General features: G+C 43.0%; 2 protein-coding genes across 2 annotated transcripts; one reads left to right on the top strand and one right to left on the bottom strand.

The window, feature by feature from the left end:
• The first annotated feature begins 49931 nt into the window (after positions 1-49931).
• On the top strand, positions 49932-84442 carry lrig1 (leucine-rich repeats and immunoglobulin-like domains 1). Its single transcript, XM_028577000.1, has 18 exons — positions 49932-51038; positions 61008-61079; positions 62653-62727; positions 68896-69033; positions 69127-69270; positions 70381-70524; positions 71100-71243; positions 73032-73175; positions 75355-75435; positions 77294-77365; positions 77812-77883; positions 78091-78254; positions 79035-79388; positions 80283-80564; positions 82026-82460; positions 82608-82745; positions 82987-83274; positions 83858-84442. Exons 1-18 carry the CDS (start codon positions 50836-50838, stop codon positions 84058-84060), a joined length of 3153 nt encoding a protein of 1050 aa, XP_028432801.1. The 5' UTR covers positions 49932-50835; the 3' UTR covers positions 84061-84442.
• Positions 84443-88454: 4012 nt separating this feature from the next.
• Positions 88455-140659, bottom strand: slc25a26 (solute carrier family 25 member 26). Its single transcript, XM_028577001.1, has 10 exons — positions 140487-140659; positions 137886-138042; positions 137304-137422; positions 130701-130805; positions 130372-130419; positions 105560-105604; positions 102379-102448; positions 99399-99463; positions 95649-95722; positions 88455-88861 (listed from the first exon to the last, which is right to left on the bottom strand). The coding sequence occupies exons 1-10, from the start codon at positions 140517-140519 to the stop codon at positions 88765-88767; spliced, it is 813 nt and encodes a 270-aa protein (XP_028432802.1). The 5' UTR covers positions 140520-140659; the 3' UTR covers positions 88455-88764.
• Between the last annotated feature and the right edge of the window lie 310 nt (positions 140660-140969).

Below are 140969 nucleotides of genomic sequence, written 5' to 3'. Positions count from 1 at the left end.
GTGGAGGTGTGTGCCTCGACGCAGAAGGTCTGGGGTTCGGGTCCAACCTGGGCGATTTCCTGCATGTCTTCACCTCTCTCTCCCCTTTCACATCTAGCTGTCTTTTCCATTAAAGGCTGAAATGCCCAAAACAAATCTTAAAAAAAATAATATATATATATATATATTATATATATATATACAGTACATATATATTTGGAGTTACAGTACCAACTGAGGATTATTGGATCCTTTTTGGAAGCCTTCATAATACATGTTCCCTACCTTCATAACTTCAAGTGTTTCCTTCATTTGTGTTTCCCTATAACAGTATATTTGCCAAAGGTGCGTTCTGGCAGACTTAAATTGAACAATTACGGAATGTATTGTTGGCAAGAAGCAGCTATTTAAAAATATCCAAACCTCCAAGAGTAGCTGGTATTCTATGGAAGAGCAACATTGCCATCTATCACTGAGAAACAGAATTGCACATACCCGACATAAAACTAACATTGACTTCCTGAAATCAGATTTTACAAGCCTACACATAAAGATAGTAACGAAGCACATCAAGATTTTGGACAGAATGAAAAAACAATCTGACCAAACCATACCTGTGGTGTCTTGTTGGTCTGTATGCTATAATAACAAAAAAACTCAAATATAGTCAACAAGAGTAAATGAGTAAATCGGAGTGAATACCAAGCAGGTTTAAAGTGATTGATACTCCCCCAAAATTAGGGTTTTGTGATAAAAAAAAGCCAAACATGATCCCTCCTCTGCCCTGACTAACATGCTGATGGTGTACTTAGTGGCATTTCTTATGCCAGTGGTTTTCAACCTTTTTTGAGCCATGGCACAGTTTTTACATTAAAAAAATCCCACGGCACACCACCAACCAAAAATGACACATTGTAGCCTAATAATCAGAATCTGCATTTTTCCTTTTTTAAAATGTATCCATCGCTTTTGCAGGCTTACATCGATGATCTCGGCTCAACTGCTTACATCCTGTCACTGCGGGATAGGCGCGAAAGGTGGCAGCAGGGCTCCAGACTAACTTTTTTCATTAGGAGCATAGTGGCCCCCAACTGAAAATTTTAGGTGCACAACCAAAAGGTGCTGTAGAAATAAAGTTGCCTTGCCTTACAACCTCAGCCTATCAGTCAGTCACCAGGGCACAGAAACCACTGCTGTGCCTGCTCGGCTCTGAGGATGTGTAACGTCAACAGCACCGCGACCGCTTTCGGCTCGCCGTTAATATCATATCACAGCAAACGCTGTCTGCTTGAAGTTATGAAAAACTGTAACCACACTTGAAACCACTTTATCGGCATTTCCGTGACTCACTGTGACTTCCACAAAACTGCAGAGCCGACGTAGTTTGCATCGTCTGCAGCTCTGCGTGTGTGCGTGTGTGTCAGAGCTCTGCTCTCTGTCAATTTTCAGAGAGGACAGATAAGCTTGCGCTTACGCGCTCTCAGGTACCGAAATGTCAACGTTTAACGTGTAAAAAAAGGGGGCAAATTTACTGGTCGCACATGTGCGACTGGATGTAAAATTCAGTCGCACACTCTCAAATTTTGGTCTGCCCTACTGGCAGTAATTCTATTGTCTTAAATCAACAAGGTCATTATTGCGCTATACTGCCACCTACTGACACAGAGCAGTATTTAACCAACCAATTTCTCTGCCAGTCATCATATTGAGGCACAGATACTCAACAATGGAAAATTATTTGCAGTAACTCAATAAAAAAAATTGTTGGACCAATTAAGTAAAATCGGATAATTTCCCACGCCACACAGGACGATCTCTCACGGCACACTAGTGTGCCGCGGCACAGTGGTTGAAAATCACTGCCTTATGCATATAATGCAGCCAGCTTGGCCCTGGATGGGAATTCTCTGCCGCCATCCTGAGATTTATTCCTCAGGCTTGCGCTCAGGTAGTGTATTTGCATGGGATGTGGTGATGCTCCCACATTGTCAAATGATAATCCTGCTTTGCTGCCGGTCTCAAAAGTCCCACCGGTGCCTCGTGTGGATGTGATTTAATTTCTCCCGGCTAATTTAGTGAAGAGTGCAGTTTATTGAGTGGCCCGTCTGTCTGTGTGAGAGATTACAAGCGAAGGTGGTGCAGGTGATTAAACATGTGGTGTGGATGTGGCTTTGCTCTGTTGCTAGGATGGCAGCTGTGACATCAGAGTGTATGATGCATGACCTTTCTTTTTTTATTATTATTATTATTATTATTATTAGCACACATGCAAACACGTAAAGTGCATCCATCCACACACAGAGTAAAGCTCTAACAGGAGTGTGTCATTGTGATTGAGAGAGATGGCTTCTTTCTTAAACATAATTTCATGCATAATGTCGCAGATCCGGATCCTGTGCAGCCCGACTGTTCTCCCCTGAATCCTAATTCCACTTTCAGATTGGTTTATTTCTGAGACGCCTCAGCAAATCATGCCCCTAATTAATCGGAATGAGGCATAGATTCCAACTTCCTTCTTCCGTTGGCGGCGCAATTTTCAAGTGCTTATGAGGAATGCATGAGAAAACAGAAACACAATCAAAGCATAAAAAGAGTATGACTATGGCTATTTCAGATGTAGCATTTGATCACGCCGCTGTGTGCAACTCACTATCATTTCTGCAATGCTTTAAATCTGCAGTGTAGATATTTTAATCAGACAGCCTCTCCTGCTCTCCTTTCCCTCCCTCCATCCTTTGCTCTTCAGCTCTAACAGCCCTTGACAGCTAGAGATGAAATAGAAAATTTGATATCAAACACCTACACAAAGGAGGGCTGACCTTTGATCAGCACGCCGTTTGATGTTGTGACATGAAATTTGCATCATAGGAGCCCAGGCAGCGGACGCAACCGCAAAGGGCTAATGCCAGAGCCCTGTCAGGGAGCTGCGAAGGTCAAGGGCCTATTAGGAAGGAACAAGCCCTCTAATCCCACACAGGGGCCCTGCACACCATTTGATGTTCAATACACAGAAATGGAATAGAAAATTAAGCCCTGAGTACAGAGCAATGACAGTAAGAGTATTCATTAGGTATTAGCCCATGAGAGAACAGGGAAGGAAGGGTATTATGGAATTATTATTAGATATGATGTTGTGTTTAGAGCAAGACATTCATAACCTCTGCTAGTCAAACAAGATGAAACTATACCAGGCCTCTTGCTGAAAGGAAAATCAGCTCATTTGATGCCAAAATTTCCAGAACACATTTCATAACAGCTAAGCTGCTCCTTGTCAGAAATAAAATAGACATCTTCTCAGGTTTGTGGTGGTGTGGGCCACTTTTTAAACATATGGCATGCTTCATCTGAATGTTGTTTATTGATCTGTGGACAGGTGGATCAGTGGAGCTCTGAAGCTGCTTAATTATTCAAGCTGGCATGTCATTTTTCATACTTGGTGCTGTTTCAGAAGACCAAAAATAAACCTGTCACTCCTACTGTCCATCTTTCATCTGGCCATCCGCTTGCAACCTCATTACCAACATAAGACAGGTGAGGGAGGAAAAGTCACGGGAAAGGAGAGGAGAGAGGTGAACACACACGTTTACACATGTACTTTCTACCTCTCTCGCATGCTCTCTTACACACACAGACGCACACACACACACGCGCACACGCGCACACGCGCACACACACACACACTGTTTAACAGGTCTGCAGCACTATGTCAGACAATCATTTGATCTCATTTCAGGCAATATCATCATCTTTCCTCGGTCCACTTACATGTTTGGTTCCACTTTCAAAGTGCAGTCGTGATACATTACACATAAGTGTTTGGTATAAGACAGTGGTTTGTTTGGTTAATTTATGATAGTTACTCTTTCACAAATTGGATGTACATATCATAAAGGTACTTTATCATTACTGTTCTGGTGCAGGTTCTGCCAGACATCCTTGTAAAATGCTGGTTCATTCATTTATTCATGTTTGTGTGATCATAAACCACTAAGATATTACAGCTCACTTTGCATGATCAAATAAAACTCTCAAGTAGGTCTTTTAAAGTAAACCTGCCATGAGATCGAAACAGCTTAACCTGCACTTGAAGTCTCTAAAAGTACAGGCTATGAGCCAAACCCCTTAGTATGCATACTTATACATGAATATAGTAATATAGTTTGCCAATTAACAACATTTATATTTTCAGTGCATGGTTTACAGTATGGTAACTTATCAGGTTAAGGTTCAGCCCAGCGTTACACCTGGATTATCTTTTTTTTTTTTTAAATGATATACTGGGATACATCAAATGAATTTAATAATTTAGAAGTAGAGGTGCAATTTAAAGCTTTAGTGCGTAACTTTTTGATATTAACAAACGGTCGTTAAATTCAAGCCATTGCCAAATGAGTTGATACAAAGCTATTTAAAGGACGGGACACACAGGGCCGATAATCGGCCGTTGGACAGTCTGGCGAGGTCAGTGACTTGAGGCAGGGCAGTCGGGACTCACCCGGAAATGGCGAGTGGAATGAGGTGACTAGAGGCTCTCAAAATCTGACGAAATTTTTTTAAACTGACCTTTGTTGAGCTGAAATGAAGACAGATTCAGCAACTGCACGGCCTATTTCTCGCTTAAAATGTTTTCAGAAACACGTTTCAGTGAACTATTTCAGTACAATATGAGATTGTATTCTGAACGAGCCGCCATGACAGTCTGGCTTTGAAGAGCATCATGTTTTTTTAATCCTAGGTGTCCTCTGTGGCTAGTAGCAACTATGTGGAGGAGGGGTGGGGGTACGATCACCAAAGGCTTTTATCATGTGGACGTGCCAACAGTGTTGTTGTCATTACTTAGAATTCCTTAAGGGGGCGACAGAAACTATGCACTATAGCTTTAAGGCTAACCGTGCGTTCATTGACATCGGAAAAACTTTTTTCCGAGTGAAAACGTCACCATTCACACAACTTCCTGTGGGAATCAGAGGTGGGAAACTCGGCCTGATTTTGCTAACCGAGTTTCCCAGTTGGTGACGCATTGTTGACAACTGACGTTTGATGTAGGCGACTTTGGTTCACTGAACATATTTCAATGACAATAAACTGTATATTGTGGACAAATGCCTCTGCCAAGAAACATGCACAGACATAACATGTTTAAAATGATTCATAAATAGCAGGTATAGAAAAAACACCTTATCTGTGTCTTTTCCCGTTTGTTGTCCTGCAGATAACACAAACAAACACCTGTCCATGTGCTGTTTGGATGCTCGCATAAGAAAACAGCACCACATCTTTTGTTATTGTGGCCTCCATGTTTTCACACACCTGATGCTCTAGGCTACGGCCAACCGTTGGTGGCAGTCATGCAACAAGTTGTTATGCCAAACGCCGATATAACAGAAGAAGAAGAACACGCATCCCGACCATGTGAACGCTGGCAGTCGGAAAAACAACGTAATCACGTGGGCGGTCCCTGTTATTCCCAGGTGGCATGAACACGCCAAGACTCTCCTTCCGCGCTTTGGAGGAGGGTCTGGCAAAGCGAGACTACGTCAACACAAACGTAAGCTAGTAGGCTACACTACATGTAGTCGTTTTAAGTGAGTTTTAAGGTTAATGAAAAGATAGAGTGCGATAAAATAATTTGACAAAAACACACTAAAACGGAATGTGCTAGACCCAAACTGCCTAAAACTATCTTCAAAAAAGTTATGGTTCCAAAAATGGAATATTGGTAGTAATGCTATTAGTTTTCCTTATTTCTCCAACATTTGACACAATAAGCCAACATTAGCACATTTCATTACAAAATAGATGTAATACAACTAGTGTTGGATATATTATATTCACCAAACTTTCCATTTCATGCCCAAAGCGAGTAAAAGAAAATGGCGGCTGTCAAATTTCTCAACAAGCATGTCTGCCTTTAGTGACGGGATGTAACAGCTGTTGAATACAAAACACAGCGTCGGCTCTGTGAGCCTGTATTTAGTACAGTAGTTCTTTGAGCTAAATACTAACAGCAGCATGCTGACATGGTTACAATGATAAAGCTAACATGCTGATGTTTAGCAGGTAATGGTCAACATGTTCTTAGTTTAGTATGTTAGCATGCTAACATTTACTAATTACTAAAGACCATCTGCTGATTGGTAAATCATTAGTTTTGTAGGTATTTGGTCACAAACTAACATATTTAATTAAAATGTTGACGTCTACACAGCACTTGATAAAATGTTAAAGGGTCAACAAAGCAATTCCCATGAGGCGGGGCATGAATGACCAAATCCAGTTGTTGTTGAGGCATTTCACTCACAATCATGAAGAAAAAATGTCAGGGGATCGCCAAAGTCAATAGGATAGATTGTATATACACACATACACATACACTCCTTGGTTAAATACCAACTATACTTAACCTGGTACTGTAAACTGAAGCCCTCAGAGGTTACACCATTAAAGATGTTATGCAGACATCATGTTCTTATATTCACAGGTCAAAACATATAATGTAAGGATAATGTATCATTAGTCATTAGTAACACCCAGCAAGTATTTTGACTTATTACTGAGTATACACTGACAAATACTTTCTAGATAACCTTTGGCATTGTCTTGCTGTCATAATCCCCCAAGTCAAAATCATCAATCATTCCACCAAAGACAAATATCCACTCCCGATGAATCAAAGGTCAGAGTTCAAGAACCTTTCTCACTTTGAGACATTCTTTATGATTCCCAATAATCTCCCAGGAGTGATTAAAAAGACTAAATATGGTCCACATCGCATTACCTCACTCACCATATTTCCTGACACCAGTATAAGGTAGGACTTTTCAGGTCAGACGTTTTTAAGACTCAGGAGTTTGCTGGCCTGATCAATAATTTTGTTCTCTCTAATTATCTCACCATTGCACTCATTAATTACACTTTCAAGGCTCATTTCCAGCATTGGCCACAGATGCCCATTCTGTGGGAGCATCCTGAGATGTGAGGGTGAGAGGAGGGGTGGCAGAGGGGAAAGCGAGGCCTGATTAATACTCAGTCTCTCTGTCTGAGGTTGGCTGCCACTCGCAGGGGGTAAAATGCAAGCACTCTGTCATCTGAGACTTCACCAAGTGGGAAACAAACGAGGTCTTTTGCAGCCAAATCGATAAGTTCCTCTGATGAGCCAAATTTAGAGAGTCCAGCCTGTGCCTTGAAGTAATCCACCAACACCACGGTGTAAGAACTTCCTGCGTAGCCTTTTCTTACTGAAAGATATACAACATATGCATTCGAAAACTGAGAGAAAGTTCACTTAATTCAGTGCCTTCTGTAAAGTTATTCTCAATATCCGCTAGATTGGCACACAATTATGTACGGACATTCCTGGTTACCAGACAATGACCAATAACTTTTCCTCTAGGGCGAGGTTGAAATTTGTGGTTTTGAAGGAGTTATCTCTACAACCTTTGGATGGATTGCCATGAAATTTGGCGCAGACAATAATCTCCCTCCTCAGGATAAATTGTAATAACTTTGGTGAGCCCCCGACCATCCAGGGCCATCATCAGGTCAAAAGTTTAATTTGTTGAATACTTTGGTTTATGACCAAATACCTACAAAACCAATGACATTCCCATCCGCCTTAGCTGTACTTTGTGTTTAGCGCAAATTAGCAAATATTAGCATGCTATCATGCGAAACTAAGCAAGTGAACATGATAGGCCTAATATTATACCAAAAACAAATAGATTTCATGTATCTACATTAAACGCCATCTACGATGGCTAGTTTTTGAACCAGAAGGAAGCAAAGAGAGTATGTCTTCCCATCTGTGTTCCCTCATCGGCGTTCAGCTAAATCCCATCCTCGTTCATTCATTCATCATTTCGCCACTTTCCTATTCTTTAGATATAGAGACAAAAACACTGCCAGTCCTGCTTTTTCGTTAGGGGAAAAAAATGATGGAATGAGTTTGGCTGCTAGCAAATCCAGAGTGATGTGTGGCGTTGCTAAATGTGTTCACTACCTTGCCAACCTCTCCATCTGTCCAGGAGGCGGGTTTGCCAGATTGGCTGAATCATTTCGCTAGACCCAAACAGCTGTCAGCTCCCATCTACGGCATGTTCCCATGACAACACCTGGATGCAGTGGGTGGAGAAGTAAAGAAACTGACATTAATTGTCACAAGATTAGAAAACTCTGGTTGTGTAGTTGATATTTTTTTTATCAGTGTTGTTAATGTGGGAGTTAGAATACTTACTGTGTGACTGCATTCCTTTGATGACACAGTTTGCCTCTGTAGAGTCAAGTGCACCATGGGATACCATACAGTACATCGCAGAGGTAAGGGCACTGTCAGCCCCAAAAATAGTATTTTTTTGCTGACACTGCTCTGACTCACTTGTCTCGTGCTAATTATCATATTATTATGGTTAGTGATTAGGTGTAAATCCACCAGAGGGGAGACAGAGGTTAGTATTTATTATTCATTCAGCACCTAATGCCCTCCGCTGAACAACCTAAGCATCAACTGGCCAGAGCTCAGGTCAGAGAGGTCTGGCTCACTGATGCCATCTGCTGTCTGTTCCCCCCAATAACTGGATGTAATGAAATATGAGCAGAAAGTACTCTTTTGTTTAAAAGCATTGTTGGATATTCTTACACATATTGATTAACAGCTTTGCCTGTCCACACACTGTATCTGCAATTACTGTTACTTATAATTCAGAATTTCAGTAAAAAGAATAAGTGTTAAAGTAAGTCTTGCTTTCATTAGAAATAAGCAGTACTTTGGAAGTGTGGTCACACGGTTTTCTCAGTAAGCGTGGCGTACATATGGATGCATTCGGAAAACCATATAATCGTTTTGTGATAGCGAGGGCAAGTGTGAGAGAGGCTATTAAACTGAATTATAAGTGGTTTGGCATGTGGATGGAGGGTGGGGCATAGAAGAAATGGAGAGAATAGAAAAACGTGGAAGAGGAAGAAGGGGAGGAGGGTTAGGAGAGGAGAACCAGCTGGGGTTGTACCTTGAGTCAGGATACAGCTGCAAGCACAGTGGCATGTAAGGAGGCTTAGGCCAGGCCGGGCCTAACATGGAGCAGTTTCACGCCTCAGCTGCAGAGAAGTCAACTGGGAAACAGGGGGCTATTAAAGAGACTGGGAGCAGATTACTTTCCGCTTTTGCAGAGCTTTTCCCCACTATCAGTCTGTTGGACTCTATCTGTATGTACTGTATGAATCTGTGGATATGTCTGAGCGTGTTCTATTTTTATTTTTTTTATTTTTTTTTACAACACCATATGTTACAAGACAAGGGCCTGGCCCTGACCATGACAACAGAAAACAGATGGCTCACTGTCATCCAGCAGCACAGCGCAAACAAGTACAACTCTTCCAAACTGAGAGGTCCAATAAAACCAGACAGCCTTTGGCAAACATTGCTTGTTGTGACTGTTTTGAGATTATCTGAGGAAATTCATGTCATATTAAATAGATTTTACGTTGCACAAGTGATTATTATTCTGTCGGATTTGGCAGACATTCTGGCTTGGTTCACTTGTCAGACATAGAGGTGCTATCTTCCTCCACAAGGGGGCAAACTCTCTCCAATATTTGCATGTAGGTCCACGCGGACCTGCTGTAACCAGAGTCATGAATACAGTACGCTGCAGTTACTCAAACAACAGATCTGTCTTGTAAGTATAACAAAAGTGGCATAATTGTTTGGCCCAAGTATTCAAGTTTGAGCCTGGCCTGCAGTTTGAGTCTGTTGTTCAAACAAGGCTTTAAAGCAGAGTGACTTTTTTTTTTTTTTCTTCAAAGGCATGCATGCCTTTCCTTTCACCTCGGAAATTAATTTCCCACCCTGATATACAAACTTGGCTGTTTCATCCCCTTTTCAGTGATTTTTTTTTTCTTGCTCGAGGCAGGAAACGAACACAGGAGGTTTTGTGCTACGCTCTGGTGGAGGTTTAGACCCCCCAGCCCTTCCAGCGACTCAACTTGAAGTTGGGAGATGAGACGGGAAACAGGTGTCACCCATGACCTTCAGTGCTCAAACACTACAGGCCTCACAATAAGGGGCGCTTCAAGGGGGGGTTGATCTCCTCACAAGCTACTTTACCATTTCTCCTCTCATCGTTTTTCCCTCTCACTGACAAATATTAGGTAACTACACCCTCCCACGTTTGTCGTCAAAGATTATTTCCATCCCAGTTGGTGAGCGTTCAGGATTGTGTGTTCAACATCACTACTGCATTACCCAGTTACATTGCGTTTCTCTTGTGTTCACCCCGATTTCACCTCAACTCAGAAAGATGACCCCTCAGACAAAGAAGGGAGCACAAAGTAATAACCTCTAAATCCCAACGACTGGCTTATGTGAAGCCGGAGACGATTGGGAAGTCTGCTGTCGAGAGGGATAGATGTGGGAGCCGGCGGTGTCTGTGTCCTCGGCGTGTCTGTCAGCGCTGCTCCTATCGCCCACTCTGTTTTCCTTATAAGAAAAAGATTAATTCTGCAGATTATCAAGCTTCAATAAAGTACTTACTGTTAACCAGTAGTTGGGAGAAGTTGATGCCTTGTCCAGACGTACACGATGGGCGGTCAAAGAAAGGTAAAGGACACAGAGTAGACACAACAGCTGTATATCTGTATATTTTAACAGAAATTGTCCCTAGAACGTGATTCGCAGTTGTATTTCTGTTCATTTACATTTCGAATTGCATCATGGGACATGTATCTGCGTGTACTCCGACAACTAACGTTGTTATTAACGTAGTTTAAGTAGCTGTTCACAACACCATTATTGTAAATTATTAACCAGCACTTGGATAAAAGCGTCAACAAAAAGCTTTTCAAAGAGTTGAAAACAAATGTTAAAAAGCATTACAAACGCATCAAAAAAAGGTACAGAAAAAAGCGCTAAAAAAAATGCTTTAAAGTACAGATTTCATTTTCAAAAGTTTACTAACGGTGCAGCTTTGTATGAGATCATTTTAAATAACAGAAGATGTTCTGTATTACTGTAGCTACACACAACATTTCTGTTTTAATTACGGGACAATGTCCGGGAAAATAGCTACCAGAACCTTTTCTGTTATTTTACAGATTTATTTATTTATTGGAGTGTGGCACCATGTAGGGTCATGACACTGTAAGACATTTCTTCAGTATGGTCTAAAAAAAAAAACTAAAATCATTGCACCACTATCTGGCCAATTCATTATAGCCTGCTTAGTTAGTGGAATTTCAAACCTATCCAAGTGTGAATGCTGTTGGCTGTCCAGTTCCTTCTAGAGAGAAGAAGGAAAGAAAGAGGAAGAATAAGAAGATTCCAACACTCCCTAATATAACGGCAAAATTAAACGTTCCTTTAGGACAAATTATAATAAACAAGTAACATCCTGACAAACAGCCCTAAAAGGAATACAGTCAGAATATTTCAGTCATTTCTGATGAGGGAAAAGCCTCCACATGACTTGCCCTCATGCTTAAAGAGCGAGCCACATCACATTATCCTAGCTGATCCTCAATAAGTCACCAAGTTATTATTTGACACATAAACAAACCCTCCTTAAAGGCATTTCTTTCTTGATTCCAGTTCCACTTAGCCTGTATTTCACGTGAACGGCTGTATGTCATTGCTTTATGGCCATTATCTCACCACAGACATGACCATAGAAATCCCTAACCATTTGTCTATAGAAGGGCGCCTGTTTATGGACTAATGGTTATCCTGGTTGTGTGTCTATGGCATAAGCCTGACAGCCAACTGTTTGACACTGAGGCCACAGAGACAGATGGCAACCAAATGCCTTTTATTGCCTGCCTTTACCACTTGTGTGTCCCGATCACATCAGTCGTGAACACTGCAGGGACTACATGACATGAAGCTCTCTCTCTCTCTCTCTCTCTCTCTCTCTCTCTCTCTGTCTACAAAGCTCCCCAGGCTGTGAGCCTATCAGATCAAAATGAATGCTGTGATTTATGCTTTTCAAACTTAAACCTGCTGCATTCTGGTTGCACATCTGTGTCTTCTGTATTTTTCTGTGTTTATCAGTGTGCACATATACTGTGTGTGTACATACAGTACGGTAAATATCTGTATGTGTGTGTGTGTGTGTGTTGTGTGTGTGTGTGTGTGTGTGTGTGTGTGTGTGTGTGTTTGTGCTTTAGAGTGTCATATTGCAGCACTATGTGCTGACACAGCGCCTAGAGCTACAAGTCACACCTGGTGTGTGAGAGCAGTTCACCAGCTGCTGATGCTTGAGTGTCAGATGCTCTCACACAAACACACACATACATTTATACTGTATGCACACAACGGTATATTTGTTCATTCCATTCCTCACAAATGTGCATGTGCATGTATACATACACCCTTGCATTGACATATGCTCCTTTGTGTCACGCATGGCATATAATGCATGAATGCATATTTCTACGTTCACAGTCTCAACAAAGAATGGCACGCACTGCAATAAGATATTGAATGCAGTTCCTGCAGGAACACAATGAACCTGAATGCACTCTATGACAGGCTGTTCTGCTGACTGTTCTAAACACAGGAGATTGATATATAGGCCTACTTTATTGAATTTGTTATAAGGAGATATTAAATATTACAAATTAGAAAATCAGTGAATACATCCAGTACTTAGCTATAATGTAAGTCTACACAAATAGTGTATGTGTTACTCGCCTCAGTACCCACAATTTAATATAAAACTGAAATACTGAAAATAGTAATCACCTTCAAATTTATAGTTTGAAATGTTATTATTATTATTATTCACTTTCTTGCTGAGAGTTAGATGAGAAGATTTATACCTCTGTTCAGTTAAAATAAAGCTGGATTCAGCAGCCAGTTAGCTTAGCTTAGCATAAAGACTGGAAACAGATGGAAACAGCTAGCCTGGCTCTGTCCTAAGACAACAAAGTCCACGTACCAACAGCTCTAAAGGTCAGTAATTAAAACGTGATATCACTTTTTTTATGCACAGGACTATTTCTTGGGCAGGTGCAGTACCTCCCTCGTGTCTCCGCTGGTTGCCTGGCAACCTCACAGTGATGACAAAGTGGATTTTTACCTTTGGACCAAGACAGCCTAGCTGTTTTCCCTTGTATACAGTCTTTATGCTAAGCTAACCAGCTGCTGGTTGTAGCTTAATATTTACTAAGAGACTTCCCTTGTAGTATCAATTGTATTATAGTGATAATATGCAACAGGTTCTCTCTCCCGTCTCGTAAACGCAGGCGTTTGGTCAGGTGCCTTTGTCGATGCTATTGACGCTAAAAGTCTCCTTTAGCGTCATATATTTAACTAAACGCGCTTGGTCGGGACTATTGGCGTCCCTTTTGACGCAATTATGTTAAATGTCCAGTGTGTAACGTTTGTAGTTGTTCATTATCTAAATCTGTGTTGCCCGTTCACAAACTTGTCCTTTTTCATGAATATTTACCACCACTATCAATTCCAAGTATTCCTATTGGCTTGAAATTTTACATTTGCATTGGCATGAACTGGAGTAGACGCTCCATAGTCATGCACCATCTTGAAATATGTAAGCTGGTAAGGGACATAAAGGACATACTGCTCTTCTTCACAGGCTCTTCTAATGCTGCTAATGGGTATCGTAGCTTCCTGCTAATGGGTATCGTAGCTTCCCGCTAATGGATATTGTAGCTTCCTTACCTTTCGTGTTTTTGACTCACAGCTGCTGCTAATGGGTATCGTAGCTTCCCGGCTACGGCAAGTTTGAAGAAGGCAACATGGAGGACAACGTGTATTCAAAATCCAAATTTCAGGAACAGGAATCTTCTTCTTCTTCGCCCAGAATAAGAAAACGGATATTGAAAAGAGCAAGAGACTGGCGTCATCAGAAAGAATTAGTGAACATTGGAACTGCTTTGGACGCACACCAAATCCCAACTCGTTAATTATCCTCCGGACCACTGCAGTCTCCTTCTCTTTCTCTCTCCTTTCCGTTGGGTGGCGCACCACTCTCCAACATGCTCTCCAACAACCACGGCTGATAGACGGCTTTTTGTACACCTTCGCTTTTTGAAGCGTAACAGCTGCAATACGTACTTTGAACTGCGTGGCAAGAGAGAGTTGATTGCGATATATGATCTCACCGCTAGATGGGAGAAATTCCTACACATTGGACCTTTAAGGAAAAGGTCGTGGGTGGGCTTACGTTTCAGTGACACGCGGGAAGAAAGGGACGGTAAAAGAAGAAAGCGACTTTAGGAAACGTGACAAGCGAGACACAAACCCGGTCTCCTGGGTGAAAGTCCTGTGTTTGACCCATCCACCACCCCAACCAACCTCCCTATGCGGAATTTCGGCCTTACATAATACTCGCTAAACCCAGTGTAGCTGCCTGCTCTCCCCGGTACGTTATACAAACACGCTGACGGACGCCTTTTTCGTCGCTTCAGACGCTGACCACCACTGTCCAAACGTCTGTATTTTACAAGTTCGGAGTGAGAACGGGTTGTAATATATGTAACCCTGTTGAAATGTATTCATTAATATAAGATATACCAGTTGAATAAATAATTTCATAGTTTAATAAATAGAATTTAAACTAGTGCAGAATTACACACGCACCAGTTAACCACTGATAAGTTTATTAGAGAAATCCCGCTTATTTGATTAAAGGTACTCGATGCGATGTCACATGTTTTTTAGGCTACAACATTTTTTGTCACATACAGCAAACATCTCTTCACTATCCGCAAGCTGCCGGTCTCCTAAACACACTGTAAAAAAATGCGGTCTCTGTAGATAGCCCAGGGTCCACACACAAACAAAAACAAAGTGGTCCAACTTGGACCATGCAAACATACACGCATGGACATGCATCGCAATATGATCTACCCTATCCTATATTCAAAATATTTGTTAATTTGGTGTTTAATGTGCTTTTATGGACTAATCCCCTCTTAGATAATGTACCTGTTGACTGCAAAAAGTTTATTTAGGGTGTTTGGCAAACGGTTGATAGGCCCAGTGTGAATTATTTAATTCTCTGACTCAGTAAACTGTAGGTAGGCACACTTTAACAGTGTCTTTGACATTGTGAATTATCTACAGCTCAGCCATCGTAATTCTTAACTTGGTCATGTTCGTCTGGCTGTTTACTTTGTCCCAGCCAAGAACCAAGCCACAAGTGTTAAGGTTTGTACCCATGCACACAGCTCTTCACTGATAGGGAAGGGAATTCACACATTGTCCTGACCGCTTCAAACAGGACGCGTAGGATCAAAGAGTGTCTAGACTCATAACGACCACACGTCTGTGATGTCAAAGCAAAGCGTGGAGTCGCCTGACATTTTGTTGAGATAAAAAAAGGCACGTCAAGATCCTGAATCAAACAGCAATTTCCAGAAAGTGTGTAGCTGAAGTTAAAGATAAGGACTCAAAGTTGAGCTGGCACCAGTTGAACCACCGTTGGGGCTTGAAAGGTGACGCTAGCAGAGCTACTATCACTTTCTTCCTATACTGGCTAATCTAATCAGTTGTATTACATTAAAGTCGGACTGAAGGTGAAGCAGTTTAGACGCCAGAAGCACAACAGAGATTAAACTCACATCAGACGAGACTGGAGACAGAAGGACTATAGAGTGGAAGTGGCACTTTCACTGCATGTATATGAGATTAAAACTATTTGTAGAAGGTATATATGTATTTGTGTTTTGTGTATTTTGAATATCAGCTTTATGTTATAATTTCTTATACAGCCCTGTTTTTACAACTGTTGATTCACAGCATAAATTGCTCAAATAGCAGGCCTGTTTTTCTGCAAAGGAATTTCCTCCGTGCTCAGTTCTTGTTGACACATTTTTGTTTGTGGTAGGTCAGGGAGGAGAGAGCGCGGCGAGGTAAGAGGCAAGGAAACCATCATACCCCCTTCCGAGATGGACAAGCCCCTATTATCCCCCCGTCCACCCGCCTTCTCCTTCTCTGAGTGGGGGCTCATAATTGGACCTTTGTGCTGTGTGTGAATTCTTTGCCTGCACACACTTTCCCAGACTGTGTCCGGCCACCAAACAGATGGGGTCTGTATGCAGAGGACACACACACACACACACACACTCTGCCCACAAACATCCACACACACACACACACACATACTCTGCCCACAAACATCGGTCAGTCGGTCCACAGGACATGTTACACACACCCATGCCAGACCCTTCAAATGCCCCATTAATAAAAAAGTAGCACAATAACAAGAGAAGGAGTTTGGGGAGCCCTCAATCCCTACAAGAGGCCTTGCACCCCTGAATCCCTGGGTCTGAAACGCACAGAACATTCAATAATGTTTTTGTAACTGGGATGTTTGAAGTCATTAAGGAGGGAATTCATCATTTTGGGGAAAAGGGGTGAGAGAGAAAGGCAATGGTCAAAGGTCTATTGTTTGGCCTTTCCTTGGCTTTGTTCACATTATTGAACATTGTGGTAAGTAGCATGGCTTGGAAGAAAGCAACATATTGCCGAGGCAACCAGAGCCAGTAATTGTCTGATAGTACTTTAGAGCTCGCAGCTGCATGGACTCTTCTCTGACATAGCCCTGTTTTGGCCATTGGGAATAATGGCAAGGAGAGGGAGTTTGGGGATGTGTGTGTGTGTGTGTGTGTGTGTAATGGGGGCTTCCCACTTTTTCCATCTTTGAGAAGTATCAAGCTTTTCCCTCCTTTTTGTCCTCATCTTTTTCTGCACCTATTCTACTCTCATTTTGTCTGTTTGTTCCTGCCACTCAATCACTTTCCCACCTCATCCCCGACTATGTCAGCAGCTCTGTCACATGCCCTCTTTACTCTTTTCACTCACTCTGTCATTCACTCCCCTTGTGTTTCTCCGCCCCCCCCCCCCCCCTCTCTCTCTCTCTCTCTCTCTCTCTCTCTCTCTCTCTCTCTCTCTCTGTCAGGTACGTCTGCATGTGACAAGATAACCATGCACTGTACAGCCAATTTTGTTCCATAAGTCAGCCACTTGTTAGGCTGTCGGATCTGCTTGGTTTGGACACTCCTATCCGTCAGCAAACACGCTTTGCGATCCATATCTCCTGAGCCACGCTGAGCTGACTTTTGTCTCAGCACAGTGGCAGGAAAAACACCACCTTTTCATGGCAAATACCTGTATTGTGATCGTTAGAGACAAGGGAATATGATTTATGTCCCAAGACAGATATCAGATAGCAGTAAATTGTTGCTTTGTATGAAAGAGATAGAGAGAGCAGGGCAGAAAAAAAATGTGTTCGTAACCGTGTGTGTGATTAAATGCACATGTTCATGGGTGTCTGTCTGTCTCCAATCATTTGTATCTTATGACAAATAGGAAACCGCTTCCAGCGCCTTGCAAAAAGTAAGTGGCGCTTCCCGCCATTTATAAGCAGGACAAATTGGAGCAGAGCACTTTCAGAATTCAAAGCAAACAACATGATGGATTCTGGCAGGGATTTCCTCCAAATCAGTAGTCATGCTTTTTCGGATGGAATGTAGCTGGAACATCTGCAGCTCGAGTTCCGTCCGACAGGTGCTGCAGAGCGGCACAGTGTCGTGAGAACACAGAGCCCGCAGGGAAAAGGGCAAGGCCAGGTGCTCCAGAGCCATGTTCATCTGCGGGGGAATCCGCTTTATTAAACCAAGCAGAATTGTAAACTTGATCCAGGACAGAGAAGAGTTTAACACAGGGCCAGCTCGCCCACGCAGGCCAACATTGCCTCATGAGGCTTTGCACGGATAGGAAACGGGTTACTCACCATGATTCTTCTAACTCCTTTATATCCCTGTCTGTCACAACAACCGCTGTTGACGCAAAGCAAGCAAAAGGTTGTCTAGTTTACAGTTTTTGTAGGATATGTCGAACATATAGAGGAAAAATACTGAAATATCTGCAGGAAAAAGTTTTGTCTGGCTCTAGAGTCTGCATACTAGGAGGAAATTTACAGAGGGAAAACTATTCAGGGGGAAAAATAACTGAGACGACAATTCAACCAGAAGTATTTGTTTTTCCCATTTTGGCGGTATTGACATAGCTGTTCCTTCGTTCCGGCCTGTCCTGTCCTTTCACAAACACACCCTGCCAACCTTGTCGCTGCAAGCCTTCACCACGGCAACAAGCCCAGAGGAATTGATGATTTTCAACACTTCACCCTCAGGGAGTGTGTAGATTGCTGTCGATGGGGACTGCAAGGTGTGTCTACGTCAGAGAAAAGACTATTACACACAAAAATATGATATGTTAAAATCCGGGTCATTGTGGAAAATTCCTGAATCAGGCAAAGCACTCCCCAAACTCATTGATTTTCACACAACCCTGCCGATTGCTCCTTCCTCCAAAACTTGGTATTCAGACACGCTGAGCAAATCCTTTTTTGTTAATTTGGGTTTTGGTGCCAGAAATGTGGTGTGATATTTCACTGAGAGGGGAGAATTGCAAAGTCCAGCTGTTAGGTTTGACAGCTTTAGGGCACAGCTGGTCTCGGTGTGTGTGTGTGTGTGTGTGTGTGTGTGTGTGTGTGTGTGTGTGTGTGTGTGTGTGTGTGTCTGATATGCCCATACAAGTGTTCATTACTTATTCCGCGGCTCATATCCGTCCATAGTCCATTTACTTTAATTTTGCTAAATTGTTAATAGCTGATGTAATAAAGTAATTATGCCTTTGAAATGCTATGTGGAAGACTGAAAGAGACTGGATAGCTGTGAGGAGGTGTGACATATTAGTGAGATGGAGATCACAGAAAAATATCACTGAACGTGTGATAATGAATATTTGATTTACCCAATAAGATTTTACGTAAAGATGTTTTTTAACCATATTTGCGTGTCATCAACCCTTCCTCCCTTTGCTCCGACCTATAGGGACTCCAGTGGATGGATGGAGGGAAGGAGGAAGGATGCGTGAGGTAAAGTGTCCTGTCCCCTGAGTGTGGTGGGGAGTTAGATGAGCCTTGGCTGTACCCCACAGGGATCAAAGGCAGAACAGTCAAACCCAAACACCGACCTCTCCTCTCCTCTCCTCTCCTCCCGTCTCCTCTTCTCTCCCTTCTCCTCTACCCCATTGTTCTCGCCTCTATTTCTTATCTGATCGGGCGTCCACTCACTCCAATTTGCAATTCTAATGAAAATCAGACACCTGCCCTGCCAACCTTCGCCCCTTTCTGCAGTTCCCTGCCACAACAACAAGTAGAAAAAGACAGAGAAGAAAAGAGGCAGAGAGAAAAGCGAATGAGGTGAAGGGAGCGGGAGAGAGCCCCTATCAGAAGCGGGATATTATGTTACTGCTGGCCTGTTAGATTGAATTGTCAGATGGCCCGGCAAGGGGAGAAAGGAATGGTCTCTTTCATTCTGGGTTGCAATGACAGAGGTCTTCTCACACGCTGAAAGAGTCACAATATGAAGTTGGCTGTCAGACTAGTCGGGGACCTAATCACCCCCACGGGAGGTCTGACATCGGGGTGATCCTGGCCTCTGTCATCCACTTCCATGTTGGTGGAAGAGGCGGGAGCTTCTAAGGTGATGATGTTATGAAGTCCACAAGGATTGCAAAGCCATCAGCGCTGACATACATCGACAAATTGAAAAGGAGCTTGTTTTCAGTTCGGCCCAACCTTCAGATATCACCTCCACAGTGTAATTTCAATTGTGTCCCCTTAAATCTTCATTTCTGAGCTGGTATCAATGAGGATAAATGCTTACCATATAGTGTTACAGAATGTGTAATACTAGTTAAAGACAGTGTTCACTTAGAACAAGAGTTTCCTCTGTATTCTCCCCATTCTCTTCCCTCATCTATCAGAGCACACAATCTGCACCTATCACTGGCCCTCAGTTGCTGATTGCCAAAGGTTGAGAATATCAGCAGCCCTAAATGGGGCCTTTAACAGCCAGCAGACTAAAGAGAGGAAAAGAAGCAGGTGGGGAAGGAGGGAGTACAGCACGATGCTATCAGTCCATTACAGACCCCTGAGGACAAAAGCAGCTTCTCTCCCTTTCAGTCTGGCCTAGTTGTGGCAATGCAGGGCCACTACGCTCCACATATGGGTACCTACAAAGAGGCCTTGATGCAGATGTCAAGAGGTGCCAGTCATTTTGACTAGTTTGTGTGCTGAGTTCAATCCTTAGGTTACTTTCTACTAAGGTACGAAGCAACAGAGGCCCCAAAAGGCCAGGCCTTTTTTCTACTTTGGCCATTCAAAAGAAAGACCGTTTTTATGTAGACCACCCTGTGTGGATGGTGTATCGTAATTTAGATCCTGAAATCTTGTGACATAGGAAATAATGTCTAGTAGCCACAAAAAAAGTTACAACATGTCAATTAATTACAGCCTTGACTATAACCAACCCCTTAGTTAGTGACCCTTCCGAGTAACCCCAGTGCTACTTTGCTGGGACAGAGGGAAATGTTTTGTGTGGGAGCCTAGGGGACAGCTAAGAAAAAAACAACACACACCTGTTTCCCCCCTTTTAACGCCTTCCCCACTCCCTCCCCTTGGAGCAGCCACAGGGGCATGAAGAGTGGATTGTACCGGTGCTTAATCCAGACGGGCGAGGACAGTGGTATTGTCACCCATTTAGAGGGTGTCAGGGACATGTGGCTCACCCTTTAGCACGCTTGAAGGAGTACAGGGTGAAGGCATGCTGCCGGCCGCAGTGGCAGGTGCTGTGACGGATGTCCCGTGGAGTGCCAAAGCAAACATGGGGTGGGGTCAGGGTGGGGCAGATAGAAGCGTAAAGCGGGTATAGGGAGATTAGTGTGCCATCGCCCTGCCCTTAAGAGATAGGAGAAGGGGAGGGAGCACAGGGGAGGTGTGGGCAGTGAAAAAGAGAGGTGTCAGGACAAAGGGTCACATTCTGCTGCATCATGCCTGTGTGTTTCTAAGCAAGGTGCCCAATGACTGACCTCAGAATAGAGTTCAGTATGAAATAATGCAGAAGACAGAAAATGAGAAACGTCCAAGTCAGCTTTAATTTCACAGCCAAACAAAGAGGCAGTGTTTGAAGGGCAATCAACTCTTCATCTACTTGCACTTGTAAGACAACTTTGAAGTCCAGCTCCAACTTGCAGCAGCAGGACTGGGAGGAAGTATGAATCAGATAGAGTTTCACTTGCCTCATGTCCTCTAATGGCCCACCCAATCACCAGGACATGAGCATTACACAGAACATGTGCACAGGAAGCCTGGAGGTATTGCTGTTACACAACAGAAATCGGATAGGCCTTGTTCGCCAACCTTGGGTCCCTATCCTGCCCTCAGCCCCCTTTGTACCATTATGAGGGTGACGAAAGAAGGGCACAGAGAATGTGTGAGCTTCAACCTATTCTGGACTGACACTGGTGGGCAGCTCCATTGGCTGTACGGACATATTTGTAGATGAAAGGTTGCATGGAGGCTGTGGAGAGCTTGCACTGTTAGCTAAATGTCCTAGACACATCTGGAAAAGTCTAATGTTACCATGGCAATGACATGCAGGGGAATCGGGCGTTGAGTTAGGAAAGGCTGGGAGAGGAGCAAAAGCACTAGAGAAGCCAAAGTTTAGCCGCTAGACTGTGACTTTGATCAGGCAGATCCAGACCTATACAGCCTCTGTCTGTCTAATCTGGGCTTCTGACAGTCGGGCTGTCGGGCAAACGCTAAACATTGAACCCAAAATGGATGGAAGAAATAACCGGATCACAATGGTGCAAATACAATGTGTTCTCTTCTACTAGTTGAGCACCCTCGTATAAGCAGTCATGACAGTAGTAACAGGAATGAGAGTAGCAGGTGGCAATAAAACTTCCTGATGTCTGGATCTGACCGCGACTTTGCATTTCCTACAATGGGAAGGAATGTCCCGCCCTACTCTGCCTCTAATTGGCTAGGACTCGTTGCCTTCGTGGTTGGATTGGTTAGGTTTAGGCATGAGGAGTGAGCTTGGTTAGGGTTAGGGTAAGAATACCAGGTTAGCCAATCAGAGGCAGGGTAAGGCAGAGTAGGGCGGGACATTCCTTCGCCATCCTAGGAAACGCAAATTTGTGACTTAGCCCTGGATCTCAGGGAACCTCCTAGTCCAAAGACATTTATATTGTTGCATAGGTTTATACATATGCAAAGTGACAGATACAACTGTGTGAAGAATGAAAAAAGAGAGCTTGAAAGACAAGTTCAAACCTTGTACCATACAGCAAATTGTCTGATTGTGGGGGGACAGGGTTTCCGATACAGTTCGACTTCCCGACAAGCACTTCAGTTGAAGAAAACTGTTGCCCTTACTCTATCTTGTAAAATTTTTCATTATGTATCCACAGAGTACTGCTGCAAAACCAGGGCAAATATGTCTGGTCAACCAAGCAGTACATGAGCGGTAAACATGAGCCGAGGAATGTCTGATAGAAGTTCAGAGGTCAGAACCAAGCATGCCTTGGCAGGGACAGAGGGACATAGCCACCTGGTCATCTGGGTTAATTATAAATGTAGCAGGCCACAAGGGGGGAAGATGAGCTGGACAGCTGTCTCTGCAGACACACATAAACACACACACACCCAGGATCACAGCCCATATGCATGGTCCGCTCCGCTGAGCACCAGATCCCAGGGGCCGGTCGTGGCAGAAAAGCCCTCCGCCGCAGCCAGGTGGAACTGGGTAAAAGTTCACCATCACAGCCTCCAAACTCTTTTTCATTCTCTCCCTTTCTCTCTCTCTCTCTCTCCGTCTCTATTTCTTTCTTAGAGCCTCCCACGGAAATACAAGATGAAGTATGTTCCTTGGATTCGTCTACTGTAATTCTCTGGTATTCTCATGACTATCCTGATAGGAAAAAGACATGGGAATTGAGAAATTATTGATTTATCATGAGTTAGACGTAGCTGTTTGGGTGATGAAATGAGCAGAGTGTAGATCAATGCTGGAGGGTTGAAATTCTTATTATTAACGCCTTATAAAAAAATTTTTTATTACAATATCATAGGATAATTTCAACCAGTGAATGGAGAATTTGTTCAATAATATATGTGAGGGTAGGGGTGTACCTCCTTGTCCCCAGATCACAGTCACAGATAAACAAACACTGAAGATGTTCATAATAGGGTCTCCTCCATTAAAATAGCAATTTGTCACCGCCTCTCCTTAGCTGTGCCCATGAGGCTCTGTGCTAATTGGTCGTGCTCGGTTTCATTTTGTGTTATTGTGTTAAAGTGTTTCTCCGTGCAATGACAGGAATCCGAAACCCCACAGGTGCGACTGCGAGACACACACCAGCACACACGCAGTTTGATTGTGACATGATGACCAGCCACACAGCAGCAGAGAGAGGATGCAGAGGTACTGGCACAGAGGAGGAAAGAGAGCGGGAAAAAACCAAAGCCTTGAGACAAGATGAGAAATGTTAAAGGTGAAGGGGGGGAAATAGTGATGGATAGAGATATGTGTTAAAGAGACACCAAGAGTGTGAGAAATATGAAATTGAAAATCAAGCAAGACATGGAGTAGGGGTGATCATTTGACAAAGAGACTGATACCAGCCATATGTCTTCCTCACAGGTTATGAAACTGGATCCATGATGGATTATGAATATCAGTCATATCCGACACCTGTGTTTTTAACTTGATAATATTTCACTGTGTGTTGATGGAGGTAAAATGATATGGCTGATTATTTTTTGCTGAGCTTCTACATAAAGTCATAAAGTAATGCACTGCTTGAGACATCAGATACTGAAAAATAATTCCGTGCTCCCCGCAGATAGCAAGTTACATGAAATATGTCTTGGTTTTCTCTGCCAGATACAAGAGATCTAGAAAGCAGACAGACCAGTGTTGAATTTGAGCTTTTGTGAAGGCATTGTCCAAAAAAAGCGCTGACAGCACAGAAACAGCGCACCTCCCCCCCTACGAAAGACCTTTAGTGAATACAAGTGTCCAGTCACTGGAAAAACCATTGCAGTAAAGTGGAGGAGTAATCCTGGCAAGGCCTGTCTTTTCACTTAGGAAACCCATAAGAATCCAAGCCCTGAGCAGAATGCCTCCCCTGACACCCATATCTGAGATAGCAAAGACGGCACTAGGGCCACTTTGTTTGAAATAAACACAAGACTATGTCCACTGGGTGCAATAAGACTGATGCTGGCTTAATCACTCTCATGAAAACAAGAGAATACATTCTTTATATTGTAAACAAGAGAGAGAGAGAGAGAGAGAGAGTGAGTGTGTGTGTGTGTGTGTGTGTGTGTGTGTGTGTGTGTGTGTGTGTGTGTGTGTGTGTGTGTGTGTGTGTGTGTGTGTGTGTGTGTGAGTGCAAATCTAAATGCACATTTGAAGGATGCATGAGAGCTTCCTCGTTCAAGGACACATGGCATTAATATGATACCCTTCCTCCAACCTTCTCGTAGCATGAATGCCAACCCATAAGGAGAAAATCCATTCATTTCCACTGTTCATTTTGTGATTGTCATACCAATCTGCTTCTTTTGAAGTCCAATCCATAAGGCTCACTTCACTTTAATGTTGTTTGTCAGATACAAGCAAAGGAACATCCTTAGCCTTTCATTTCCAACCGCACAATGACAGCTGGAGGCAATCTGCTTGTGTATCAACCATGCCAATCCACCTCTTCTCACGGAAATCTGCCTTTGAGAAACGACAATGTCACCTGTCACTCACAAGCACCATTAAACCAATCAGGCCCCCCAGGAGATCTGATTAGGTGGGCCTGCCAGCATTAAACTCACTAAGAAAATGAGATGCCCTGCTGTTGTCCCTGCTTATCATGGTTGAAACCCTGCAGTCAACAGCACACAGAAGCTGGCCAGAAAGACAAGATGGATACTGAGTCTCAGATGGAGATTTGGTCTGATAGAAATCTTTCATGGATGCATGGATTCATTCTGAAATGTGTGTGGTTTTGTTAAATTGCAGTAAGTACTCAGAAAGGATTAGTAAAGTAAGTTACTTGATAGTAAAATAATTTGCTCTCTTATGACTGTTGAGTATGATCATTCTTGTTTCTTGTATGTTTGCCAATTTTAGCTAAGTTATAAAAGTGCAGCAGGGTGGACTGAAGAGTCCTTCCTTCAACTCAGCACAAATACAGTATGTCCTGCTGAAGTTGTAGCTTAGCAAGTCTCTGAATTGCACCCAGCTTCAAGTGTGCATAGTAGTTGACCCTAAACTTTGAACTTCCCCGAGAGAAATGAGACTTTCGATTTACGAATCCTTAAAGTGCACAATCAAAACAGTTCAATCTTCCTGTGAAAACATAACTTTGGAAATTAGCCCTTTGCTTGTGTCACGTCTCAGTCTGTGAGACACAATTTTCTGTGGTCAGAGAAACTGGCCTTGTTCCCATGTCACCCAGTTACAGCATCCAGCCACAGCCAAACGAAGCAAAAGTGCCGATCAGCTGCAAGTTGAGCCCAGCTGTTGTTGGGGCTGGGAGACATGGAGCAGAGAGCAGGGTGGGGTGGCGAATAAATGTCCAGTGCGGGGAGAAGGGAAGGAGCAGCGGTAAGGTGGCGGCGGCGGTGGGAGTTGAGAAAGGGAATACGGGGGATGGAAGGGATCAGGCTGGAGTGTTGGACGAGGGATCGGGTGATGTTTGGCCAAGGCCTGAGGAAGTATCACATGCGACACCTTCATGCGAGAAGGTTACTCCGGGCTGAGGCAGCCTCCTGGACCACAGGCCTCAGGAAAAGCTGACTGATACACAAGTCCACACAGAACGACACACAGACACACACACACACACACACACACACACACACACAAACACTCTCTCCTCGCATTCACACACAAATATTCAAAGATGAAGGCAGGCACCGAATCACATTCTCAGCAAGTCCTGTTTGCCAGCACACACACTCATTGATTAATCTATATGGGCTAGCACAAACACAGCAGCTTCTAACAGCTGAGTGGTGAAATGGTATGGCTCCACCCAAACAAAGCTTAGCAGATCACAATCAGTTCAATAGTTGCTGTTCAATAATAGCTGTCCCTCGCAGGACCACAGGAACTCCACACCATGTGCAAAATCCTGAACAATCATTTATAATCTCATCAAACATCAGACATTACACTCACACCACCGAAAATATCTGAGCAGGAAATGATAAGATAATATAACGCAGGAGTCTCTTCAACGACAATTGAAACATTTGGCATATCAAAAGACAGGCTTTCCATATGATGCAGGAGGTATTCCTAACGCCACAATGATAAAAGAATCACATTAATCTTGGATGTCAGGTCATAATCATCCGTCGTCATGCTAAAAGATGAAAAGTTAACTTATCTATACATTGATCACTCTTTCATCCATCTATCCGTACTGAATAGCACTTACATTGTGCATTTATTATAAAGATAATTCTGCTACGCTTACAGAAACTCCTTTTCCTCTCGGTCAAAGAGTCCAATCAGCAGGTGGTGGTGTGGTGATTGACATCTGAGTGAGATGTGATCACAGATAGCCGTCCATCTCTATTCCACCTGGAGCTGGCCCGGTGCTCATGACTGACAGCTCTGCTCTTAATAATTCATCTGGCCCTGGGTGTCTGAAGGTCAGGAGATCATCTGCTTGGGCTTGGGCACTGAGGCGAGGTGGCACTGTCATCAAATATTTATTGACCTGCTGTACTCCCAATACACTCTCAAAATACACAATCTCTATTCGCTAAACACAGCACAGATTCGCACCCAGCAGCTTCAGTGGAATAGCAACGGCACTGATACTGTTTGACTGTGTGTAAGGGTTGCTGCTTGTGGAAGTGGGGTACAAAGGAGTGTGGTTATGAGGGTTTGTGTGTGTGTGTGTGTGTGTGTGTGTGTGTGTGTGTGTGTGTGTGTGTGTGTGTGTGTGTGTGTGTGTGTGTGTGTGTGTGTGTGTGTGTGTGTGTGTGTGTGTGTGTGTGTGTGTGTGTGTGTGTGTGTGCTTGCGGCCGCTAAACCTGCACAAATAAGACAAAAAGAAACACCCGCAAAGAGTGAATTGCACCCCTAACTGCGCTGGGCATTGGTGGTCCTGTGCTATTTTCGCCCATTTAAATTAGCTAATATGCATACTTTTCTATGCAGATGAGCCTCACTGCAAAAACAATTCACAATTCAAGATCAATTCACAAAGATCAGCTCTAACAGCCACACAGTTACAGTGAAATTATTAGCATCTTCAAAGAGTTGGTGGTAACTGAAGTACATTTATAAGGGACGTCCTCATCATCGTCCTCCAATCATGATGACATCTTCTTTTATAGTCTGAAGGCATGCGTTTAAAAACACAACAGCACAGACAGACTGGGGCTGGGATATTAAATCCCAAATACGGTTGATCTCTGTTCATGTTTCCTTGCCTGAAGTTTTGAGAAATGCCTCTGCACCTCGTCAGTCAAATTTCTTTTTTTTAAATTTTTCTCTTAGCCATTCTGCCTACTGTGTTCTTGACGCAAAGGCAACATTTGAATTTGCCCGTCAGTGTTTACTTCTTGACGGGCTCAATGGCAAGTTTTTGGGAAGCTAGGAGGCAGATTCTTCCTTTCCCGATTTACGTTGTCCTTGCTGAAGTCAGATTTTATCATGGACAAAAATAGTAGTAGTAGTAGTAGTAGTAGTAGTAGTATTTTGACAAAAACTGGAATCTGACTTTAATGAAAATATCTTTCATGCAGTATAAAGACTCAAAACTCGAGCCGCATCATCTGCATTTAGAGAATTCTGGCCAATTTTTACATTAATCTTGATTGCTATAAATATGCAAGTATTTTCGATTGATAAAAAACCCGACCTGAATCGGTCCAAGCAAACTGGAGTTGCTGCAGCCACCTCAACGAGCTTCCACTGAGCTAAAACGGCAGTTGTCGAGGCAAGTTTTAGAGTGCATTTGTGCCATTTAACAGACACAAAATGCAATTAAAATGTCTGTGCAACATGAACAGGGCCCTTACGTGACAATAAGATGCGTTTTCAACTCAGACATTGTTTAAATTCACCTACCCTGGCTGTGTCTCATTCCGCATACCGGAAATTCCGAGCTGTCGGCTTGGCTCGCCGCCTCTCAAAATCTGACGAAAATCTATTAAACTGACCTTTGTCAATCAAAAAAACAGACAGATTCAACAACTGTATGGCGTATTTCTCGCTTAAAATGTTTTCAGAAACGAGTTTCGTAAAGTACGAGATCGTATTCTGAACGAGCAGCCATTATGCTCGGTTGAGAAATCCGGGAGAAGCCAGAGCCACGTGCCGCATTCGTCCAATCAACTGACGATCAATGTCTCTGGTCCCTCCCCTTTCCGCTTTGTAGTCAAGATGGCGCCCGTTTAGTGCGCATAGTGTCCATCGTTCCACACTGAACTTTTTGACCGTTTTTAGGGGGTCATCCAGGTACTTTCAGTGCACTGACTTTTTGCGTTATCTACACTATGTAGTCAGTGGCGGTTTCTCTAGGAGGCCATTTTTAAATAAAATAAAACAATTTTTTACGATGTTATAATTTAAAATATATTTGAATATTTTAAATTATGTTTTATATTTTTAATCATAGGAATTATAACTTTCCCTAATCAAAACATTCCATTATCATTTTCTTCTATTGCTGGTAGAGCGAAACAGCGCCCTCTGTCACTGCGTGCGTGGTGCAGTCCTGTCTATGCTCTGTCTAGTGGCCAGTAAAATGCTACGAACGCTCAAAGGAGGCCAACTTTTCCTGGCCTCCCTTAGAGAAAAAAATTTATATTTTCAGCCAATCAGATTGAGGCTAGGTTTGACCGAGCTCGACATTGAATGGTCAATTTATCATAAATAAAAAAACCAGGGAAGCCAGGTTGAACCCAAGGGGGTAAGCTTCGCTTCAGAACACGAACCTCCAATGGCGCCATTTTGTTGCTACAAAGCGATCACCTCTTGTTAGCATTACACTGACCGCCATTTTTTTTTACGTCACTTGACTGCAAATAACTTTACATCTGAAACGTTTAAAGACTCTATTTGTCCATTGTTTATTTCTAAAGAAACACGACAATGTATAAAAGGCTCCATTACCTTGTACCTCACGTTATAGCTCCGTAGCAGACGTTTTTGTAAAAATAAGCTAACGATTGTGTCATAACCAAGTGACTTACTGTCGCACAGTAGAGGAATTACCGTATAGTACAGGAGAAGCTTGCAGGCAGTTTCGACTTACATTAGCTGTTTAGGTTTAATTACTAATGTTAACTAGCATGTTAGTTAGCAATAATTAGCCTGTGCTTATGTTATCTCCTTACATATACCTACACTCTCCGTCTCTGTAAGATTGGAAATGATTGAGATTTCTCTTGTCACAGCTACCAGAAGACTTACAACTTTCTGACACGTTGCTCACGTCACATTTACGTTGTCTCTGTCAGTTGGAGGCTGCGCAGTAAAGCAAGAGATCACCGGAAAAGTGCTTCTAATAGCCTTCACTGGTCTCCGTCCAGAGCAACGGGGTCTATTGGTCCATTTGTCTATGGTTGAACCTGGCTTCTCACCAATCACATGCCTCAGACAGATGTGTAACTATGGTAACAGTACGTTACTACGCAGCGGTGCCGACTGGCGTCAGTCAGCTGAGCTAACAGTCAGTGAACAGCAAGTTTACACAATGGATGGTGATCTTGTGTTAAAAATTACTTCACTATAACTTGCTTTTGAGCTACAACTGAAGCGAGCGTGGCGTGCCGTGCACCTCTGACGCTCATTCATGAGTGGTGAAGATAGTTGTGGAAACTTTTCCAGCTGGTCAACAGTACAGAAGTTGGCACAAAAGCGCATTTTGGATTTCTTTATGGATTAACCACAAGCTAAAAAGCGTAAAGGACCGGAGGCAGAAAACTCAGCAACTGTAACTGAATGAAGTAGCTACCCTGCTAGCAACAGACGACGAGGGAGCTAATCTTGTAAACCAAGCTAGCAGCACCAGGCTAGCCGCAGAGGGAACATCAACGTCAACTCAGTGCTGCCAGCCTCGGGCTCACACTTTTCCTGCTAGACGTTTTGGAGATGAGGATTTCTTTTTAGTGTTATGACTGCAACACAAGGTAATAATGCTGGTTTATTATTATGCTGCCGCCGTGCAGTAAATTGGCATGATTTATCAACTGTTCAGTAACAGTTCAACTGGAAGTTTATACAAATTATTGGAGATAATTGAGTTTTTGTTACACTTGTGTAAAGCCTACTTAGCCTACGTATTGGAAAACCAGAATGAGGTCACACCGATTTTTAATTATCCTACCGTATTGCTATAAAATTATTAGGCCCGGCTTAACACGCAGGCCTAATATCTTTATGCCTTTAATTTGCTATTGTTGTGCTACAAAAACTTAAGGCTGCATTTCTCTATTTCAGTGTTTATTTCAGGACTGACTGGCTTCACTTTGATTTGATTTAATATAATTCAGTGACGTGTTTTGTAGCTCAGTGTTTGAGCTTGTAGTAGGCATTTTCTGTACCATTGTCGTAGCTTTGTGCCGATATCCTGCGTTACCCGTGCATGGTTTGTTCTGTCTTGGATTTTGGACTTCATTCTTGTTTTTGTTTTTTTGCTTGTGGAGCGTGTACCTGTGTTCCAGTTTTATTACCGAAGCCTTAGTACTGTTTTGACACCACAAAGTGCCTTTGTTTTAATAAATAGAGATATTTTGTCTTCATCTTGACAGTATGGGTATGAAATAAATGTATCTTGGTTGAATAGCTATAACGGTCTATTATTTCCCGGTGTTTCGGGATCAGTAGCCCACGGCAGACTAATTACCGCTACGTAAATAAAAAGGGAATGATATGTGAGCAGTTTCTTGGGCATTTGCCAACTACAATCCTGAAACAAAGCTCATTTGTCAGACATACGATGGAGCAAGTATACATACTAAGCTCACTGGCTTCCTCGGTCAAATTTGCCACGCAAATTTGCCACTACTGTATGTAGTTAAAACTAAGTGTTTGAAGTGTGAAAGTAAGCGGTTTGAGACACAGCCCCTGTCCCGATCCTGCCGGTGGGTAGCTCGCCCTGTTAGCTTCTAGCTGCTAGCTGTTAGCTGCTAGCTGCCGTCTGTGATAAGTGTGTTCAGCCAGGCTTCTGTGATAATCATTACGCAGCAGTTCTGTGTATATTTGTAGCTCATCCATTTGGTGTGTGATCGATCTAGTGTTGGTGAGTAGGTTTCTTGGCATTGTCAATCTGTGTGGTAGCCTAGTTCCCTTAATCGTGCTAGCAGGCCCGACCGGGATCCTTGCTTCTGATTTCTCCCCGCCTTCGTCGCCTCCTGCTCCTGAAAACAATCCAGTGAGCGCCCGGTGGTCTGGCTATGTCCTCCAGAGGACAGGTCATGCCTTCGCGACAAAAACTTGAAGTTCATTCCCCCTCAAAAATAGGTAATTGAGCACTGTAGTGGTTATGACCTGATCAGTGACTATGTAACTACATGGAAACGGGCCAAATGATGTCTGTGGCTTGCACAGTGATAGCGTTAGAGAAGGCTAGCTGTAGTCTCACACTGAAGTCCCGGTGTAGCAGGAAAAGGTAAACAGTGTGCAGATCACTCCAAGAAGCAAGGATGCCAGCTAAGGGAACTACCACGCAGATCGACACTGCCAAGCCTCCTACTCACCAACACCAGATCGATCACACACAAAATGGATGAGCTACAAATACACACGGAACTGCTGCGTGATCATTTTCACAGAAGCCTATCACGGACGGAAGCTAGCAGCTAACAGCTAGCAGCTAACAGGGCGAGCTACCTACCGGCAGGATCGAGACAAGGGTAGGTGAATTTAAACAATGTCTGAGTTGAAAACGTATCTTCTTGTCACGTAAGGGCCCTGTTCATGTTGCACAGACATTTTAATTGCATTTTGCGTCTGTTAAGAGGCACAAAGGCACTCTAAAACCTGCCCCGACGACTGCCGTTTTAGCTCAGTGGAAGCTCGTAGAGGTAGCTGCAGCAACTCCAGTTTGCTAGGACCGATTCAGGTCGGGTTTTTTTCAATCGAAAGTACTTGCATATTTATAGCGATCAAGATTAACGTAAAAATTGGCCGGAATTCTCCTTTAATATCTGTTATTGAGTATAACAAACCTCCAAAAAGCCGTAGCCAATCATCTGACCCATTATAACCCAGAAAGTAATATTTCTGGTTCCAATTCAGAGCAAAGTGCTGTTCATATGAAATATTTTGTGAGCAGCAAGAACCTCCATATGTGGACATGTCTCAACCAGTCAAGCCCAGCAGCTGCAGAGACGCCAGCAGAACTGGTGACCTAATGCTAGTCCTGCTTCATCATGATCACTGCTGAAGGAACATACAAACACACACACACACATACACCTAAAATCCACATGCCCTCTCTGAAGCCAAGGCATTACGCTCCACTCACTCCTAGATTTCAGGCAGGTGCTGCTGTTGTTTGTTGGAGCATTTGGCAGTACAGTCTTTTTGGATTGCAGCATTTCAGTGCATCTGTCTCAGCTTGATACAAGCAATTACGTGTTCCTAGTGGTATGCTGCAGACCTAACTCACAGGGCCTAACTGTTTCTCAATCTGAATGAGGAGTCTATGAATGTTTTATGCTTCTCAGAGAACTGTTTGCACATGACAGAATAGTTATCTAACTGCATTCAATATCTTTGTGTGTGTGCACTTGTGTAAGCATCTGCATGCCGTTATGTGAGTGTACATAGAGTATGTGTGGTCGTTCCTGTGGTTATACCACATCATCAAGGTGTGAAGGAAAATAGTGTGTTTCCTTGAGGTTTCCGAGAATGAGCCACGCAGCAACATTTATAGGCGCTGCTGCTGCTCATAAATCTGCATATCACACTTTAACAAACCAAACTGTGGGAGCCTCAGTCAGGGCATGGAGAGATTATTGATATACTGGAGTAAGAGTGTGTGGTTGTGTGTCTCTAACAATTATAGTGTGCTTGTAAGAAGTTTTGGCTGTAAATTACACAGTTGATTATTTTATTTATGAGGTAAGACGAGGACTGTTTATCATGCAGTAGGTGAGTGAATATCTGCCTCACATTGAGTGTACTCATGTGTGAGTGTGGAGTCATTTTCTCCCGTTAGAGGCTGATGAGCAGCGCATGTTTGACTAGAGGCGTGCACATCGGAGGTGGATGTGACACAGTTGGTGGAAGTGGTTTTGGGGAAAGAAATAATTGGACAGGAGAAGAGAGGAGAAAGTATACTTCAGTTCAGATGTCTCGTGTTCACTAACACGCACACGTCTGTATAACTTTAATAACTTTGATCGGCTCTCTAAGTTGTGTATTTTCTCGCTAAGGATTGTCATCCCACACATTAACATCAGCCAACATAGCTCTGTTCACATCTTCTATTTAAATATTTGTGTTACAAACTATTTCAACATTGAAGTATTAGATTGATATGCATGTGGCACAGTGTGATTTATGTCATTTTAAATCCAGGCCATATAATTTACATCTCTGTAACTTTGTCACATTAATAAGTCTGATTAATGAATCCGAAATCTTAAATTACCAAGCTGGTAATGTATTTTGTTTTCTATTTGGCACCCTGCTGCAGATGCCACAGTTACATTAATTAGCTTGATGAATACACTAGAAAACAAACAAGCAACCTCACAAAATGATTATTAAAATACAGACATGTTTAACTGGTACATGCCATCTGCACAATCATTTTCGAGGCATACAAAAAGCCAAGTGCAGTAGTGCACAGTACTGTAAATTATGGTTTTACTAATAATGTGGTGTGCTTGTATATACAGTATGTCTGTCTTCTAATTTTTTTCAGATCATAAAATCCTGAAACGGTTCCAACACAGATACCCCTCATGCAGCTTTCGTCAGTCGGATGCCGCTGCATTCAGGTGTCCAAAGAACTAGCATGACAAACGACTGCACATTGCACAAGGATATAGTGAAGATATGAGCAGTTGTGTTGGAGCTCAACGGATGGAGCCACAGGTGTTAAACAGTTAAGCGCTTTAGCTGCTCCGGGGGAAAAGATGTTATTGAACCAGGGAGGCTTCTCAAACAGCCCCTCTCTGCAGGGCAACTCAAAGCCCAGGGGTTAAAGGTCACTGTGAGCAGCGATGGAAGCCATTTGTTTGGTTGTCATGGCTCAACAGGTGAGCCCTGGGTGGGGGACCAGGCTTCTCAAAACATCTCACCCGGCAAGAAAAGAAATAGCACCACAGGCTCAATATCAGGAATGTCCACCACACACGGTCACTCACTCACCACACACGTCACAACAACCCTTGTTTACCCTTATTCCACCCCGTGTTCACACTACTCTGTTTGCTTTGTAGCTTTGTGAGGGGAGGCAGCCCCGAAAAAAAATGCTGAAGCACTGAGAAGGAGAAAAAATGGAAAGAACAACCATGGCCACCATCGGTGCACAGCTTAGTGTTTGTTTTTCTTTGAATGTCACAGGGTCGAGTTTTTTTTTTTTTTTAGTTGAGGGAGACACCAGAGCTGCACCTGTGCTACAAGTGCCTCCGGACTGGTAGCTACCCTCCAGCTGGGTTGTTTTGTATAGGATCCAGCCTAATCATCACATTGAACATGTTGCTGCACACATTCCTCCTCCCTTTAGTCCATTGTACATATTGTGTGGCCAGTGAAGCATTTTCTATAGAAGCTGCATAGCTCATTTAAAACTTGACTTCCATATATTCACAATGAGGCCTGATTGCTCATTGGCCCCAAGTCATTTAAAGCTAATTTTGAATGATGTCCTACACTCATGGGCAAATGATTTTGTGTGAATGGTTGCAGTGTCCAAGTAAAATGGGGCACACAAAATATTTAAGAATAGTAATGGAAAACAACTACATACGAGTTTACTTACAAAGTATGTGATCCGTTAATCCACATGACGCAAGCCTTCGGTGATCTTGCACCACCACCCACCCCGCCTCTGTGCAGTTGCTAACCCGTCAACGGAGGATTAAAAAAGAAAAGGTAATTATCTTGTAATTTTGATGTCCTCTTCGTCTCCAAAGCTGAACAGTGCTGTTGTCCTGTCTCAGCAGTGACGTAAAACACATCACTCGAGCACCATTTTGTAAACGGGGACTGCCCATTTCATCCGACGCAGATGTCCCTTACCTTCCTCTTTCTATGTGTTGCCATTTTAAACTCTGGTCGATTTATTGGTACTATGGTTAACTGCTCCTCAGATCTCTGCAGGGTAAATCCAGACAGCTAGCTAGACTATCTGTCCTAGCTGAGTTTTCTGTTGCGTGACTAAAACAACCTTCAAACGTACACATGTTCCACCCAAAGAAGTTCCTTCCCGAGGCTATTTTGCAGAGGCACTATTAATGCTCCGCCCGGCGCATAGCGCCACCCAAGACAATTGTGATCGGTGTAAAGAAATACCAATAAAGCAGAGCATGTTTTTCTCCCATCCCTGGAATGCTGTGTGGACTAGCCAAACCTTCGTCTGCAGCGCTGTGGAGGAAGGTCTGGCAATGTGAGACTAATGTCTGTGTAATTTGAGAGGGGTTGATCGTATTGACAAACCCACAAAGCATTACAACATGACTTTGTAGTTTCCCCTGAGTTCAGAGCGTTTTAGTATTTTTTTAGCTCATTGTTTTGTATTTAGGGCCCACAACTTTACTGTTGTGGTTCAGCCTCTCTGCTCTCATCGACCTCATTTCCAGAAGCAAAAGCAACTGTTATCAGCAAAAAAAAAAGTTGCAGATTAATCCATTGAACACTACCTGCCCAGCACCAATCGACAGACGGACAAAGTCAAGCGACTATCTTGTAAAAAATAGTGGAGCATTTAGCGTTTGGTTCTGAAGCTTTCGACCATATCATATGCTCGTCAACCAAATCCTGAAAGTGCTCAGAATAATGGAAATGTCCATGCTAACTGAGCAAACATCATCTGCTGATGAAGATTGTGTGATTGTTTTGAAAGCTCCTGATCAAGCGAGAAAGTGGACCTTCTGCTGCTTGAGTAAAATTTTGAATGCCGAACTTTCATTTGTAATGGAGTATTTTTACATTGTACAATTGCTACTATTACTTAAATCAGTGATCTAAATGTACTTGTTCCACCACTGACTGCCAGCTGAAAATGTATATTATAGGACGCCATACATGGATAATGGTTAACTCAACATAGACTGTTCTTTCAGACAGCGGATCAGTCTACTAACAAGCATGAAGTTACGGGTCGAAAGCAGAACACGACAGCGCATTAGATGAATTATCAAAAGGGGCCGTGACTATTTCAAAGCTGTAAAAACAAGGCGGTACACTTGAAAACATCTGTTGTGTGTGTGTGTGTGTGTGAGAGAGAGTGAAAAATACAGCAATTTCAGACCAAGAAAAACGTGGAACGTCATCATCTCAATTTTCTAGCAGTCCTCAGGCTTAACAGCACATATGTAAGTGAACATACACACACACACACACACACACACACACACACACACACACGTCCTAAGTCATCCCGTCTTGATGGGCTCTGCAATAGAGATAATTATGTTTAAATGCAGCCATTTAAAGATGAATGAGCAATAGTCAGTAATGATGGCTTATTTCCCATCTGTCTGTGCATCGCTCGGCAGCTGAGCCTTGTGAATGAACATTAGTGTTCTGAATGCACAGGACTACTTCAGAGCCTCAATTTATCTCACCCGCTACAAGCATGTAATACCAAGCAGTTCAGAGGCTGTGTTGCACCCGCAAAACCATCCCAACTGCTATTAGAAAAATCTTAACTATTAATTATTTCATGCTAAATAATGGGAAGCAAACACAAATGAAAAATACACAACAGTCTTCCTGGTCCCGACTCATGGGCCTCTTAACCAGATAGTGAGAGAAGAGTGTTAAAAAGAGGGCGTAATGCTTTGCGGGCTGAGTGTTGTTGGGTGATTGAAAAAGCAACTGTGCAGAGGGAAAATAGAAGAGGGCTGAGCGATAGAGGCCCTGAAAAACATCCTGCATGCACGCCGCCTAGAGCCTCAGCCGCCGGCGTTAATGCGTTCTTCTGTTTTTGTTTGTCTTGGTTTCATCTCTTTTATTGTTTCCACAGAAATGTTTTCCCCTCCCACTCTTTTTCTTTTTTTGTGGCTTCTTCTCTATTCTTGCCACGCAGACAAACATATACACACCAAAACAAGACTAGGGCATGCAGGTGTGAACGTTGTGTAAGCAATTTATCCCAGGTTCAGATCAAATGTTTCTGCTATGACAAACGCTGGAATGTATTTCCACATTCCGATACATCATTAACCCTCTGTTTTATTCTAACAGTTTGAAAAGTCAGGCACTGAAGGGCAGATTTGAACATTTGATACATCTCTTGTTTACATCATATGACGAAGAGACTTCAGGGATTTCGTGACAATGTTAAGTTTTCTGTAAAATCTGTTTGGAAAAAGAAAGAAAAGCAGTTACTTTTTTTCAGGTCAGTTAGGTTTAGGTTTAGGCGGAGGCCACACCTGATCCTAACTTTTTATTGCACTGAGCATGGTATTGGAAAGCAGACAAAATTAGCATTTGGTGAAATTAGGTGAAATATGTGCACAGAGCATGACCTGCATTTAAAAAGGAGCAGACCACACTGTGATTGATAATCGTCTAAAGAGGAAATAGATTGAAGAGGTACACTTGGCGTAGACACACAGACTCCCATCTGACAGTGTCTTCCAAATAAGCCCATATAACTGTCACCACTTTTCATTATACCCTGTGGAGTTATGATGACACACTGGCACTATGAGGAATAAATCTCTCACAGTTTAACAATGAACAGTTCAAGTTCATGTTTTTCATAAGCTCACAGGTGAAGGAAACTTTTTTGTGGCTTAATGGACTCATTCCTGTCAAATGTATTTTAAAATCAGTTGCTCCGTGGATGGTCAGTCAGTCAGTCGGTACACCACTTTGGTACAGTACACTTTTCTCTCCCATCCCAGAACGTTGTGTGGACTAGCCAGACCTTCCTCCGCAGCCTTGTGGAGATCTGGCAATGCGAGACTAATAAATAGTAGGCCTGCTAAACATCAGCATGTTAGCATTGTCATTGTACACATGATTACATGCTAGCATTAACATTTAGCATAAAGCACCTCACAGAGCTACAAGCATGGCTGTAGACTCTAAGACTTGTCTTTGTAATTTGGGCAAACAGACGCTTTGATTATCTGCAGCAGTGGATGCCCAAAATTCTTTTTTGCAGAGCCATTAAAAACTTTAGAGGATAAATGCAGCAGGGGCGGGTATCCCCTAACCTTCTTCACACGTTTCTTCAACAGCTGGCAGAGGCTTCACTAATCTTTTCAATTAGGTAGGCATTTCCTGTCCGATCTACTGTCAAAAGAGAAGGAAGAGAGGAAAGAGAAACTGATGGAGAGGGGCTGGAGAAAACCTACAGGAAACGTTGGTGTCATTACTGCCACGGACTGTCCTTGTCTGCAGGCACGTACACACATATTCACACCTGCAAAAGGGTCAGTAACCCGCAGACCAAATGTTCATTCATATGCCTGCATGTATGCATTCATGCATGTTGACATATACATAACAGGCAGGGCATGTGGGGAAACACAATATGGCAAGTATGCTTGTCTTTCCAAACCTGGAAGACAGCTAAAGTAAAGATCAAGTACGCTCACTTTGGAATCACACTTTTAAACAATATTACATAAACCACAAATAAATGTCTATTTTAATTAATTTTAACTATGTAATTGAAGCCAAAAATTACATTTTAAGTAGGGGAAGCCCTGTTCCAGGTCCAAGATGAAATCTGAGATGAGTGTGTTTAATCCAAGACAATCAATCTTCTCCCCTCAATGACTGCCAGACTTCAGCGCTCTGCGTCTCACCTCAGCCCCGAGTTTGATTTCCACTGCACATTTCCTGTTATGGTCATGTTTTAATCAACCTTGGTGTGTTTGACTTGGAGGCTCCTCACAGGTGTCAAGAAATGGATTATTCCGAGGATGCAGTCTGACTTCTCCCTGCATGAGCTAACTATCCAGCAGACGCTGACATACTCTTAATGATTGATAGATTAATTATTTTTCTTTTTTTTTTACGTTTATACTGTTTATTATAGCTATCATTATTGGAACTTTTGTTGTTGTTTATATTATAGTGCATTTTAGACCTATTTTTGACCTTTGCTATCAGTCTAAACATACAAAGAGACTGAAAGAAAGAGAGCAGGTTATAAAGCAAGAGACTGAGAGAGAGACAAATTGTGAGTGTCTGGTTGGAGTTAGACATGCGGAACTGTGGTGCATCTGCCTTGTCACGCTCCTGGCCTCAAACTGCCTGAGGTGCCCACGCTAAATAAGCACAACAAATTTTAGTGTGTGTGTGTGTGTGTGTGTGTGTGTGTGTGTGTGTGTGTGTGTCTTTGTACTTGGAATGGGGAAAATTTGACACGTAGCAGCACTTTACCGGCCCAACTAATCGCCTCGTCATGTCTGGAGTGCAAAAGGTTAAACTGATCCTCAGCAGGAGTTAAGTCAAGATGGAACAGATCCAGATCCAGTGTGAATGACAATCCGGTACTGTCAGCAGCTGTAAAGAGCTAATGAAGTATAAATGCAACCTGTTGAATGACTTCAGCGGTGAAATAAAGTGATGTTTGTAACATGGGTCTCAGATGTCCATATCTCATTATCAACTTGATTTCGATGCCTCTCCTCCGCAAATCCAGACATCTGCCGTGTGTTCATAGTTACAGTACATATTGAGCAACCTAAAACCACCAAGAAACTTCTTATTCATGGGTGTTTTGTGGCTTTTTGTATCATGCACAGTGCTACCAGCCAGTAGAGGATTCCGTTTCGCAGTCTGGCATATGGAAGACAGATCTTGTGTAACGCAAGATGCTAAATTATCACATTTAATGGCATGGCACATTGGATATTGCAAACTTTTCAAATGTTTGAAGGTGCTGAGGAATCTTAAAGCTATAGTAATGACAACAACACTGTTGGTACATCTGCATGAATCGGGCTGGTTATCGAATTAAATACGTTTTAGGCACCGACCGAAGTTTCAATTATCAAAAAATGCCTCGTCATTCAATTCCAAATTTCAATGCCTGATGAGTAAATCTCATCAGTGTCGGTGAGCCAATCAGCATGCAGCATGCTTCTACCTAGATCTAATAATGTCTGTGATTGGCTGTTTAATGTTACACGTCATAGAGGCACGCATGAAAAACTCTACGCTACACAGACACAGCTCACGCGGTAGGAGCTGAAAAAAAAAAAAAAAAGAAAAAGATTTGTGCCGTTTTGTTTTATAAAATTGGTATCGAAAAAAAAGTATTGTTTAGGAACCGGTATCGAACTCACGGTATTGGTATCGGTACCGATAATTTTTACCCAGCCCTACACATGACACAAGCCTTCCACTCCCACCTCTCGCCCACACAGTTGCTGTTAACCAGGGAGGACACGGAGAATTAAAATAACATGATGGACTCTTCAAAAGAGGTAATTATCTACGCTCAAGATCTGCGTGCAAAAGTTGCCAGACAAAGACCATTTGAAATGGCTTGAATGTAACAGACGTAACATTACAGTAATATTAAAACAGTTACCCTCCTAAGCTTTATTTTACTATTTTACAATGCATGGCTGATGCTTATTTTTGTTTTTTGGATGATAGTTTTAAGATTCACTCTAACGAGCTTTCCTATCTTTGAATTTGACATGTCTAATGACCTACATGAGGTCCTTATCTATGTGTGTGTGTGTGTGTGTGTGTGTGTGTGTGTGTGTGTGTGTGTGTGTGTGTGTGTGTGTGTGTGTGTGTGTGTGTGTGTGTGTGTAAGAAAGAGAGTACAGTATGTTAATCATACATTCATACATTAGGTGTGTCTATGTACAGTATCTATGAGTGTGTACGTTCATACATATTTTGGCTCTACATGTGAAGCTCTTGATGTGAGTTTAGTCCACTGTGTTTGATTTCTTGAACTCCAGCATTCCTCCAGCACCAGCTCCAAAGGAATAAAGTGGAGGTGCATGCTAAAATGTTATGAGTGTCCATCGGGAGCATTTCCAGCTGGATGCAAAACCCTGACAGTTTCTACTTCTGCTTTCGCTCCACTTTATCTCCAGTGCTTGCTCTTTTACGGGGGAGAAAACCTTAGCAGAGGGATATCTCACTTTCCCTTTGACTCACTCTTGTTTTTTTTAAATGTGACAGTGTTTCAGGGAGGAAGAAGCAGCGATTGGAGAGCTCAGTTGTGTGGCGAGAGGTCCCCTGCGCTGTAAAGGAACTGGACGCACATCAGAGGCAGTAAACATCTGCTAGGTAGTTTAATTCTGGCTGAAACTCTGGAAAGCTCAAAAGGCCTTTTGTTATTGTCGACTAGTTTTCCAATAAACAGATGCGGATAAATGGATATTTTCAATAAACTATAAATAAGTCTATATCTCACTTACTATATTTAATACACAGAGAATCCAGTCTGAAAAAATGCAATTTGTCATCCAAGTTCTTACCGTTAAAGAATCCTGTAAGTTTTTGTTTTTTTTTAAATTGCAGATAAATTACTAAGAAATACTAAACATCTAACAATAAAATCCTGTTTATTACATTCCATATTTGAATAAGTTGAAATAATCTCTATTCAACTGGCTTAAATAGTAAAGAGATTCCAATTACATATGAGTTATGGCCCACAGCCCCAGGGCTGAGTAGAAAATGGTAAAAACTTTGTCTCTGCGGTTTTTAAATGTTTAATGCCCCATGGAACCCTGAATGTAAAAGCTAAGTGTGTGTAATTTTCTTAATTTTTACTGTGGAGGTGATGTAGCAATTCAGTCAATTCCTGTGCAATCCCTGCAACAGATTTTACATACTTTTAAAGACATCCTGCATCCCCAACAGCCCGATGGAGAAGGCAGACACACAGATTCAAACACACACACATGCACACAGCCCTCAGCGCTGCTCTGTGGGTCTTAAGTGTGCATAACATGGCAGCCATTATCCTATTAGCAGCAGCAGAGGCCTAGGGGCAGGCAGGGGGGGGGGGGAGCAAAGAAACTGGCATAAAAAAGGAGGTACAGTCAACAGAAGGAGGTAAAGCAGCAGTTCATGTGTAGAAGGAGGGAGGCAGAAATTGGTGAGAGAAGTATAGAGGAAGGAATAAGAGAAGAAGAGCACGAGGGAGGAAAACAAGCTGACATAAGCTTAGCAGCTGTGGCTACAGCATTGCAATAATACCATTAGAATTGAGCATACTAGAAGAACCAAGACAGAGATTAATAAGGGCTGGAGGTGTGTAAGAAAAGAGATGCAAAGAAATGGCATGGAGACGACTTGGAGACATGGAGATGATTCCAAAAATAGCACCACTACCAGGATATGCTCACAAAATTTTCCAAATAGCCACTTGGATAAAAGCACTGGGAGACCTGCTGCGTGAATATCATTAGTACTGTATTAGACAGGCATTTGAAAGCTCTTTAAAGTACTTATTTTCTGTTTGAGCTTTAGCAACGGCCCTGCCAAGCTTGATTTGGCCAGCATCAGTAGATCCCAGCTCCAAAATGAATCTCCCCTTTGAACTTCCCAAATAACTGACTTCTCCAAACGCTTCGTTATAACATGCTAATTTCCATTATGATTGATTAAACCAAGCTGCTCTTCTTCTCTGTCAAAGACCAACCCCAAGAGCTCTGTGCACAGCAGGCGCATAACGATGGGCTTATAGAAAACTCTGTAGCCCTCCCTTTTTCTTCCTTCCTTCCTTCCCTCCCTAACTTCCATTCCTCACTTTTTTCTCTCCGTATTCAGCTACCCTGTCCAGGCTCTTTTCACAAAAGTCTCTATTGAAGCCCGGGAAAAAGGCTCAGCAGCAGCAGCTGGCCACTCTTTTCTCCAGGGCAGGTATAGAGGGGCTGGAAGCTCTCTGCATGAGCGAGCCCCACTCCTCCAGCTCCATTCAACTCTGCTTTTGCCTCCGCTATTCACCAAGGCCCTACTTTGTCAGGAGCAAGGGAGCACAGAGAAAAAGAAGGGATCACCCTTTTCTCTCTTTGTACTCCACATAGCTATACAAGCGTCCCCAAAGCCTCTGCTAATGAGTTGGCCTCCGCAGTGTAGTGAGTGGAGAGAGAAGCAGGTTTGCGAAAGAGAAAAGGTTTGATTATTCTGGGTTCATTCTCCTCACAGATGGAACGTCAGGCTTGTGTTCATTAGCCTACTGGGTGGTTTTGCTTTTGAAGTATGTTTTGTGTTGTGTATGCCTGCTTTAGAATATTTATAGGGAGAGCTTGGCAATTCAAGTTTTTTTTTTATTGAATGTGCAAGTGCAAATTCAGTGAACTGTTTTATTGAATCACAGTTGTTTGTGTGGTTCAGACGAAAAAAAACAACCTTTGTGTACAATCAGTTCTAGAAAAAAAACAACCTGCGTCTCTGAACCTTTCCTCCTTTCCCAGTGGCTGGTAAGCTCAAGCAGGCACGCACGCATGCACATATACATACTGCAGCATCAGTTAACACATAATCTAATTGCCATTTCTCCACAGTTAATAATGCACTTAAGATAAAGTAATGATGCTGAATGAATTGCTTGTAAACATACACAACACACACCAAGGGAGAGGCCATATGGTCCACCATGCAGTAAATGGGTATCCGGTTACTTCAAATAAATTGAATTTTCCACCTCTGGCCTGTGGTGCCATACAGTGTGTTTGAAGACCTGATTGAATTTAGACTGGCAGACCGTTCTGATTTAGCTGGCTAATTAAAGCACTCAGTGGATGTCTAAACCCTTGGGCCTATGTGTAACCGACCATGAAATGTGACGGGTCAAAAGTCTAGTGATTTTATATTTCATGGGTTTAAATAAAGTCATTGCGAAACAAAATTGCTTTTCTAATCTTTTAGAGTAAAACATGCATGGTTGAGTACAGAAAGGGCACTGGGTTCCATAATTCTAGCAGTGATAATTATATTCAATACAACAATAAAAGCTGTGTTTAAACCCCTTTAGACACTCAAGAGAGGGCAAGAGCGAGAGACAAAGACAAAAGAGAGAATGAGATCCTTTCTTGGTACAAATGCATTCACACTAAAAACCAAGAAACAAAGAGTGCTGGCAGACAAAAAGATGTTTGGCCGCCGCAGCCGCGCAACACAGAAGTCACCTTTGAAAGAATGAAACAAGCACATTCCTTGCCTAGCACTGAAGAAAAACTGTTCCAGGCCATCACTTCTTTTATGAAATATTCTATTGACAAGGCTTATTAAAACAACCATAGCCAAATACACAAGAGAGTCGCCCTTCCCACCCTGCCTGTCAAAGGAGCTGTAAACCAACAAGCTACGGCTTCAAGTTTGTCTTCGCAGGGTGAGGATGTGAGCAATATAGACACAAGTAAACACCTGTTGAAAGGACGTGGAAACTAACTGCCATATTGGCCCAACTTTCAACAATGCATACCTTCATTGCAGCTGACACTGTGGCTTGAAATGTAAGCATAACAGACAGGGCGAGCACCTCTTACCACACCTACCTCGTGATGGAACAGGTTGGGGAGCTGGTATGGTTTGTCTCTAATCACTTGCTGTTAGGCCGCCAAGCTGCAAGCCTTACCTACTGACAGGAACTTGGCACAGCACAGCCTGATTCACTCTCCTCATTAGACAAACATTGATGAGAAATGTAAATGTTAGCACACACTTTGAATATAGATAAAAAAATAAGACAGGGAGAAGAAAAGCCAGAGCTGTGGTGTTTGGACACCTGCAGATGATGTTGCTGTGTTGAATACTAACAGCCAGTCCAAAGTTAGGTCTCATCATTTTTTTTTCACCAGCTGTTTAGTTCACGACCTGGGTTACATAACTGTTTATTGAGACAATATAACAATGTATTTAATTATACCCAATACAGTACAATTACTCACTGAAAAGGTTTATTAGATTACTTTACCAAACGCTCAACAGTGAATTATTGAGCCTTAAGCTCAAAGGTGCCTTAGACAACTCCAAATCCTCCCAAACACATGCTTTATTTAGAAGAGGTAGAAATAGAAAATGAGGCATTGTGGTTTAACGAGTAGTCAGTTTTGGAAATATATAGTGACCATAAACAGCTAGCTTAACATTAGACCCCATGCATGCATGCAACGCTCCAAAAGTGAAGCTGCGTGGTTTACACACCCTCCAACTCTGAACAGAATCAGGTGATTACTAGATGTAAGATTACCAGTGGGTGGTTTTAGCAAGCCACCCTGTGTCATGGTGATTTGATTGGCCTAACCAATTATTTTTGTTATGTTATCTACATGTTTAAAACTGTGCCCATTGCGTTAAATAGAACAGTCACACGATTCAAATTTCAACTGCGGCCACGTGTTAAAGGTCACATGTTATGGTCACGCATAAAACGGCCACCATGCTGCAGTAAATAGAACGGTCATATAGGTCGTTTTGGGAGTCATTGACAATCAACCTGTTCTGTCGTTTATGTATGGCAAGCTCCCTGTACGGTTGGTGACATGAGAAGAGGACCAGAGCAGGCTAGCCCCCGCCATCCTTTTATTGCTGGTAACCCAAGGCATTCAGGTTATGCTGTGGCTGTTTTCGAAGCTGGTACAGCAATAAAGGCGTTGTGAAAATGAAATCACCTAGACCACGTGTGTCAAACTCAAGGCCCGCGGGCCAAATCCGGCCCCTAGCAAAATCTGATCCGGCCCGCATATCAATTTAGGTTCACAATCAATTTTGGCCCACCTAGTTGTGCACCAAACCAAAAACATGGGAAACGTGACACTCAAAGCAGAATTTGGCACATTTGCCGACTTTGAGACTCAGAATTTCCCACAGAAGCAGAGAGTTTGCATATTCCGGCTGTGAAAGAGCTTGTTATGAGTCAGCTGTGTGGTAGCCTACTTAGAAAATGTAATCACTGTTTTGCTTGATTTGCTAAATTCTAGGATGACTTTGGAACTTTTTTGCTGACTTTTTCAGGGCTTTATGTGGACCAAACTGTAAGTGAGAAGACTAAATGAGACATGCAATAGCTGAGTCAAAGATATTTTACTTTTTCAATTAAATAAAAGCATGTCAATAAACTATACATGTCTGTACCTTGATGTGATTCTCTTTTTCCAGTGTGGCCCTTAGCGAACTTGAGTGTGACACCCCTTACCTAGACGTAACAACAAATCTATTTACTAGTATACCTGTGCTGTGATACCAGGAGTTGCTTATCGCTCCACTTGACCATGAGGACTATCTGGCTATACAGCATGTTGTCCTCTTATATTCTCTCTTTCTCTACATCTGTCTTGTGCCCCCCCGCCCCCTTGGAGGCCACGCATTATGCCACTTAGCAAGCAGCCTGGTATCGACAGATATGCCCAAACTATTTCTGTTTCCTATTAGCAAAGCACCTCCACGCTCCTGCAACACCCGTTAGCCATCCTGTCCCAGTATGATGAGTTGGCCGGGTTTCACGCCTCTCCATTTTATAGTTGATGAATAGCTGCAGCAGATGGTTTCTTATCTTTGAAGATTCCAGTAAGACGAGCGTGATGAATCGCTTCAGGCCTTACGCATCCATTGGCCCTTTTACCATCCACATCACAGACGCCATCACGTTACCCCCTCCAGCACCAAAAAAAAAAAGGTGAAATGTGAACAATATGTAGTTGACTCCAATAGTACACCTATGAACCTACTGCTTTAACTTTTCACATACCAGCTCCCAAAATCTTCAAACATGTCAGCATTGACACTTTCACTCCATCCCAGCTGTGTAAACGCCAATATGGTTGGTGTTAAAAAACATCTATACAAAAAAAAGACAAGGCTCATCTGGTGCAGTCATTATCCTCTTTGCAATGCACTCTCATGACAGACCCACGTCCACTCTTCTCATCAGTCACAACTTCACACAGCAGCACACAGGAGAATGGGTGCGGGGCGAGTATGAAGTGTAGACCAGTTATGGTAGCAAAAGCTGCTAATGCTTTCCTTATATGTGAATTCCTCGTAGGGCTCTCTGTTTCTCAGATTATAAATCAATCCATACCTGGGGAGAAACACCCCCTTTAGGATGGTGCCATGTGAAATGTCTGAGCCCTCAAGGAAAGAAATCAGTGTCTGAAAAGACTTTGCACACTTTCACTGCTCAGTGCCATACATTTATGACAGATATAACAATACGGTGATAGAACAAAAATGTGCATGCTCAGTAAGATTAAAAAAAAACAATGACTGCACCCACTGTGTATTATGTGATGATAAATATACTGTTATTTCACTGTGACAACACATGTAAATTAATACGAGCTATTATTGTTTAATGCAAAACACTAATGTGAAAAAGCAATTCTTTGCTATTTTTAATGACATCGGTGAGACACTGTCGGATGAACTACACTAAAACATTTGCTATCAGTGGAAAGAAACCTTTCAAAATAAAAGGTAGAAATTGTATTAAAAATCAGGTGATTATAGATTACGTTGTATTCAAGTCTATCCCATTTTGCTGGAGGAAACTGGTTTATGTTAATTAGGCTACTTTCACAAAGACAGCAACAAACTTCATCCACAATACGCAAACATTTCTCATGAATCACCCTTTAACCTGAGCTTGGGGTATTGGTCAACATTTTAACCTGGTATTTGCCTGCTGCATTAGTAGTTATTTCTGTGCCAAGTCATCTAGAGCAGGTCATCTACCAAATAAATCACATTAAAAGACGTGTCAACAGTCCTCTCGAAATAGACCTCCAGAGTACCTGGTCCACATACCCTATCTGTCCAAGGAACATCAAAATGCATGGTTGAGCATACTCGGGATAGCTGCAATTGTAGACCTCCTGTCACTTGTAAGCTTGTACTGAAGATATTTACAGGACACAGAAGACCGTGAAATAATATAGTAAAAATGAAATGGAAAGTCAATCTTATTATCAGGCGAGGAATCCAATACTATCCATACACTTGGGAATGAGATGTTTATCTCAGTGCTTGAATAATACTACTGTACATCAATCAAACCATGCTAATTGAGAAACTTTATATGTATTTTACACATATTGTTGTAACATTGATATATGATGTATTGGTAAGTGCACATTTGATTAAAATATATTTGACCAAGGTATACTTTGCTAAGAGGGTATTCTTTTTCAAGACATTTTACAGCTCCAAACAATTCTCAAGTGCCAAACTAATAAGATTTCAAGACAACATTTTAAAAATTGGTTGTCCTCCATTACTTTTTTACGTTTTAATCACCAAAGAAAGTCATGTTTTAACAGGGTCTCATTTCTCAGATATTTTACTTGCTTCTAAGAGCTGGAAGCCTCACCTGAAGGCTACTGAGCTCTTTCACACAAGTATGGTGCAACGTGAAACCTTCCCCTATTCACTAGGAAAGGAACGAGGAACTGTGCCGCTAGAACTGCCTGCAGTGCTGCAGGTGTGAATATCTGTGTCCTCGCTACCGTGATTAATAGCAATGAAATCTGGGACTTCTCCCAACACCAAGCGATCACAATGGCTCTGACAAAGTCTATCAATACCGTCTGTCAGTGCCAGGGGAAAGAAAGTATTCATGCGGCCAGTTGGCTGACAGGACCACTGATTTATCACAGATGTGCATTTCTGAGACAACGGGCGAACATGACTTCAACATTTGGGAAGAATTGTGTGCTATCATGTGGCCATTATAGGGCATGCTCAAATGGTGAAAAGATCAGTCCAGATGCAAAAAACACAGAGGCATGCATGGGTGTGCCTGCACACACAAGTATACACACCTAGTTATCACATGAACACAGATGCTCAGACACACCTGAGCTACTCACAGACATTGGTGAAAGGAGTAAGAAGTAAACTTGGAGTAAACTTGCATTGCCTAAATATAAAAATACCCCATTACAAGTAAACAACTTTTTACTTGAGTAAAAGTATAATCAGCTAAATTTAGTATTCAAAGGTAAAATCATTCATTATGTCATTCGTTATTAGCTCTGTGGTAAATATGGTGCCAATTTGAACTACAGCATACACTGCTGGACAGTGGCAGAAGAGAACTGAATACATTTACTCAAGTACTATACTTAAGTACAATTTTGTACCTGTACTTGGGTTTGTCCATTTTATGCCACATCTACTCCTTTTGACAGCTGTAGTTTGTAGTTACTTTGCAGATTGAGATTATCAATACAAAACATGAGAATATAATACATAATGATGTATGATATAAATGAAACTACCCAACAATTACCCAGTAATTAAAAATTAGCCAATAACACACACACACACACACACACACACACACACACACACACACACACACACACACACACGTGAACAAAGTACATTCAGAACTTCAGAATGTGGCAAACTGAACAGTTGGTGTGCACATTAAATTAATTAGATGTTATATATAATACATCTAATTTATATATATATATATGTGTGTGTGTGTATATATATATATATATATATATATATATATATATATATATATATATATATATATATATAAACAGCTGATTAGTGTGGTTAAAATAATTTGTGAGGAGGCACACCTAACACTACTTGCTTGCTCTCTCCTTCAAATTTCCTGTGTTAATTGTATTTCCTCTCTGACTCTTTTCTTTTACATGTAAATTTTGAGTCTTACTAACAAACACTTTAAACTGAATTGTTATAGCATTCACACCAATTATGTTATTATGGCTTGTTGTAATGCGATTACAGAGCTTGAGCCCAGTGATTTGTCTCTTTAAGAAGCAGTGAGAGTGAGAGGAGGTGGTGCGGTTTCACACTCGGGAGTGGGAAACATAGGCGGGGCCAGCAACCGCTGACTGACAGCCGCTCAAAGGCTCTCCAACTCCGCGTTGCAAACCCGTACCGACCAATGAGGTTAGGATTTGACCCGCCCATCAAATCCTAACAGCCAATCGCGGCGAGCCATGGGAGGACCCTGGAATCGCTGTTGTGCATCCAACGTGGGACTACGGGACGATCACCCAGAAAAAAAGGAAAAGTAACGCAAGAAAGGAAAAAACTCATGGTGGTGGTACACAGTCGGAAGGAGGGGGGACATTATTTTACTATTAATTGGATCGTCGAGATTTTGTGACCACAGACTGCACCTGATAAGCTGTCGGTTGAGTTATTCTGGACCGGACTGTGTGTATTTAAAAGTTGGATTTATTCGACTAACGTGAACGTTACAGCGGCGAAGTGCTGGTGAGATTTGGACGGTATGCAGCGCTCGGCTGGAGAGACCAACGCTGGAGTGTCCGGCACTATTGCTGCGGGTCTTAACTTATTTACTACATCTTCAACTGTGTAGTGGACATTTTACAACACCGTCAGAAGTCAACGTGCAACGTTTTGCTAAGTTTCAAACATTTCGCCAGCTGCTCCGTTGATCAACAATTCATCTGAGAGCTATCCCAGGCGCACTGTGTCCTTTAACATTTTGCTGTTGCATGTTTTCAAACATGTCACCAAAACAGCTATCCTATCGAGAACGTAGTTGTTCTAGCCCTTTATGAACATACTATTTCAACTTGAATTTCAGTTCAGGGCGATATACAAGTTCGCTGTAACATCCTTTTGCTGCTTTATCTGTGAATCACCTTTGATTTTTAGCCCGCGTCGGACACCAGCGGAGAAAGTTGGACTGGGAACTTGTGTCCTACATGACTGGGACTGGGATGGGAAACGTTTTACTGCACCACAGTTGTTTATGCTAGCCTCTGTAGTACAAGAAGACAATTCATGTGCTATAAAAGGCATTCAGTCTCTCCGAAGCTACATTAATATTCCAGTTTGTGGAGAGAGCTCAGCGGCCGCGCTATTAATACTGGATACAAAATGGCGGCGTCCCTGGGACGTTTTGGATATCTTTCTTCTTCTGTTTTTTATTTAATTTTGTCGGTCGAACTATTCATCAGTTACGGAGTGAGTTCAGACTTGCCGTGTGCCCAGAACTGTACCTGCAGCGGAGATTCAGTGGACTGTAGTAACCTGGAGCTGACAGCTACGCCTCTGGACCTTCCAGTCCGGACTGTTTCCTTGTAAGTAAAGCGCTCAGTTGCCCTAACCTATTTATTGACCTGTCCTTAACGGGGTAGCTAACTATGTTTGTAAAGAAAATGAAAGTGCGTAATAGCATCGACAATGTGTGTCAACGGCGTAATGAGTTAGCCGTTCGGCAGTGGACCCCTGTTGATACGGCTTTCTCTCAAAAGTATCTCGTCTGAGAAGATTTTAGTGTTTATGATTTCAGTTGCATAATTGGCTATCAAGTGCAACAGAGAGAGAGAGTGAGACCAGCTCTCGTCTTTATTACTGCTTCGTAACAGCAACTTTGAGTACGTTTTACAAGGAAAATGTAAACTTAAATCAACTTTCCAGTGGGGACACCCTGTTACCGTATTAAGGTCCCTGCACCCCCTTTCTGGAAACTAATGGAACAACAAACCACCTGCACTGTTCGCTCAGACATCACGTCGTAACGTGATTAGGGTTGTTTATGCATCATCTTTCACAACAGGCGAAATGGTTCCTTAATCGAATTTGACTGTAGGCCAAATACATTATTCTAGTATACATTGTTTATGTCAACTTATTTGATGACACTTTTCTTTTTTTTAACTTAGACTGTCAGGTTTGTATTCTCATGCATTTACAGCTATGTTAATGCTAGTAGACATAATGGTGTAAAATGCCTTGAAATGTGGATAATAAAAAAAGACCTCTGTATTGGGTCTTAAAATGATGCCGTTAGTTTGAAAACTCTTCTTAATGTGTCAGACTTTAATTGCCCCTTAAACAGTTCTCTTTTAAAATTCCTAATATAATTTATTTTAATGTGAAGTCACTTTGCCTTAAAATTAGATTAATTTACAGACATATTAAAGACCATGACTCATTATCTTTAGCAGTCAGTACATTTTTATATCATTCTTAGTTGGTAGACGATACTAGACGTGCATTTTAATGTGTGAAAATGTATTCACGTTTCCAATGTTAGAATGAACAAAACGGTCCCCTCAGGGTGAGTAAACAAATAGAACCAAACATATCATGACAAATAAACCTCTTCAGTCATTCAGTCAGATTTATGACAGTTATTACCACAATTCCCGTTTCTGTGTTTCTAGCCATAGTTCACAAATTACATTTCTTGTAAATTAAGCATTGATTCCTCAGGATAAGACTGACAACAGTTGAAATGCTGTGTGCCAGCTCATTTAGGAAATGAGCCAATTTGGGATATTTTTCATAGGCAATCCTCCAATGTCTGGGAAACCTCAGCACTTATCAAGCTGAATGACACAATTTATTTACAGACAACACAACTCTGTCCTCCCAATCAACATTTTGGCTCTCCCCTCAATATATTGTAACCAATATGAACCCTAAATAAATCCTTAGTGACCATTGTGCATCATGTTACAAAATCTGTGTGTGTGTGTGTGTGTGTGTGTGTGTGTGTGTGTGTGTGTGTGTGTGTGTGTGTGTGTGTGTGTGTGTGTGTGTGTGTGTGTGTGTGTCGCTGGGAACGTGGAGTTGAAGACCAAAGACTTCTCTGGCTCCCAGGTTCCTATGTTGGGCAGTTTATCTTCCCCTGGGAAGTAAGGAATGCAACTTTTAAAAAGTACTCTAAAAACATGAATAATGGCACTTGTGCCCGGGTAGCCTCCTTGCCCTGAAGCACCACTTAGCCAAATTCAAGTGCTTTATCATGCAAGTACGCAGGCACACACTGCTCCTCCTGTCCTCGTGGACAATGGACAACTACGTTGGGACAATTGTCCCATCTGAAACAGCTGCTCTAAACCTTTTTGGTCCTGTAAAGATAGGGTCCTGTGTGAGCTCTGTCTCGATCCAAGTCTATTTCTGTTATCTCGGGCCGAACCTTATCGGTCAAGATATAAGGACCCGCAATCTTGTTGTTTTTCAAAGGGACTTCTTTATGACTTTATAATCTTTTAAAACACCTAGGTTGCATATTGCCACACAACTTGAGATAGTTGCACGATGTTGGCAGGTAACTCAAAGGGAACCAGCTCTGTTCCTCCGGGATCTGTAAATGAGCCGGATTAGCAGATGATTACTGTAAACCAAAAGAGACAAGTATGGACAATTTCACTTGTGGCCTAGTGTGATCCCATTATAGGGTACCATACGCCAAGTCCTGTCCGCTTGAGTGAATGAAATTACTTTTTGTGTTGTGGGTTGAAAGTTATTCTAGTTTCTGAGTGCTTCCTTTGCACAGGAATGTGTGTGCTGCCTGTGGGTGTACGTTATTCTCAGACTAAAGGGAAAACTGGTACGAAATGACAAGTTGATGTAGCAAGAGTTATAGTACAGTGCAAGAATCATAGCTTTATCCTGTCAATAGAGCAGTTTCAGTTTGCACGATGCCGTGGTCTTAAACAAATGCTGTTGTTGTCCGTCTCTACCTTGAGCCATCTGAGCCAAGTGAAATCGACTGTCTGTGTTATGTTTACCCCAGGGAGGGAGCAGCAGCACCAGCAGTGGTGATAGGGAGGACAGTATTGGTGTGTGTCAGTAAGCACAAGTGACCTAAGCCAGCTTCCCTTCCTCTCTCTTCTACATAATGCCAGTGTAAGGCTCAAAAGAAAAATCTCAGTAACCCTAAACACTTGTAGGGTTTGACTGGTAAACAAGCATCTAAAACACGCACGACTGCAGTTGTTAATCAACAAGAAAACCCCCCAATTAGTTTTACATACGCATGCTTTGTACAACTACTTGCAGCCGTTTAACGTCCTCTATGTTCTGCTTTGCTCAAGTTCAAGGAGAAAAGATAAATCCAGTTAGAAAAATAAATGATTTCCCACCCTTTTGTGTGGGTGAAGAAGGATTGCACTGTCATGTATTTACTGCAATTATCTTTAAACAGGCTCTTAAATTGGGATTACAGTAATGAACGCAGCAGTAGAACCTCAGGACCTGCATTCATACAGCAGAGGAATAGTTCTTAAGGAGAGTCCTCGTATCTCCGCATGTAGGAGCATTGCACAGCATTTAGGACTTGTGTGCAGGTGGAAAATGATTTTGCTCACATATTCTGTGGACATGGAAATATCGGAACAGAAAAATACTTGGCACATCTATTACATGAGACAGGTGTGTATGAGAGGGACGAGTAGGTCAAAAGTTGCAAAGTTACGTCTGTGATATAGCGGCTTTAAGCCTGTGCAGTCACTCATTTGTTTGTCAGACATATCCTTTGCTGTTTTACATCAGTGCTTCTAACATTTAACAAACTGACCACCAGTCTCAGATGTCTGTCCATTGTTTGTGATTGATGAATACATTAATAACATTCAAAGCAAGTTTGCTCTCACACAGTCACATATTCCCTCTTAGGAGTGGTGCCTTATCTTATTTGCAGGCAGGGTAATGTGCATAAAAAGCATTTTGCCCACAGTGCCACTGGCGTAATGGGATTTTGCAAGTAAATAAAAGCATGAACATTACTAATTTTGCTGGCGGAGATTACTGTGGTTGGATAGAGATAAAGCAGATACACAGTGTCTGTTTGCCAGTGTGTTTCCATTTTCTCTCATGTAAGATTGTAAAATCTTTTTTTCTTTTTGATTGTTACAGAAAGCTGCAGTTTTTTTTATTTTAATTTTTTTTATAGGGTTTGTCTTTATTTTCATTCATTAAGGTAGAGTCCTTGCATCACCAGCTTGCAGTTTTCTGGTGAAAAGCTTCAGATCACCTGGCCTGGGGAAATATGAGGGGAGGTGGGTGGACATTTTCCACCCACTGCATGGAACTGTTTTGTCAATGTCACGGTCTGCTGCTGCTGCCTTTGAGCTGGTTCCACTAGTTGGTGAAAGTCCTGTCAGTGGTCAAAACCCTCAACCACTGTCACACATGTTGCAGCACACTGAGAAAACCCAAAGGAAAAGAAATATTACAGGCCTGTCTGCTTGAATGTCACATATTATCAGACACAACTTTTTTAGGTACTGTTTTACTTGGTTACTATTAATAAACATGCACAAATAATTTGCCACCGTAGGACTATGCTTGCCCTTGGAACAGTATTTCTATCATGGCCATTTCTACTGTTGGTACACTTGAACTTGATAGAAGGACTAATGTATGAGCACTGAACTGAGTGCAGAAATACTTCTTCTGTTGCTTAAACAGGTGAACATTTCAGCAGTTGGGGCAGAGATGCAGCAGCACTCTGCAGGGCCGAGCCCCTTGTGGCTTCCAGGGCATTTCTCGCTACGCAGCCTTGTAATTGTGTGGTATTGGGAGTGATTATACCAAGTTTGTTTATTGTCACTGTTTTCCTAACCTTGTGACTCGCATGTCCTCTTGTGCATATTTTAAAGTCAAACTCGAGCGCTTGGAAAGGTTTAGGATGATATTATCACTGGCACAGATTTTTATCAACTGCTCTTCACTTTTTCCTCCTTTATCAGTGTGTTTGGTGTTAAGCTGGATAGTAAAAGTACAGGGAGTTCTTATATGGAAGTTTAAAGCTAGCAATCTATTTTTTTTTTACTGTAAATGATCCTCCAACCGATTGAGATGATTCATGCAAAACATTAGCTGTGAACAAATTAGGAAGGAACAGCTAAGGTTGAGCCCCTACTCTAGTAACAACAGATAAAGTCTGACATTAACATGGAGATATGGAGTGAGCTCATGGCCTCGCACTGGCTTTAATGACAATCAAACAGCTGCTGCCACAAGTCATTCTACAGGAATCCAGTCAGCAGAATAGATGGCCCTTTTGTGAAGACACTTTAGGGCGTTTTTTTTTTTTTTTTTCCACCTTTCCCTCTCCCCCAAAGTCGGTGTCTACAAAGTGGGCTTGATCGATGAATCATCTGTGGATTCTCTACATCTGGTAAGCGTTTGGAAATCTGGAGAAGATGTTAGAAAAAAAAAAGCGTGACTTGGACAGAGAGGGAGAGGTACTGTGCAAGCTTCTCCCCAGAAAACAGGCGGTCCTTCGAAAAAAAGAGTGGGGCTGTGAGCGCTAAGTTGGGCCAAACATTTTTTAGTCTCTGTACTTTCTGATACTGTAGAAAGGAAAGGGAGCATCAGAGCTCCACTGTCTAGACACCCACATATTCACATGTAGCCTACTTAGAGTCCACTATTTAGACACTTATTTCACCATTGGCTGGAGTGTAATTATTGTAGAATTTTGCTCTGCTAGTATAATAAACAATAAGAAGGGAACAAATTGACTAATGATCCAGTCTTTTTCTTTGCTTTGAAGTTGAGAACATAAGGTCAGCTGTCTGCACAGTACTAAAACAATAGCCCCACTAAAGAGTCCTACAGTATTTATGTTATCCTTTTAGATTAATTAGGGACACTCATTTCCTTTTACTCATAATGAAGTAGTCTGGCGCCATTTGTAACAAATTACATTGTTATCACGCGTGTGTGTGTGTGTGTGTGTGTGTGTGTGTGTGTGTGTGTGTGTGTGTGTGTGTGTGTGTGTGTGTGTGTGTGTGTGTGTGTGTGTGTGTGTGTGTGTGTGTGTGTGTGTGTGTGTGTGTGTGTGTGTGTGTGTGTAATGTGCGCACATGCATGTATGCTGTGTGTGTGTACAATGTGCGCACATGCATGTATGCAGTGTGGACAGCCTAAGTGTTACTGTGCTTCCCATCTGGAGTGTCCAGGTTGGCGTTGTTGGGCCCGGCCTTGGGTTCATGCAGTGCCTTGGGCTTGAGCAGACCCTTTCCCCAACCTACTCCCTGTTTGTTTGGAGTGCCTCGCTCCTTCCACTGCATTGGCCCCAAACCAGCAGTGTGAAGAATGGCGGTGCACATGGCCCCAAGATGTGGCCCGCCTTCCTGCATCGGAAAACTTCAGAAACTGAGTCACACTGCTAGCCTCACTGATTTCAAAGGCTGGGGAAACTCTTTTTGTTGAATTGTGTGTGTGTGTGTGTGTGTGGAGATTTCAGCTCACATTTATAATTTTTTATTATTGCAAATCTTGTTCGTCAGCTTATGCTTTTAACCTTGTCAAAGTTGATAAGATATTGTTCTCCCGGTTTCCTTCCTTTGTTTGAATGGTGTGTAAAATGCCGGCCTGGAGCTGGTGTTGGCTTTGTGTACACTCTCACTGCAGTTGCCCGGCTATAAACTGGCCTTTAATGACAGGAAGAGTGCTGTGTGTGTGTGTGTGTATGTGTGTGTGCGTCTGGCCCTCTGACACTCAGGTTATTATTTGACTAGTTTTATGATGCTCTGAAATCGACCACATTAAAGGGCCTTTGTCTTCCAGCTAGTCTACAGAAGGCTCATCACTGACATCACTTCACACTTTCAGCGAGCAAAGTTCACACTGTTTTTATCTATGGTAGAAATGGTAAAGATAATGACGAAGTATCTATGTATGTGCAAATCCCTGCACACCCCCCCCCCCCCACACACACACACACACACACACCATATCTCTTCTCTCCCACACACAGTCTGTGTGCTGACTTACAAGCATAGTGTCATATGCTATGACATCACTGTACTCCCACAGCACACCATAACAGCTATTTTTTAAAGCTTTTTAATGAGTTTTATATGTCAGATCAGCTACATGGTCCAGCAATGACGGTCTACAGCAGGCGCTGAGCACTATTTTTCATCCTCAGACAGTTTGCTGAGTCAGGCGAGCCTTTTATGAGTTGTCTTTTAAATCCTTTTTTTTTTTTTTTTTTTTTTTTTCTCAGGCAGGCTCAGATTAGAGCTAATGATTCAGATTGCTTATGTATCCTTCCAGTAGTTGGCTGATTGTCAGTTGATTGGTTTTTGTTAAGCCTAAGATAAATGCCCTTCAAAAGTTACTAGGGTCACACTAGTAGCATTTGTTAGAGTGACTTTACCATTTGTCTTTTTTGTGGTATTATTGTGCTGTAACCTTGCATTTTACATTTCTGCTGTGTGCCACAGAGAAGCTTTTTCCTCTTGATATTTAACAGTCTTTCGGTGTTTGTGGTTATTGTTTGTATTGTGTTTGTGTGTGCGTGTGTGTGTGTGTGTGTGTGGGGGGGTGTTTGGGTTGTGGTGGCTGGGTGGGGTTGGAAGGTGGGAGTGTATTACTACACCTATTTATTTCAGACCAGCACTCTTCCAGCTGCCCTCTTGTTTCCTGTCAATCCACTTCTGCTGACACAGAGGTTATGGTCACCGTTGTGCTCAGTGATGGCCAGCAGGAACACAGCTGAACTGTTGGCTAGTGCGGTTTAGAACAGACTGTAGGCTAAATCTTATTTCAGTTTTTTTTTTATATATTTGTAATATAAGCAGTTTTTACTTGAATATGCTGACTTCTGAAGAACTTTGTGCTGAATGGAGGCTGGAGTATGCCACCAGAATAGTCATAGAATGTTTCTGTGGTTAGTAATGATTGATGATTGATGATAAATGACTTGTAGCACAACTGTTAGTGCAAGAGTAATAACATGATCGTTCACTTTTGATAATTCTGTTTAATTGTCTTTTTGGACCGTGAATAATTTAATCTTAGATTTTCAAATGAACATACAAAATTCTCACATGGCTGCAGTGCACCAGTCAGAACAGCTTGTGTTCAGTGAGAAAGTAAGCATTTGGCTCAACACACAGCCTTGAATTATCACACACTTTCTTTGGTTAAGTACCTGGCAAAGAGATCTTTTGATTTTGATCCTGCTGACTAATGTCAAACAGTCCTGCCCCTTTGTACAAACTAGTTGTACCATACAATGGAATGCTGTGTTTGAAGCATTTAGCCAAACTGCTTTGTGGTGTTTGCCGTGGCTAATCACAGCGACTGTTCCCATCTTAACTATATCCTTTTCCGGCTGGTTGAATCATAAAGGTTGTTGTGCCATCGCTGGTTTGTTCTCTGCACCCGCTGTAGAGCTTGACCAGTTATTTGGAAGATTCTCATTCTTCTCAGTATGTTTGTTTCTGCTGATGTTGGTCCCAACATCTTTCAAAGTCAAAAACTCTAATGACTTCAAGGCTTCTTCCAGAAACGGCATGATTGGAAGTTTACTTTCTGGAAAGCATTAACCACACATAGCACTGGAGTCCCTCCCAAACCCTCCTTCCACAGGGGTGTAGGAAGGGAAACCGGCGTTATCACCAGCTCCATACAGTAGGTGTGAAAATACTGTGATACTTATCTTATCTGATAGGCAAGAAAACATATCTGGCTGAGATGAAGAGGGAGAGAAAAAGGCTCAGTTGCGTAAACACCATCGATGACTGAGAAAAAGGGCCTCTTTCTTAGTCATCGATGGTGTTGCATGCTCACACAAAGGACCAGTTTTGTTTGTTGCTGTGGCCTTTAGCACCAGTACGGCAGGTTTGGCTCTCAGACGTGACTTTCTTTTTTTTCCGTAGCCATCCCTTTGTTCTGTTTTGCCTATTTCCTCCACCTTAAAATGCAAATAAAAAGAAGAAAGAAGCTATTTGAAGGTGGTGTCCTGGATAAATCTTTATTTGCCTATAATGCAAGGTCCACTACTAGTAAAATCTCTTGACCGGTTTTGTGCCAGAAGCAGGTTGATAAAAACTACTGATTGTTCTTCCAGATGACCGCGCTCTCCCAAGTTAATCTTGTCTAAGCTGTGTGTGTGTGTGTGTGTGTGCGTGTGTGCGTGCGTGTGTGTGTGTGAATATATGTATCTTCAGGCAGAGGCGGGCCATAGAAAAGCTGTGATTTTTCACTTACAAGGTAATTGCCTCCTGTTGCAGGGGACGACAATTTAGTGATCTGGGCCGTGATGGGAGGTGCCCAGTAAATGATCATAACATAGACGCACATGCACACCTCCCTGTCAGGCCTGTGTCTGGAGGGCAGACACATGCTCTGCTATTATCTCGTCACACACACACACGGGGCGGGAGAAAGATTTGGGGGGGAGACTGTCATTATCTGCAATCAAGCACAGAAGACGAGGAAGGGAAATCTGTCAAGTGAGATTGAGATTGATAGGCATAAATAGTATTAAAAAGTGGAGGGTGCATGATGTCAGTCTTTGCTGTGGTGTTCACCCAGCCTCCTCACATTTGCTTTCTTAATATCCATTCCTACTTTCTCTAAAATAAACAGCCTCAGAGTTCAGCCCCTAAACCCCCCACAACGGTGTTTTAAGGCCAACGATGGGACAAGAGGGTGAGGAATGTGTTGCATCAGGTGAAAGTGTCCCCAGTGTCTGGGAACAAGCAGCCATCTCTCGGCAGGCTTGTGAAACATTCCTGGGCTGTCTCTCACGTCTGGACAGAGGGATGGAGGGATGGAGGGGCGGGAGGCAGGCGGCACGGAGCTGTGGGCTCTCTTTGTCTGGTCTGGCCTGGCCTAACCCCACCACAAAAACACAAACGGCACTCTCACTGCAGCCTCCCCTCTGCCAACAGGCAGGCTGCATGCCAGCCAGGCAGAAGGTGTGTGTGACAGCGATGGCACTTCTTCATGCGTGAAATAAAGTTGATTCTTATGGCGTCGAAAGCTCAATCTGAAATGCAGATGTGTGTTAGTTGCACACACATAACCTCTCCTTCTCACTCACTCTCTGTCGGTGGTAACGCTGTATCACTGGACAAATCACTCTGTAATAAGCCTCTGTAAAAGTCAAGTGCCTGCCAGCTATTAAATACACTGTTAGCCTAAAGTGCAAATTGACTGTTGCAGATGAATGGCCTGTGGGTTGTGTTTGGAAAGTGAGCCAGGAGAGTAAGACACACTCTGTATCGATAGTATTGATCTGGCCCTCCTTGAAGGCCAGCTGAATGGATGTACTGCAATGTTTTCAGGCATACTTAATATGGACGGATGAGGCTGTTGGGAGAAATAATTGTTGTGATTGATCAGGATCGTTATTTGAACTGCTGAAACATGCCTATGACAATAAAATCTATGAAAAATATTGTTGCACTGCTGATATTTAGTTTTGTAATTGTTCTCCCTTGTGTGCTGTTATATATAACGATTCAAACTACTTTTTCCTAAATTTACACCTTCTTTTCTTTTTCCAGGAATCTTGGCCACAACAAGTTGTCCGACATCAATGTTGAAGCTTTTGAGAACCTTCCCAACTTGAAAGAGCTGTAAGTAGTCACTGACGGATAGAGTTGGGTTGATTTTTGGTTTTACATACGGTGTACGAGCTTAAACAAGTGTGATTTATGGCAAACCGGCAAATTAAAAAGTAGACTGTGTCAGCACAGTACTGTTACCTTCAGTGTAATGAAGCTTCATTTAATCTAACTGGAAAAGGTGCCCTGAGCGATGTTGGGTGATGTCACTTCTTGTTGACATTCAAAGTATTGTCAAACAAAACTGAGGCTAGCTCGCCCCTCCCTCCTCCTCATCCCGTCCCCTCCCCTCCCTTCTGTGCACTACCCCCCAATCCCCACCCCCAAATCCTTATTGGCTGGAACACTGTTTGTTATGTTTTCGTGGTGCAGGTTGGCGCAGTTTGTTTTTGTTGCCGTTTGTGGAGCCTTGGCTGTCTACAGAGACAGCAGATTTTTTACAGTGTGTTTAGGGGACAGGCAGCTAGCGGATAGTGAGGAGATGTTTGCTGTATGTGACAAAAAACGCGTGACATCGCTTAGAGCACCTTTAAGAAGCTTGTTGGAAATGTTTACAGCGTCCCAACTCTATTGACAGAATATCCTCACACATACACATGATTTATAATGAGGCAATCAACAGTGACTACCTGAACACTTTCTAACGGACTTCCCTAGGTGTTGGTATGGCCCTGTTAAGAGTCTCTTTTTTTTTTTTTTTTTTTTTTTTCTTGTGCGTGTTTAAAATGTTAAACTCTAGCTTAATTTTTTTTTTTTTATTTGAATCCATGAGCGTCAGTTGCGATACATTTGTATTCATGACTAAATTCTGACTAACGTCCGTGGTTGCCACTCTACTTCCTAGTAGCATCCTCATATGCGTTTCCTTGAACTAAGTCCAATTGTGAATAAAGTGGTGGTTTTCTATATTAAGCCTCCCCTCCACCACCCGATACTGTGGCCAACGCTGGCCTTGTAAATATTTTATATGGTGAGGAGAGGGCTTGGCTCGGTGTCACTCAGCGCCAGTACCAGCGCCAGTACACAAGACACATACACACACATACACAAGCTAACTGTTGATACACACAGTGGTGACATCTTTGGCAGGCCGGCCGGCCAGTCATACGCTCCTCGACATCTGTTTTACTCCCATGTTATTTTTGGTTTTTAAAGGATGACTTGCTACACCTCCGCTGCGGCAGACGTGACAAGTTGTGTTTTAAATCTTTTGATTCATATTAAGTTTAATTGACTTTAGCCTCATGTGATGGAGCGTGTGACATAGCCCAGACAACACTGTGGCATCTCAGTTAGCATGTACATTTTGTATAGAAATTACAGGTACAACTTCACAAATATTGGGTGTAGATTTAGTTTGGTGCAGCTATTTTTAAACTTACATTGAAGGTTTATTTTTACCAGTAAGACTACTTAATTTTTTTTTCCTGTGCTTCTAATTCTTTCACTTTGGAAGTGTCTACTACTTGGTAAAATGCCTCTGTAAAGTCCTCTAATCTCATAATAACATATTATCGTGCAATGTCTTTCTTCAGGGCACATTTTTGTTCTCTAACCCACTACTATGTGTGTGTGTCACTTTCAGGCGGCTGGACCACAATGAGCTGACCTCCATACCAGATTTAGGACAGGCTGCTCCCAAGATTGTATCTCTCTACCTGTGAGTACTGCCCCATACAGTGCCAGAATTATCTGTATTCTTAGGTATTCTGAGGTCATTGGCTTCTTTGAAATGCTCCCGAAATAGTCTCCTGACATCTGTGGAGGATGCATATGCCTTTGCATCTCATAAGTAATACTGCATTTATGTGACATTGGCGATGAACTCTATTGCATTAAACTGTATTAAAAAAAAAATCCTCTCTGCACTTGAGCACTTTTGGCATAAATATGGAGCTCTGTCTTTAGCGATTAGTATGTGGTCAAGTAACTGACTAGTCTTATTGACTGGCTATGTGGTCCTGTCTACAGTGAGTGGTGCTGGCTGCTTGGGAGTGTCAGCTCGTATATAGTTCCAACTTGGTTGCTCCCAGTTGTGAAACTGTGCCTGTGGGGACTGCCTTCACAGGCATCCAACTGGAGATTTACTGCCCTATTTGGGTAGGGCGCGTGTGCGCTTGTGTATATCTCGGTAGTCCATCAACAGTCTCATTTTTACACTGTTGAGGGAAACTCATGGCAAGAGAAATGTAGTTTGGTAACTTTATTCAAGTTGTCAGTAAATGCAACCTCTGAGGGAAATTACACAGAAATGTATGTGAAATATATGATTATGGCGGTGCGCCGCTACAGAATGAATATAGGGGAAACACTGCAGGTGAAGTTCATAATACTTTTTTAAGTTGGAAAATACATTTCAGGAAATAAACTAATACTAAAGTACTGCTACTTAAATGGTTAACACCATACTTACACCAGCCAGACCTCATTATTTGTAAGCTTTTATTTAAGTCTTCAATGTTATCTCAGCACCAACAATTGTTTGTGTTACTATGATGCTCAAGAATATCTAAAGGTATGTGAGGCACACAAAACAAACAGTACAATGAAAGGCTTATTACTAAGGTTACACCAAAATCAGCCTAAGATAAAAAAAAAATCAAGACTAAAGCTGTTATGAAAGCTTATTACAATTCTTATATCAAGATAAATGGCTATGCTTCTTGGTTTCAGCTTCTATACACACACACACACACACACACACACACACACACACACACACACACACACACACACACACACACACACACAATCGTGACAGCGTTCCGCCCATATCATCTGTTGGGCGGACTGTTGTTTTCCAGCGTGCCATAGTTGGTTCCCCTTGTGTGACCAGGGAACATTCTTACATCTCATTCAAGCTGAAACAAGAAAGTCAAACCCCCCTAAGCTAGTCTACAGCTAACCGTTAGCTTCACTCCGTGTATATGCTTCCGGCTGATGGCCTGGTGGTAAAGTATGCGGCTGTGGTTTCTGTAATATTGGTCATGATCATATCATGTTCGGTGCTTTGTTTGAGTCACACCTCTCCCTTTGTGTCATCTGCCTGCTTCTCAGAATCATGATGCACTAATGTGGTCAGAAAATATCTGTAAGCTCTGGACAGTTATTAAGGGATAATTTGAGGTTTGATTAAGCAACTCAGACATCTGTCTGTTTCCAAAAGTGTGAACTATTGTTATTGTGTGTTATTAGGTTTTCTATCAGTCTGGATCAGTAGGGTTTAGCACAAACTCCTGTTCGATATGCTTGTGATACAAAAAAGACTGGAGCAAGTTCACCTTTACTGAAACAAACTGTGCAGAGTCGCAGCCCCTGCAAATAATCGGGGTGTCTTTTTTTGGCCTGACTTGAAGCCTGTTGCTAGGGCAAGGCCTGTAGGCCTGATGGGAGTGGAGGCTGGAGGGAGGGTCGGATCTTTACAAAGCCACACAGCTGAAGTGAAGGCCCGCTGAAGCACTTGCAGCTGCAGCTGTCCGTCACATGGCTAACAGTAAAATGGGTGACAGTGAGAAGGGGAGGGAGGCCCGAAGGGATGTGGGATGTGAATAGTGTCAGATCAGGGTGACATCACCACATGTTGAAAGAGGAATGGTCAAGGAGAAGTTGTGGAGAACGCAGTGGGAGGGTACAGAGAGGCAAAGCAAGGAAAAAAAGGGAAGCAAGAGGTGAGCTCATGCTCATGGGTTATTCCCAATAGCAAATCCAATGCACAACGTCTCCCTTGCCAACTACCAAGCACTCTGGAGTGTGAGAGTTTCTGTGTATGTGCCCTGTGTATGGTAGAGGCGACGGTATAGACTGCAGGGCAGTGTTACCGTGCCATTGGTTGAGAACGTCTGGAATGTCATCTGACTACAAGTTTGTGTGAGACAAAGGTTTGGCGCGTGCACACACACACACACACACACACACACACACACACACACACACACATTGAGCAAATGGACTGAGAATCTATCTTCATCCCCTCATACAACAGTAAACTCTCAAAACATTTAAGAGCCCATTTAATGCGATAGGGCTGCAGCTCGATTATGGAAAAAATTATAATCAACAATTGGGGAGGGGGTATTATTCGCAGTCAGTTCTAAAAAGCATCATATATCTTACAATTACATTGCAGGAAATATGTTAGTGATCTTTATCTCACAGAAAGAGTCTCTGGATCAGAATAAAAAAAATGTACTAGTGTAAGTCAGTTCAGCTTTCCAGATATCACACATAACAATTCCAGATACATAACACAATGTGCATCTCACATCACAATTTATCTCACTAAACAAAATATGAACAATAACGTCACCGTCAGTGGGCTTATTTGCTAGATAACCTCCGCTATGGATGAATCCAGCACATAGACGGTACCTTAGAATAACCATACATGAAACCGGTGATTTAATGTCACCGCTCATTTTACATACAGTTTAACAACAACACAAAATGCTGAGGGAACATTACTATGTTTTTCTATTTGGTTTTGAGCTAACCTGGAACACGTTTTAAACCGTAAGTGAATACAGCGTGTTGAGGGAATACAACGTATCCTTCAGCGGGGAGTCAAAGGCAGAGAGACCGCAGGGTTGACTAACGTTAGCTTCTTGTCTCATCTGGGGTATGATAAACAGTAAATTCATCAAAGTCAGTGCCCATAACGCTATTTTCCAAGCGACTGTAGCTTTCATATTTCACATGGTTTTCATAGTAAATCAGCCGTCGAGGCTTTCGTTGCTGTTTGTCACTCTGCCTGAAGAGAAAATGCTTTCACACTTTCACTTGATTTAGATGTCCATCAACCAATCACAACCGATGCATCTTATCAAAAACATTGTTTAAATAAAAATAAAAAAGTCACTGGGTCACGTAGAAGCTCCTCAGGAACCAACCAAAGATCATATGCAAGGCTCCCACAGTCCCACAATGCCGTTGTCGAGCCCACTGGCATCCCACAGACTCCCAGAATGCCACAGCAGGATGGTAAAAAAAAAAAAAGATGCAACAAAAAGTTTTAAAAACACAGTGTCAAAGTGACTGCAGAGCAGCACAAACTTTCCCATTGTGCTCATCGGCTGCCCAACATCAAAGCAGTCCTTTAAAACAGCCTGGGATAGAAATCATATGGCCCGCTGGATGATCTGATTTTAAAATAATTCTCCTTTTGTCCCGACCACCAGCTTCAAACGTTAGGGACGGGCCAAACAATCGCCCCCAGAGATGACACTGGAAACGGTAGAATGGGCTTGCTAGTGTAAACCGCTGATGCACTTTCCATACATCAAAAGAAATGTCAAAATGAGCCAAGCTCATGATAATCGGATGGTCAATGGGGCAGGGTAATGAGATTTGGAATTAAGTGGAATCAAGGCAAAGGATATCAAAGGGAACTAGAGTGAACCCAGCTCCTCTTTATCAGAAATGTCACTGGCCGTATGATAATGAGTTTTTATAAACGCTACTATTGTGTGTATGTATGGACTTCAAACACTTTATCTGTCTCTCATTTGCAGCTGGGCTCTTACTCTGGTGGTGGGGGGGGTGGGGTGGGTGGGAAGGAGAGGGAATTTGATTTCAGTGCTGGAAGGAGAACAGGGCGAGAGAACGAGTGAGAGAAGTCAACCTCTCCCACCAGTTTGAGACTGATCTGTTTTTCCCATCAAAGGTCACCAGCTGTTGACCCCATCTCACCCCTTCATTCTCCCCCTCCCTTTCTCCTCCCCCATTCTTTTACTCCCTCCTTTGCTCATGCTCACTGTAGCCACTGTCTGTTGCTCCGTCCCGTGTGTGTGTGTGTGTGTGTGTGTGTGTGTGTGTGTGTGTGTGTGTGTGTGTGTGTGTGTGTGTGTGTGTGTTTGAGAGTGTGTGAGTGTGTGTGTGTTTGAGAGAGTGTGTGAGTGTGTGTGTGTGTTTGAGAGAGTGTGTGAGTGTGTGTTTGCCCAAGCATGCTTGCATGGCTCATCCTTAACCATTTCTACCACTGTTTATTCAGGTGGACCACTGTGGTGTGACCCCTCCTCCTTTCGGACACCAATAAATGTGTCTGTGTGTGTGTATGTGTGTGTGTGTGTCCGTCCATCTGCTGGCTGAAGGCTAGAAAGGAAGCAGGAAGGAGGGACTGACCTTGTTTTGACAGTTGGACTGGTGGGACACCTGCTTTCTCGTGCTCTTTCTGACAAACACACTCATACCCAACTTAAAAAGTTTTAAGCTTTTAAATAACAAGGAAGCTGAGTCTTTTGTTGTTCTTTTCCCCCAAATGCTGTAAAACTCTCCATAGGTCAGCTGAATTGATCTTTCAATATACAAGTTTAGTTGAAATTCTACTTGTAATGCCAGTCACTGAGTCAATGTTGGACACGTGATTAACTGCCCAACCTCTGAGAAGACTGTTGTTGGGATCTTGTGTAAATTACTTGACTTGGGGTAATCCGTGCAGATCATCAGATTTGGGCAAAATGGATCCCAAGCTGCTCCGCTCCATGTTGGAAAATGGGGCATAAAAAAAGAACACTTCCGTAAAATGTAATATAGCGTTCACTTCAAATAACCCCTAGCACATGAAGCTATAGCTTTCTTAGTGCTTTAATAATTTGTTATTTATATATTAATTTTATCTTTCCCCTCCCTTCTCACACTCTCTCTTGTTATTTTTTTCCAACCAGTCAGGTACATAAATGTGATACCAAATTATATTTTAATTCCCATCCTTAGTTAGCAGCCAGCCATGTGTCAAAGGTGTCCACCAGCAAAGGCTTTCATGTCCGCTCAGATTACATTGGCCATCAGACTCCCAACATGCTCACACATATGGGCTGTCTATGTCTTCTGTGTCTGCTTTGCATATATTATATATCTACTGTATACATTTGTCTGTGTTTTTGTTTGCAGTATAGAAGAGCTGTGTTTGTTGTTTTTTTTGTGTGCTTTTGTGCGCGTGTGTGAGTGTGTGTCTATCACTTTGGCTTTCAAGCAGTGTTTCCCACTGTCCTCTTCTCCTCCGCATTCTAGGGCAATGACAGAGCAGTGCCTTTTACTTTCTCGTTTATTTTTCTTTCTCTTCTTCTCTGTGTGGAATTGTGTCCTGGTCCCCAAAAAAACCCCACCACAGATGTTAGAGAAGGACAGGAGACTCCTTAACAGGGCCAAAATAACAGCCAAAAATGCATAGATAAATAAATAAGAGCTTCTGGCTCTCCCAGGCTAACTCGGTCTGACAAAACAGAGCTGGGGCATCTTGATGTAACACTTCCTTGTGTGGAGACGCCTTTAAACATTGAACTAGAAAGGGTGATATGCTATTTCTCCTCTCTGGGTACAGGTGAATCAACGGCCATGTTTTTGGATTTTACTGCAAAAGGAGTGTTCATAGTTTGTTAATAAGTTTTACTTCTCTGTTATCTACTCAGTAGTTCCCACTCCTTTGTCCTTGGGCCAAAACTTCTTGAAAATCAGGCAGCCATCTCCCCATTATACCACACACGGAAGTACTCTGAAATCCCTCTTCAAGTGCCTCTGGTTGATCGCCCAAGGCTCCATCTATCTAATAGATTTTGCGTCTAAGCTCTGCGGAGAAGCACAGGTGTCCTTGGAATTGTTTAAAGAAGGCCAGCCTCTGTTGGGAAGCTCTTATAGTACACGTTTTGTGGTTGATGAAGAGCACTTTGTTCTGTGTGCTTTGCTCTCTTTGTGCCTGAGAGTAGAGTGTCTTTTGTGGGTGATGAGAAAAGGACACTGAAGTTAAGAAGGATCATTTATTTCAAGAAGGTGATATGGATACTTATTATTTTTCAGCCACACCTAATGTCTTTTTATTTATTTTTTTACTTTCCAGACATCATAATAAGCTCCGCAGTATAGACGGCAGGCGGACCAGAGAGCTGGCTTCTGTGGAAACCCTGGACCTGAGCAATAATGGCATCACTGAGCTCCGAGGGCAGTGCTTTCCCGCAGGCCTCCAAATCAGAGACCTGTAAGTACAATCTCTGAGTGCTGCTGTCCACAACACACAACAATCTTTAAAAACAGTAGGTACCTAAAATAAATGTGCTGTTTCTGTATTCAGCTACCTGAGCAACAACAAGATCAGCGTATTGGAGCTCGGAGCTCTGGACCATCTGGGCTCGACTCTACAGGTCCTGAGACTGAGCCGAAACCGCATCAGCCAGATCCCTGTGAGAGCCTTCCAGCTCCCGAGGCTCACCCAGCTGTGAGTACCACTGGATTTCGTCCTTTTAACAGCATAGCTAGTGTGCTGACAGGGTTGTGTTTTGATTTGTCAGAACAGTTCGACTTGCAAAAACAATATGTTTTTGACCTTCGTGTTTAGGCTGAAAATGAATGAGACATTACAGAAACAAAAAGAAAAATTAAGAGTTTAAGTGAGGAGGAATTGTGTGTGTTCATCGAGCTCTGTGTGTTTAACATTTGGAACGCTATTAGTGTGAGCTATACCTCTAGGGGCGGATAAGGTCTGACTAGGTAAACACCGGAGCCCTATTATCTGTGATTTATTGTCTTCATCCATATCCCCAAAGTGGTTCGTTCATTCCCCACACCGTGCTCCATTATCTTCCAACTGCCCTCGTAACATCTTAACAGTGAAGTCGACCTATTTGTAGCTCAACGCCTCCATTCTGGAGAACGAAGAGACTTGCCTAATGGGAGTCTTCCCCCCCACTGTGACACTGTATTTACACATGCTAGTGGAGATGCACATAATAGACACAAAAGAATCCATGTGGATGTTTATCTTTACCAACCAAGCCTTCTCTCTCTCTCTCTCTCACTCACACACACACACACACACACACACACACACGCATACCCACACACACACACCCCGAATGTAAAGATTCACTGTTACATGCAGAGATGTCTCAGGCCTCACATGCAAAATAAAAAGCACTGTGGTGTTTAACATCTTATACCTCCCTTTAGTATCACTGTAATTTCATAGGGTCATAACTTGACCCTTGTTTGCAAGCTAAAGCCTGTGGGTATACTGTGCTGGCGTCGTGCCACAGGTGAAAAGGACACCACTAAGGAATGCCTGTTAAGCTGGGGGTTTGTTAACTACAAAATGCTCCAACTGAAGCGTGCAGGCTACAGGATTCGTTGGTTTTGACTTCAGTGTGATGGATGCTAGTAGAATGAGGGCAAAACATTCCTCAGTCAAAAGGGGGGAAAAAAAGTAGATTTCCGGCTTTGAAATGTGGGGAATATTTTGATAGAATTTACAAAGTATGATTAAGTGCCTCACTGATTTTCTCCCATGATCAGTCGCTACATTTGTGTTGTTTGTCTGTCCGCACTGCAGTGAGCTGAACAGGAACCGTATTCGTCAGGTGGAGGGTCTGACCTTCCAGGGTCTGTCCAGCCTGGAGGTACTCAAGCTTCAAAGAAACAGCATCAACAAACTGACTGACGGGGCCTTCTGGGATCTGGCCAAGATGAAAGTCCTGTATGTAAAAAAAAATTGGAACAGTATCAAAAACACATTTACATGGAATTTACAAATTTGCCAATTATTATATTTCAACCATATTATGTGACTGATTTGTTCTTTTGCACAAAACACTCCACATCAGAATCATAAAACATATATCTGTTTAGTATCTGAAACTTACCATCTGATTTATGGAGTTTAGGTGCAGCACATGGCTTAAAACAAGCACCACCTGATAGGATCATCTCCTATTTGCACCACTTACTGACTATTACTGCAATACTCACCTACCAAACCTTATAAGAATAAGATAGGCTATTTTTGTACTTACTGGAACTTGCCCCCTATCACAACCATCCCACCTTTTCCTGTTGACATGCACTTTTGTCCAAATTACTTCAATTACATGCAAAATAACACAGTAATGGCCACAAATTGCATTGCACTTTTTGAGAAATTTAGTAATTTCAGGGCACAACAATTACCACCAAACTCTTGAGACATCCAGTTGCTTGTAAATCACTGTTTCAAGATCTTTAAATTCTTACTTCCTGATTATACTGATTTTTGCTCGTTTTTGTCACTTGCAGTCACCTGGACTACAACAGCCTGACAGAGGTAAACAGTGGCTCCCTGTATGGCCTGACATCCCTTCAGCAGTTATTCCTCAGTAACAACTCTATAGCCCGCATCAACCCTGATGGATGGAAGTTCTGCCAGAAGCTGAGGGAACTGTGAGTACTAGCATTTAAGTTAGCCTGAGCACTCAAACTCTTGTGCCATATGTCCTCTTGCAAAAACGTTCAGTAGGCAGTGGTTGGAGTTTCTAAACCTGGAATTACTATACAACTGCAGTTGAAGAGAGTTGGAGTCAACAAAGAACATAAGTTCAACATAGTTCAATTTAAAAAATAAATAAAAGTTGTATATTTAAAACTAACACCAACTGCAGAGTGACATTTTTTGCTTACTGTCTGTCGCTGAGAATCTAAACCCCTTGTCCTATAGCCTAAGAATTCAACACTCCCCACCCCCGACCATATCATCCATCTCCCTTCCTTAGGGTTAAATGACAATGTGCTTTCACACTCAATACTCTACTCTATTTTCAGAATAAGCCAGTTTATCCTATAATTAGTCAGGCTCAACAGCACTCAAGCCCTTCGACAAGAGTTTTTGTACTCAGTTCTGAAGCGCAGGGGTTTGGCAAACTGACGTGTAATCCTCTACCGGTTGTGTTGTGGTAATTACACTGAAGGATCGCCTTCATGGCCTTTGACTACCGAATGAGGAGTTATTATCTGCGATTCTTTCCTGTTCCGCTGACATGACATCGTATTTCTGCTGTAAAGTGCTTTGCTCAGCTGAGGCGTTGCTAACTGCGAGGTAGCCTGGGGGATCTGTGGCGCCTACGTTTGTTTAGACGGGATAAAGAGGTAGATGGTGTTCATGTTAGTTTGCTCTGTGTATGTCAATGCCGTTTCCTGTGTGCACGTCTATGAATGACAGATTGCTCCCAGCGCCATCCCTGTATCATCCTCCAGGCGCTGCACCAGTTAGTGGTTATATGATTTTTATTATCGAGAGTTATGATAACCCCCACGACCGATAGAAGAGAGTGACTCGTCTTTATGAAGATCCTGTTATTGCATTCCCAATGGGACAGGCTGAGCGGGTCCTCAGGGAGAATCTCTGCACACATGGCTGGTCAAGCAAACCTGAGGCCTGGCTACAGAACAGGCAGCAGGAGAAATTAAATGCACAATACTGCCTTTGACTGCTGTTTGAAAGATACCATTATGGGATTTTATTGTCCTTTTATAATCAGGATGATGTATTACATGCATACAATGAAACATTTTGAAAGATGTTTTGAGGCTTCATTGTCACACTTCATTGTTTTCCACCTAAATTAACTTATTAACAAAATATTCTGCAAGTCTTGTTTCTTGCAGTATTTTTCTCCAAATTCCTAAAACAAGTGAAACTGCTTGCAGATCCATGTACTGTTCTAATCCAATTTGGATTTCCTCCAGCCTTGTAAGAAAAACGGGGATTTGATGGCTAGATATGAAAATAAGTTACATTTTGAGGCCTGCAGCACACATGAGTGACAGTATATTCCCCTGGGGTTTACCACATGCTCATTTATGCTTATAAATGGAGCTTGTAGACATGTAAAGTTCCAACCAAGAAGTTCACTTCTTCCCCGTCAAATGGTTAAGACCTCAGTTGATCTCTAAGGTCTGCTAAGCCCATTCTCTGTTAATATCTTGTGGTAAGGAAAAAGGCAAAATGGAAAAAGACAACACAGACTGGCAAATAGACATTGAATCAGGCATGAAATTTAAGTATAATGATGTCGCGAGCTGCCTCAGCATTCTGCCAACCTGTCATCTCCTTCCAGACCTCACACAGAAAATGTCTCTCTCTTGCCCCTTTTTTTTCCCCTCTCTTTCTCTCCGTCTCTGTGTCTGCCTCTGTCCTCTTTTCTGTCTGTCTTGCACTGTTTCTCTCTCCAGGAATCTGTCGTACAACAACTTGACTCGTCTGGATGAAGGCAGTCTGGCTGTGCTAGGGGATCTCCACACCCTCCGTCTGGGCCACAACTCCATCAGCCACATCACCGAGGGAGCCTTCAGAGGCCTCAAGGCCGTACGCATCCTGTAAGTACAGTATACCCCCCGCCACCAAACCGCCATTACCAAGCCCCCCAAAAACACACACATTATGGTTTTGCCACTGCTGACCATAAGGCTAGGATGTGCCACTTGGGAGCAGTGAAAGCTGAGATGTTTAATATTGGTTTTGCCTCTGTGATATTTGATATTTTGGCTTACGTAGTCCCTTCATTTGACTTCCAAAAGCGGGTGTTCTTTACTTCTCAAGACAGGTTTGCTCTCATTTGCAGTCATTAGTTGTTTTTACTTTAACGAGGCAATCGTGCATCACTGTTGTCGTGGTTTCTATGGCAACTCCTTATTTTTCTTTTCCCCCTTTGTCTGGTTTTGTTTTGGATTTTAGTTTTCTCTTGAACACTGGTTCCCAACAAACTTGGATCTAAAAGTGTTCTGGGTTGCTCCCCCCCTCCCTTGAGATCCTTCCCCCGCTTTTTAGGGGAATAAAGACAGGTTTCTTTTCCCGCTGATCCACCTTTTGCACAAAAAGCCCAAACAGGCCAAATGAAAGAAAAGAAGGGAATGAAAGGGAGAAAGTCAGGGGATAAATCCAGGAGAAAGACTTGGGGGTCTTGGTTTCTAACCAAGGTCCTCTTGGCTGTGCCTCTTCCCAGTGAGAGAGCCAGAGAGGAGAGTTGTGCCAGAGCTCGCTAGACAAGCTCTCTCTCACAGCGGGGGACAAGCCAAGGCACATAAGGCCTCTCTGCTGGCAAATTGGGTGCTAGATAACAAGCTACAGAGGGTGGGATAGGGAGCTGAGCTTGTGACTGCCATATCTCAGGCCCTTTCTCATGTTTTCCTTTCTAGTCTTTAATTGCTCACTTTTTTTCTTTTGGCTTTGCCCCTTTAAAGTATACTTAATACCAATTTCCTCCCCTCTGCTATCCTAAGTGTGTTCTGTCATCTCCTCATGTTATCCCCCAATACACACACTATCTCTGTCTTGAGTTGTGCATGATCTTTTCTCTCCTCTTGTATCACCCATGCACTCTGTGTCTTTGAGGCAGGCCTAATCTAATCAGTGGAGGGGAGGACAGGCATAGGCTGGGCCCTGAAAAGGAGCCGGGGGAGCTTTAATTGGGCCTGCGCTGCTGGCCATGCTGGCATGGGGCTGGAGCTTGCATTGGGGTGTGAAAGCTCCAAACAAGCCAGCCTGCCCTCTAATTCTGCCACGGGGGTCGCTGCCTCATCGGGCCCCCCTTCTCCATGCCCAGTGTCCCTGCTCTACAGCCCCCACCACTGGCCTTGCTTTAACAAGGCAACGGACATTCACATCCAGCCAGCCAGAAAGAGTAGGAAATTGGCAGCCCCTGTACAGTCCAACTAAGACAGCGGCCAAATGAGACTGAAAAGAACCAGAGGGGGATAAGAGATGCTTGAAAAGCAAAGGGAGGAGGAGTGGGGGCTATTGTGGATGTGTTGGAGGGTGTGGCTGACCATCAACCTCAAAGGCCTTTCTCAAGTTTGAAAGCAAGTCTTTTAACGGTTCAGAGGAGTCTGTCCTTGTTTTTCTTCTGGATAACCATGCAGAGGGGTGGAGTGGTGGTTCCTCCGCAGCGATGACTTCACCTAAAGAGGTAGTTCTTTAGACATTGCGAATGAAGCGCATTCAACTAATGTTTGGAAACCCCCAAACACTCTAAAAGAAGCCCCTTTCTCTTTTCTGTCTTCTCATTCAATCTGTTTCGTCTTTGCCCTGCCATGGTTTCTATTCTTATAAAGACTCTTGGCTTGAGTTTTGGCTGTGCCATACCTGCCGCCATCAGACAAACGGACCCAACTGTTTGGCCTCTCGCACAAGGCATTGTGTTCCCGCCAATCTCTCACTGCTGTCATTAATTATACATGCGTTTCCCTGTGCTGATTTATGCCACCGCACATGCACACCACACACCACCGCACATGCACACGTACTCGCATGCACACTCCTTCTCCACCCCTCTAAGGAAAGAATGCGCTTGGTTGGCAGAGCAGAGCGGCGGAGGGGCTCTTAAGGCCAGGTGCAGAGGGGGGATGATGTGGGGAGGGAGCGAGGGCGAAGGGATAACCCGTGACTTCCAGACCAGCCTCTGCCAGGGCTGTGAAACGCTTCAGTGCTGGCAGACCCTGTCCCTGTTCTCCTCCTTCCATCTTCCTTATCCAACCTCTTTTCTCTCATTCTCCACAGGGAGCTGGACCATAATGACATCTCTGGCACAATAGAGGACACCAACGGGGCCTTCTCTGGATTGGACAGCCTCAACAAGCTGTGAGTGTCTCCACTCGTTCTTTCTTTTATTTCACAACACCCCCCCGCCCCCTTTGCTATTAACCCCTTTTTTCCATCCCTCTGTCCTGCCCTGCCACTGATTCTTGGATTTTCTCTGCTGTCCTTCAAAAACAAAGACACACAAGTGAGCGTTCTCATTTTTCTTACATACCAAAAGTATGTACCCCCCCAAATACTGACTCACCCTTCATTGCCAGCTAACTTGAATAGATCAGTTTAAAGCTGCAGAGTTTGAGTTATGTCTCCTCATGACCCCAGACTTCACTTGGTAGGGAAGTGCTCGCTCTGAGCGATGACTTACAGGGACGCTCTTCCTTTTTTACAAGGCTTGTTCATGAAACATTGAAGGCATTATTTTTTCTTTTACGCCCGTGGAAGCTCAGTCCAGTTTCTGTCCAGTTCAATCTGGCTTTCATCTCATGATTTCATTTTTTTCCCTGTAGCTTTATGGCCAAACTGGGTTCTCTTCGCTGCTAATGGTTCAAGAAGCAGACAGTTAATCATTTTTTAAATCTTTTTTTCCTCACAATTACTCATTGATGTTTTTGTCCAGGCAGCTATTAAAAAGTTCAATGTCAAGAGTTGGCAAGTTGAGAAATCACAGCGGACGAAGAGTTTTTTGGCATTGAGCGGCAATCATCAACCTGCAGGATGAAAAGATGATGTCCAGCCAAGATGGTTCCCAGTGTGAGCCCCGCTGAAAGAGAAAGAAAGGGAGAAAGGGCTTTTCTTTGAGCTGGCAGGGGTTCGCTCCCCAATAGGCTTATTCCGATTTCTCGTCCATGCCTCCGCTCCTCTCGTCCTCCCTTACCCAGTCCCTGTTGTTAGGAACGTAGAGAGGGTAAAATTGAGGGCTGCATTCAGTCATCAACATCAAACGCCTCACACGGCCTGCCCTCTGACCCGGCCCCCTTTTGTCACGGCGTTGGCGGAAGCGGCCCGCTGCATCCCAACTCTGGCAAACCGAGCCATGGGAAAAAAAAAAAGAGATTCAGAAAAGAGAAAGAACGGGTGAGACATCAAAGTGTTCACCACATACACTGGGTTTCCTTAAAGCAGCTTGTGAATGCCGCCACATGGGAGGAAAATGGTCTAAGCCAAGAAAAAAAAAAAAATGATGAGCAGATCTGGTATTTTATTCTGGTTTTATTTGTTTTGAAAGCCAAATCTAAATCCTTTAAAAGAAAAGTTGCAAAGTAGCGCTCTTCTCATCCCTGTGACGAGGCGGCCGTTTGTGTGTACATGTGGATGAGTTTGAACACCGGGGTCTTCATTGTGAACCAGCCAGCCGTGTCTCCTCTTCCTGTGAAGTAAAGGCTACAACAGGAGAGGAACGAGGGAGGGGAGGGGGTGGAAGAAGAGATTAGGACCCCAAATCAGAGGGAACGGCAACTTACTTATTGGCTCAAACCAGGCCTGACCGCATACACACACACACACACACACACACACACACACACACACACACACACACACACACACACACACACACACACACACACACACACACACACACACACACACACACACACAGCCCCACCCAGTCATTGCTATTGAATTCTAATAAACATAAAAGTGATCTTTGAAGAGCAGCGCAGAGCCCAGGTGCCCCCCAAACTCCAACCTCATCCAGTCTCCCTTACCCTTCCTCCTGGCTAATCTCCACACAGTTCGGATTTCCAATACCTCAATCCCCTCACTCTTATCAGATTCAGCCTCGCTAATTGTGCTTCTCTCCCTCTCTTGCTCTCTCTTTTCACCTCCCTCTTCTCACCCCCTTCTTCCCCTCTTCACTCTCTCTTCATCTATCGACACCCTTCATGTTTGGAAACGGCAGGACTCTGTTTGGAAACAAGATCAAATCGGTGGCCAAGAAAGCCTTCTCTGGCCTAGAGACCCTGGAACACCTGTGAGTATTCCACAATGCTTGGCTGACAAGGGGGGGAGCGCAGAGAGAGAGGCTGGCAGAGAGCAGGCTGCTAGCAATTTAATAGCGTCTTTGTAAAAGGAGAAGACAGAGGCTTTTGCAAGCGCCCAGCTGCTTCTCTCTCGTTAGCCTCGCAGAATCTCAACTTTGGCCTTTTTTTTTCCTGCCTCTGCGCAGGAACAAAGTTATTGAGCATATGGTGAGCTCCGCAGAAGAAATGGAATTCCTATAAGCTCTTTCACAGGCCTCCGTCAAATATGGGCAGGGAGGGACGGAAAACTGTGGCATGTAGCACACTCAGACATACAGGCCTTAATATTTCCACCTTTGTTAAATGTCAGACCTTTGCTGATGAAAGCCTGCGCGTGTGTGTATGTGGCCGCTGTAATGTGTATACAGTTGACGAGACACGTGTAATGTCCCAACAGGAACTTGGGAGAGAATTCTGTTCGTTCCATCCAGCCCGATGCTTTCAGCAAAATGAAGAACCTCAAAACCCTGTGAGTTCTATCGCTGCACTTACACAAATACACATCATTTACGTGCACAACTCCACACATGCACAAACAGCCAGCAGCCTCGAATGGGATTGAAAATCACTCCGTCGGTGCTTTTTGGCATCCGCACGCACTATCAGAAACACATATTTAGTTACAGGTGCAATAGATGTGATATATACCACATGTACTTACTCCTCTCCTCTACAGTTTGATTCAGAGCGACAGCTTCCTGTGCGACTGCCAGCTTCACTGGCTGCCTGACTGGTTGGTGACACGTGGTCTGCAGGCTGGTGTCAATGCCACCTGTGCCCACCCGGAGAGCCTTAAGGGCACCAGCATCTTCCAGGCCCCGTCCAACAGCTTTGTGTGTGGTGAGTTAACGTGCGTGTGCTTAATCTGTGTTTATGTGGGCGAGGGTGTTGTGCGGAAGAAGCGCTCAAGGCACAGATGGGCCACACTGACATCTTGGCGCTGTTCTGTTATTTACACAGTTGCACATATTTGTTTGTGTGGTGTTTTTGGTTTTTGCTTTGCATTTGAACGGAGACATCCTAATGGCTCCTAATGTGCGTTTGCCTCTTTTTACATCCATTTATGCATAGCAAGCAGACACCTACTGAGAGACATTTGGGATGTTTGACTTTGCAGGGGTTTTCCTTACCGTTACGAGGCTTAGGCGCAGCGCCTGAGTCGTTTGCCGAATGAATGCAGCTAAACTTTTCTCAGATCTATCAAGTGAAGTTTGTCCCCAGTTGACTTCTTTAGCAAGTTTTGTCTTTAAGCTTTTTGAGTGTTATTTATTATCTTATTATAAATTATTTTATTATCTGCTTTGGGTTTTTTTTCCCAACGTTTTAGACACGGTAATAATAATGGTCCAAAATGATGTGAAATTTGCTTTTTATAATTTGTAAAACATAACATTTTCTTGAGGGAGGACGACTGAACACCACCGCAAATATGTGCACCTAAGTCTATTACAAACCCAGGGAAAACCCTGCATTGGACTGTGACTATGTGACTATGCTTCCAACTCAATTTGTCTTTTCTTTTTTTTACCTCGTCCCTCTGATGACTGTCCTCACTCCCTTGGCCCTTTCTAACTTTCTTTTCTTCCTTCCACTTCTGCCTTCCTATCTCTCCACCCTCAGACGATCTTCCAAAGCCCCAAATCACCGTGCAGCCAGAAACGTTGGTGACGGTCCTTGGTAGCGACGTGCGTCTCACCTGCACGGCGGCGAGCAGCAGCACCTCCCCGATGACCTTTGCGTGGCGTAAGGACCAGGAGCTGCTTCGCCAGGCCGAGACGGAGAACTACGCCCACGTGCACGCTCACCACCAAGGCGCGACATCTGATGTGCCAGGTGCAGGTGGAGGTGTGATGGAGTACACCACTATCCTGCACCTGCGGCGTGTCACTTTCGCCCACGAGGGCCGTTACCAGTGCATCATCACCAACCACTTTGGCTCCACCTACTCCAGCAAGGCCCGTCTCATTGTCAACGGTAGGTTTTTTTTTTTTCAAAAGGTTAAAGACATTTTGGGCTGAAGTTGTTTACCAGAGGCTCAGTAAAGGACTAATTCATTCACCTCTGGTGAAATGGACTATAATATTATTATCAAAGGTGACTAAGAGTTGGGCCACTGTAGTTGTTAAAAGTATGATGGCAATTCAAATGTGAGGGGAAAATAGAGGAGTAGAAGTGGTCCTGTGTCATGCTAAGACAAGATTGACAGAAAAAAACACTCCAATATCTCTGTTAATATGTGTGTGATTACATAATTTCCACCAAATAAAATGCCAGTTCATGTTAAACTTATCTGAGTTTCAATTGTCCCGGCTGACAGCGGAGCGATTGAGATTAGTGGCCATGCAAAGTTCTTCTCTTTCGCTTGAATAAAGTCTTCTCTCTCTCGCTCGGCCTCCATCTCTCCCAGGATGGTATTCGGAACAAATTGATTTATCTGCATGTCAGCGCTAACAGGGGGCCATCTATTCTGCGCTCTGTCACTCTGCTTTTCTGTAAGTGGAGAGTATTTATCTTGGGTTTGCTGCCCAGGTCTGCGTCAGACTTTGTGGTGTAATGGCAGAATTATTTTTTTGCCCGTTATCTTGGCACGTACATGCATGTAACGGTTACCTATAGAGGTTAAATTTGTGCCCGGAAGTTTACTTGTTCAAATTCCGGCACCAGCTGTGAAAGCGTGGGTAGGAGAACTGAGGGTGTAATGCTCTGTAATCCTAAACAACTGCATCACTGTGAATTGAGGGAATTGCTTTAAAAACAAACAAAAACCAGACATTCGACAGTCGATTTCCCCGTAAAACATAAAGGTTAACCGTGTTGATGCCGTTTTGCAGACTTTACAAATGTAAACGGTGTCTTTTCTGTCCACAGTTCTCCCGTCCTTCGTGAAGACTCCCAGGGACAGCACCATCAGGACGGGCCACACGGCGAGGCTGGAGTGCGCCGCAGAGGGCCACCCGACACCGCAGATCGCCTGGCAGAAGGACGGCGGCACGGATTTCCCCGCTGCCCGAGAGCGCCGAATGCACGTCATGCCCGACGATGACGTGTTCTTCATCATGGACGTCAAGCCGGAGGACATGGGCGTGTACAGCTGCACTGCCAAAAACACAGCGGGCACCGCCTCTGCCAACGCCACCCTCACCGTGCTGGGTAAGAGCCGCACATTCCTGTGATAAGCCTTCATTGTAGTTTAGTTGAGCTAATATTTTGGACTTGTGGTCCGTGTTACCCAGTGTTGATCATTTTCCCACATCCTCAAAAATGAGTACTTGTAAATAGCTTGGCGGTCAGTTGGGAATTGGTCAGTTCGAGGCCGTAGAATGAGAGGCTTTATATTTTTCTTTTCTCGGCAGCTGTGGCCTTGCTGCAGGTCAATGGCCAAAGGCCACAGTTGGGGGTCAAAAGGGGGAGGGGAGGGATGGTGGTGGTGGGGAAGCAAGGGGGACTCACAGAGGGGTTGTTTGTTAGGCATTCCCACCCCCCACCCCCCTTTCTTCTCTCTCGGTGGGCGGGACAGTCATGGCTGCTTCACTGCAGGCCTCAGTGCTCCCAATTTATTGGCTGTTTTACACGTTAAATCAAACAAAACAGAGCTGCTCTCCTATAACATCTCAGGACATAGATCATCTTTGTCCTTTGTCTTTGGACTGAGCAAAAGCAGTCACTTGTTGAACGGGGGGTCTTTGCTCACACACAATAGTTGCAAGTCATAATTTTCCCCTAAAGAGCTCAGAAGCAACAGTTTCTATATTTAATGTGGTTAGGCTAGTAACATGTGCATATTGTGCGACTTGTGAGAGACTTATTTGACTTCATAGCAGTTCAAGCTAAGTGCTAATCCACTCAACAATGTAAAACATTGAAGCAAGCGCCTCTAGACTGAATCTGTGATGTTTAGGTTTGAGAGGCGGAGGGGAAGGAGAGGGGCGGGGTGGCTGCAGTCGAGGGGCCCCCTGTCTGCAAAAAGAGTGGCGGGGGGAGAAAAATGGGAGCCAAAGACGAACTGGAATGGTGGAGTCAGTGTGTGGGGGAAGGTAGGCAAGTGGAATTTAGAGAAAAGAAAGAGGGGTGAGGGTAGCAGAGAAGGGGGGGGTTGATGGAGAGGGAGAAAGTATTGATAGAAGAGAGAGGGGCGGCTGAAGTGGGCTAAGTGAGATCTCTTAATCTGTGTATGTCCCACTGTGAGGGGAAGTGCCTTGAGAGGAGAGGCCTACCTTAACACACACATTCAGTTCAGTGTGCTCCATTCAGCACAATGTGAAGTTGCCGGGGAAACGCCGAAAAGAGGATCCCGTCCCGAGAGAAATCTCGTTTGTGTGCTGTAATGAAAATGTACGATCAAGTGAACTGATTTCATAATCTGTAAGCATTTACAGATTGACCTCCGATGTATAAATAGGAATGTTAGATGAGACTTTCCGTGGTTGGCTATCAGACTCCGAACATCACACGTCGTGCTCCGCCCATCCGGCTGACTCAGCAGTCTGTAATCCATACCGTGGAAAGGCCGAAACCTAAAACGATGACGCCGTAAGAGTAACAGTAGAATAGAAATCGCCGACCTCAGGAATCCTGGCGTCCAAATGTTTGACGAGAAACCTGTCCCCCTAGAAACGCCCCACCTGGCCCAGGACCTGGAGGACCGCAGCGTGGCGGTCGGCGACACGGTGGCCCTGCAGTGCAAGGCCCTGGGCAGCCCGCCGCCGCGCATCACCTGGCTGCGCGACGACCAGCCGCTGCGCCCCTCCGACAGACACCACTTCACCCCGGGGAACCAGCTGCTGGTCATCGGCTCGGCGTCGCTGGAGGACGCCGGCCGCTACACCTGCCTCATGTCCAACGCGCTGGGCACGGAGCGCGCTCACAGCCAGCTGGTGGTGACCCAGCGCCGCGGCCCCTGCACGCCACCGGCGGGGCCGAGCACGGTCACGATCGGGATCATAGTCATCGCCGTGGTGACGAGCATCGTGGTGACGTCGCTGGTGTGGGTCTGCATCATCTACCAGACCAGGAAGAAGAGCGAGGAGTGCAGTGTCACCAACACAGGTGAACTTGGATCTATTCTGTCATATTATCATGGGTCAAAAAAATAAATAATTGGATTTAGTTTGGCAAAAAAAAAAGGTTTATAGTGTCACAGTACCCGCAGCCCTGGTCGTAACGTCCTGTGCTCGGCTCTTTTGTTTCTCCCAGATGAGACGATAGTTCCCCCAGACGTCCCCAGCTACCTGTCCTCCCAGGGCACGCTGTCCGAGCGCCAGGATGTGTGTATCCGCGTGGAGGCCGGCGGCGGCGGCCCTCAGCCCAACGGACACATCGTAGACCCCACAGGTACGTTGCCGGTCAGACCCCGCTCGGCCGGGCCAAATGGTTTCCGCTGCCTAGCAGTTTTCTCCGTGAGCAAAGTTGGTGTGTTGCTGTGTCTCTGAAGACCCGCACAGCATCCGAAATAATTACCGCAGACACCCTAACCACACGTGTTGCCATACAGTTGTTGATTTTCTGTCTCCAAATCATTTCATTTTTCTCTCTCTCTCTCTCTCTCTCTCTCTCTCTCTCTCTCTCCCTGCAGGTTTCACCGGCGCAGTAGTGTGTACAGACTGCATGGAGAACGGCAGCAGCTACTCCAAAGACTCTGACTACCTGACACACGGGTTCGGCCACGCTGGATGCATGGAGTACCAGCAGCACTCGGTCCCCCCACCTTACTCTCACCGTCATCCAGGGGAGCTGCATGACGCAGGGCCACGCTCAGCCCCGTTCTGCAACGGGACGCCCAACGGGCTCCGGAAGGACATTCAAGGATCCGTGTTTCCAAAAAACCACGATACATTACAACTGGACCAACATGATAGAAAAGGTAAGGTGTAGTGAGTTTGAATGTACTTAGAATGCTTAAAGGGAAGTTTGTAGCCTTCAGGACCTGCACTACAACTGCTAACAGATGGCAACAGCCTAATCACATAGACAAAAAACAGTCATCCTGTAGGCTTTTTAAAGCTGTTTTTCTAGAAATATAATTTACTGTATATCAGGTGATACCATGAGAAACTACTAGGAATTAAGGAACCCTTGTCAAGGCAAATTCCTTTGAATGTGACTGTTGATGGATTGGCTCCTACCAGAATTTGACAGTGTATCATAGTTGCATGCCCAGAGTCCCTTAGGATATCTCTCTGAAAACACCGCAAAGAAGCAGCGAGTTGTGACTGCTGCCAAACTCCTGCAGTTGCACGTCTCGGCCTGCTCTGGGAAAACGAGGAGTAATACCAGTGGAATTGGCCTCCAAATACCAATTCTCACCACCACATGTCAAAGCAGCCCTATGCATACATTCCACTGCCTCTATATCCTAAAGCTGAATGCATTTTTGTCTACATACATGCCGCGTCACTGACTTTGCCTGTTTCTCCTCCCTCCACTTTCTCTTCTTTGTTGGTCAGCGAGCAGAGGAGGACAAACGCCGGCGCGCTCCCCGTCACAGGAGGACTCCTTCCACAAGCCGGTGAAGCTGGCCGGCGTGACGGGCAACAGCCGTCTCGAAAGTGACTGTGAGCCTGAGCTCAGGCAGACTCTGCTGTCCAATGGACACACCCTCAGAGCCTCTCAGAATGAGAGCGCCCCCCTAAGGAGAGCCAGCGACTAGCAGGCACTTCATCCAGCCCAAAAGCGGACTCGCGATTGCTGAGTGGACTTTTATTTTTTTTTTGCACTGGGAAATAAACTGCTACCTCATATCGAGGCGATTGATCCTGAGCCTCCTGGATCTGGACTGAAAGGGAGCACCGGGACGTGAAAAAACGCAGGGGGCATCCGGAGTTTGAAGGTGGAGCTTGTGTGGGTGGCGTCCCATCTGAGCGTATCAGCTGTATATAGTTAAAAACCTTCCTTTGGGAGGTGACCAATAAAAATTCTAGCTCCAAAAAATGTGACTTGCATTTGAAGCATGTAAATGTAGGGAATCTTGTACAGTACATGTATGTGCAGGGAGAAAAAAAGAGAAATATACCTTTGGACATTTGACTGTACATAAGAGTTTTCTTATATTATATATTATATAACTTTTACAAAAGAGTATTTGAATTTATGTGCATGACAAAGAAAGGAGTGATGGTATTTTATTTTTTTTTATTAAAAAAAAAACAGCCTTTTTCAGCTTTTACCAACATTCAGCTGCGGTGCCTTAATGCATGATCAAAGAAAACTCAGCATATATCAAGCAACTTTTTGTGAGAGATACAGGTACACTCTTTATAGCAAACAAAACAAACACTTGATTGCACTTGAATGTTTTTTGAGAAATGCTGCCAACCATGGCCTTACAGACACACCGTTCACATTCATTGTTATTGTATGAAGGAAGAGCTTTTGATGTAAATTATTTTGGTACGTCGGATGGTTCAAGCTGCGATATTTGTGGGCGGTCAGTTAAAGCACTTTTTGTATTTACGTCATAAACATGCAGATTGTGTACATGATATCTGCCAATAGGAATGCAGGAACCTCCTCTATGTGAGGAGACATTCCACTTATTTTGACACAGTAAAGTCGACAGTACATACTGTACCAGTAAGGCTCCTCCACCTGTTTCACAATACTACAAGTTACTGCAAAGCTGCTCTGATGTATTTGGGGGTGAAAAATATTCTTCTCTGATTCGGATTAGTTTCTTTATTTATCCAAGAAACTTTGGCGCACACACGTTCACAAACAAATGTTGTCAAACTTAGGAGAACAGCTGTTTTATAAGCTGTAAAAAGTCAGCAATGATCTCTCAGTTATGGACGCCTACCATGTGTCCTCTCGGTCACAGCTATGTGCACTCGAGCACTGACATTTAATTGGCCGAACGCTTAAATATACCACTCTTATGCTATGAATTTAGGGAAAGATGGAGAATCAGGGAGAATGTTTTATTGTGCTACTGCTGTAATGTGCCCCAACATCCACCGTGAAACGGCCAGTATTCTGCCTCTGCCACATCAACACAGTGTAACAATAACTTTCTCATCATCACTACAGTTGAGTACCGTTTTGAGGTGACTAAAGGTTCATGCTGTGAACAGTCAGGAGGGCTTGTGAAATGTGCTCTAACCAAACTTGGAGGATTTAATGCAGTCAGACGCTCCCCGGACTGTCCCAATCTCTGGATACACTGGGTCAGAATTCAGTCAAAGTAGTTACGTTGTCTAATGTATGCATGCGTTTCGCCAGTGAGCCCTTGTCTGAACTGTGTTCTGTTACCAGTGGCCTTATCGAGGTAAACTGGAGGACACACTCCTCCGGTTACACCTGATAGCACCTATCCGAGATGATATTACCAGAAAGACCAATCAAAGATCACCGCTGGAAAACTAATCCCAGTGTAGCAGGTGAAATGGACAAGAGGGAGAGAGATGCAGTTCATGTATGGAGTAATTTATTGAAACAAACCGTTCGAAACCGTTGTACCAATGTCAAAGCTAAAACCGCAAAGTGTCTAACATGGCATTGAAGTGTCTAATAAAAAAAAAAAAATCACATTTTGCTATTACCGCAAGTGTTTTGCCTGTTTCTTTCCTGTATGAACAGAACGAACGGAGCGACGATGGAATCACAAACAGCTGAGTTAGCATTTAGCGCTGCTCACATGTCACAGTGGTTATGGAGAAGCCATCAATTCAGAGAGCACGCCCCAAGACGTGAAATCCAGAGACCTTGATCTTCAAAGCAGTGAAGTAGCGTTTGCCTGGACCACAAAAACACACACACACACACACACACACACACACACACAAACACGGAATGTGTGCTGTCTCCCTGAAGCTCCAAAGACAGCAGGCATATTTTTTCCTTCTGCAGGCTGTTTAAAATATTTGCTATTGAGTCGGGGCTGACTGAGGGTCAGTGGCTGGCCAGAATGTGCATTCCAGATGGATGTTTGTCACCGGATGATTGACATGCTACTGGCCGTGGCCTCCACCAATCACACGCCGACCATTGTTGTCCTCCAGCCTAGTGACAAGCAGCATGACAAACCCTCCCACCTGTGAGGCCATCCATCTTCTGACAGGATTTACCAAGTCCTCAGTTTTTCCTCCATACGGACCGTAATGACAACACTGAGCTAATTCACCGAATACAAGATGGGAAAACACTGATATCCTATGGCTAACTGTTCCTGCATATGTTGTTAAATAATCCTTCAATCAGGCATAAAGGAGTGAGTTGGTAATACTGTAATAAGTTATCATGGATACCTGGGCGCTCTTATTTTGCCAAAAAAAAAACAGAACATGAGTGGAGAGTGGAAAACATCTTGTACAATTGGCTGGTGCAGAATAAGGCATTTTTTTTTACGGCTCCTACACAGGAGAACACATATCTTTAAAACATCAACCATTAAATGAATCCCACAGAAGCATCATTTCCTGTGTAAGGCCAGTTGAAATTACATCTGTAGTACTGATATTTAAATGGTCTGTTTAGACAAATCACAAAAAAAATCCCACTTATCCACACTTGATCTAGTCATGCAGATGATTTTGGTTTCAGGCCTCAGCAGCTGATATCTCAAAAAACTTGGCAAATCCAAACCACCTGCACGGCTACAGTACAGTAGATACCAATGAGACTAAGTGCAAAAGCATGCTCGTTGAGTGAACTGACCCCTCTTTTATGCTAACTCATGTTAGCGGTGCTTTTTAGTGCCAACCCTTCTTTTAAAAAGGAAGCTGAGCATAAAAACTGAAACAGGGGGAAACCGCTACGCTGGCTCCTCTGAATCAACTCACTAAGCAGCACATTAACTCTTGTTTGTTTAATCCGTACACGATTTGTAAAATCAGAGTTGTTTATGGGGGGTTGTGTATTGGTCGATTTTTTGGGCCGGGAACATCGGAGACATCCTGAAGTCTCCGTGTTGATGACAAGACTCAGGGAAGTCACTGCCTTTTAAATAATGAGCTTTAGGAGGTGCTGGTAGATGGATTTTGTTACAGTTGGACAGCGCCAGACTAGCCGTTTCCCCCTGCTACCAGTCTTTATGCTAAGCTAACAGGAACACAGGAATTTTCCCCATGTAGGATTAATAAAGTCTTATCTTTCTATTCTAATCTTATCTTAAGCTAAGAGGTAGGTAGCTTCATATTTACCATACAGACGTGAGAGTAACGGTATCAATCTTCTTATCTAACTACTACTATAGAAAATAATTAAATAAGTCTTTGCTGTGAACACCTACTATAAGTATCTTCGTTATTACATGGCTACTTACTAATGGAATTAATAAATGGACACAAAATCTTGATTAAAAATGGTTTTATTGATTTAAAAACGGTCCTCCAGTCTTTGGTAAGAACTGCGTCCATAGCACGCCGCTGCTATGAATGAATAACAGATCGTAGAAGGCCCCAATTGACCAATCAGAATCGAGTATTCAACAAAGTCGTGTAATAAAGCTCTTTATAAACACCATTGCTCTGTTGAATACCAAAAGTTTTTTTTGTTTTTTTTGTCATGCTAACTTTGATAAGCCTGCACTTTCACAGGCTTGAGATTAAGAAGTCACTTCTTACAGCCTCTTCGACAATAGCGCCAATCCAATCAAACTAAATACCCAATAAAAATATATTTCACAATAAACATATATATAGCCCAAACTGAAATACAAAAGCTGGTGCAGGACAATTGAGGCTCCTAATAAAACTAAAGCCTTGTTAAATTAACAAAGTGCTCTACTGTTGTAGACATCTTAAGTATAAAATTAAAGCTCTTGCAGGTGGATGAGCTCAGTTGTGCTCCAGCGGGAATGTAACAATGGTGAGATATTACCGAGTCTCTCCCCTGGTGGGTCTTTAACACAGGTGGCCTGGCTTAGCGGAGAGAAAAATATGGATAAAACACTAAAATGATCATGAAACCACGTAGAGGCAGCTTTACAGGACAGCCTACAGGGGAACAAATGACCGAACCTCAACTCCAAGAGGTCAGTCTTTAATACCGTAACTCATTGATTCTCTCACACACACACACACACACACACACACACACACACACACACACACACACACACACACACACACACACACACACACACACACGATATGACAGGGTGTGGCACCATTTCACCAAACCGCTGGCGCTGTTACAGAAGCTCTGGGCACTGATGAGCAGGAACGCAGCACCCCAGGTAACGCGATCAGGCCAGTGGACGGGCAAGAGGTGTTCCTTGCTTCTCGGGGCCCAGCAGCATGGAGGCACAGGGGGGCCCTCCAAGGGACGAGGGTGCTGCTTCCAGAGATGCTTCCCCTGCTGCTAATCCACCAGGGCTCAGGGCTCAGGGCTCAGGACAGTCACAGAGGACGAGCTGCTACAGCAAAGAGCGGCGGACCTTCTCGTAGGCTCCCAGGAAGATGAAACCACCCACACTGATGAAGGTTATCCTCGGTATGCTGCCCGCAAACAGACTGCAGAAAAAGAAGAGAGAGAGCGATACACGCTAGAAATTCTGAAGTACAAATTCAAGCAAATCGGCATCTAATGGATACTTCATTTTTGCTGAATTACTTCTGATCATCACAGTTTTGTAAAAATGGTCCTCCCATACTACAACCAAGGACAACACCGTGGTGAATCTGAACACTTTTCATTTCACCTGCATTATTCTAGTCTTCATTAATCCCCGAGCCTTTGGTTTGCAAACTTTAGAACATATCTAAAACATAAATGGGTGTTTTTAAAGTTGAACTGAGCACGTTTAAACAAAACACTCAAACCAAATCACTGTGTACTACAGTCTACAGCTGTAGACGACACACACACACACGACACACACACACACACGACACACACACACACACACACACACACACACACACACACACACACACACACACACACACACACACACACACACACACGGGGGAAATACAATCTCAATTTGTTTGGATGATTTCAATTTATTACAACCATTAGAAATGAAATACATTAATAAAGAAGAGACTACATGATACGCAGGCTTATGCTCGTTATCGCTGGATGAAAATGATAGGATGACATAAGGTATGGAAAAATCCAAAAGTGATGTTATTGCTATACAGGAGAGTGCTGTTATAGTTGTATATTTGTATTTGACTTATAATTTACACACTGACCAATGCATATGTCAAATGATATATATTCAGAGCAGTGCAAATGCGAGTGATAAAGGCTGAGGTAGCTATAATTTTACAGTTTTAGTCAAATGACATTATCTATTCAATGTTTTATCATTTAATTTCACTGTTCATATACTATATAGATGGGAGAAACAATAACAATTTATTCTGATTGAAACTAAAGGTTATTAGTGATTCAAGAATAGCAAACTGTGTTTACTCCATATAGAAAGCATAGCCTCTTGTGGCTTGTAGCTTAATTTATGACTAGTTTGAACTATTGACTAGGTCCTTAACTAAGCAAAAGCCACTGAGACAAATGTGTCTATGCTGACAAATATTTGTTTGCTGGACAATATAAGGATTTTATTTTGCATAAAATGTTTGGAATGTATTAGGTTTGCCACATGCACACACCTGAACCTTTCTCAGGTATCACTTCACTGATTGACAGGTATCTGTGAGTGATTTACGGCGCCTCCAACATGGCATCATGACTTTGCGTAAATATACACGCCACTTTCATAAAGCCAAATGGCGTGTTATTGTACGCATTTTCAGCTATCCACGTGTATGCCTACGCTGTATACAGCTGATGTAAACATACCCACCACGTGGCCTTGCCACGTTGCGTGTTATCGCGAGAATGCGACGTACTATCGCGAGAATAACATGTTAAATGTTAAAAAAAAAAAAATAATAAAAAATGGTTGGGTTTAGGAAAAGAACACAGGGAAAGGCTTTAGTAACAAAACTGTGACAAAAACACGGAAAATAACGACAAAAACCCGCTTAGGAAAACAATAAACGGTTGGGTTTAGGAAAGAAACATTGGGTAAGGCTTTAAAATCGCCACATGCAGGATGCGAACCCTGTGTTTTACCCATCCGCCACCCCAACCTTAACCTGACTCCGCCAGATGGATTGCTTCGCATTTGCTCGGCATATCCATCTGGGAACTTTCTGTTGGAGAACTTTTGGGAAGGGGCGGAATACTGGTTATTTGATTGGATAAACCATCTGTCTATCACCACCTATAGTTGGTGATAGACGGGCCAAATCAACCAATCAGATCCACGAAGCGTATAAAAATACAACCACAAGCCCGCCCCTGCTGCTGCAGGCAAAGCATAGCTCAGCATGCAAGCAACATGTCGGTAAAGGATATTTGCCGTTTGTGTAGCGAGAATTTAGGAATAAAAGTCACCATTTCAGGTTCCCGGACCATATTCCAAAAGAAGGATCCAAGAGAAAAAAAGCATTAGCGAGCGGCTAACAGAATTAGGGCTACTGCTGGCTGATAATACTGGTTAGCTGATTGGATAAACCATCGGTCTATCAACACCTAACCCACCTCAAAACCAACGCTGATTGGCCCGGTCGTTTGGCTAACGGCTCCAAATTTTCTCTGCCTCAAGATGCCAGACTGATCTGCGAGTGGAAAACTGGAGCTCGCCAGATCAGGACGGTCTCATGAGGCTACCCCAACCTACCTCCTTACTCAATCCCCCGTTCCTTTATACTACTCGCTACGGGCGGAAATTGACTCGCAATGTAGGTCAATGGCGGCCGATTTGCGTTGATATACACGCAAAAATGCGATTATGCGTCTTGATAACACGCAAAAACGGAATACAAATTGGCGTGTCATACATACGCCAATTCATGAGATCAGTCTGGCGCCTCTGTGGAAGCAGCGCCTCGTGTTCGGGTGCAGAGGGCCCATGGGAGAGGGGCCGTGTGCTTGTACGGCCCTGTTGGTGGAGCCATTTTACAGAGAGCGAGAGGGGCTTAGTTACAGCGACTGATGCCCCAGAAGAAGCTGTAGACGTTGCGGGGGTCAAAGGATGTGATGAGCCATGAGAGAGCACCAGTCTCCCAAGAACCATCCCCCTCTCCCACCCTCCCTGCTACACGCAGCTGTTTTTGGGATTAGGCTTCAAGCCCCCACCCTGAGGCCTCCCTGGAGCTCTTATCCATCCCTTCTTACTCTCTCTCTCTCTCTGTACATGACTGATGGCCGGATGACATCCACACATGTCCCTCTGCTGCCCATCCATCCATTTCTCTCGGTCTCTCTGTCCAGCGACGGCCCCCTCAGCTGGCTCAGTTGTTCGGGGATTTCTCCTCCATCTCCTTTTCTTGCTGCGTCATGCACTTCTCAGACACGTGCTCACTTCATGCCGTCTGTGCATCTGCCTTCTCGTGTCTCTCCCTCCTTTTATTTTCCCCGTTTCTCTCTGCCTGTCTCTCCCTCGCCGTGTATTTGCCTACCAACACCTTCCGTCTGCCAATACGCCCCCACGCTCACGTGGTCCGGTCCCATCCCAGCCAGATGTAATGGATGAAGAGGATTGTGTCTTCATGGATGTGTGCCTGTGCGTGTGTGTGGGGAGAAACGTCTACGCACGCAAAATGTCTGCCTGCATTTATCATCTGCGTGTGTGTGTGCGTGTGTGTGTGTGTGTGTGTGTGTGTGTTAGCACTTGTGTTTCTGTCCATTTGAATTTTTAGAAAAACTTTTGAAAAATCACAAAAGTCGGTTTGGTTTCTATCAGCTGTGCATGAGCAGATATTGTAAAGAAGCTTCTTGAACCGGCCCACACACAAATACAAGGACCCTGAAACTGAAGCAGCTAAATGGTATTTAGCCATCATTAATGTTATTATATACACCCATGTTTCTTCATACTGCCTTTTATTATTTGTTGTGTGAAGAGATAATACCACTTGCAGAGCCAAATGGACCAAAGAGATCCAGTTTGCTACTTCTACTGTCTAATACAACGGAGCTGCACTATGGGAAATGTAGGATCCTGGGTTTCTGGAGTTTGATCAATGCTAGGGACTAAAAGTCCAGATATCTTGGCCTCTGCTGCTTCAGTTTGAACCATTCTACCTTTAATCTGTCATTCTCAAGTCTTCCAACATGTGTGGAAGTGCAACAATAAATCACTGGAGTAATCCTTTGAGAATAGAACATGCATTCCAGGATTATGGATAATAAAGGTCTTTTTAAAATCACAATTTGGCATCTCGGATTGATCTTGGCTTCAATGCATTTACACGCGTGATCTTTTACGATAATGCATTTCATTTTCTTCCGACTATCAAGAAAAAAGTTGACATTGCTCCAGAAAAAAAAGCTAGTAAGTAGACCTTGAGTTAAGGTTTTGACACTAAAGTGCAGCTTTCACTGTACATTTAAGATTTGGGTCGCAGACAGACTCACTGCTTCCCTTTTGTGAACGGCAAAGCTGTACAAGGTGCCAAGCATGTCAGGGATCTCTCAGCCATCCCAACTATTCGCACAGCTCCACGTTTCAGAATGCCCCAGCCCGGATCGGGTGTTTTTAAAATACGCGGCAGATGGTTAGCTGTGTGTGACACAAAGAGTGTGTATGTGTGAGAGAGAGATTCCCAAGTGTGTTTGTGTAAGCACGGACTGGTGTAAAGGCTCCAAATGAATGCGGAGACATTAGTCGGAGGTTGTGGTCATGCCCTTCAGCGTGCTCCTTCCATCTTAACACAGCTTTCCATCACCATCTGCTGAAACATAAGCCACAGGCCCACTGCAGGAAAGTACTTAGCACAATAATAGTACATATCCAAAGCTAATCAAAAATCCAATGACTGAAAGAAACAAAAGCAAAGAGACCAACAACAAAAAACTTGTACACTCAGCAGCTGGACAGCAAAACGACGACACAGTAGACACAACAAGCCCGGACATATTCCACTATATCGTCTCATGTGAAGCCACCAGTGTGAGGAACAAACTAATTCTGAACTCAGCGATCTTGTTTTGTCTCAGCTCTGGACTACTGTTACATTTCCTGTCTGGGATCAGGCCCACCTGTGGACTCAGAGCTCAAATATTCCCCTCAGCTCCCCCCCGGGTGCCCTGACTCACTCTGACATCGCAGCCTGGCCATCCACCGAGAGCTGTCATCCACCTATTGTCGGCCAATCATCTCTCCTGAGGAATCAGACTAAATATAGTTTCTAAGGCATGACAAGGAGAAGTTCGGAAAGAAACAGGGGTGAACCTTAAACAAAATGTCTTGGCTGCAGTTTAGAAAAATGCCGGTGCTTTTGAAGAAGAGAAGGGTGGAAATCTTCAAATGTCCGTGGGAGCAAATTTCTGGCACTCGTGTGAGAGCAGGAACAATGCTGAGGTCATGATGAGTCTTTATTAGTTAGGTGACGTTTTTCATAGGATCAGTTCCAAAGAAAGAGATCCCAGTTCTAACCTGTGTGGGTCTTCATCAAAACTGAGGGAGATACATCAGTTACTTCAGTAGAGGGGTGGGTCTACTTAATTTTCTGGGACAAACACAGATGTTACAGCACTTTCCCTAAAAACCCAAATGTCTCCGCCCAAACACCACACACACAGCGAAGGATACAGACTGTATCGGTCTCATTGGGGCTGCTCTTTAGGAAACGGGGACAATGCACATCTTTGCCAGCAATACACCTTTATAAGTCTAGTATTTCTCTATATTTTCCCCTTCGTCCAAAGTGCTCAATTTGCTCAACTTAATGTCTTAATGTGAAGAACAAAGACTCCTCATGCCATAAAGGTAGGATTAAAGTTTACCGCAATATTCCAGAGCCTCTGCTTTGTTGTGTGTACGCGGTACATACAATGCCATTTGTTTACTTTTCCTCCATTTTGGTTTACATGAAGCACAAAGCAGACACAGCCCGGAGGACATGTTGCTTATTAGTCTTTGTTTTGACATCATTCCTGGTGCAGTTGGGTTACTGGGGGAGGCTGGTGTGAGCTCCATTGCTCTCTGCTAACCCGGGGTCTCCGGGGCACGGCGCACACATGGAAGCACTTTAGAGCTTCACTACACTGCAATTGGGCCTATTACCATAATTACAGCTTTAAAGCCCCAGCAATTTGTATCAGGCATGCACCAGCGCAACCACCAGGCCTTTGGCCCTGCGGAGCAACGCTCCCCCCCTCACCCCCCCCTTTTACTTTCTACACACTCTCCTTTGTCTCTGCATTTTGTTCTCTCCACTCATTCTCTTAGTTGCTCTCTTTCTTCTCATTCTCCACCTTCTCTGGTTACATCAGTAATCGTCATGTTGTAGAGCTTATGGTGCACGCTCTCTGGGCTGCATGACGTGAGCGCGTTTTACAGCTGGCCCCAGAGGATAGTGTGAGGAGATAGAGACGGATGGAGAGAGGAACACATCAAAGGTTACTGTGAGGTGCAGAGGTGGGGGACCGGCATCAAACAACTCCCCTGTACATTACCACTTGGTTACTGTTGCAGCTGGGAGAGTGGGATTTAGGCTTTTCCATAAGGGCCTGCCGACTATCACCTCACTGAGATCGTGCGGTAGTCTCAAACATGATCTTTATTAAAATTGAAGGCTGGCTTATTACGGATGCCTGAAAGCAGTTTGTAGGGAATCACCCTTGGCTCATTTTTAAAACACAAAGCTGAAATGTAATTTGTCTTTGATTAGATTCCAGCCCTGCAGCATACACAAACAATAACACAGGGGTTTGTGTTCGCTAGTGTTTGTGAGACAGAGAGAGGGAGAGAGATGTCCCACTGGTGTTTGGCCAAGTCCCAAACCAAATCTGCTTTGAGCATTAAGCAGAGGTGCATCCTAACTAAATGATGGCGGCTTGTACACAAGCTAGCCTATTATTCACCGCAGCTGAGGGTTTGTTTTAGTGCTGGCAGCCCTCTGTGGCCCCATTAGACTTGGCCTTTTGTGCGATACGCATCATAAACACATCAAAACACTCAAATAAACCCTTCCACTTGGCCCCTGTAACGCCTTAATCAATAGGATGGTACATCAAGTGGGCAGGAAAAGCTTTTATACATCTAATTTTTCAGCTCAGCTGTAAATTCACGTCCCCCAGAGTAGCGACTCTATCATCCAACTTGATTACATGAGGGATCTGGCCGAGTTAAATCAAATCATGTAAAATAAAAGGTTTTTTAAATGGGCTGGGATAAAAATGGTATGGGTAGAGAGGCTAAAACAGTTTAAAAAGAAAAAGGAAAAAAAAATCACTATAGCCATAGAACATTTCTCTAACATTGAGACACACACTCACCCTGAAAGGCCTCGGCTCCTCCACACGTCATAGAGCACCAGCGGGATGTTGCCGTTCGCTGTGGCGGACCCGGCCTAGAGAGAGAGAGAGAGAGAGAGAGAGAGAGAGAGAGAGAGAGAGAGAGAGAGAGAGAGAGAGAGAGAGAGAGAGGTGTGATGACGGATGGATTGTCTCCTTCATTTCCTGCTCCTCCAGCAGACACCCTGTTTAGTCTTCCTCAGCTAGGCTTCCTTCAACCCCCCCCCTTCCCTCTTTTTATTCCTCCTCTCCCTCCGTTTCTCCTCATGGACAGCTGTGTCAGCGAAGGTGACACCTCCAACACCCACCCAGGCACCTGCTCGGCAACACACCCAGCCATTTGCCCACCCAAAAAACACACTCAACAAGTTCTCCTCGTCTCCCGCCAGGCCTGTCAGTCTAGAACTTTTATTTACACAATACGGCTTAGCCGGCCAGAGAGTTTTTAATCCATCACTGTAGAGTGCCAGAGGGGTATGAGAGCTGCAGGACAGGGCCAGTTGGGGTTAAGTGAGGGTGGGTGGTGGCAGACCAGAGGAAAGAGAAACAGAAAGAGGCAGTGGGGGAGAGGAGAGCTGAGGAGACAGTCGAGTGTGTGTGCACGCCAATCTAAGCTACAGCTCACTGAGCGTGCAGGAAACAGTTTGTGGCGTCTGCTGTAAATTGTGACACCCAGATCTGCTGGAACGAGAGGAAGATTCCCACATTTCATTCATGTGAGGAGGGAAAAAAAAAAACACTCCTATTCCTTAGGTTTGGAGTCAGGTGGCTGAGAAATGACTCTCCTCTCTTCTGACAAGTTTTCTTTTCCTTTACCGCGGTGGAATGGTGGAAGGAGGGAAAGGGTGTCCAAAACACACACACACACAACACATACACACACTTTCTGCTTATGTTGGCTCGCTGCTTTGTTATCTGAGTTTCTTACAATCTTGAGAGAGTAGGAAAGAAAATGTGCTCCATGCTGACCTTCTCCACGTTGTCCAACGTCTACACTGATTCATGCAACGGAACGAATGACAGTGATGACTGTTCAACAAGGTGTTAGGCCATACCAGCCTGACATTGGCTCCTGTGTTTGCCACAGTTGGTTCCAGTGGAGGGTAGCGAACATGACATTGATGGCAGCAGTGTGGTGCACTGGCAGGAAACATGCCAGCCTGAGGAGAAGAGCCGTGTTGTACAGTAGCAGCGTGGTGTGCCAGGCATGTTGCCAGTGCCGCAGCCAGGGCGGTGCAGGTCCTGCCCTGGAGAGGATTTAAATGTCCAGCTGTGTCCTGGACAACTGCCTGTTTCGGCCTCTTCTGCGCCAGACTGCCTACCGTACAACACCACTCTTTCATTCTGCCGGCCGCAGAAAAGAAAGAACCTTTTCCTCGGCTGCGGTGGGACGGAAACTGATGTGACAAGTCCCAACACCCACATTTCCTCCCCTTCATCCAATCCAAACCGTTGATACATACCCATCAACACCAGCGCTCTCTCTCTCTCTCTCTCTCTCTCTCTCTCTCTCTCTCTCTCTCTCTCTCTCTCTCTCTCTCTCTCTCTCTCTCTCTCTCTCTCTCTCTCCTGCCTGGACTTGTCATCCTTTGCCGCTGTGGGATTTTGTAGAACTAACCTAAACTTAAGTCTGCCACGGGTTAAAAAAAATGACATGTTGCCTTTTAAGGTGAGGCACTACAGCTGGAATGGAAATTTGAACTTGCATAAGTTCATTTTGAGATGCAATATGCTGTTTTAATATCTTGTGGGCCTCAAAACTTACACAAAGCACACTCTCAATTTTATTTTATTTTTAGAACATTTGTATCGGAGCTGAAACAATTAGTCGTTTTGATAATCGATTAATCATTTCCTCTATTTTTCAAAAACAAAAAAGCCAAAGATATGCTGGTTTCAGCTTCTCAGTTGTGAGGAATTGCTGATTTGTTTTGTCATTTATGATAGTAAACTCAATATCTTGGGATTTTAGACTGTTGGACATTTGAAGACGTCACTTTGGGCTTTAGAAAATTGTGATGGTCATGTTTCACTATTTTGTGACATTTTAGAAAGTAATAAAATAATCAACAGATCAAAAACGATCAAAAATGGAAAAAAAAAAATAGTTTGTTGCAGCCCTAATTGTTATACCAGCCGTGTCAAATAAGGACGTTTTCACAGCTGTCGAGTTACAGATTCCCATTTTTTTCCCTGCAATACTTTTCAACTTGAAAAAATGAATAGGACCACCAAATATGGCATGCTGCTTTTGTTCATAACAAAAGAGAAAACAAGGGATGTTTAATGTTGCTGATGTTTTGTCATGTCTATTTAATATATTGTTACGTTTAAAAAAAATAAATAAAAAAAAGCTAACATGCAGGACTGTAGATAATTAAATTAACCAAATAAAAAGAAAATCCTTACAAACTATTGTAATTACAAACTACTGACGTATTTCACGGAATGAAATAGGAAAATGCACTGGATTTAAAAAAAAACTGAAACTACAGGTTTGATGGCAGTAACAGTTTGAAATGTGTAAGTGCATCATCCTGGCTTTTATTGTTCTGAAAACCTAGTGACTACATAGTGCTGGGGTGTCATCTGTCAGATGTTTGCTACATCAAAGTAGAGGCTATCAAGTTCCAATCCAGTTTTTCTTCCAGCTTACCTGTGGTGCCTTAAGTGAATCACAAACCTGGCCTTATAAAGTTATAACCGAACCTTGCAGCTCAGGCCAAGTCCTTTGCTGGTGGTAAATTACAGCAGCTGCATTTCAAATCATGTTTACAGGAAGCTTTTGTACCGTGCTGTTCCACCTACAGCCAACGGCTTCTCGCAAGAGATCAAGACTGTCGGAGTGTTTTGTTAATTCCAGTATCTCATTAGTTAGGATGGGGGAATGGAACACTGTGTCTTCTCCTAGGACAGTGTGTGTGTGTTTTTGGGGGGGCTGATTGGGAGTAACTCTGAACTCACTACCCTTCACACACACACACACACACACACACACACACACACACACACACACACACACACACACACACACACACACACACACACACACACACACACACACACACACACACACACACACACACACACACACACACACACACACACACACACACACACACACACACACGACATAGTGAGGGAAGCCAGACATACAGTAAGAGTGAGCCAGAAGTGAAAGAGGAGAGAGGGAGGAAGAGGAAGGACACCACACACACACACACACACACACACACACACACACACACACACACACACACACACACACACACACACACACACACACACACACACACACACACACACACACAGACAGAAAAAGAGAGAGAGAGGGGGGGGGCTGTTTGAAAGGATGGACAGAGTAGAAGAGTTAACAGGAGGGACACTGGCCTTCTGGTTCACCTCTCAGTGACAAGCAGCCTTGAGATGGAAATTCCTTTGGAGCAGCAACAAGTTCTCACTCTAACACTAACCATGCACCCAAACATGTCTTCCCGACACTGTCCGTAGTCCAGATCTGATGATATATGTGTGTATGTCTCACTACTGTCCCGGTGCTACCTCGGTCTGCTCTGTCCAGTGTGCGGACACTGCTGAAATGTGCTCAGGGTGCAGGCCTGCTCAGCTCTCTGCCTGCAAGGCATCACCTGACAGCAGTGTTTAAAAGTCGCTGCCAGAGGAGGTGGTGCGCTCTGTGTCTGTGTGTGTGTCTGTGTGTTTGAGTGTGTATACCTTTGCGAGCATGATTCTGGTCTTCGCCACGTCAAGAGGAGTGGTAACAAATGCAGCTACTGCACCTACAAAAGACACACACACACACATTTAGCAAAGTGCAAACATAAAAGGCCCTCTCTCTGCTCTCAGAAGAGTCTTTAAATATTGAAAATAATACCCATAAAAAGTCCAATTACTTAACCACAGATACAGTAACATATTAATTCAGCAATAAATAGTGGAACGTTTGGCCCTCCGCTCCATTAAGTTCATAAAAATGATAATATTCCCCATCCGAGACCTTCCCTGTTATTAGACCACAAAAACCAGACACACTTCTATTCCCACCGCCCCCCTCCAACTGCCTCATCCAAGCCACACCTTCCACTGAGCTACACACACAAACTCCCCTTTCCAACACACTCAAGCACAGGCATACACACACACCCAGCTGTACACACAAGCATGAAAAAATACACATTTGGATACATTCAAACACATATACACAAATGTCATACACATTCACACCCACAAACACACCCACACACCCTCCCACACACCCTCCCTCCGATGAATTTTATAGAGAAGTTACACCCCAACTTCCCTCCACCCTTCCAAGTTGGAAGCTGTATGGGCGGCGTGATCCAGAGGTGTCCCCACTGAGCTGCAATTTGTGTCTAAGTGAGAAACCGTGTCTGTCTGTCGGTGTGTGTGTTTGTGTGTGTGTGTCACTCCGCCACAAACACAGCAACTGCTCTCAGTAAACATGTCCATATGGGCCACCAAGGAGCGATGTGACTCTAAGTGAGCTGAGGGTACAGGAAAGCATTAGGAACAGCGTGGTTTTTACTAGTTAATGCTGGCTCATGAAAAAGATTTAAGGATTTAAGTTATTTTCCCCTACTTGGGTGGATACAACTCAAACTTCAGCAAGGATAAAAACATACAGCCTGTACCGTAGGCTGTTTTGTAATATTGAGCAGTAAAAGGACGCGTTATCCCAACAAATCTTACACACGGAGGAGCGCTGAATTGAAGGATCTAAATTTGGTTGGAAGAACCGTGTAATGTGATGAAGGTTGGACGCAAATCAGACGGTGATGTAATCTCAGCTCAGGCTAGACTGTTTTTTTGTAGGCAGTTTAAACGGGGTCAAGTCTGTCATAAGTCAATGCAGGGTATTAGCGGAGATATTTGGGATGATTAAAAGGCGCCCGTGTGAGCATTTCCAGTGTCAAGCAGAGTATGTCTGAGTGAAAGAGAGAGTGTGAAGCGCGTAGTAAGGGGAAGTGACTGAAACTTGAGGATCCCTCTTGGACAGTAGCTCTGTCGCAGAGGGACGTGAACTTGATTCCTACCCTGGATCTAGACACACCCCCATACTCCCACCTTGCCCCCCTACCCCCTTGCCCCTCTCTACTTCTCTCCTCAGATTGCCCTTTATTCTTCCAATTACATATTTCTGTCATTTGCCCTATATATCCCAATTAACACATCAGTCATTATACTGCATATGTAGGCTGTCTGGTTGCTTGGAGCTGAATGCTTTAATCCTACACATCTGAATATAATTGTATAAAATTATTTAAAGTCATCATTAAGAGTTTAATTTTCACTCGCTTTACAAAAGCTCCGACCCATGTAATGTGAGAATAAATACCCTTTGTCTGACAACTCAAAACATGTTTTTAGGACTCTTCTCAAATTGACATTGACATACTCCGTTCCTTATCTCATGTAAGTCTTTTACGTCTTTTTTTCCTCTGCATGTCTCAGTCTGTCACCCACTCATCCACATCTCCTGTCTCCTCTTTCCCCTATTCTATTCTGATTCTATCCTTTCTATCCTTCTTTCTCCCGTGGACTGAGTCCATGTGGGGTGGCGTAGGGCCACGTCTCAGCTCCTTGGGGTGCTGTTTCTTCATCCCCTCTACTCTCCTTCACCTCCATCTCCATGTCTCCATCACCCCTGGAGAAGGTCTTCAAGTCCTGTCTGGCGTGTTGCAGTGTCGTAAGAGTTATTGACTCAAGTCTTCCAACAACTGCTCCACGGACTGGTCTACGGAACTGTTCTTCTGAAAATATGTTATTTGGATTGTGGTTCTGCCATTTCATCGCAAAAAAAAAGTGAAGACTGAGTGGAAAGATAGATGATGTGACACATTTTTTATTCAGAGCTACACTACTGGAGGTAGGCCTACATTCTATGTTCCTACATGTCCCCGGATTTATATTATTCTCGCTGGTTACAGTGATACTGTACAGTACGCTAAGTTTCTGATTTTTGTTGTCTTTTCATTTCTCCTGTTTGTCTTGTTTTTTTTTTGTCCACTTCCATTCCCCTTTCACTCCTTCCGTGCGATTTTCTCTCTCCCCCTCTCTCTTGAACCACTTCAGGCCCCAGTGCTCAGGAGGTCGCACAGCTGCAGGGGCCCATACCCAGGAACCGGCCCCTCTCATCCCTGCTCTCTCCTCCCTCCGTTGTCGGTCTCTCCCCTGATACTCATCCTGGCTAAGACAGGACAATAAAAGTCTGCTATGGTATGATTTTTTTTATTGTCTACAGGGCTTGAGAATATGAAAATAAGACCTTTCTGAGACAACAATGCTGAAGCAACGTGTTGAGTCCTTTCTAATTTAACACTGCAACTAAGCAGCGTTTAAAAAAATAAAATAAAGCCTGGAATTGGCTGTTTTGATTTCCCTTCATCCATTCTTCTCTACTTCATTCTCTTTTCTGCTTTGATCTGCTGTGCAGGCGAGGATGCAATTTGCCAGCTGAGCTCACCTTTGAGGAATCTTATAAGAATTTAGCTTTGGGTAAAACTTGTACTGCCCTCACGGCCATCTATCCACCTATTCATCCCGTCTTCCATCCATTGATTTAGCCATCTATCCATCCATCCGTCCATCCATCCATCCCTTCTTTCTTCCGCCTCCCCTCCCCCCCCCCATCCCTCTCCGCTTATTTCCCAAAGCAGCAAATAATCCCCTGCACCTGCAAAAGCTCCGCACACTGCAGCCTGCCAAGAGTAGAGCGTGTGACCTTGCCTCCATGACCACAGAGTCTGGGAGAAAGAGAGAGAAATGTCGAGAGAGAAAGAGAGTGTTGTCGATAGAGAAGGATGATGAAAGAGCGAGAAAGAGGGAGGGAAACAAAGAGAGAGAGAGAGGATTGCAGTTAGTGATCAGACACATTGAAAACACATTGTGAACCTTGGTCTGCTCAGGGGTCCAGGCTCGCGGCTGGGAACCAGGCTGGCCCGGCTATTTTTGTGTTGCCTCGTCTCCCCAGCGATGTCATGCTACTCGTTTCCCAAGAACTGGGACGGGACAAGATAGGAGGCATGAGAATATGCTGCAGTGCTCCCAACTCCATCACCTTTATACATTTTGTCCAGAGGCCATCATGTTGAAGTACAGTAGGTCATCACATATCAACACATTCTTTCATTGGTTAACAGGTATGTATTGAAGAACTAAAAAACACATATTTGATTAGTAGAGTCGTACAAATATACGCTATACACCAAGGGTCTCAAATTACATTGGGGCCACTGGTCAGGTTGTTCTGTCCAAGTGGGACCACTTGAACACCCCACAGAAAAAAGAAAAAGTTGCAAAACTGCAACTATATACTGTACACTCGTAAGCTGAGCAACTGGCATTTACTTCTTCTTTCCCTCATACATAGAGCATGTTTAGTAGTGTAATGATGCTTGAGATTGTATTCCCGGAGAACGGCAGCTAGAAGTGGCAACACATTAAATATAAAATAATTAGCTGTCCACACCTCTTGAAACCATCTTTGTGGGTCTGAAAACGTCACAGGACTGCTTGCCCAAATGCAACCCGGCTACTGAGTAAAACCACCTGATGTTTTTGTTTTGAGAATGAACACTTTTGTCTATGTTTCTTCCCCGACTAGCTTCAGCAAAGCGATGAGGAGATTGACTATGCAAGGTTAGTCGTTGTATAAAATCCATGTGGACAGCTGGGCTGCCTCGGGCACTGCAAGGTATGATTACTTCTCAGGGAGAGCAATTGAGCAACAGCATGGAGCGATTACTAATATTTTCTTTGTCCATCTCCCCCACCCCCTGCAAGTTGAAGCGGCTGCATGTTATCTCATTCTCCTACGATCTCACACACACACACATGTGGAAATCACAAACGCCACGTGTGCACAACACACGCAAACACAAACACGTAAATACACAGCGTTATTAGACAGAAAAGGAGAAGAACTGGCACAGAGTGAGTACGAGCTCAGGATATGTCATGTGTATTCGATTAGAGGGCAGATTAAAAAGGAGATTTTGTTTTCCACATCAAAGGCCTCGCGCTGGGGGATTCCTCTCTGTCTTTCTCCCTCTCCGAGTCTCTCCATCCCTTCCTCTTTGTTTCATGAATAAATAATAGGTAGCAAACCTGGGAAAACAAACTTTTTGACCTTTGAACCCTCGGGTCAGGGTCAGAGTTTGCACCTGGACAACTTCCCACAGGAAAGAGTTGGTGGGTCTGCGTGCATGTTAGTACATCCAGAATGTGCATGGAGACAACGTTTGTAAGTGCATCTCATTGGTTTCATTTAAGTTCCCATCATGCCATTTGATGCATAATTCCTTGAATTTTCTGTGGCTCTTTCTTGGTGTTCAATTCTAACCTAAAAGTGTTACACCCTCCTGTTTTGCTAATGTTTTTTAAGGTCAGAACAGATGGGGTCTTACTCTACAGTTGCTGTTGGGGAAAAACAACGTAGTGAAAACCACAACATTGTGGAATGAATGGGTGAAGTTATTCACATGAATAAGGAAGTCTGGTGTGAAAAAAAATAAATGTCTGCATAGCGACCAATGTCTAAAATCATTTCATATCGTGGGACTTGTCTGATGAATTTTTATAATTCCCGGACTTTTCCTGCCTGGAATTAGCCTCTCCATGATAGCCCAGAAATTGGAGGGCGAGTTGAACTTAATGCACTCTACAAAAGGAATTGTCTGCTTACTCCTCTTCCAACAGGCCTACAGCAGTTGGTTGGTTTTCTCCCTTTTCCTCTTTCTGATTCTCTCACTCACAGCTGTGCTGGCTCGGTGTGAAATAAAAAGAAAAAAAGGCCATAACTCAGCACATTACTATCCCACAAAGCAGATGGGAGATCTTGCCACACACATGTACTCACGCTCAAATTCCTACACTATGGCTCTTTTTTTTTTATCCTGTTATTCTTAATTGTAAAAGCCTCTGAACATCTTGGTGGTCACTCTAAAAAGAATGGCAGTAAAAATCTGTTTGGTTGCAAAAAATTGCTTTTTCTTCGCCCTCCTCGACTAGTCAGCTAGTCTCTGCCATTGTAACGGAGGAAACGCCTCATTAGCTATTCAGAGCACCATGTTAATACAGAGGATACATATAGGGAGGGCTGGGAGTAGGGAGCCAATAGATGGAGAAGAGGACAAGGAGAAAGATGAGAGGAGAAGAGAGGTCCAGATTCCAGTAGTTCAGCTCTCCGCCAACGGACGTGTCCAGATGGCCTGGAGAGAGAGGGCCTTTGACTGAAGGACAAAGAGACACTTGTGAACGACTAAATCTAACTCTTGCAAATGCACAGACACACACATAAATACACACACACAGCTGTGAAGTGTATTGTTCGTCTTAGCTGGCCGTTAGCTCCTAACATTGATGGAATGTTCGACTGTCCGCCTCTCGCGCCCTTAAGAAATGATGTCACTCCTCCAAAACGCCATCTTCTCAAAGAGAAACAGCTTTTTATGTGTTCAGGGCCACACAATGAAAAGAGAAAGAGGGCACGGAGAGAGAAGGGAGAGATAAAGATATAGAGAGGAATAGAGATGAAAAAAGCTATAAAAAAAAAAGAGACAGATATGCCGGACCGGATATTCTCGTGATAAATTGAAGGCCAGTTTGATGGTAGTTGTGACAACCCATTAAAGCGGAGCGTAAAGTCCCATTTTCGCCTTCCACAGGGGGTTAGGGAATGCAGAGGGTCAGCCTGCTGTAAATGTGTCCGAGCGTAATCACACTATTATAACTTTACTACGGATTTATAACTGAGAATAATTACTGTAAATGATAGTGTTTAGGAAGAGGGGGGATAAAACGGATAGATAATAAAGTCAGTTAGACAAACATTTACGGAAAGATCTGATACATACCTTTAAATATTCCCAAAGTGGAAACTGCACCAGCGAGAACGGGATCTGAAAAACAAGCAGACAGAGTTTCAATCATCAGGATTATCTCAGCATTACTTTTTTATTACTTTTCTGGAGGTTCAGGTTTCATCTTTAACCTCCAATCTCCTGCACTTGTCATTCCTGCAATCTTTGTCTGTTCCCTCTCTCTCTCTCGTCTGACTGCTCCCTTGTTCCTTCTCACTGCTGATGATTAATGAATGAGACGGCCTGTGGTCTGGCAGTCCTGAATGGCTAGATGGACGGTTTGATGGATGGATAGATGGAGCAAACTTGGAAAGAGGAATAGAGGGAGGGCTCTAAAGTGATGGTTGGGGTGCGAGTGTTGCCACTGGAAAGACTACAGTAAATCGGCTCAGGCAGGAAGTTACAGCGGGAGGAAACTGACGGCAGTGCCAAGGCAAGGGGCAAATGACAGTCAGACCACACACACACACACACACAGGAACATACTTTTATACAAACACAGGAATGGGCAAAAACACTAATTCACACAGACACAGAAATATTGTTTTTTAAGAATGACAAACAAAAACACTAATTCACACACACACACATACACACACACACACACACACACACACACACACACACACACACACACACACACACACACACACACACACACACACACACACACACACACACACACACACACACACACACACACACACACACACACACACACGTGTATCCTGTCATCTTGCGCTGCAGGAATGGCAGAGCAGGACAGGAAGGAAGAGAGGGAACAAAAACAAAAACCAAAGAGAGAAATAAATAAAGTGACACTGAGTTGTGTCATCAGTCTTTGATCACAGCAACAAGAGGATCAGTCATTCATACATCTGTGCCAACTCCTCCAACATGTTCCATCAGACTATGTTAGAAGTAAAAGCTTGACTAAATCCAACTTTGAGTCAGCCGGAGCACAAAGACAGTATATTAACTGTGTTCCTGCTCTTGGTGAGCTTATTAAGCAACTGAACTGACTTCCTATAAACACTCTGAAGTAGATAACTTAAAGGGTATGTGCTGCATCTGCTCTCTGAGAGCTCAATATAAAACTTTTAAGATCTTTACAATGACTTGAAGTTAAAAACCCTTTTAAAAGCAAAAGTAGACGTAAAGCTGTCAAAACGGATGTAAATTCAACTGAGCACAGCAAATTACGATGAACTGATAAAAGCCCTGATGTCAAATTGTATTAAAAGTAATTATGACAAATAAAAAACATTTTCTTGTATTATTAAGCCTAATACGGCAAGAAAAGATATTTAAAAAAGTGACGCATCATGTCTGGTAAACAGCATAATACCTTTAGCAACTATTTAAATGGTCTTGACAAGTACTTATATATAATATATTTATCATCATTATTATTTAAAAAAATAAAAGTGGGGTGGCAGTAGCTCTGTCAGTAGGGACTTGGGTTGGAAACCAGAGGGTTGCTGGTTCAAGTCCCCATATGGACATACATACAAAGTATGGTGGTGGACTGGTAGCTGGAGAGGTGCCAGTTCACCTCCTGAGCACTGCCGAGGTGCTCTTGAGCAAGGCACTGAACCCCCAACTGCTCGGGGCACCTTTCCATGGGCAGCTCCCTCACTCGGACATCTCTCCATTAGTGCATGTATATGTATAGGTACTGAGCATGTGTGTGCAATTCAGGCCTGCGTGTAATGTGTGTAAAGACAACACAGTGAAAACATTGTAATTTCCCCTTGCGGGATTAATAAAGTATACATTATTATTATTATCATCATCCTTGTAAACAACTTATACCAGGAATTTCTGAATTGAAAAAAATCTGTTTTATTTTATTCATGTTTTTTAGATACATCCCAATCAAACATTTGATTATTGCTTGATAAGGCAGGCCTGGTACTTGGAGCTAACAGAAATGTTGTGGAAACTCTTCATGTCCATCTAGTCTATCCGGGCATACAGCAGCAAATTCTCTCTGTCCTTGGAGATTATCTAAAAACTGTATTTGATGTCGGGCTGCTATCCAGCCCCCTAAAAATGGAGTGTTATACCATGAGGAGTGTGTACACCTGTATTTTCCAACTGTGGCGAGATGAGAGAGCTTTCAAAAAGAATAAAAGTGCACCTGTCTTTTATTACCACCTCGACAAATTCTGCTTTTTTTCCAGGCCAGGAAGAGAGGGAGAGACAGAAAGAATGGAAGGGGGTGTTGGGTAATAGCCACTATTACTAAATGTGAGCAGAACATATTGTACTGCTGCAAGTGAAAGTACACTGAAAGTGAAACGCAAGTGAACCTATATAGAAACTCATTTCACATTTATACTTAACCATTTGTCTCATAATTGAGTAACTTTAATCTTTGTAGTACTAGATACTGTTATGCGTCAACTTGAAATGTTTGGTGCACAAAAGTAACTGGTGGACTTTTTTTGAACCACTGTAACAAGCGTATAGAGAGATAGAGAAGGATGATTGGTTCTGCAGAGGATCTGGAAAGACTGATCCACCAGTGATTTATTACACACACACACACACACACACACACACACACACACACACACACACACACACACACACACACACACACACACACACACACACACACACACACACACACACACACACACACACACACACACACACACACACACACACACACACACACACACACACACGACAAATGGCAGAATCCAACTGTGTGTTTGTTTGAGTTATAAAATCAAAAATACATGGTGGAGGACATGTGAGCTAATCCCTGTAGTGTTATTTTCTCCAGTTCTAATTGCTTTCCACTCATCTCACATCAACTAGCTCTGACCTGCTAATGCAATACTTTAGCCTGATATTGGTGTAGTAATTGAAGGAGATGACAGACATAATAAATCTCTCAGCTGAATGAGAAATGAAGACAGGTAGAGACAGAAAGAGAAGTGGTGAAGAAAGGGGATTGGACAAGTAATCCATCTCTCCCTCCTTCCCCTTTCCTTTCTTAAACCAGTGCAATCGTCCCACTGTGAACATCCCAATCAAAAACCACATGAAAAACATTTTTCATAACCTTCCTGCTTCTGTAGTTTTTTTTTTGTGATAATTTTTTTTTTAATTAATTAGCACCTTCAGACATACAAAACAATCTCCACAATGTGTGACGGATAACGTCAGATGGCGCACAGAACAAAGAAACACAAATTGAACAAGAACAAAGACCCTCACCTACCACCCACCCTCTGCGGTCTCAAGAAAAACAAAACAGAGTAACAGAAACCAATCTCAATGCCTAATCTCTCTCCTCTAGTTCTTGTGGGGCTAAAGTCATTAAGTCTGCTTTTATTTCAAAAATTCCATCTACCAATTTATTCATAAAGTTTTCTTGCTTTTTATCAGTTATTGATTAAACAGATAACTGTGTTTGTTATTTGACTTATTTTTTTCCAATTGGTTGTTGCAACCCGTGGGTAAAGATGGTCTTGTTTCATATTGTGAATTTGATGCCTGACAAAGTGCTTTGTGAAATAATTTGTACATTGAACTCTCTCTCTCTCTCTCTCTCTCTCTCTCTCTCTCTCTCTCTCTCTCTCTCTCTCTCTCTCTCTCTCTCTCTCTCTCTCTCTCTCTCTCTCTCTCTCTCTCGTTAGGGGTTCACTATATTGCCTGAGGACAATGTGTGGGACCACTTGGTTGTAACTGGCTGGAGGTCCTGAACTTGAAGTCAAAAGGGGACATTTCTCTAACCAGTAGGCACACCGCTTGGTTTTCATATTCTAGGGTTAGGGTTAGTTACAAAGAGGTCTGCCACAAGGGCTGAGGGCACATTCAGACCTGAGCAATGCCATGGTAGACTAGCACACAGCCACGCAGACAGCCATGGTCGTGAAACGCTAGGCTGGCATGAAGGCAGCCAGGCAGCATAAAATCCACACTGCTAACTGCTGACTCTGTCTGATTCCTCTGCCTAGTATAATGCCTCAGCTACCATGGCCTATTCAGCGCCATGAAGCCAAGCCAAGCCAAACATGCTACGCGTGCTTGTGGATGATGGCCACTCAAAAACAGACGGGACTACATAAAGGAACTCCCAGTCAAAAATGATGGAAAAGAGATGTCGGTTAGCATCAAACCATCAAAATGTTTACTTGCAAGCAGATAACTGAGTACTTTTCTTGTTTCAGTGTATCATCTCAGAGACTAATAGTTTAGCTCTGTTGCTGTAAATGTGCTAAATTATCAGTTAGCGGAGGTAATCACTAGTCTGAAGAAAGAGCAGTAGTGATGTTTAGGTCTATTGAAAACGACCTCTGCCTGCCAAAGCTTTAGTAGCACACTCAAATCCAGCTTGACCCAATTAGTAAACTTCCATGGCTATATGAGGAGTAACCGAATCATAATGATAACCATGGAGACGAACGTAGCCAGTGCCATTAACATGTCGAGGTCTGCAAACATGACCTATCACTTGACATACAAATCTTGCCACAAAAAAAACACACACTCAAGTAACAGAGGCATAGGTCGTCATTTCTAGAGCTATGGAATAGGGAAATTTAAAATTGCAAAAATGTAAACATAGTGGATTTTTTCAGCCATGCCAGCAGCTCAACAATTGGATAGATCGGCATGGAATTCTGTACACATATTCATGGTCCTCAGAGGATGAATTCTGCTGACTTTGGTGAATCCCCTGACTTTTCCTATAGTAGCACCCACAGGTTGACATTCATGGTTCAGAGTGACATGTCTTGACAACAGTTGGATGGATTACCCACTAAAAGTAATTTATCATGCAAAAATGCCAAACATTCTCTGGTTCAATCTTGTAAATTGTGATGATTTTCTGCTCTTTTTTGGGGGCTTTATTTTGCCTTGATAGTGATAATGAAGTGCAATTGGCTGCACTGAATACGTTTACCTTTTAACTTGTTTCACTCTGGACTAAAGCCATTCTGAAATATTTCAGCAATCTTCTGTTCACCATTGAATTTCTGGCCCTCTAATACATCTGGCTGTCTGAAATATATCATCCTCTTCGGAGCGACCTCTAATTCACCTGGTAGAGCTTTCCCAATGTAGGCTGAGTCCTTGGCAGCGGCACAGGTTAAAAATCCAACACATGGCCCTACTGTATGTCATTCACTCCCTCTCCCCCCTTTCGATCTAAACTATCTAATAAAAAACAAACATAATTTTTAAAGTCTAAATGAAATCTCCGTAAAATTATTGTCTCTCCGTCTACGAATCTACCTTCTTCACCCTGCTGACCCCTCACATCTTCTGATGTGTTGTCATGCTGCACCTCACAATACATAAGGACCACAATTGGTCACCTCTGAGGTTAGAGCTATATATATATATATATATATATATATATACACACATAAACACACACACACACACACACACACACACACACAGTACATCATTGCATACCTGTTTTTGATCAAATAATGCCAAAGTATGACTCTGCGACTTGGCCACAAAGTAAAAACTGTGCTCCAGGAGCTCAGCAGCATCTGGTCCCAAAGCCCACAAACATCTGTGTCATCCAGCTGGCCTCCAGGGACCGGATTCCACTGCTGGGAAACACATGACCAGCTCTCACACAGACCTGCTATCCTGCATGTGTGTGTCTGCATTTTAGTATGAATATGTTGGCATGCTTAATCATATTTCCGCTAGTGTGTGTGTGTGTGTGTGTGTGTCCTTTCCAACTGTATTAATGCTAACTTTATTAGTATTCAGAGAGGCTTCAGGTTGTCACAGGTCCTAAGGCACTCAGCGGAGGGCAGGAAAAACACATGTCAAAATATATTCGCATTGAGCCTGATTGCAGGCAAGCCAGTTGGCTGCAATTTGACAAATGACATTTAATAGGTCATACTGCAGCCTCTGCATACTGATGAGCATTTAGAAGGAGAGAGAAAGAGTAATGAAGATGGATATTAAGAAGGAGACAAGCAGAGAAATGTATAGATGGCCAAACATTATAAATTATTACATTATTCATAGTTTCCTTTCATCTCTTCTTCTTTAAAACATCTATCTGCTGCTACTGTGGAATGGTTCTTTAAAACTAACTTTACTGGAAACCAAAATTCAGATGCTTTCCAACAAAATGTAACAATTTATCTTAGCATGTCTGACATTACGCATAATATAGTACCACTGAGATGTTATAGAGCTAGTTTGTACCTCCGACTTAACATCAACAGTGCACTAGAGACTTGATGCTATGAAAAAATAGGTGTATAGCTGATGATGATAACAAATAAACAGATAAACCACAGTTTGGGACAAATTAAAAGGGCTAGATGAAAAAGTAAGGGATTACCAAAGTAACAATTCATTCTCTGAGGAGCATGGAAGTCTGTACTGAATCCATCTAAAAGTTATTGAGAAATTTCACTCAAAACCACTAAGTAACCTGCTAGTGGTGCTAGAGGAAAAGTCATCATTTATCATAGTCATAGGCATTCATCATCTGGGCACCATGAATATCTGGAACTAATTTCATGGAAATCCATCCAATACTTGTTAAGATATTTTAGTCTGGACCAAAGTGGTGGACCGCGCTGCGAGCGTTGCTATAAAGGAATTGAGATTTAAACACAGCCTACCTAACTGTGGCAAGTAAATTAAAAAAACACACAAAATGTTAAGTTGACTAAACATTTTGATTACATTATTGTATGCAAGATACTAAGGATTATAAGACTTCAGTTCACTGAAGCATGTGACAGCGCTGTACTGGGTTCCCTTTACGCCTTGAAGAAAAAGTTGACCCCCCCCCTCCCCCTCCCCCCCTGACTGTCATTGTATAATTCACACTCTGTTGCTCTCACTACAATGACAAATCACATTGTGTGGGGCTCATATATTTTACTGCTATATTATGAAATCCCAGACACAAATAATAGTGTTCAGAAAACCACTACTCACGCTCTAACTCAGTCAAGATCATCTGTATAGGGCTGTGCAATTAATCAAAATTTAATCGTGGTTATGATTTCGGATCCCAATGATCATAAAAACTGAATAATCGAGAAAGAAAATGATTTAGCTCATTACGTTTTGCAAGTAAACTCTATCTTCTCTTGTGTTCTGAATGAAAAAAATCAAGTTTAAATAGGAAAAGTATCAAGGCAAATTTCACAGTTGTATGTGTTTTTTACTGTTGATTTATTTAAAAGGTCCCATGGCATGAAAATGTCACTTTGTGAGATTTGTACATTAATATGCGTTCCCCCAGCCTGCCTATGGTCCCCAAGTGGCTAGAAATGGCGATAGGTGTATCCTGCTCTGCCTTTGAGAAAATCAAAGCTCAGATGGGCCGATCTGGAATCTTCTCATTATGAGATCATAAGGGGAAAGGTTACCTCCCCTTTCTCTGCTTTGCCCGCCCAGAGAATTTGGCCCACCCATGAGAGAGAGAGAGAGAGAGAGACATCATGGCTTTCAAACGAGCAAAGTGGCAGTTGTTCAAGGCCACACCCCCAACCTCCACCTTGCCCCCCCTCTCTCCCAAGGGGGTAAGCTTCGCTTCAGAACTCGAACCTCCGATGGCACCATTTTGTTGCTACAAAGCGATCACCTCTTGTTAGCATTCCATTGACCGCCATTTCTTTTTTTACGTCACTTGACTGCAAATAACTTTACATCTGAAGCGTTTAAAGACTATTTGTCCATTGTTTATTTCTAAAGAAACACGACAATGTATAAAAGGCTCCTTACCTTGTACCTCACATTATGGCTCCGTAGCAGACGTTTTTGTAAAAATAAGCTAACGATTGTGTCATAACCAAGTGACTTACTGTCGCATAGTAGAGATATTACCGTATAGTACAGGAGAAGCTTGCAGGCAGTTTCGACTTACATTAGCTGTTTAGGTTTAACTACTAATGTTAACTAGCATGTTAGTGATCAATAATTAGCCTGTGCTTATGTTATCTCCTTACATATACCTACACTCTCAGTCTCTGTAAGATTGGAAATGATTGAGATTTCTCTTGTCACAGCTACCAGAAGACTTACAACTTTCAGACACGTTGCTCACGTCACATTTACGTTGTCTCTGTCAGTTGGAGGCTGCGCAGTAAAGCAAGAGATCACCGGAAAAGTGCTTCTAATAGCCTTCACTGGTCTCCGTCCAGAGCAACGGGGTCTATTGGTCCATTATATATATGTCAATGCTCTCTCCTCCTCAATAGCTACAGACCCAGAAATGGCACATACTAAGGAAAGCTCATTGTGGGACTGGATCAATTGGCTGTAATTCTGCACCAAGGCTGAATTATGGGAAAGAGACTTCAGATACAGTATTAGGGGACCACTAAGGTCTATATAAAAGCATCCAAAGAGCACCATGTCATGCGACCTTTAACTTCTTCCACTGTTTTTGTAAGTTCAATCATTGCAACATCTTTCCAGAAGTCAACGAGTAACTGTGTTAAATTATCGTGATTTCAATACTGGCCGAAATAATAGTGATTATAGTTTTTTCCATAATCGAGCAGCCCTAAATCTGGTGCAATCTTGAAGCCAACAACTTAACGCACTTACAACTCATTCTTCTCTTGCCACCAGATTTGGAGCAAAGGAGCAAAAGAGCAAATGATTCATGAGCCAGAGAAGTCTGCTGGATCCTGTGTTATTATTAGATACTGAATGACCATTTCAAAGTCATTTGGCAAAACCTCCTACACCTGTGGATTTGGAATTTACTAAATGTACCATTTCAAATGAGACAATGTGTACTCTCTCAAATTCAATTTATAAAAAGGAAAATAAAATCAACAATGGCTCTTTTCAAATGTTTAAGTAGTCATTTTAAGAAATGGTGAGTCACTAAAGAGTTCAGGTTGAGATTAGAGCAGCCTTTTTTTTTCAGAGCCTTTTACAGCAGTAGTTTTTCAACTACATCACAATCTATCAGGCTCAGCATTTCCCCCTGTACTCTGATACTCTTTTCGTAGTAGAAAAGTACACCCTGTAGACCTGAACTTGTGCCCAACACTTACCTTTGACAGTCAGACAAAGAATAAATTAGATTACATTTTTATGGGAGAGAAGAGAAGGCAGATGGGAGTCAGATGGTGAAGCAATTGACAGCAGGCTTATTCAAAGTGAGGAATGACTATGGGCCACATGAAGACCAAAAGACACACACGTACACATGCAGGGGGAAAAATTATACTGGCCAGGCGGAGCAAAGCCGCTAGTCTAAGTCCACATTTATTACCTGATAATGCAACAGGGCTGTAAGCTGGATTCACTTGCCAAAGTCAGACTCAAAAACATTCAGACACACCCACATTCCATCTGCTGTGTGTCACAAAAGTATGAAGAGGAATTGACTGTGGTGACACAGTGATAACAAACAGACAGAGATCAGATTTTAATATGTTGAAAGCTGATAAAGTCATTAATCATGGAAAAAAGGCAAGTGGACAGGTGGTTGGACACCTCTATATGCGACAGTGCCAAGTGTTCATCCTCAGTCTTAGAAAGTGAGCGGGAAGAAACCAGACCTGTTTGCCTGTCAGTTAAAGGACAATCTGTATATATGGAGACGTAACACGCACACAAGAACACACACAAACAAAATTACAAGAACAAGCACTAAGAAACGCACAGTTAAGTACATGCCAGAGAAAGAGCGCGCGCGCACGCACACACACACGCACACACACACACACAGTGTTACTGGTTAGTGCTATTCTAATGAAGTATGTCAGAAATGCGATAAGGGTGCATGTTGCAATGCCCTGACTAAACGATGAGTGGGGGGCAGCAGATATTCCCCTAAAATAACTCCAGCTAGACTGTCTTTGAATACTAGCTTGAGCAAAGGGGATTTTTTATTTATTTTATATATATATATATATATATATATATATATATATATATATATATATATATATATATATATATATATATATACACACACACACACACACACACACACACACACACACACATATATATGGCAGAGCCACCGCTTAAGACGTCTTTTGCGGGGTGGAGGTATGCCCATTACTTCAAATTAGTCGCGTGAAAGGACAAAAACTTCTGTGTGTAAATTGTGCCCAGGGCACAAACACCTCTCCAGCGCCGCGAACACAACATCCAATCTAAGCTAGTTGCTAAAGACCCCCGGACCTTGAGATGAAAAGAGCATGTTGCCGATAGAGCTGCCTTGTGGCAGCATACTGTACATAGTGGAGGAAAAGTTGCCTCTTTCGAGAGTGGAATCGCCGTCTTTCTGAAACTGGGCAAAATACAGATAATGAAGAGTGGACAGCCGCCAGTAATTCTTGACAAATTTTGTGCCGATTGCTTTGTTGTCAGCTTTGTGGTATTAAAGAGCATAAAAGATAGAGCTTGTGTATGTCCTCATTATAATAAGGGTTTGTGTTGATCTGGGCATACACGAGTTTTAACTTTATATTGTTATTTGGCAAGTCATTTATGGTGCATTTCAGGTTCTGTTACGGAGTAATCCAAAAGTAATGTAACTATTAGTGTAACTAGTTACTTTCAGCAGTAAGGCATTACTTTTTTAAAGTAACTAGTAGTGTGTAATCTATTACTTTTTTTTGAGTAACTACGCCAACACTGGACAGTGCCCATCACTGAAAGTCGATAAATGATAATATATCACATTTTCATCCAGCTGTAGTGAGTAAGCATTGTAGGGTAACTGTAACAAATTCAATATGTATGGGCTGTTAATTATTTCCCTATTATGGGCAGCTCTATGTTATGTTTCTAAACACTGGACACAGGTCGGGAGTGCGTATATGAGCTAATGTCACACCTAGTTACTGCAGTGACACGAAACACGTTACACCTGGCAGTGACGCAGCAAAAACCCTGGCTAAACATAGGAGCACAGGAGGAATTTGTTTGTGTACAATCTAGTAAGAGTGTGTGTGTGTGTGTGTGTGTGGCACCCAAGTACACCTCAGGGACATAGGGGTTCAGGGCCTTTTAAATAAATAATCAAACACATAAATAAAGTCAATCAATAGAAGGAGCTTGATCCGGCACTCCGGGCCTGTGTTTGGCCTCTCACTTCATAAGAGAGGCCTGGGGGAGAGAGGGGGAAAAGGGAGGGGACAGAAGGGGAAACTGAGAGTGCCAGAGAAAAAAGAGGGAGAGGGAGAGGGAGAGAGAGAGAGAGAGAGAGAGAGAGAGAGAGAGAGAGAGAGAGAGAGAGAGAGAGAGAGAGAGAGAGAAGGTTGGATTACTTCTCTCTTGGTGGTTGTATAGTGCTGGTTTAGCCAAGGCCTGCTCTCCCTATTACAGAAAACAGACCCCCATATGCTGTCTCAGAGCAAGCACACACACAAACACACACACACCTGTCTTTACACTTCCCTGAGGCACACAAATCATATGCCTATCCAAACCAAAACCAATAACACATACAAAGCATCACTCCCCTTGTGCTTAAATTTGTCACAGATTTGAGTGTTGGCTATGCAGTTGTGAGCATCCTGTGGCATGAGCATAAGTCCAAGTCCCTTTAAGGCCTATAGTGTGCAACTATGGGGAGTGTTCTGCCTTAAGCGACTAGCAATCACTCATCCCAACCTTTTCCAGCTCGCCGGTGCTGTAAAAACTAGAACAAGAGTGAGTGCACTTGCTGGAGAATTCCATCTGACAGTTTTTAATGCCAAGGGCAGCCCCGAGTGTGTGTGTGTGTGTGTGTGTGTGTGTGTGTGTGTGTGTGTGTGTGTGTGTGTGTGTGTGTGTGTGTGTGTGTGTGTGTGTGTGTGTGTGTGTGTGTGTGTGTGTGTGTGTGTGTGTGTGTGTGTGTGTGTGTGTGTGTTTAAACAAGCCAAACTAGGGAGAGGTTTGAGTGGCGGCACATCTCCCGTGAGCAAATCAAATCACACCTGGCCCGCGCTCCCGTAAGCCGCCGCAGTCTGGCGAATGTCAGCACAGGGCATTAATATTCCCGACAAATTAAGACTTGTTCTGAAGTGGAGGGGGAGAGAGGGAGAAGAGGAAAAAAGGGAGGAAGGGTGGTGGTGGTGGTGATGGGGGGGGAGGAGGGGGAAGAGAACAGTGAGCTGGCAAAAATTCAAGAGAGCAATTCCATCGACATGAGAGAAATGCTTCCCAGAAACTCTGAATAATATTTATGTTGTGCTGGTGATTTTGTTCTTCCTCCCACCTGTGTGCAGCTTGTTCCAAAATGGACGCCTGATACAGCAGAACAGGCACGAAAGGGGAAAACAGGAACGTCCTTAGCAACAGGCACCTGATGCTTCTTTTTCTCCACAGACTTTAACGAAGGGATTTTAAGTATGGCCTGTTGCTAATGCAACACTGTAGTGAAGCGGGAACATTCTCATGTAATGTAAAATGTAAAATGCTGAACATGATTATTGGAACTTTATACTTTGTAAGAAATAACATCCTCACCGTTTGTCTTTGCACATGGGGAAAACATGCTGTGCTTAATAGATAATTTATTGGTTATATATCGACCCAATGAAAGAGGACTGTCACAGCCACTGACAGATGACATCGATGGCAGAGTGCATATTAGCCAATGAATGGTGGTGTGGTGTGACACAGGATGCCCTGAGGGTCGACCAATTAGCTGCTGACAGGAAGAGAGATGTATGGCTGCCTGAGGGTCTGGCTGAGGCGAGGAGTAAGACGTGGGAGAGTGGACGGAGAGAAAATGTGTTGGTGCTAAGCATGGGAGAGGTTGAAGGTTTAGCGTTGGCCTCGTTACACAGATGGTTGAGAAGCGTAGAGGCTACTGAGCAGCATATTTCTTAGTTTTTCACCGCCAAATGGCCCTTGCACTGACATGAATGTTCGGTATCACTGACAAGTAATAAGAGAAATGTACTTTTCAATATTATCTACTGTATTCAGGATTTGGTATGTGTGTGTCTGTGCTATGTTGAAGAAAAATATATACAGAAAATAATTCAGCCAATATAGCACTTTTTAAAACACAGTTACAAAGTGCTTTACACACAAAGTATAAATGCATGAAGTAAAAAAACATTACAATGAAAACACAGCTCTGAATTGTGTTTTTGTGTGGAAGCCAGACTTCTTTGTTGTACTACACATTGCTGCAGCTCCACTTTTCACCCTGTGTTGAGCTCTCTGTTTTAGGTACTACTGTTCCATCTTTGTTGGGAGTCGCACATGTGCAGTAGCTAGGTAAGGACAACTATCCAGTCAGAAGCAGAGTATGAGGGTGTGCCACGCTAGCAGCTAGGCGAGCATTATAACGTGTGTTACAAACACACGTTTGTCACGGAAGTAAAGGCTGGACTACAATAGAGCTGTTTGGAGCAGTTGGTGAACAGTGTTTTCTGTTTGAGATGGTAAGTCCCTTTAGGGTGGACTTTGGGCTTTTTCACTTCGTAAACCTATAACGTGCACAAAAAATATATAGCCTATAACACGATAAAGGAAAGGGAAAAAGCCAAAAAGCATTATATGAGCACTTTAAAAGATCTCTACATACCTACACATTACAAAATAATCTAACGTTAATAAACTAATATCCTATGCTGAGATATTTAATATAAAAGACCCTTAATAGACCTCTCTCTCTGCGCCTTCTGCACCACTAAACATTTAGCCCCCTAGCAACAGAAATCAAGCTAGCTTTCTAGCCAACCAGCCAGCCTCTAAATTATTTAAATTTAACAACTTAATGTTTAATTCCACGCTCTTGTCACATCGTAGGAAAGCACATTGCTATCGCCAGGTGAGTGACATGTTTGTTTGGCTAATTTTCAGTAACCAGTGTATGATGAAGGCATGTTGGGTTGATGAAATTAGCAAGCTAACGAGCCAGCAGCGGGCCATTTGGTCCCCCCGCTCCGCTTTCCCTGTAGGAAGACAACGGCTGAGAGCACATGCTCTCAAGCAGAGCGTACGTTGTACTTGGTCAATGGCTGTAGTCTCTGCGGTGTGTTCCAGTGCTAATTTTTGGCAAGGGAGACAAGGGCCGACTTGAGGCAACGCCACTAGTCCCGGGCCGTCGGCTTGGCGTGTCAGGGCCTTTAGCCCAAATGGAACACACAGCTCTGATAAACAGAACCAACCCATTATGGTGTAGTTAACTTTACCACAGGCTGCATATTTCTGTCAGATTCCATTGTGGACAGCAGCACAAAGGAATTCTGACAAAACAAATAGCTTTTTCAAAGATAAACTATTAAGACACAATCAGTAGTTAGAGAAACAAGAGAGCACTTGACTACTAAGTAAGTGAGTGTGTAACCAACCCATGTTTGTATACAGCCAACAATGTAAAGGAATCTCATTTGTTGAGCTTAAATAGCTGCTAACATGTTAGCATAGGTTATCTGCTAATGTCAGCCAGTTGGTCGGACTCTAGCCAGTCACACAAAAATGTCACTGTAGTTCAGTTGTTTTGTGTTTTAACTGCACATGCAAAATTGTGGTTGTTTTGTCAGGCAAAACATTTGTCTGCATCACACCAGGGCAGCATTTGCAATAAATACTACGTACTTTATCAATAGCCAAAATCTGGCCAAAAACAGAAAGCGTTGTATGTATTTGTCCAGGTGTTTTTTCCAGGTAACATTTAAGACTGTTAAATAGCCTCATTAAAGACATAAGGGTTTCTTTCAAAAGGAAAGAGCGCAAACTAGAGTAAAGAGGGCAGGAAGGGCCAGAATAAAGCTGCTTGCTTTGCTATCTACTGCATGGCACACGCACACGCACACACAGAGTTCTCTGGGAGCAGTGCCCACAGCAATAAAACACAGACCAAAGTCATTCCAGCCAACCAATCACTGCCTGCCGGCCAACTGAAATGTTTCTCACTAACAGAAACACATCTTATCAGTTAGGAATCAGATAACAACAGCAGAAGCACAGCTGGAAATAACAGAATCTCCATACTGAGAGAAGGGTATACTGGCAGTGACGCAGCCACTTTGAAAACGCACACACAGATAGAAGAGTTATTCAAACAAAACCTTGCATGGACCTTATCAATCGCTTGCAGGTTGCTAGTCATCAAGTCAGATTATCTTCTTTTCATTATGAAGTAACACATTCCGTGCACCAACATGTACTCTTTAGGCTCCTCAAATTAAATATTTGAGATGCAAAGCTAGCATGATGTTCAGACGGAATTGTCATTTTTTTTGATTTACACTTTATATATATTTTCAATGTTACTTATCTCAAAACCAAAACAGTTAACCTCAGGGTGACACTAGATGAAAAGTCAGGGGCTCACCAAAGTCAGTAGGATCAGGCACGGATTTAGAATGCAGAGGCCCCTGGGCACAAAATCTTGGAGGCCCCCCCTCCACCCTCTCAGAACTTATGGCCCAAACTCAAACAGCATCTACATTTTTAGAAACAGTAAAAGTAAGCTGTGGGTTTTTCTTTAGTTTAAAACAAAATCACTTTCTCCAACTCCATTTCTTGTGATGTTAATTGTGACTCTATAAATATCTATAAAACAAAAGACAAAATTGAACTATCACAGAACAAAATCAACAGAATGTATTGCAATAAAACAGATAAAAATCTATGAAAATACAGCCTAAAGAGCTGACTTTGGAAAAACAGCTGATTTTTGAGCACCTCTTTTACTCTCTCTCACTGTCTCTCAAAATAGGTTGCGTATAACTTATATATACGTATAGGTCTATACAGCTCACTCTCAGCGTGAAATGTAGTTCTCAAAGTTAAGTTGCACAACTTAATGTATGGCAACTATTTTATTCTAGGTCATAATTTCCTGATATGTAATGACACCTGACAATGTAACGCCATTACCGATGTTGTTCAGCTCTACATCTCCACCAAATCCATCACCACTGCAACTCACTCCACTTTGACCATTGGCCTCAGTGAAATTAAATCATGGATGCAAACCAACTTTCTCAAACTTAACTGTGACAAATCATCGGTCCCAAATTCCTCTTCAAAACATTGCACAACTTTTGCTTCACCATCTGTAAATGCAATCTGTCTCCCTCCTCACACATCCACACCATCAGGAGTTAGTTTGGACAGCAACCTGTTCTTCGAAAAGCATGTCATCAAAATCACAACTGCCTTCTTCCACCTTAAAATCTGTATCAGTATTATCTTATGGTTTATATGTTTGTATATTTGCACACTTTACATTTTAGAGAAAGAAGTATAGCCTACTTTATTTATTTATCATTTTTGTATTACATTATCTGCAGAAATTATTATATTTGGTGGTGACAAAACCCGTATTAAATATGCAGACCTACAGTTAGGTGATTTTGGCTTTGCAAAGATGCCTGCGATTGTCTGATATGAATGACCACGTTCTGTCTTACACAGCAAACTAATTCTTCTTCACTGGTAAGACCAACAAACTGTAACATACATATAACATTCAAATAAAAAAACATAACATCTTGTGAATAGGCCTAAGCAGGGGTTAAAGTGGGATTTGTTATGCCCGGGAATTTTTTTTTTTTAAATAAACCGGTAAATGGCACTTTCTGGAGAGTTTTGTGCAAAGAAATGGAGAAATTGAGTCTTACATATGTGCAAAACTGCAAGGTTAAGAGCCAGGCTGTGGTTCTCTGTCATGTCCCGCTGCTGATGCTCAGGGTGCTGATCTTGTTCTAATTGTTCATCTAAATAGCCAGGCTGGATGTTGTGATGCTAAACTCCTCATCGCTGGCATCACCGCAGGCGCCGCCAGGCTCTTTATTAGCGTCGAGACAACTTGTGAAAAAAGTGGAGATGGTTGGAATATTACTCTTAATTAAATCCTCTCTGCTATCCTTCTCCCTTTTAGCTTTCCATTTTGTGGCTCCGCTGCTCCACCGTTTTTTTATCCATGTAGTTTGTTTTGTTTTCTCGATGTCCTCTACTCTCTTTCTCTCACTCTATCCTCCACCGCTTGTCTTGCCGCTATCAACAGTTTCCGCGGTAACCTGACTCGTAGTCATCAGACACAGCCTAAAAACTGATCATAATACTTTTTTGTGTGCAACTAAATTATTGTTTACACACAAACACACACTAATTAATTAATTTTATTTGTAATTTAATTTTAAATATATAAAAAAAAAAGGATGAGGCCACACAGTTAGTGGGGTCTTGGAGGCCCCCTAGAGGTCGGAGGCCCCCGGGCACCGGCCCAATCGGCCCGGTGGTAAATCCGGCCTTGAGTAGGATGCATCCTCTGGGGACCATGAATGGTACGTATTTTATGCCAACCCATTCAAATGTTATTGAGATATTTCAGTCTGGACTATAGTGGTGGAACAATTGATGGTTACCATTCCTCCAAAAAAAAAAAAAAAAAAAGGCCTTTTACAAGAAGAATGCTTCTTTGTTTGGTTAAGACCTTGTACAAAAGAAAATCTGAATTCTGTTATTAATCAGAGATTGGTTTGAATTACTATTGTGGTATATCAAGCACAAATATTAAACCATGTAATCCCCTTGGCTCACATTAACAGCAGCTCCAGCGTGGACTGCCGTGAATGTGTGAATTATGAATTGGTTTGAACTCCTAACCTCTGCTGGGGTTGAGTGAGGTGAACGCTCGTGGTGCGAGTGACACTTTATATTTCTTTTTTCCATTAGACATTAAGCAGTGACATCACAGCATGACCCTTGACATTCAGGTGGTCTGTTCCAGATGCTTTTGGGTTGTAAGAACTTCTGCTAGCACGATGATGGTTGTGATAGAGGAAAAGGGGGCAGACATTTGCCTGGCTGGGTGTGGGGGGGTGAGCAGGTGCTGCTTCTGGAGAGCCTCATATGACTGTCTGGGAAAAAGGGCACTTATGCAACAGGAAACCTCGCAAACTACAAAACAGCCCTACAAATTGTAATGTAATTTAAATACGCACATTGTACATTCCAAAAGCCAATTGAATTCACAGGCCATATCTCACACACACACACACACACACACACACACACACACACACACACACACACACACACACACACACACACACACTTTGGAGGGGGGGAGGGGGGAGAAAAAGAGAGGGAGAAGGATGTGCATCGTTGCGTTTACTAAAGTGGTGCTGTAATTACAGGGTGCTTCTGCGTGTCTGGCTATTGCACAACATTGATTCATCCTCTTTCCACTCCCTTAACTCTGTCAGGATAAAGTGAAAATAAGACGTTACCGTGATTTAGAGTTATTTAGATCTGATTAAAGGTTTAACTCATGTAAAGGCTCCTTACAGTGACATTATAATAGGCTGATTGACTGAGATGGGATTACAGTATTTAGGCAGTTAGGTTATTATGTCACTTTAATGGCGTCTATACTCAAGTGGAACAGGTGCATCGCAAGAACTGCTGTCAGGGGAATAATGCATCACATATTTCCTTCCACATGACATCCAAACCACTGCTGTCCCTTTTCCCTGCGTTCCAGACCTACTACCCCCCTCCATTACATATCCTACCACCCCCCCACCCTTAGTCCCTTGCCAGGCCGTCGTGGCTGGGTGTTATTGGAAACACATGTGAAAGTAAAGTTGTGGGAAGCAAACATAGCCCGAGACCCGGAGAGACACACTGCCTAACATGGCCACTGTGGTCATGTCCACAGTACTCACACATACAGCAGAGGGGAGAGGCATAAAAACAACTATAGCTGTCAAAAACAACAGCACCTTTTTTTTCCTGGAAAAAATGTTTTGTCTGGCAATAGGTATTGGTAATAAGTCTCCACACAGAAACGCAGAAATGCACGAATTATAGCCACAATGATGGATTTTGAGTGGATTGAAGAGCTCAATGGGGACAAATATACTTAACATAAGCCTGTGATCCATGGCTCTTAGTGGCACAGACTTCCAATGCATCATCCTCAACAGGGAACTGCAGAAAGCCCTGCACTGTCCCTCGGCCAAGTCTGCACAGAGCAGAAAGCACAAGTGGGGGTCTGACAGCATGGCAGCAAACTCCTTAAATACATCCGACTGTAGAAGTCATTAATAAGACCACATGTTGATCTTAGGAAGGTTTAGTTAGATTTGCAGCAAAAAACACCGTGCCAATGTCCACCCCAGGGGGACTGGATGCATGGATGTACGATGAGGCACAGAAGAAAGTGAAGATACAATTGTATTCACAAAACTACACTAATGTGAACGGCAGGTGTAGCCTGGCCACTAAGAACAGAAGCCCATGCATCCGTCACGAGAGACGGTGGGAGTAAACCATTAATCCCCGCTGCGACGTCTGTGGTAAAGTGATAGAGATCATCCAGTGACGAAGAGGAATCGTTCTCTGTAGCTTAAAAAGGCTATTATTCTCCTAACAAGGGTCGGCTCGACCTGCAAACAACTCAAATGAGGCTCCAAAAATGATATTCCAGCAGGTAGACCGATAGTGATTCATCAAAGAAACTCAGGTCAGGTTGAGGCCTCTCTACAGCTGTGTTGTTGGTTGCCTTTGAATTCCTATAAAATAAATATTAAAACATTTCCACCAGTGTTTTAAGTTGAAGAGTATGTATTTATGTATATGTGTGTATGTGCTAATTCAATTCCAGATACAGACAATACATTCAAAACACTGAGATGGCCAACACTCTATTCTATTGTTTCTCCTTATCACAGAAGCAGTCACACATCCTTCTATAGGTCAAGTCATGTCAATGGGTCGGATCTACAGAGGTCAACAGGTTCTCTCACGACTCTTAAGCGACTCATTGATCACAATGTAAACAGATATTGTAGCACCAGTAGCTCATATTCTTTAAAACACCCACTTCCATCTTTGAAACCAATAGAGCCAAACAGCCTTTCTTTGGCAATTGTTCTATTGACTCACAGAGGCTAGTAAATCCTATACTTAGGCCTGGGTACCGAATTTGATACTTTTTAGGCACCGACCGAATTGCCTCTTTAGCATCGAGTATCGAAAAATGCCTCCTCATTGAATTCCAAATTTCAATACCTAAGGACCAAATCTCATCAGCATCAGTGAGCCAACCGGAACGCAGCATGCTTCTACCAAGATTTTATAATGTTTGTGATTGGCTGTCTAACGTTACACGTCGTAGAGACACACAGGAAAAACTCTACGCTACACACAGAGATGGGGCTCACACAGTAGGAGCTGAAAAATAAATTCAAAGTCGATTTGTGCTGTAATGTGTAATACTGTCATTACTTTTTGATAAAATTGTTATTGAAAATAGTATTGTTCAAGAACCGGTATCGAAGTCACGGTATTGGTATCGGTAGCGGTATCGAACATTTTTTTTAACAATACCCAGCCCTACCTATACTATAACTGTAACAGCAACAAATTGAAAATGGCTCATACAAACTGCCCAAAATTAAACAAGAAATGGCACAATATAAGTGAACACAGTCATCTTACTGGTAGGCATTATATTTAAATTTTCAACCGACAGTTTAACATTTTCCTTGGTTTGGTTTCTCTTTTTTTCCAGTGTGATCTTTTGACATTTTCCATTTCAATTAATCTAGTCTTGTTAACTTTTTTAAGGTGTTGAAGCCATTTAGAAGAGTTGGTTTGCTCTTTGGCTCCGAGAGACGAACGGCAGCTGCTCTGGCGAGGTCCAACTTTAAACACAAAGCAGGAGGAAGCCTCCGCTCCTTCACACGGGTACCACAAATCCTGCTTTTACATATGTAGAGGAAAATAAACACTTTTTGCTTCCCCTGCCCTGTCTTCTCTTCCTTCTTTCTGCTCTGTCTTAGTCATATGAGGGTGTATAAACATGAGCCTCTGTGGATCAGTGCACACAGAGACAGGATATGAGAGTGATTCCCCTCACCTCTCCCTTTTGAACCTGCGTCACAGACAGTGAGAAGTGGCTCCTTTCCAAAAAAGGGCCATGCGGGGGTCAACTCTGCTTGGCTCTGCTGCTTGTCTGGTTATACGGTTTTTACCTCAGCATCCCAGCAGAGGCAGCAGAAACCCCTCACAGCTCCGTATGGACTCATCATAACTCAATCATAACTCAGTGTAAACACTTCAACAACTGAGCTCTCATTGCACGGTTGTGATTGTGATACACACAAACTGACACAGAGTTCCACCTTTTAAAAGCTGACTCCAGCGTGACTGAAGTTGAGGAAGGGGGTAAACAACAAGGGAAATCAAACACACTGAAGGGGAGGTTGGACTAGAACCCTGAGGGGCAAAAGGACCTAGCTAGGACTAAGAGAATGAGAGTTAGGAAACGTGCCAGGGTTCTGGTGTTCGCTGAAACAATTAGTTGATCAACAGAAATTAATAGGCAGCTATTTTGAAAATTCTTTTTCAAGCAAAAATATAGCTAATAGCCAAATATTTTATTGCTTCCAGCTTTACAAATGTGAAGACTAGTTTTCCTTGTGTTCACATTATGGAGAACTGAATAGCTTTGGGTTTTGGATTGTTAATCTGACAAAACAAAGCATTTTAAAGACATCACCTTGGATTTAGTGAATTGGGGTTGACTATTTTGACAGATTGTCAACAGATAATGAAAATAATAGTTAGTTGCAGCCCTAATTATTGACAGAATATTAATCAGCATCTACTTTGATAATCCTTAATGTCATTTTTGTAACCCTCTGGGATCTGAGAGTATATTCAGACACAAAGATGATTGTTATCATGCTACATGCCAAACATTCAATGGTTACAGCTACTAAGTAGTGAATATTTGCTGGTTTTCTTGGTTTTCTATGATATTAAATACAATATATTTGGGTTTGGCCTCTTGGTCTGACAATAAAAACGGTTTGTACATGTCAACTTGGGCTGAAAAGACATTTTGTTTTTTACATTTCATGGGCCAAACGATGAATTAATCAATCAAGAAAACAATCTGCAGATTAATTAGAGTTACAGATTTTGACAAAAAACACTGAAGCTGGTCTGGAGGCTTGTGGTGGTCCAACGCCAAAACACTTTAAGTTGGTTTTCCTTAAATTTGTCAGCCACCCATCTGTAGCTCAAAGTCAGCCACTTGAAACAGATCACTACATTTTAAAATCAGTTATAAAACAGGACATAACTGCAGAAATCCCAAAGTTGGATGTAATTTGGCCTGTTGGTAAAAATCCAATTCAGTCTTTCATTACAGCCAAACCCCCTGATAGACGGAGCAGAGAAGGGATCAGCGGGGGATTGAAGAGAAGAGGGATAAGGAGGAAGAGGAAGCAGAGATGTAGTGGGGAGGAGCATGGATGGAGAGGTGTTTCATAAGCCCTACCGCCAGATCTTGTACCTCGGATTGCCAGGTCCCAGCTGTTAGGGTGGAGAAACTTTAAGACTGATTCAGATGCTGGCTAAGGAAAAATATACATCAGACCGGTAAAGGGAAGACCAGAAACACATTTTTCATTCAGTCTCATTCAGCTAGCTTAATTACTTTCCTTGTCTGTGTGCAGCTGTACCCATTTAAATAAGTGAAAATGGATTTAGATAAAGTGGCTTTCAGAGTGAGTAGGTGAAAGAGCACAAGTATGAGAGATATATGTAGCGTGGCCGTATGCTATAGTCAATCAGACGATGTTCCAGGCTCTTCAGTCGACTGTGTCAGACACTGTCAGCTTTACTTACACCTATCCCTCCACAGCCCCCACACCACCACATTACTAAATTACTATCTAATAACCCATCTCAGGCTCATTACTCAAACTCAAATTGGAGCAGTTCAGATCAAATCCAAGATCACCTCACAGCACTTTAGATCAGAAAAATACAGGGCTCACCATTAAAAAAAGCCATCATTTTCAGTGCAGTGACTGCTGCTCATAAATGTCATAAAGCTGGATTGGTGTGATGGGGGAGCAGAGAGGCAGGAAAAAAAGAGGGGGAGAAGTACAGAAGGAGAGGGGATTGGAGTGAAATGAGAGAAAATCCGGCACAAACGTCTAAGGCAGTGATAATCTTAGCATGCCATCTAGTGGGGAAAGGTGATATCATTCAAAAGGAGAAACTTGGGGGGTCCTGTTAGGGGTTTGGAATGCGGGATCCTGTCAAAATGACATGCATCACCAGATGATTATTTCCAAGTAGAGTCTGGATAAATTGTATTGTCATAAAATGAAAACAAATTAACACCTAGATCACATGAACAGCATATATATGGGACTTTAAGCAAGTGTACTCTTACTTAAAATCCAGAACACAGTCTTGCTGATGTTCAATAATAAGCCTGCGTTTTTTCAGAGTTGAATAGTCATTTTTCACAGAACAACTGTATTCACCCCAATCTGAATCTCATTTATTTCATGCTCTATTCAGCTGGAACCCAAAAGGTGCAGACACAGCAGACAATTTGACATGTTCTTTTAAGGAGAGGGCAGACCACAGTAAAGATTAATGTGGTGCAAAAGAAAAAGGGAATCTAATGTCTATTAGTCAAAAGTCCAGACATGGTGTTGAAATAAAACTTAGGGCATTGTTAGAGTGTGATGTGTAAAATCCACTATAACTGTTTAAAACTTGTTCTGGTAGATATGATGATCTGGATGTGGGTTGGTGCTACAATGTGAACTGGATTACTAAATCAGTCCCGCCTCCACTCCACCTTTCAAGTCCAGGACAGCCTACCCACCGTGGTCGATCCTCACACATCCTGCAGTAATCTGATATCATGCCCATCAGAAATGCCTTCTGAACCCAAATGAATACATAGCCCAGAGAGGACCCCAATTAGTGTGCCAGCGAGGCGGGGGGGGTAGACGCCACGCCATACCACATAAACAAACTTATCTTGACAGGGTCGCTTGTCCAAAGGACGGAGATAGGCGGATAGCAAAGGAGGCCGAGAGAAAATGAATTACCTTCCTGACACACGTCAAAGCCAATCACTGCGGAGCATCCCTTGCCGTTCCCGCGCCCCAAATCCCTGCCGCCACCGTTGCATTTCATCTGCCAGTGTTAGTATGCATACAGGCCGTGCGCCAGCCTCCAAATGTATTCATTTATTCAGAGCCCCTCGGAGAAATCACAGTGTCTTGTTGTCCTTTTTTCCCCCGGCTGTCCAGATGGAATTTGCGTGAATAACATCAGTTTAGTGAGGCAGAAAATAAGTACAGGCTAGCACAGCGGAGGGGACTAGATTACACCCTCACCCCCCTCCCCAAAAAAAGGATGGAAAGACAAGTGTCACCTTCATATACTTCTTTCTCTGTCTCGGCCTCCCTTTCTCATTTTCTTCTTCCAGTTCTATTGAAACTTATCGGGTGGGGGGGGGTGGAGCTAAAATTGAGCGATCTATACAGTTTTGGCTACAGTTATTTTGTTTAATCATGCACTGCAGGTGCAATTAAACAGAAGATCATGAATCAAAGAACTAGAGAGGCTTTTTCATTACAAAAAGGTGAGTGGCCATCAAGGGAGCGCAGCCCAACGCTCATTTATCCGTGTTTTGTTTTGCATTTATAACGCAACTAATTGCATTAATTAATCAGATGCACTTCTAATTGGAGGAAGAGCATCTTGCTATAGTAATTGAACGAGATGAAAAAAAACTGTAAATCAATATTTCCAACCTCAATAAAGCCCGAGAGAAATTAAAATGTCTTCAGTCAGAAGAGTGGAAAGCCTCAATATTCACCCAGCCTATCAAAAAGAATTCACTACACAGCCTTCAAGGAGATTGGTAATTGTCTTTAGTATAAACACTTGAAATAGCTTTCAATGGAAAGATGTACTTTGCAAATTGCCTGAAACTTTACCAAAGACCGACATAAGTGTGTGATCTGCTTTAGAACCGGTAGTATTGGTTGTCATGATGGTTGAGACAGAAAAATGTATCCTACCTCTCTGAGAACCGTACTCCTGTATCCTCTGTACAAGCCCCGGACACCCTGCTCAGAGATAACAGAACACAACACACATGTATTACAAGCACAGACATTTGAATTCCACCTTATTGTAACTTAGTTCTTATTCTATTATTATTTGACTCATTAAAGTATGTGCTGAGAGCTGGGCTAGGATTGTCGTTGTGCTTCAACCACTTGTTAAAATGGTCTAAAAGCCTCAATTATTACTGATAGGAATGGTGGCCAAAACCACAGGTAAAAAAGATAAAAGTTGTAATAAACCAGAGTTATCCTTCATGAAAGTGCCTTTGATTGATGTGTACCTCTTCTCTGAGTGTAGCCAGCAGCATTTGGTAGGTGGTGGATGAGGGTGAAGCCTGGGTCCTCTGTTTGACCACCTCTGTGGGCACCCGGATTAGACATGCCACCTACAGGATGGAAAGAGCATGGGTAACCAGACTGGCCAGATACTGTCCAATGGTGTTGCCTTTATAGATACAATCTCCATCTACAGTACTGTATTCGCTTCTTAAGGGCCTTTTATATCCATATTGTGCTTAACATGATACTAGCCTGTATTTCTTTCTACGTGGCAGGTGGTCATTATATGGCACGGCCTGAAGAGAGCAATTACATCGAGCTGGCAGGCTAAGGAGAGCTTTAGTTAGCGTCCAATCGGGCCAGTTAAAGGTGCTCTAAGTGATGGGACGTGTTTTTTAGGCTACAACATTTTTCGTTACATACAGCAAACATCTCCTCACTATCCGCTAGCTGCCTGTCCCCTGAACACACTGTAAAAAAAACACGGTCTCTGTAGACAGCCCAGGCTCCACAAACGGCAACAAAAACAAACTGCACCAACCTGCACCACGAACCATAACAAACAGTGTTCCAGCCAATAACCAACAAGAAGGAGCTGGTTGAGCCATCACTGCAGCAGTGTTAGCACGTAGTCTACTTCCACAATGCGTATTCATGACTCAAACAAATCCTTCTTGTCGGTTATTGGCTGGAACACTGTTTGTTATGGTTCGTGGTGCAGGTTGGCGCGGTTTGTTTTTGTTGCCGTTTGTGGAGCCTGGGCTGTCTACAGAGACCGCAGTTTTTTACAGTGTGTTCATGGGACTGGCAGCTAGCGTATAGTGAGGAGATGTTTGCTGTATGTGACAAAAAAAAATGTTGTAGCCTAAAAAACACATCACATCACTTAGAGCACCTTTAACAAAATGGTAGGCACAGCAGACATGACACCTGGGCAACAGGTAAAAAGGTCATCAGGCTTACTGAGTATTTGTGTCCAAAGAACTGCTTCCATCAAACACACTGTGAGACCCAGACACACACGTGCACACCTCGGTAACCACACTCCCCGCTACAAGTTCCAACCCATCCACCATATGTCAACAAAAATATGGACTACCAACAGATAGTGAAGATAGACATGAATAGTTATGCTTCATAACTCCCACCACCCTAAAGGCGGGCACGCAGGCAGGCAGGCACAGCTGCCCACCTGGCGACTTGATTTCCCATTTATCCTGCATCAGAGCAGAAATACCGGCTAACTGCAAGCAATCTTACAGAGCGATTGGTGAGCCGCCCCCTTGCTGTGACTCCCCTTGGTCATACAGATGCCAGTCTGCCAGTGCCACCTTCGCCACGGCAGCGTGGTGTAGAAAGAGGAGCAAAGAGAAAGAGTGAAGCAGGCACTGCAATAAATATAAAATGCACAGCTTTCCTGTTTTGCTTCTTCTCCATACAGCTTTCCATACTGATTTAGCGTTTGGGCCCCATCAGAATTTTAGAGGTGATAGCCCCTAGGGGATAAGGCTCTATTGCCGTACTCTGCAAGGGGGAGAAGGCTAACCCGACAGCTGTTAGAGGGCTCACGTCTGTCTGTCAGCCACTCGTCTCCTCTGCCAGACACCAAGGACACCTTATGAGCAAGAACGTGAATATATGCACAAAAGGAGAAGGGATAAGGCAGCAGTCTGGGAAGTCAAATGAAATCACAGACTGAGCTGAAGAAGACTTTACAGACATAACATGCACAGCTGTACATGCACAGCTCTGGCTCTGTATCTATAAATATCCTGTTGACTATTGGTTATTATTTGGTTAATTTCTCATCTTTGTTTTGCCCTTCACCGTATCACTTTTGCTGCAGGCAAATGCCAGTTCTTCCTCTTTTCAATACACAATGAGCATATAAATCTCATTCTCTGTACATAAGAGCAAAAACAAAAGACTTAAATGAGTGTGAATTCAGGGCAACTCTTATTGCTATTTCAGGTGAGTACGGCCATAGTCTAGCGGCAACCTAACCATGGTGCAACAGTACCACCAAGTGGCTAAACGTTAACCTGCATCACCTCCTTGTGATAACTAAACTGGCTGCATCCATCTCAGAGATCTCATTTGCCCTCCCTTTGGTCAAGTTACCATTTATAATACGTTGTACATCATGTTTTCACCAAACCAATTCTCCAAAGGACCAGTATAAGGCAGCTAAATAGAAAGAAAGTGGCTATGACAAGCAATTACTGGAGGTAATTGGATGGGAGGCCATGGAGTTGAGATGGCCTTTCCTCTCCTGTCACTGCAGAGGGGAAGGCAGAATGAGCCAGAGATTATACCAAATAAATTAGGGACATTGTTTATTTGGGAGTAATTTGCGCGCCTAGGGGTGGGGAGAATGATGTTGAGTGGATAGAAGATAAAGTGTGCAGGCCTCTGAGGCCATTTCAGATCTCTGAAAACGGGGGAACAATGGTGATGAATCAGGGCATGATAAAATACGGCTGGGGCTTAAAAGGATAATAGAGCCATATCCTTTGTGGAGATGTAGATGCAGTAGGTTGTCACATTTTGAAAGAAAGAACAAACAAAAGAAAGACTTAGGTAGGTGTCCCTCATTACAACTAAGGCTTGTTACCTCACACTTAGGGGAGGGCTGTAGGTGGAAGGCTGTCAGGATGACAGACACCTGTTTCTTCACCTACTTTGCTTGCCCTTCATTCTCAATTCTTACCTCTGGCATGTAAACTTATTATAAACCCATTGGCAGTCTTTAAAATTCCAGCTACCATTCATCTTTATTTACAAGCTGTTGGATTCGTCAGGCAGTGTTAATTAGGAGGCTGTCGGCCTGTGATTGGAGCCTTTCAGTTCCTCTTGGCCTGTTGTTGTTAATCCAAATGACAGACCGTGTTTTCCAGCACTGGCCGCCAAACAACAAGGTAAGAAGCTGGCGCTCAATCATGGGCGAACCGCAATAAGGAATGGGAAATTAGCAGAGACTCACAGCACATTATGGGCATAGCCAGCGAATCAATTCGCAGAATGAGTCATTACATCCCTCTGTCCTCCCCTCCTTTGCTACATCCCTCTTTTACCGCTCATGGCCATCTGGTCACAGTAGTCAGTCAATCAGGAACAGGATTACCATTGGGCACCATAAAGAGACAACAGGTAAGAAAAACAAAAAAAACTGTTAAGTGCCTCAATGATTTGGATTAATTTGTCATTAAACTATACGGCATTCACCACTAAAACTTTGCCAAAGAGGAAATGCCGCAATCAAACATATAAAGTAAGGACTGAGAAAAACGTCCCTAACTTTAGCTAAGATTACTTTTAACAATGCCCATACTTGCTAATAACTCCAGCTGATAAATGTGCTACACAACTTAACCATTACGTAACACATCTCTTTCAATCATGATACAATAAGTGGAAGTAAACATGCTCTAAAACACTGCTAACATCTGCTGTTACACCAACTATAGAGGAAAAATTGTGCCTTCCCACTCCTCAATGTCAAATACAATTAAGTACAGCCTGTCTAGACCCCACAATTTAAATATGTTGCCCCTAAAAGACAGTACAGTTTGTACCATCACATGTACTTGACCATGACTTTTCTGGATTTTGATCACACACCCAGTTTAAGGAACACATCATAGTACCAAATAAGACTGAGATACGGGCCGACAAAGGAAGGAAGGAAGAGATGGAAGAAAAAAAAGGTCATGCAGAAAAAGGGAAGAGATGAGGACACAGAGTCTCCAACTTTGAAACAACAGCCAATAAATCACAGAGCGTGGCGCTGCTCGAAGGCGATGCATGGATTATTTCTCAGTGCCAAGTTAAGTGGCTGCCAGTTTCTACCCCCAAAACTCCTCCCTCCTGCTCCCTCCTTCTTGCTGTCCCCCCATCTTGTCATGTCACACTGTATTTTCCAGTACATCCTCCCTCAGACGTGTGGTGTTGGTGTTGTGGTGGGTGGGGGGGGGGGGGTGGGTGGGGGGTGGGTGGGGGGTTATAGATGCGAGAGAAACCTGCCGTCTGGCCTTGACAAATGAGCTTTCAGGGCGGACGTCGAGCGAATGGGAATGAAGATAAATCTGATCTAATGGCTGGATAACAGCCTGCTAGAGCCTGACAGACGCCATCAGCTTACACATTCTTTATGGGAACGTCCCACCACCACACTCACACAAACACCAGGACGCTTCTGGCGGCGGGGGGGGAGATTTCTCTCATTGTCTTGACCCTCTCTACTTCTTTCTCTCTACAACTTGACTGTCCCCCTCTCTGTCCTCCCTGTCTCTGTCTGCCCTGCTTCTGCCTACAAGTTAAGCCCAGCGTTAAGTAGGTTCATATAGAGAGGGCATTAGTTATGACATTTGAAGACCACAATCAAACAGCTGCAGTACATTTCTGCTTTATATCTTTATTATTTAAGTACACCACTTGTGATACTGAATCTAATCAGGAACATATTTAGGTCTTAACACTTATTGTAAAAATGATGATTGCTTTACGTTATAATTCTGACAAGTATTTCAGATATGGTGATTACTTTGACAATGCTTATTCTTAGTGTTTATGCTTAACCATTCCTCCTCCCCTTGGATGAACATCTGTTAGACCGACGGCTCGACTTACAAACTAGAGATACAAATTGCTAATATTTATTTTTGTGCAAGTGTTCTCTTTTCTTTCTTTCAATTCCCATCTCACACTTAATGCAGCATGAGCTACAACTCCCTCTGGTATGATAATAATACACTAATACACATCTAGTAAGTTTGTGCCAAGTCGAGCGCATCATAGCTAGAGGGAGGCTTGGGCGTAGAATTAGCAAAGCAATGAGTCCCATAAAGCGTCAGTTGTAAATGTTGCGGAGTGGAAACGGTTTATAAAACACAACTAAATGGCCTCCTGGGGTAAGGATCATTGGCTGATGAAAGAACGGAATGGGTCAAATAAGGACCAAATAACTTGCATCGTCTTCTTCATCATCTTCCTGTGTGTCAAAGGCTGCCCACGCACCCAGCTGCTCGTGGCAAGAGAGAGACAAGCAGGTGGAAGAGCAACAGAGAAACACAATGAAAACGAGTGAGCAGAACAGAACATATAGTGCAGAGTGGAAGATGACACATAATACCGTTGAAAATCTGTTTTGAGTTTGCATTAATGTTGACAGTGAGGTTTGTGCAATTCCAATTTGGACTGCGGTAAGAAGAACTCTGTATGTGTGTGTCTTTGTGCCTGGGTGGTTTTATATAGCCAAATAAGAGAACTTACTGCACCGAAATATAAAAAAACACAACCTTTACGGTCACAAAGTAAATGATAAAGAAGGAGACACAACTAGGGCTGTAACTATCAATTATTTCAGTTTCAAGAATCATTTAGTCTACAACATGTAAGAAAAGTAATTGTGAAAATGGCTCCCACAGTTTTCCAGAGGCCGTGATGACCTCTTCAAATTGTCTGTACTGTCCAAAGTCAGACGGTATTCATTTTACGATGATATAAAAGCTAGAAATCCAGAATATTCTGCTGATTCGAGTCATTTTCTATCAATCGACTAATCAATTAATCAACTAATTGTTTCAGCACATGACATAACATGTCACCTGGCCAACATTCAGTCAAGCTTATGTAAGTGCCTCAGCGCAATAACTTTTAGCACAGAATCATATGGCAGCGATGGCATCATAGTGTGGGCGTTTAGGCCTTGCAGGGCAGCGCTAGGGTAGGCCTTTCATGGCTAAGCCTGAAGATTACTCCCTTTGAACAAGACGTATCCAGTTCCCAGAATGCAGTGGGATACCGCCCCTGCTCTGCTCAGCTCCACTCAGAGGATTTGTGCCTTTGATGTGCTTAAATCCAGAACAGCGGGGAAGGGGTTAAAGGTAGCCGCAACCTCAGGCTCACCTTTCACACTCATCTGGACTGTGCCACAGACAAAAAGAGGAAATGTGCACACATCGCTATTAGCTACACTCCTACAGTATGTGCAATAACTGCTACATTGATTGTAACAGTCGGAGGATTATTGAATTTGTGCTACTATAAGAGTAACATCTGTTCTCTTCTTAACACTATGAGACACCAAGACATAAACTCCAGCATAGTGAACACCCTCCCATGTGGAATAATCCTATTTCATAAACATGCAAAACTTGGCTAAATTACATCCATCCAAAAGCAATGAATACTAAAAACCTAGTATTTTGAAGAAAGCCATGGTGGTATAGAAGGGGGGCATTTCTCTTTCCATACCACCCACCTTGAGGAAGTCCCCTTAACTTACCCAGCTGGACCCCGGGGCCTACAGCCCCGACCCCCCGCTGCCCCCTTGCATAGTGGTCTGCGAAATTTGAAAGCAATGATGTCAACAGCCATGCTGGTGGTGTTTGTTTGGGACTTACAGTGGTGAGAGAGAAACAAGGAAAGAACAACAACAAGCACATAAAGCAACTGGCCCATCTAAGAACGGAACGACTAAAAATGATTTAGGCCTACACAAATAAACATGACTTGAAAGTCTACTGGTACAGTGAAAGAGGAGTAAAAAAAAAATCTATATTAGAGGAGGAAAAGTAGGGAGAATGACGGACAGAAAGACTTACTATTTCTCCCAGGGAGGCGGCCAGCATGTGAGTGACAGGCGCCACGTGTGGTGCTGCTAGCACTTCACGAGCACCGAGCAGGGACTTTGTGCATTCATAGGTGACAAAGAAAGCAGCGGCTGAAACCAAGCAGAACCACAGCCATTTAAGGCCCATTAGTCAACCAGCATACAGCAATTAATATCCCTCACTACCACTGACAGGGGAGAAACTGCGGTGTGAGCGCGCGTGTGTGTGTGTGTGTGTGTGTGTGTGTGTGTGTGTGTGTGTGTGTGTGTGTGTGTGTGTGTGTGTGTGTGTATGTGTGTGTGTGTGTGTGTGTGTGTGTGTGTGTGTGTGTGTGTGGTCAGCAAAAGTCAGCAAAAGTCAGCAAAGTGGCACTCTAATTTTCTCTGTGCTGTGACTTCAGGCAAGAAATCTAAATAAATGAATGTGTAACAGCTAAAAGAGTCTCTAAACACCAAATTGAGTCAATTACTTTGTGGATAGATGATTAACACAGTGCAAAGTAAGGTCTCAGAATGATCCAACACAAGAAGAACCTTCATATCATATATCCAGCTATCACAATGAGCGTCATACCATTTGGGAAGGAGCCGACAGCAGCAGATGGGACTCCAGCATATATGCCCCTGAAGCCCCCTGCCTTGTAGAAGCCCTGCTGACTCTGCAGTCTTGTCTTTATGGTGTCCAGGGGAAAGAGGGTCAGATCCACACACATCCCTGCACTGCCCCCTGCCTGGAGAGACAATCACTTTGTAAGACATAATGCTGCATTACACGCTTTATAACACCAGTGGTGGAAGAAATATTCAGATCTTTAACTTAAACTTGCATTAATACATTTTTTGGGGTGAATTGGGGGGTAACGCAGCAACCTGTAAACACAACACTGACATATTATTGTCTTATAAAGTTGATATGGCAAACTGATCCGTTATCCGTTGCATATATACACAGCCAGCAGTTATGTAATATTCCCTCTGCCTCTTTAGCTTCTAAATGCTCCACTGTGTTCACCAGCTAGTTGCTAACATGGTCTGTCTGCGGTTTGGTGCTGGGCAGGTAGTGTTCAGGGGCTCATCTGACTTTGTATCTGCTGCTGCTGTAAGCAATGCTGATGATAGCGGTCAGGATGAACCAAAATATTAAAAGACGCAGGTTGTACAACCAAAACAATGAGGCGTTTTAGGTACAGTAACAGCATCAAAATAAATGTACAAATAATTTCAGTTGTGTAAATGTACCAAGTATCAAAAGTTGCCTTATATTGTGTTACATTATTGGATTAGGAATTAATGTCTACGATAGATAGATAGATAGATAGATAGATAGATAGATAGATAGATAGATAGATAGATAGATAGATAGATAGATAGATAGATAGATAAGAAGTAAGTAATGATGACAGATGAGGGCTGCACTCTGCAATACAGATAACCTACCAATGTCTCTGAGCGCAGTAAAAAACTTTACTCGTAGGAGTATGAAGTAAAATACAATAAACTTCAGTTTAGGGCTGGGCGATATATTGATATTATATCGATATCGTGATATGAGACTAGATATCGTCTTAGATTTTGTATATCATAATATCGTGATATGACCATAAGTGTCTTTTCCTGGTTTTAAAGGCTGCATTACAGTAAAGTGATGTCATTTTCTGAACTTATCAAACTGTTGTAACTGTTCTATTATTTGCCTTTACCCACTTAGTCATTATATCCAAATTACTGATAATTATTTATCAAAAATCTAAGTGTGAAGATATTTTGTATAGATATATATATATTATTTATTCATTTGATTTTGCAACTGTTCACTGAAATAGTCGGTTTCTATGAAACTACTTGTGACATGTCATATTTGGCTTTGACTGAACTGCTCTCACTTTGTGGAAAAGAAATATCGGATATATATCATATATCGATATTCAGCCAAAATATATCGGGATATGACTTTTGGTCCATATCGCCCAGCCCTACTTCAGTTGAAGTACCTCAAAATTGTACCCATGTGTTCTTGTTCAATTTGTGTTTCTCTGTTCTGTGCACCATCTGATACTACCTGGCACATATTGTGGAATTTGTTCTTTATGTCTGAATGATAAATGGTGCTAATTAAAAAATGTATCTAAAAAATGTTCTTACAGAACAGGACTTGTAAATGCATGTACTTATTAGAGCTGGGCAATATATCGATATTATATCTATCGTGATATGAGACTAGATATCGTCTTAAATTTTGGATATCGTAACATCATAATATGGTATAGGTGTTGTCTTTTCCTGGTTTAAAGGCTGCATTACAGTAAAGTGATGTCATTTTCTGAACTTACCAGACTGTTGTAACTGTTCTATTATTTGCCTTTACCCACTTAGTCATTATATCCACATTACTGATGATTATTTATCAAAAATCTTATTGTGTAAATATTTTGTGAAAGCACCATTAGTCAATATCGTTGCGTTATCGATATTGAGGTATTTGGTCAAAAATATCGTGATAATTGATTTTCTCCATAATGCCCAGCCCTAGTACTTATAGTTACTTTATATCCCTGTACAACACTATAACTACACTCTTATATCGTACAACTACACCTATAACTACACACACATCTGTCTTTTGCCTTTGCCTGGCACCTCATCAAAGAACCAAAAGAAAACATTGCACATAGAGTAGCAGCATACATAATGAAACTGTACACAGAGGATAGTGCTTTGTTCTTCCTTGTCTCATTATAGTCAGGTCAGTGAAGGGACCCAATAGGTTCTCATTTTCCCAATAACATGAACAGTGAAAGTAGCTGACACACTTATTCTGTTACTTTGTCTCTTTGCGAAACTAGTAACATGTTGCTTATTCCCCTTTTTGCCAGAAAATAAAACACTGTTGAAAGGAGTTTTAAATGTTGCTTTGTCATTTGAAGAGGGCACGTTTGTAAAAAGGTGGTGTTGCACCGACCCCTGGCTCGTGCACAGAGACAGTCCACAGGGAAATATGACTGCAGTAGGTTACACAGGTCCTTTTGGCCAAGCATTCTTTCTGGCTTGTCGGATACTAGGCTATATTTTGCAAACAGATGAATTCTAAATAGGGTAGTGTCGTAAGCAGAACACGAACAGGACTTAAGAAATATTAACATGAAGCATGACACTTTGAATAAAATTGCCAACTCACCACCAGAGACGCGACAAACTCTCGTCTCTCCATGCTCCGCTCTCAAACTCTTCTCTTGTCAGTTGTGCAGCCCGTACATTTGCAACTGTTGAGGATGTTAGACACTCGACTGTTATCAAAACATGCCTGTGTCAAGGACGCTGCCATCTTGGTTAAAATTACTTCCGCGTGACGTCACGACGCATGGTAATCACGTGACGTCGAACGCTCTTGAGTACATTTCTATCACTTTACTAACTCAGGTTGAATACTAATGTTATATTGGCTTTAACCAAGACTTCAGGTGTCAATGTGCAGGCATTAAGGGGTCGTGTGTAGAAATTTGCAAATAAAAATACTGAGCAAAGAAATACCTACTACTAAAGAATACTCAAATGCAGTATACATACCCATGATGCATTAAACTTTGGTAGAACTTTGGGGTTGTTACACAGCACAGCCATGATATATGCCCAAAAAATTGTGAAAATCATCATCAATTGC

The sequence above is a fragment of the Perca flavescens genome, chromosome 4 (genome assembly GCF_004354835.1).
Source record: "Perca flavescens isolate YP-PL-M2 chromosome 4, PFLA_1.0, whole genome shotgun sequence".
NCBI lineage: Eukaryota > Metazoa > Chordata > Actinopteri > Perciformes > Percidae > Perca > Perca flavescens.
The sequence above is the reverse complement of the archived record's forward strand: the minus strand, read 5'-3'. Positions and strand labels throughout refer to the sequence as shown.

Coding starts and splice junctions, on each gene's coding strand:
- slc25a26 (XM_028577001.1), bottom strand. CDS start 140,519: ATGGAGAGACGAGAGTTTGTCGCGTCTCTGGTG. Junction 130,806..137,303: donor CCGCCTCCCTGGGAGAAATA/GTAAGTCTTTCT, acceptor TCCATCCTGTAG/GTGGCATGTCTAATCCGGGT. Junction 99,464..102,378: donor AGTGTGCGGAGCTTTTGCAG/GTGCAGGGGATT, acceptor TGTCTTTTGTAG/GTGCAGTAGCTGCATTTGTT.
- lrig1 (XM_028577000.1), top strand. CDS start 50,836: ATGGCGGCGTCCCTGGGACGTTTTGGATATCTTTCTTCTTCTGTTTTT. Junction 80,565..82,025: donor CGCCACCCTCACCGTGCTGG/GTAAGAGCCGCA, acceptor CTGTCCCCCTAG/AAACGCCCCACCTGGCCCAG. Junction 82,746..82,986: donor ACACATCGTAGACCCCACAG/GTACGTTGCCGG, acceptor CTCTCCCTGCAG/GTTTCACCGGCGCAGTAGTG.